General features: G+C 40.2%; 1 protein-coding gene across 1 annotated transcript; it reads right to left on the bottom strand.

Moving 5' to 3' along the window:
- Positions 1-47,200: 47,200 nt before the first annotated feature.
- Positions 47,201-139,460, bottom strand: LOC308499048 (uncharacterized protein; the record flags this gene model as incomplete). The annotated part of the gene is made up of 7 exons (XM_081051831.1): positions 47,201-54,171; positions 69,648-69,743; positions 70,030-70,156; positions 73,741-73,797; positions 76,667-76,856; positions 76,927-77,045; positions 139,365-139,460. 7 exons carry the CDS (start codon positions 139,458-139,460, stop codon positions 50,861-50,863), a joined length of 3,996 nt encoding a protein of 1,331 aa, XP_080907957.1. The 3' UTR covers positions 47,201-50,860.
- Positions 139,461-144,179: the final 4,719 nt, after the last annotated feature.

Here is a 144,179-nt window from a genome sequence, read left to right as displayed (position 1 = left end):
GTGGCCTTATGTAATAAGTGTGCTATGGGGTTCAGTGGTGCAGTCTTTCTGGTTATCTGAGCCATGCACTCCGGGTGTGTCCCTTGTGTGGGTTGTGTGTGCCCTCCTCTTGTAGTTGAGCCTTGGTTGATAACTGCACATCAGTGGGAGGGACTGATCCTTGAGCTCACTGGTTATGAGGACTGACCTTGACTACAGTGGAAGAGTTGTTGTGCAGGGGCTGAGCCCATGGAGCAGGATCTGCCTGAATAGGGCTCTGATGCCTGCCCAATCCATCCCTTGGGTGTGTTGTACTTGGAGGCAGCTGGGTGATGCTCCAGCTCATTTTGAAACTGGCCACTGGGGGCGCCAGCCCCAGGACCACTTTGGAGGTGATCTCTGTAGGTCAAGTTCAGCTATAGCCCAGTGCTCCACCCGGGGCCAGAGGGAGCCAGAAAGAAATCCACAGATGGTTGCCACCTGTGCTGTGCTTGGAAGAACCTTGAGAGGCCAAGCCTCAAAGCAAGCCCAGCTGCCGCTAATGCTGTCTTAGGGCTGCTCAGCCATAGTATAGGCCACGCTCAAGCCAGATGCTGCTTGTCTGGGTTCTGAAAATCTTTGAGAAATCCCTAGGAAAATCTGCAGGTTGAGCCAAGATAGGTAGGTGGTTGCACGAAAAAGCCACTGAAAGTTGGTTGGGTGTGCCTGAAAGTTGGAGGAGCCGGGTCCTGAATCACAAGGGTTGGGCAAACTAATGCTGGAGACTCAGATTCGGCAGCCACCTGTTTCTGCACACCAGGAAGGGGGAGGGCTCAACAAACAATGGCCTCTGCCAGCTCCCCTGTCCAGGAGAAAGCCGCCTCTCCAGCCCACGTCCCAAGCCAGACAACTCAAATCCCCACCATGTCCCTGCCACCTTTCCAGGTGCTGCCCCAACACTGGAGCTCAGAGTGACTGATTCCATTAGTGGGTAATTCCCCACATAGTCCCTTTAAGAGGAGCACCTGTGAGTGTAGCTGTACTGTCTCTCTCAGTCACAATCTCCGCTGGTTTTCACATCCAAAAATTATGGGGACTTCTCTCTGTCAAACTAGAACCCTGGGCTGGAGTGGAGCTGGAATCTCTCGTTCCTCTGGAGGAATGGGACGGACCGCTACAGCCGAAATAGCCCTCCTGATCTTTAATGGTCACACACAGGTGTGGGACAAGCCCGGTCCACGTCTCTGCCCCTCCTACCAGTCTGGAAGTGGCTTCTTCTGCATGTCCTTAGTTGAAAGCCTTCAGTTCAGCTTGATTTTTAGGTGATTCTCAATAATGGTTGTTTTGTAGATTAGTTGTAATTTTGATGTAGTTGTGAGAAAAGGTAAACACAGCGTTTTTCTACTGCATCATCTTGGTTGTCTGTCCATATTTGCATTTTGTATCCTTATGATTGTCAGTGTAGTTTATTGAAGACGTGAGCCAGCAGTGGTAAGTCTTTAACCATAAAGGACAATTGTCTGAAATGTTCAAGCACGAAAAGGGACAAGTAACATGCTGGCAAGGCAATTGTCACGCAGGAGACCCTGCTCGCTGCGCCATTTGTCGTGCGGGGTCTCAGCTCCCACTCCCCGCCCAAGAACGCAGGACACGGTAAGGCCAAAAAGGAACACCCACAGAGCCATAGATAGGGAAGTCAAACCAATATATTCTCGCTGGCAGCTGGGCTGGAGACACAGGAAGCAGGATCTACATAATCTGCCTAACAGCAGTCCGCGCTTGCCAGCCACCATCTTCTTGCTAGCCCCCATTCCTTTCCTGCTAGCGTAGCCACAGCTGTTATATTAGTGGCCAATGGCCTACGGGTTACAGCTGACGGCCAACTAGCCACAGCTGCTGGCATCTGATCACAGTTGATGGCCATTTACTACCCAAGCCAGCACCTTTCTATGTGAGGCCGAGAGCCTGGAAACTGCTTTTTGGGGTTTTGTCCCCACAGCAATATATCTAGACTTTGCTCAGAGGCTTAAATCTGCCACTCTCTGAGTGGTCCCGGGTACTTGTTACTGAGAAGACTGACTACTTGGGAGAAGGCTGGACTGAGGGGGGTGTGTTCAGTGTCTGCTTGGTTGGAACTAGCCAATAAACTGTAAGTTGCTAATTTACTCATTGAGCCCACATAGGGCTGTATGACCACGTCTAATTAAAATGTTTAAATGATTTAGCACTCATATTTTGAAAAACAAACCTATATACATTTGTAAGAGAAAAAAATTTAAAGGAGGCAAATGGGAGGAAGTATCACCCAAAGTTTTACAACTAGTCAATATTTGGGTGCATTTCCTTCCTATTCTTAATCCCCCAACATAGGCGTTTTTGGTCAGAATTGACTATAATGATTCTATTAATATAATTGTATTATATTATTTATTACTAGTAGGGATCTTAAAAGATAACCTTGCATTTGGAATAAAAGCATTTGAATGAATTTTCATTTTTCATGTTGTATTTGTTTTTTACAGATTTCAAAAGTAAATCACGTGTTAACTGAAATAGCTTAAGAAACATACCAGAGTTGTAGATATAATTAAAACCTTTCTAGCATGCAGGAGAATTTATTTCTCCAAATAATGATACTTTTCGAAAATGTAAGGTCTGGAACTTTTTGTTAATAAGGAATAAGTGGCTTTGCAGTAAAAAATCTGAAACAAGCAAAATGGTGTCTTATACAAGATATGAGTATTTCTGATTATTGGCTACTGATGGGAGAGTATGACAGCATGGCGAGAACTATTTTATATTAGTATGAGGAGAGAAGGCTCATCAGGATTAGTTTTGAAAAAACAAAATAAAACCAAGCATATGAGAATGGGTAGTATTCTGTGATATGAAAGAATGCTACTATTACACTTACAGTGGCTGGGATTTGATTATTGGACTTTCTTTAAGGAACAGAATCTTCCTAACACAGTTTCGGCTATTTTAGTATTTGATTATTGCTGTATTGTTGGGTTGTGCACAAACAAATGGATACTTGTGAAGCGTTTTAAATAGATTATTCTTTAGAGGGTCTCAAAACGTTCATTGTCACCTCTCTAGCACCACTGCAGAAAAATTTTAATTTGTATCTGTAGTGATATTTACCTTCCAATTCTAATTGATTTTAAATACTTTGTCACATACTGTTCAACTCCAGAGTTGTCCCAGATTCTGTGCTGAGCACCTGAAGGTAGGAGGGGAGTAAGAGTCCTCCTTCCCTGGAGAAGCTGCCTTTCTTAGGTGGGTGTGTCCTGGAAGCTACTGATACCCTATAACAATAGGTGACCTAGCTGTGTGAGTGCACAGAAAGGAAGAAGGTTTGTAGTTTGGCTGCTGGCAAAGGGAGATGGGGCGAAGCGTGCTGGGAGGAAGAAAGGCTTTGTAGGCAGAGAGAGCAACCCGAGTGAGGCGGGAAAGCATCCTGGTGAGTGTCAGATTAAGTTAGAGAACAGAATGAATAAAATTTAGAAATGAATGGAAAGTATTCTTTGAGCTTCTCACTGGAGTCATGAAATGACAGTCTTACTTCAATGTGAATTGAGAGTTCAGTTCTCAAAGTTGTTTTATCTGTGTTTTGAATGTGAGAGAATCTCCAAACAAGATTCTTCCATCCTCCAGATCAGGAAGCTGAGGTGCAGAGAGACCTTTGGTCCCCGAGCTTGTTGGTGATACAGCAGCCTCAAGACGCATACCTCGGATGGAAAAAGGTGTGTTTGCCACACCGTCTCCCGAACTGATATTTCTTACTGACTTCCAGGAAGTGAATTGGCTTTCATTTACTGCTATATAGTGCTCTTTCTTCAATATTATGTGAGGCATAACATTTATTGTAGTACATTAGTAGTAGAAATAGAGAATCTCTGCTGCTTTTCATTGCTCTAGACAAAAACACAGTAATCTTATTCTAAACTTTACATTATTACAAAGGTCATTTGTAATAGATGTTTGCCAGGTCTAGTTATAGGTACTATATCAAGGGCAGCATTCTGTAACCCATTCCACACATCTTGTCTGTGGGAGTTCGAGTCTCTAATGGGTTTCCCATTGAGCTACACATGATATCACACTGAAGCAGTTTACAGAGTGTAAGAAAAATCTTCATGCTTCATCGGTTGACATTTTAACCAAGGAAAAGCTACACTTTTATAGGTTTAACTTACTGTGACATTCTTTTCTATTTCCCTGCCCCTTCTGGTATCTCCAGCACAGCTGACTATAAAGTATAGCTCACGTTCAACCATATTTCTGGAGGACAGCACTATCAGCCTTCCTAATTTTGGAACCACAGTAAGATGGTGGGTACAACTATGTTGCCGAGGGCTGATTGACAGACCTCCTTATGGTATAAGCATCCTCGCCAAACATCACTTCCATTATTTCATTGTCCTTTTCAATGATGAGGCTAAGAAACTGGTGTCACTTATATATTGATTTGAGGGACCTAAATATGAATTTTCAATTTCTATTTTAATCTTGAGTGAGTGGAAGAAGGGAAGGCCAGTTAGCAAGTAAGAAATCCCAGAAAAAGTATGTATCTTTATTTCATGCATTTTTATTGTTAAGACATTGCTTAATATAATAACAAGAAGAAGTGATTTTATTGGGTGTTTCGAGATAAAAGTATGTCTTTATGAGACTTAGTCCTAAAACAATACGTACTACTTTGGAAGCTACTCTTTGAAAGAGGAACAGCTTGTCCCTACTGGTATCAAAGTGTATCTGCTTTTCAGTGTAATTGGATTTTGTCACATTTTCCCTACCGCCCAGTTTTTTCCTGCACTGTTTCTGTATGAAAATTGACTTCTACTTCCTATTCTCCAAAGAGGGGGAGAAATGCATCAAAGTAGTCGTAAGGAACAACTTTTCCAGTTAATTTCTTTATGGATACCATTTGTTCAACTGAGATTTTAATGTAATAGGTTTATTCAATTTAATTTTATATATCTTAATAACTATAGAAATATATCTCCAAGATATTCTCTCAGTCCATAGCTAAGAAAATCACAGGAGAGAAAAATGAGTGGTGAAGTTCGCGAAACACAACTGCCGGCAGGTTCATGCTTCAGCGAACATGAACAGTGTGGTGATAATGAAAACTGTTCCTTAACTTCTAGGAGCACCTCAAGGTCCACAGTTGGAAATACACTTTAAAAACACAGTCAGACAAACTTCTCAAGCTTATTTAGGAGAGGAAAAAAACAACTAAACAGGACATAGACATTCCTGACTCCCATTGGCATTGTCCAAGGAACATTGTTATTGTCTCCTTGGGATATGAGTGTTGATTTTTCAAACACAGTGTGGGAAATGCTACTTGAAAATACTAATATCCTCATCCCTAATTTTAGTATTCAATCTTAAAAACATGATTATCTTATAAACTTAAATTTGTTTCTGATATACCAGCTCTTTTGCTCATTAAATTATCAGTAAATTCTCTAAAAACAGCAAGTTCACAATCATTATAATTTAACTTCCTTCTCCAAATTACAGCAAGAGTAGAGGTCAGATTGTGTTTCAGCAAAACCCTGAGTCCTGTCTGTCTCTCTAAGTCCTGAGCTCTGGCACCTATCGAGTCCTCACTGAATGTTTTCATTCAGCCAAGACACGAACTCCAGGGGTCTAAACCACCGTATGATGGCTTCAGTCCACAGCTTCTTTTGAAATCAAGAGATTTTGGTATTTCAGTATATCATTCAAAAGTAGTTTTAAAGATTAACCTTGCTCAGACAAGTAGGTTTCATGCCTTTTCCCAAAAAATTAGTCTAATTTTTGGAGGTACAGTAAGTTTTAACTTGCTCTTGTTAAGTTTTAGAAAAGATCATTCAATACATTTACTGTTAGTGAAGTAAAGGTTTGCTGACAAAATGAACAGAGCAAATTTATTTTTAGAAATGAGTTTGAAAACTGTCTCATGGATTAGTAGTGCATTGTTTTCAGTGGGGTGGCTGAGCCTTATTAGAATCACTTAGGCAACTTCTTTCAAAATATATGTCTCTTAACCCATGCATTCCCTCTGCTGCCCAGCACACTCCCTCACTCTCACAAGCCTTTTGATGAGGTGAGGAAAGATGTGAGGCATGATGACATGGACAGAAGCATCCAGGGTGATTCTGACCTTCAACCTAACTCATTTGTCCTCAAACTTTGCTGCACGTTGCAGGCACCTGGGGGGCTTTCCGAACAAACCCAAGTCATCCCCAGTGCCATTGAAATCATAACATCTAGAGGCGGAAGCCAGGCAGTTTTTCCAGCTCCTGTATATTTTCCCCAATATACAGCCACCCTTTGAACCACTGCTGGTTAGAGTGTAGGAGAAGGGGAACTGTTTCCACTACTGTTGGGACCTTGGGCAAGTCATTTATTACCCCTGGTTCCCTTATCTGTACAATAAGGTGTTGAAATAAATGTCCTCTCTGTTTCAATGGTCCTTTTCAGATAATATGCTTTCAATTCTGTGATTTTCCAATCAATTTTGAGACGACAGTGTTTGAAGCACTAGAGAAGTATCCTTCTTTGATGCCAACAATGTTCTTAGCATTTTACAAGTGCTCTGATATTCTACAGACCTAGTTACAAAATTCAGATTTGCCTTCCCTCAGTTATCTTGAGCTTCATTTGAGACACTGAGGACAGAGAAGCATATGGCTTAATCAAGAGAACCCCTGTGGTGCCTTGTACCCATCACCTGTGAATGCCTTAGGAATGCAGAAACTGTCACAGTATGCGAGGACTTACATCTCCTCATTAATATTTCATTTAAACTGATTTGGAAATACCTATTATTAATATTATACTGTGCAGTGTTATGCTGCATTGTTAGCACTGCTTATTTCAGAAGAGTTAAACCTATTGATTTTGTGGGTATTTATATTTGCTGTTAAATTTTATAATGATGATGTAAAAATTATTTTAAATGATTTTCTTTGCTATAGAGCTCTTTATTTACCTTCAGGGAAAGCATGGAAAATGGGTGGGTAGGTAGAGAGTGAACTACATCAACTGAAATGCAGGGCCTAACAACTTTTTTTTAAGCAAAAACAATAACAACAACAATACAGTATGGCTTAAATTTAAGCATGTGCACAAACAGATATAACTTCTGCAGGATGAAAGGTTCTATGTGTAGGGGGGCAAATGATGGGAAATATGTAATAACTTACATATTATAATAATCAACTGAAACATGTCTTCAAACTTAGCGTTACGGTTCTCCTATTTTTGCTAAAAGCCAAAGAACTAAAACAAGGGGAAAGTGCCTGTGGGGACGGAGCCCTGGGTAGCAGTTTCCAGGCCTCATGTGGAAAGGTGCTGGCTCGGGTAGTAGACGGCCGTCAGCTGTGACTAGTTGACCGGCAGCTGTAACCATTGAGCCATCGGCCACTAATATAACTGCCGCGGCTACACTGGGGAGTCGAGTCGAGGAGAGAGTCGGTCTGTTGGCAGAAAGCGGACAGCAGGTCGCACGTCATGTGAATCCAGCCTCCAGTGAGGCTATAGTGATATGACTTCCCTACCTATGGCTCCGTGGGTGTTCCTTTTTGGCCTCACCATGTCCTGCATTCTCATGTGGGGAGAAGGGGCAGAGACCCCGCAGGCTGCCCCGCGTGACAGTGCCCATAGGATGCAGTTCTCAATAAGGATTTCAAGGCCTCTGGGCAGCTGGGAAGCTCTTCTCTCTTTCCTGGCCGCAACCCCTTTTAAAAATATCTTCAGACCTGACATGTTAAAATCAATTGTTACATTTGTTTTTCCTCCACGGTGTGAGCATAGCGATATATCACCTCATAAAGAACAGGTGAGATTTCAAACCTGTCTTGTCATTCTAGCTAATGAATTCACAAGATACCGAGTTTAGTGTTAGGTAATAGCTATAGCTATTAAAAATAGCTATAGGAGTAAGCTCTAGAGTGCTTTTATAGAAGTGAATCATTTGTGTTTGTCTTAGGAATCTTAACGTTTAAGTTATTGAAGATCCCAAAGAGTGTTTATGTGGGTAATCTTGGTATTTACTATATTGGAAATTAAAAATGATAAGTGAAAAATAAGTCCATTGTATATTAAAACAAGGTTTTTATAGCACCATTGAAATTCTGAGCTAGAGAATTCTTCATCATGGGGGACTGTCCTGTGCATTTCAGGACAAATACTGAGCAGCATTCCTGGCCTCTGCTTACTAGCGGCCAGGAGCACCCTCCCCCCACTCCACAGTGTGACAACCGAAAATGTGTCCAACCACGGCCAGTTGTCCACTGGGGGACAGAATCACCCCAGGTGTGAACCATAGTGTTAACATAACTTTTTTATGAATATCATTTTTTTCCACCACAAAGTTGAGTGAAAAGTGTATCATTTCCTCACATTTTTGCAAATCTCTTTAATGTCTGGCTTAATAGAAAAGAGCTGATTCTCATGTCTTCTCTGTCTTCAATCATTTGCAATTAGTTCAGTCATTTCAGTCATTGTTTGGAAGAAACAGTATGAAGAAGATCCAGCCTTATGTGCATATGCAGCTGGGAAAAAGTGTATTTTTAAAGCCTTCAGATAATTGTGAATATTCTTTGATACTGTACCCAAAGTCCACAGGAGCTATTTTCTTAAATCAGTTCCAGTGGAATTTAAAATCCCATCAATGGACTTGCAGTAAGTGCTCTGTGAAATTAATACCCGTGGATCTATGTTATACACTAAATGCATCATGTACTTGTACGAGATTTTATATTATACTCTTATGCATTTGATATTTGGAAAGTATTGGTTCTCATTTCTTTACACCGTGTCAGAAACTCTCTTTTGTTACTATCAGAAAAGTCTTTAAGTATTGAAAAGCTGTCAAGCTCACAAAAGAAGGTACCAGTTTTTCTAAATCCTGATTTTTAGCTTGATAGCTTGAATTTTATCATTGCCAGCAAATATTCTTCAGTTATTTTCCTCACAGTGACAGGCTCACTTGGTTCATTTTTCAGAGAAAGACAGACGTACTATCAAGAAAAGATGATATTCTATGAAAAAAGAGGCTGTTCAGCTCACAACTAAGTCACAAGTGCATTTTCTTAACAACTGTATTTCAGTATGCAGAAGTACTCAGTGCGTACTTTCCACTTACTTTTCAGAATACAGAAGGAAGGATCAAGGTTTAATAACACTATTCATTTTTAGTCCTTTTCGTGGATGTTCTTAAGTAAAGCAGAATTTGTTGTCCACTGCAAGTGGCAGTGAAGAATGGAAGACTGCTGTACCGTGCGGTACCACTGCCTGGAGTCAGGCTCAGACCCCACTGTACCCTGCTTTTGTACAGTCCTTGCAAATATCGGTGTGAAAGCTGATGCCTCAAGAGTCCTATAGAAACAGTGTTGACCTCATGGGCCTCCTGACCAGGGGCTAGGGGAACCCTAGAGGCTGCAGAACACACATGGAGAAAGAGCCACTGTGTAAAAGTGCATGGTGCATTAGTGGGATAAGCTTTGAAATCCAAAGACTGGCCACTTTTGAAAGAAAAAGACAAGGTTTTAGCTCAAACTATTTAAAAGAGATAAGAAGACATACACCATAAGAATATAATCTAGGAAACAAATAGGAGAGAAAAGCAGGGAAGAAACATGAGTCTCATGTTCACATGCATTAAAATTCTGAAGACATGATTGCCCACCACTACTGCTTGATAAATTGTTCTCATGTATTCCAGTGTGAGGATAGAGGAGTGGAAATACATTTGCTTTACTAGCATTGCCTGTTAGGGAGGGTCAGTGCTTATGAAGGCAACTCTGGCTGGTGGTCATAGAAAAGATTTCAGAGTTTGATGTACTGAGTAAAACGGGGACCGGAAACCCTCTTGCAGAATCCAAGAGAAGAACCTGTAAAACTGCTCTGTTGAAGGTTAGGCCGCTCCCTCCATCCCCTCTGTCCTGCCAGCAGATGTGTTCCTAAGATATTAACGATTCCTGAATGAGTTCTTATTTTACAGACATGGAAATAGATCCCTGGATATATTTGATGAGAGATTACATCCACTCACAGTAAGTGCCACTTTTATTTTATTTTATTTTTCTCTCATACAGTTGTGTTTATTTCATGCTGATTGGCTTTGAAATTAATTACTAGAAGAAAATTACTCCCTCCAGCTTGAAGTAAAAATCATCTTGCTTTCACGGTTCTTTTCCATCCCATGTTGTATAATTGTTTTACAAAAGGAGTGTTGTCTAACGGATGTATGTGACAGTAAGAACTGCATTTCAGCTTTGTATAATTAGTGACCTAACGTTGTAAGCATACCCAAATAACACAACATATGTCTTTTCAAAGATAATTTTCAGTAGCATGAAACAATATAAATATTTGTAAATAAACCTAACAAATTTGTTAAGATCTCTACAATTAGAAAACTATTTAAATTTTAAATCAGTTAAAATGACAAAAAAAAATGTAAACTTGACTTCCTCAGATGCTCTCTAGTGACATGTGGCTGGTGACCACTCTATATAGGACAGCACAACTTTGGAGCCTTTTGGTTGCAGGAAACTGAAAATGTCTTTTCCAAGGGGATTGCAGAGAAGTATGACATGGCGTTCAACAAGAGTTTTGAGCATAAAAATTGTTGATATTTAGATAGAATTCTGTGGGTTAAGGTATAAACTTTCTGAGGTTGTGCCTGTAGTTTTCTTGAGTGAATGGTGATGAGTATGAATCACTATGGTACTTTAAGATCCCATTGTTTACATTTAAAAGACTAAAAGACATGTCACACAATCATACTTATTTTAAGGAGCATGTGGGTAGAAGAAGACGACTGCTATTGTAAGAGTACTGAAGTATTTTTCGTCAGTGGATACTTAAATAGCATTTATTCTTCTATCAGTGAGAAAAGGTTCCGGAGGAATATTTTAAATGTTATGCTGAACACAAATTGATTTACAGATTTGTTCATACTCTTTTTAATGCTACACAGCTGAGAGTTGAATAATAAGTTTGGTAAGCTATTTCTTCTTTTATACAGCATCTTTTCTGTGTTGTACACAGGGTATGGTCCTGTTTTTCAAATAAAAGTAGGTTCCTGAAATGATAACCTGAACTTTTATTAAGAGAAACTTATCAAAGGAAGTAAAATACATACATTTGAAATGTGTAATAATCATTCCGATGTAAAATGTTGCTGTTGTTTTTCTCATCACAAAACAGTTGCTACGGAAGGCAACGGGAGATGTGTGGTGTCTCCCTCCGCACCTGAGGACACACATGCACATGCAGTGCACACTTGTGTACCCACACAGGGTGTGCTTGTGGGGTAGGATGGGGCAGTCACAAAGCCTCTGGTCCACAGGCAGAGACTGATTTGGTGTAGGTCTGAGCTGAGTCCCGGGCTGTATTCCCAGGCGGTTCTGATATGTGTCCTGATTGAGAACTGCGGCCCTAAATTCTCTGGTGCTTGGTGATGGGTGTTAATCCATCCCTGCTGTCCTCTTGTGCTCATCTGTGACATTTTCCAGGGTTATGGTGGCAGCGGTCCTTGAAAATATTTGCCAGTTGCCTGTTAAGCTGCTGCCCTTTAAGGACCTTTGCATCATTCATACAGAATTCGTATAGTAAGATTTTGTCATTTTGTATAAGTCTCATTCTAGTGAGAAGTGGTTGGGATTGTATAACTGCGTTCTACAGCAAACCTCTGTCAATTGCATGGCGTGGAGGGAAACAACACTTATGTCAGTGCCTCCGTCTTTAGTATTCAGCAAACATTTGGGAGAAGCGGCCTGTACTTTTTTTTTAACACTTTATTTTCACATTCAGTATTATTTTATATTAATTTCAGGTGTACAGCACAATGGTTAGACATTTGTATAATTTCAGAAGTATCCCCCTGACTAGTCTAGTACCCACCTGGCACCATGCATGGTTATTACCATATCATTGACTAATTTCTCCATGCTTTACTTTATGTCCCCATGACTATTTTGTAACTACCAATTTCTATTTCTTAATCTCTTCATCTTTTTCACTCTGCACCCAACCCCACTCCATCTCTCACCCTGAAAAATCTAGTACCCTTCTGACCGCATATAGTTATTACAATATTGACTATATTCCTTATCCTACACCCTACATCCCCATGGCTACTGTGTAACACCCAACCTGTACTTCTTAATCCCTTCCCCTTTCTCACGTACCACCTCACCCCCCATCTCACAACCATCAAAATGTTCTCTATCTATGAGATTGTTTCTGTTTTATTTGTTTGTTTACATTGTTCTTTAGATTCTGCACATAAACAAAATCACATTGCATGTGTCTTTGTCTGTCTGACATATACCCTCCAGGTCCATCCAATACCCTCCAGGCCGCCATTCATATCTATGGCTGAGCAATATACCATTGTACATATGTACCACATACTCATCATCCATTCTTCTATCGACAGATACCCCGGCTGCCTCCACATCTTGGCTATTGTAAACAATGCTGAAATGAACATATGGATACACACGTCCGCTCTAAGTAGCATTTTTGGTTTCTTCAGATAAGTACCCAGAAGTGGGATAACTGTGTCTTTCTTTGTCTCTTGTTATAGCCTTTATTTTAAAGTGTATTTTGTCTGGTATAAGGATTGCTACATCAGCTATTTTTTTAAATTCCATGTTCATGAAATATCTTTTTCCATCCCTTTACTTTCAGTCTGTGTGCCTTTTTATCTGAAGTGAGTCTCTTGTAGGCAGTGTATGTAAGGGTCTTCTTTTCTTACACATTCAGCGGCTCTGTCGTTTGATTGGAACATTTAATCTATTTACACTTCAAGTAATCGTTGGTAGATATGTAGTTATTGCCATTTTAATATTCATATTTTGCATCTTCTTTGTTTTCGTCTTCTTCTTCTTAAAGAAGTCCCTCTAACTGTACCTGTAATACTGGTTTGGTGGTTGTGAACTCCTTTAGCTTTTTCTTGCCTGGGAAGCTCTTTTATCTGTTCTTTGATTCTAAGTGATTGCCTTGCTTGGTAGAGTAATCTTGGTTGTAGGTTTTGCATCACTTTGAGTATATCCTGCCAGTCCCGTCTGCCCTGCAAAGTAGTGTCTGCTGAGAAATCAGCTGACAGTCTTATGGGAGCCCCAGTAAGACTAACTGCCTTTCTCTTGCTGCTTTTAAGAGTCTTTCTTTGTTTTTAACTTTTGGTGTTTTAATTATGATGTGCCTCAGTGTGGGCCTCTTTGGATTCATCTTGTTTGGGATTCTCTGCCCTTTCTGGACTTGTATATCTCTTTCCTTCACCAGTTTAGAAAAGTTTTCCATCATTTTTTCTTCAAATACTAGATTTCCAATGCCTTGCTCTCTCTTTCCTCCTTCTGGTACCCCTCTAATGTGAATGTTGGTCAGCTTGATGTTGTCCCTTAAGCCCTTAAACTATCCTCATTTGTTTTTTGGATTCTTCCTTCCTTTTGCTCTTCTGATTGGGTATTTTCTGCTACCTTAGATTCTAAATCACTGATTTAATCCTCTGCTTCATGTAATCTGTTGATTCCCTCTAATGTTCTCTTCATTTCTGTTATTGTATTGAACTCTGTTTCTGGTAGATTGCTTGTGTCCATTTTGTTATTTTTCTGGAGCTCTGTTCTGTTCTTTTATTTTGGACATGTTTCTTTTTCTCCCCACTTTGGCTGCCTCCCTGTATTTGTTTCTATGGATTAAGTAGAGCTGCTATGCCTCCCGGTCTTAGTAGAGTGACCTTGTGTAGTAGGTGTCCTATGGGACCCTGTGGTGCAGTTTCCTTGGTCAACAGAGCTGAGTGTTCCAGATGTGTCCCTTGTATATGTTGTGTGTGCCCTCCTGTTGTCGTTGAGCTTTGGTGGCTGTATGCACGTCAGTGGGAGGAATTGACTCTCAGGATAATTGGTTGTAGTCACTGGCTATGACCACAGTGGAAAAGCTGTAGTTCAAGGACAGATCCTACAGAGCAGAGCAGGGTTCACTTTAGTGGGGCTCTGGTGCCTGCACAGTCTGCCCTTTGGGTGTGTCATCCTTGGGTGCAGCCAGGTGATGCTGTGGCTTATTTAGAAGGTGGCTACTTGGTGTACGAGCCCTGGAGCCTCCTGGGAGCAACCCGCTGCATGCCAAGTTTAGCGGCAATCTGTGCTCTGCTCAGAGCCATCTGGCATGAGCCACAAAGCAATCCGCAGAAGGCCATCATCTGCACTGGGCTTAGAGGTACCTTGAGAGGCCAGTCTCAGAACCGAGAGCGGCTACCACTAATGCTTGGCTTAGGACTGCTCATCTCTAGGAACAGAACATGCCCAAGCCACATGCAGCTTCTTTTGGTTTTCTGAACACTTAAGAGATTTTATAAAAGTCCGCAGCATGAACTCAGACAGGTTGTTTGTATGGAAAATCCACTAGAAACAGCTTGGGTGTGCCCAAAAGTTGGGTGGGGTGGGGTTTCTAGGAATCACTAGGGCAGAGGAAAGGGAGTAGCCATTTTAATGGAGACTCATGTAGGGGTCTGCCTGTATCTGCTCTTAGGGAAGGGGAGAGCTCAACAAACAAACAATGGCTTCTGTCAGCTCCTCTGTTGGGGAGAAATCTGCCCCTCCAGCCCTTGTCCTGCAGACAGACAATACAATTCCCATTCCCCACGTATGTTCCTAGCATCTTTTGAGCCACTGTCTCAACTCTGGAGGTCAGAGTGAGTGAGTTTTTCAGCAAGTAAATCTGTGCTTGGTCCCAATAAGGGAGGAACCTGGGACTCCACCTGCCCTCCATCGCACTCAGCCACAATCTCCGCTGGTTTTCACCAGCAGGAGTTATGGAAAATTCTCTCCCCAGCACTGGAACCCTGGGCTAGGGAGGCTGCTATGGGGCTGGAACCCCTAGCTCCTCTGGAGGGAACCTCTGCAGCCAAGGTATCTTTCCCGATTTTTAACGGTCACACATGGGTGTGGGTCCAGCGCTTTCTGTGTCTCTGCTCCTCCTACCAGTCTCCAGGTGGCTTCTTTTCTATGTCCATATTTGTAAGGCTTTGGTTCTGCAAGACCTCAGGTGATTCTCAATGATGGTTATTGGTAGATTACTTGTAATCGATGTGGTTCTGAGAGGAGGTGAGCACTGTATTGACCTACTCAGCCATCCTGACCGGAAATCTCTGGCTTGTACTTTTTTTTTTTTTTTAGCACAGGTTTTTTTTTTAAATACATTTTTTATTTTTCAATTGCAGTTGACATTCAACATTATATTACTTTCAGGTGTACAGCATAGTGATTAGACATTTATATAACTTACAAAGTATATACCCCGATAAGCCTAGTACCCACCTGGCACCATGCATAGTTATTACAATTATTATTGACTATATTCCCTATGCTTCACTTTACATCTCTGTGACTAATTTGTACTTTTTTTTTTATTAGTTTCAGGTGCACAAAACAAGGTAATACTTAGATGTTCATCAGTTATATCCCTCACTCTGTGGACCCCCCTCCCCCATTCCCCCATCCACTATCCCTCCGACATCGCACTGAGCCATCACATTATATATATAAAATTATAGTTGGCATTCACCATTGCTCAGTTTCAGGTGTACAGTACATTGATCAAGCATCTACATCTTCCCTGAGGTGGTCTCCCAAATGGGACACGTGTCCATCAGATACCTTACAAAATCTTTACAACATTATTGATTACATTCCCCAAATTATTTTTCAAAAACCCTGAGGCCATTTTGTGGTTACCGACTGTTGTTTTCTAATCCCCTCACCTTTCCCCTTATCCCCACCCCCCCGCCCATCTAATAACACTCAGTTTTTCCTCTTTGTCCCCCAAACTGTTTCTGATTAGTTCATTCGGTTATTGTTTTCTTTAGGTTCCGCATATAAGTGAGATCATATGGTACTTGTCTTTCTCTTTCTGACTTATTTCGCTTAACATAATGTTCTCTAGATCCATCCATGTTGCTGCAAATGGTAAGATTTCTTTTTTCTTTATGGCTGCGTAATACTCCATCGTATAAATGGAGTATTACAGTTTCTTAATCCAGTCATCTACCGATGGGCATTTCAGTTGTTTCCATGTCTTGGCTATTGTGTATCGTGCTGCAATACATAGGAGTGCATACAGATTTTTGAATTGGAATTTTGGCTTTCTCCAGATAGATGCCTAGGAGTGGAATTACTGGATCAAAGGGTAGTTCCATTTTCAGATTTCTGAGATACCTCCATAGTGTTTTCCATAGAGGCTGCACTAATCTGCAATCCCACCAACAGTGCACAAGCGTTCCCTTTTCTCCACATCCACGCCAGCACTTGTTGTTTGTTGATTTATTGATGATAGCCATTTTGACTGGGGTGAGGTGGTATCTCATGGTGGTTTTTATTTGCATTTCTCTGATGGTTAGTGAGGTTGAGCATTTCTTCATATGTCTTCTTGCCTTCTGTATGTCCTTTTTAGAAAAATGTCTCTTCATGTCCTCTGCCCATTTTTTTAATTGGGTTGTTTGTTTTTTTGTATTTGAGTTGAGTGAATTTTTTATAGATTTGTGATATTAATCCTTTGTCAGATATATCATTGGCAAATATCCTTTCCCATTCAGTAGGATCCCTTTTTGTTTTATTGATGGTTTCCTTTGCTGTGAAAAAACTTTTTAGTTTGATGTAATCCCACGTGTTTATTTTTTCTCTTACTTCCCTCGCATGAGGGTATATATCGGTGAAAATCTTACTCCAGGTAATGTCCATGAAGTTTCTTCCTATATTTTCTTCTAGATATTTTATGGTTTCAGATCTTACATTTAAGTCTTCAAGCCATTACGAATTTATTTTTGTATATGGTGTAAGGAGGTGGTCCAGCTTCATTTTCTTGCATGTGTCTGTCCAGGTTTCCCAGCACCATTTGTTGAACAGACTGTCTTTACCCCATCGTACATTCTTGCTTCCATTGTCGTAGATTAAATGGGCATATAGGCATGGATTTATTTCTGGACTTTCTATTCTGTTCCATTGATCTATGTGTCTATTTTTATGCCAGTACCATGCTGTTTTGGTTACTGTAGCCTTGTAGTATAGTTTGAAATCAGGTATCGTTATACCTCCCACTTTGTTCTTATTTCTCAAGATTGCTGAGGCTATCCGGGGTCTTTTATGGTCCCATATAAATTTTAGGATTATATGTTCTATTTCTGTGAAAAACACCGTAGGAAGTTTGATAGGAATTGTGTTGAATATGTATATTGCCTTAGGCAGTATGGACAGTTTAACTATATTAATTCTTCCTATCCATGAACATGGAATGTGTTTCCATCTATTTATGCCTTCTGTCATTTCTTTCTTCAGTGTCGTATAATTTTCTGAATACAGATCTTGTACTTCTTTGGTTAAATTTATTCCCAGGTATTTTATAGTCTTTGGAGCAATTGTAAATGGAATTGTTTTCTTTATTTCTCCTTCTGATATTTTATCATTGGTATATACAAATGCAATTGATTTCTGAATATTAATTTTGTATCCTGCTACTTTACTAAATTCATCTATCAGCTCTAATAGTTTCTTGGTGGAGTCTTTAGGATTCTCTATATATAATATCATATCATCTACATATAATGATAATTTTACTTCCTCCTTACCAATTTGGATGCCTTTTATTTCTTTTTCTTGTCTGATTGCTGTAGCTAGAACTTCCAGCACTATGTCGAACAGAGTGTTCTGTTGGGTGAGGGTTGACCACTTGAATGAGGTTTGACCTCTATGGGCTCTTGTGTCTGCAGAAAATTCCCTCTGGGTGTGTGACTTGTAGGTCAAACCTGGTGGTACTCTGGTTGTATCTGGAGTTGGCTTCTGGTTATGTTGAATCTTGTGCCTCTTAAGCTGGGCCGTGGTAGGGCACTTTCAGAACAAAGCAAATTACCAAGCACAACAACTACAACAACAACAAAGCAAGAAAAAACCCAAGTACATTCACATGTAAAAACGACTGACAACCCCCACTCCACACAGGCAAATATATCAAAGAAATAAAGACAAAACAAAGCAAAAGAAAACAAACAAACAAACAAAAACCAAATAAAAAAGAAACAAAACAAAACAAAACTAAACAAGAGAAAAAGGAAAAGAAGAAAAGAAAAAGAAAACAAAACAAAACAAAAAACAAAGCAAAGCAAAACAAGGAGCAGCACCAGTCTTGGCTTAAGCCCACCAAGTAATCTCCAGGTTATCCTCTGCTGTGCCAAAGAGTCCCCTGCCTATTGCTCAGGCAGAGCCGGTCACCTGGTGCCCAGAATGAATTAGGGACTGTAGATTTAAATGCCAGGGGCTGAAGGGTCCGGATGACAGTTTTTAGAGAGTCAGTGCTGTTTCTGCCCTTGCCTGCACAAATGCACGCTGAGAGTAGCACCCCCAGCCCTGTGTCCAGTACTCCTGAGATTTAGGATACTTCGTCCATGTGTGGGGGGAGGGTGGGCAGGAGATTTTTGAGCTGCTGAAAGCCAGAAGCTGCCTCTGCCGCCTCTCCCTGCCGATCTCCAAGAGTGTCTCCGCAGTTGCCCTTGCCCCCCCCAGGCCAGCCAGAAAGGATGGGGGCTGGGGATGAAGGGGTCTTCTCTCTCCCAGGCCAGCTGAGTCACACTCCTCCCGCAGGCCCGAAAAGGTGGTGGCTAGGGGTGGAGGAGTCTCCTCTCTCCTCGTCCAGCAAAATTCCCACTCCTCCCAACCTCTTCTGTGGGTCAGAGCTGGCTGCCAATCTTCCCAGAGCCTGAGCACTGAGGCTCCTCTGTAATCTGACACTACTCCTCAGTTCAGGGGTCAGTTTAAGTCTCTGAAAGGGCAGGGGTAGGATTGGAAGAGCGGGGGAGGGGCCCAGGTGTTGAGTCCGTGTTCTTTGTCTGCCCTAGGGCCCACTAGCTGCCCGCCCCGGCGGCGAGATCATCTGTGGGACGCAGGGAAAGAGCCCACCTCCTGGCTTTTGTGTTCTCTGTTCCGCCCTGGGCTCCCGCGCAGCAGCGCTGCAGGGTCGCAGCTCTACCGTGGGGGGGAGGGTCGCGCAGCGCGTTTCCTCTCGCCCTCCTCTCTCCTCCCCCGCTCGCCCACTTAGCGCACCCCTAAGCAAGCCTTCCACGAGTCTTTTAGATGTTCTGGCTTCTGTGCTCTCCTTTCCGCCCTGGACTCCCGTGTATCGTTGGAGCTGCGGGAGGCGACTTTACTGGGGGAGTGCGCATCTCCACTTCACACCCCTCTCTCCTCCCCCGCTCGCCCTACTAGCGTACCCCTAAGCAAACCTTCCATGAGTCTCTTAGCTGTTCTCCTGGCTCTTGTGTTCTCTGTTCTGCCCTGGGACTGGCGCGTCTTGGGGCTTTGGCGCATCCCTGGGGCTTTGGTTTCCGCCAGCCCCGGCTCCGCCGTGGGGGTGGGGGCGCGTTTCCACTTCGCTGTCCTGCCTCTTCCCCTGCTGGCATTTAGCGCGCACCTTCAAGTAATTTTTCCATGAGTCTCTCAGCTGTTCTGCATGATGAGCAAAAAACTCCTCCATGGATTATATGTCCCGTTTCCAGCAAGATGCTAAGGAGAACTCAAAAAAGAGCTCCCAGCTGCCGCCATTTGTATGACGTCACTCTCTTTTCTGACTTTTTTTTATCAAAAGGAGTCCTGCTGCTTTACCAATATGTTTTCTTTTGACCTCAATCTAGCAGACTTTAGAATTATTTCCTAATTCGGTTTGTATACTTGTGTTCTGATTGTTCCCCACCCTAGGTGAGCACTGTGAAAGTGGGAGCCATGTTTCTGTTGGTCAAGGTCATATCCTTAACACAGAACTAGCAGAAGCACAACAGCGATTTGCGAAAAAGTAAATGAATGCATAACTCAGTTGATCAATTGGTGTAAAGAACTTGACATAAGAACATAAAAATAGAGAACAGCGGAAGAAACTTTCATTTCTATTATTACAGGGAATGTCTTGTGTGTTTTCAAATTATTGCAAATATAATTAATAATGTTTATGTAGCTGTATTCAAAATGATGTTTCTAGGAAAAGTAATGAAAGGAAAACCAAGAGAAAGATACGAATATTTAGCATTGCAGATGTTGGCTAAAGTGGCAAGTTGACTACTAAGAACATATTTCATTCCATTATGAAGAAACGTATGTAATACACGTAAACACATATTCATGTCATACATAACATAAATTTCTTTTCAAATCTACTGTATTAGGGTATCATTTACATAAGTGATTTGACAATTAAGTTCGTGAACTTGTTTTAACGATGTTGCTAATCTTTTTTCATATCAGAGGGATTATTCATTATGAATTTCTACGAACTGGACAGTTAACGAAGTTTACTATTTGGAAGTACTGAAAAGGCTGCATGAAAAAGTTAGACAACTTGAACTTTTTGCCAACAATTCATGGCTCTTGCATCATGACAATGCACCAGCTCACACAGCACTGTCTGTGAGGAAGTCTTTAGGCAGGGAACAAATAACTGTATTGGAACACCCTCCCTACCCACCTGATTTGACCCCCACTGACTTCTTTCTTGACCCAAAGATAAAGGAAATATTGAAAGGAAGACATTTTGGACATCAAGGATAGTACCACAACAGCTCTGATGGCTATTCCAGATAAAGACTCCAAAATTGCTTTGAAGGTTGGACTGGGCACTGGCATCAGAGCATAGCTTCCCAAGGATATTACTTCGAAGGTGACCATAGTGATATTCAGCAATGAGGTAGGTTGCACTTTTTCTAAAATGAGTTCACGAACTTAATTGTCTTATAGTTAAAGGCACTCGTGTTAAGTGTACAGAACAGTTAGGTGAATATTGACACATGTGTACGGTTATGTAATCACACCACAACCAAGATAAAAAGTTTGTATTACTCAGGAGGCTCCCTCAGGCCCCTTTGTGATCTATCTCAAGTACTATATTTAGTAATGTTTCTTTCCTATTGTTTGCATATCTTGAAAATGTGCCAGCATTATGATGTTACACAAAGGAGGCACTAAATAAAAGTGTGTTTTTTGAAGTGTTGTGACTATAAGCTGTAAGTGACACAAGGCACTTTTTCATAGTCTGTTTCTCCAGCATCCAGCCCAATGGCGTTGCGGTGATGGGATGATAATGACCACATGACAAGTCACTGCTGACATAGGGACCCAGTTTCTAAGCCTTTTGACTTAATCCCCAGAAGATGAGAATTTCCCTAAAGAAGTTAATGTTTTTACATTATATTGTAGTCTTGAGAAGATACCAAATTACATTAAATTAAAAATGCTTGTTTTTAAACTAAATTTTAAATTAAAATTAAATTTTAAATTAAAATTAAATTTTAAATTAAAAATGTTTTGAAAAAAACTTTCCATGAATAAAGATCAGATGAGCCTTATTACTAAGGAGAAAAACCACCATGTTGTGACCCAAAATTGCTGGATCTTGTTTTAAATAACCTTGATTAAAAATAGCATGTTGAGTTAGTATTCATTGTGGATATACTTAGTGTATATATTTTTCGAATTTCCCATCTTGCTTAATGAGTTTCTGATCTTTGTCAAATGGGTTTCTGAAAGGTTTTGGAATTTCTTCAGAATGCAAAGCAAAACAAAACAAAGTACTGAAACTCAAACAGGTGTAGAGAATATTATTATACATATATACATCTTGCATATCATAAACTCTCTGGCAATGTCCAGCCTAAATGAAAAAGAATAAAACACTTTTGCTTTGCTTACCGCAAAGTTTGCTGCAGAATTTTTTGAGAAAACTGTATTCTTTACCACCCATTTTACTCTACAAAATCATGCCACAGCCTCATTAAATTACTGTGACCTATTAACTGGAAGAAGGTCATAAAATGGAAGATTCACAGTACGGTAAAGAGAATAAATAAAAATATAAGAATGTTTACTTTTTGGACTGTACACAGTTTTCAGATTGTTAGTATTAAATAAGCAAGTCAACCTTGCTTTCAAAAAATGATTCTGCTTGGAATCCAGTTTTGGTGAGACAATTATTAACATGAGAACAATGCAGTGAAAATTTGTTACACTGGGGTTTAAGACATTAGTGTTTCATGTCTCCCTCAGAGTGTAGGAGGTTATTTTAAATCCCATGTTTCTACAAGATGAGTCAAATTTCTGAGCAGCAATCTCTGTGCCTCACCAAACCTCAGGGTCCTTGCTTCTTAATGTGATGCATTAGGTACCAGCTGCCACGAATTAGTTCTTAGGTCACTCGGACCTCTAGTCAAGTCTCTTCAACAGACTCAGTTCACTATAAAACTAACTTAGACCAGGAGGAAAGTCCAAGATGGCAGATTAGGTAAATGCTATGCCAGCTGCCTCCCAGGATCACATCAAAACTACAAGTAAATTTCAGCAAAATCAACATCCAGAATCATCTGAAAACTAGCTGAAGAGAATCCCTATAATTAAGGATATAAAGAAGAGACCACATTGAGACTGGTAGGAGGGGCAGAGATGCATAATGGGCTGACCCCAAACCCACAGGTTGTGGGTGAACACTGGGAGGGACTCCTCAGTGGTGGACATCCCCCCTGAAGTGGTAGAGGTTCAAGCCCCACACTGAGCTCCCCAAACTAGAGGTCCTGTCTCAGGAAGAGGAGTCTTCAGAACATGTGGCACTGAAAATCAGCAAGGACTCTGTCTGTCCATCCTGGTGAGACAGGGGTGGCTAGGAACTCTGATGTCCTCTTAAAGGGCTTGTACACATGCTTGCTTGCAAACACTCACCTGGGCTCTGCTGGAGGGGCACCAATTCAAGAGTTGCTGGAGATATACGGGGTGAGAGCTGCAGGGACAGCAGCCATTGTCCCTGTGTGTAGCACACCTCCTGTATAGGCTCCCTCTTTTCTATGTTGAACCCAAAGAGCCAAATCTGAGACCCCATTGATGTGGAAAAATCCATGCTTGCACACCACATTGGTGATGCCCTGGGCCGCTGCCCCACCAGCTAGTGCTGCAGCGCTGGGGGCTCTCTGAGTGCCTGGGCAGGCAGCTGCCCCACAATCTGAGGAACTCTTTTACAGCACCAGACGGCCCATGGAAGCCAGGAAATTTTCGGTGGTAGGCAGTCATGCACAACTTTCACTGCATATTTTTGGGTATCTCTGGGGATCTGTGGGCCTTAGGAGTGGAAGCTGGCCTTGGTGTTCTCTGGGTGTTTTCTGAAGTCATCACAGGCTCACAACTGGTGCAAGAAATAATCTGCATTAACTCTGTACAAACCACTAGCTATGCCTCAAACGCCCTAAGACTCTACCCCACCCAGCTAGTATGAAATCTCTGGGGACCTTCTCATCATTGGGTCAAATAGCCCTGCCTGTGCACCTAAGGATGCTGAGCCGTATGGGAAGCCAGCAGGTGGCAACAGGCTTAAGGGACCCCTGGACCTTTCCCTAAGCTTCCCCAGCTCAACAGTAGGGCAACTGGCCTCTATTCACAGCAAGGCCACCCCTACATGCCTCCAGGTCCAGCACAGGCAGCAACAGACCCCATATAGCTTTGTAGCTCCTACCAGGTAGCCCTGGGCCAGTCACAGTCAAGGATGAAATTGGTCTGCATGGAAGCCCTCCCAAGATATACCAGAAACAACACACCGAGCGGCCAGCTTCAGACCACACCAGAGCACTACCCCATTAGCCCCGCAAGTGGCACAACAAAAGGGTGCCCACAATAGGCACAAGAGCCCGCTGGGATGACTCCCCCTAAAAGGGATCAGCCCACACACAGCATCTCATACACTGAGGGCTAAGGCATTCCTCATAGCCAGTCACCATGGGAGTGAATCACACCCACTGATGTGTCAAGAGCAATCAAGAATCAGCTGCAACAGGAGGATACACACAATACACACAAGGGACACTCTTGGAACACATGCAGCGGTGATCAGGGAGACTGCACACAAGATACATACTACATAAGGACACCCAGAAAAGACTGAGAGACATAGTAGATCTACCTATTACATAGACATTAACATAGAGAGGCAACCAAAATGAGAAAACAAAGAAACATGTCCCCCAAAAAAGAACAGGGAAAAACAACATACCAAAGAGAGTTTAAAACAATGGCTTCAAGAATGCTTAAGGACCTTAGTGAGAACTTCAACAAAGAGATAGCGAACATAAAGAAGGATATGTAAACCATCAAAAGGACCAGTCATAAATAAATACAATAACTGAAATGAAGAATACACTAGAAGGAATCGACAGCAGATTAGATGAAGCAGAGGGCTGAACACATAATTTAGAACACAAGGTAGCAGAAAGCACTCGAGCAGAACAATAAAAATAGAAAAGAATAAAAAACAAGATAATTTAAAGGACCTTTGGGACAGCAAACATAACATTTATATTATAGTTGTAGCAGAAGGATAGAGAGGCAGCAAGACATTAAGAACCTATTTGAAGAAATAATGACTGAAAACCTCTGCAAACTGATGAAGGAAATAGACATACAAGCCCAGGAAGTAGAGAGAGTCCCAAGGAAAATGAATCCAAACAGGCTCACACATTATAATTAAAATGGCAAAGGTTAAAAACAAAGAAAGAATCCTAAAAGCAGCAAGAAAAAGACAACTAGTTACTTACAAGGGGGCTCCCATAAGACTATCAGCTGATTTTTCAACAGAAATTTTGCAGGCCAGAAAGTGGAGAGCTTCTGAAGTCTCAAAGCTCTTCCTGTAACCAGAGTCAGAGTTTGTGTGTCTCAGCAGCTCTGTTTACCCCTGCATGGATCCACCCAGATAAGTGGAGGTGGGGGCATGTTAGATTGTAAGAGGTGTCTCTGAGCAATTGCGACTACCAGTCCACAGTTATCTTGCCCCTACAGTTCCTTCCCTTTCACCGGAATTAGTTGCAGTGTGAGTCTGTGGATGTGGGGACTGCAGTTCTCAGAGCTGTAAATATTCTCTTCTTTTGATCTGACACTGCTAGTGTTTCTTCCGGAGTCTGTTTCTAGCACTGGGAGGGTGGGGAGGGGTTCGCCAGGCACTGTGCCTATGTCTTCCATCTTCTGTTTGGAAGTGAGGGATTAAGCCACCTATCTCACCCTTTTTCCCTCAGTCTTTGCTCTGAGGTCTAGGCTGTGATTGTTGAGTTCAGCCATGTTATATGCTGATCTCTCAGGCTGGACTGTAGGCCATAAGGGGAGCACTAGCAGTCTGAATTCTTCCTTCTACCATGACTGTGGTAGCTCTGGACTACAGCGAACTCTGAGTTCCGGTCTGCATCCTGCAACCCAAGACCCACGTCTTCATACTTCCACCTTCCCTCCTCCCCCACTCATCCAATTTCCCAACTTTTACATGATTTCAATTGCAGGTCTCAGGCATTCCTGTGTTCCGTGCAGAGAGTCCTTTGTTGAATCATAGCTGTTCAATTTGTTATAGGTTCCAGGGGAGATTTCAAGACGGTCTCCCCACACCACCATTTCTGTGATGTCACCACTTTGAATGTCCTCTGGCATGCCCAATATAAGAACTCACTCCTGTAGCTGTCTAGGAAGAGAAATAATAATTACCATGAATAACCAAGGTAACAAGACAGCTCACACACACACACACACAAACACACACACACACACACACAAAGAAAAGTCTCTAGAAAATGAACTGAAAGACATAAAAAATGTGACTTAAATGACAGAGAATTCAAGACTGCAGTTTTGAAAAAAACTCAACAAGATATAAGAAAACACAGACAGGAAGTTTAATGAACTCAGAAACACATTCAAAGAACAATGTGGACATTCTCCCAAAGAGATGGAAAGAGAACTGACTCTACGTGGTGGACACACTGTGTGAATTGTACACCTGAAACCTATGTAACTTTACTAACAATTGTCACCCCAATAACTTTAATTTAAAAAAAGAACCAAATAGAAATTTGGAGATTCAAGACTCAATAAAAACAATGAAGAATGAAATAGCCAGCTTAGGTAATAGAGCTGACCAGATGGAGAAAAGAATCAGTGACATCAAAGATAGAAATCTGGAAATGACACAGATGGAAGAAGAGAGATTTGAGAGTTAAAAGAAATGAAAGAACTCCATCAGAAAGAGCAACATAAGAATAATGGGCATACCAGAAGGATAAGTAAGGGAGAAGGGAACAGAGAGTATATTCAAACAAACAGTTGATGAAAGTTTGAGAATTTGTGGAAAGTACTGCATCGCCAAATCCAAGTAGCAAATAGAACACCTAATTACCTCAATCTCAACAGGCGGCTTCTCCAAGGCACACTGTATTGAAGCTGTCAAAAATGACGGCAAAGAAAGAATCCTCAAGGAAGCCAGGGAAAAGAAGATGGTAACCCACAAAGAAAAGCCCATTAGATTCTCATCCAATTTCTCAGCAGAAATTCTACTTGCCAGAAAGGAGTGGAATCAAATATTCAAACTATTGAAAGAGAGAAATTATGACCCAAGAATAATATATCCAGTAAAGATATCCTTTAGATATGAAGGAAGAATAAAGACCTTTCCTGACATACAGAAGCTGCGGAAATTTTCTAACACACACTGCAGTACAAGATATACTGAAGAAGCTGATTTGACCTGAAACAAAAAAGGAAAATAATACAAAATCATGAGTGGGATTATGAACAGACAGACAGAAGCAGGAAATGGCAACACCTACAGCAAATAGGACACTATACACTTAAACATAATATACAGGGTAAAGAAGTAAAAAAAAAAAAAAAAATGAAAAAAGGACCAAAAAGACTACTTGCTAATACAGAAATCAACTCCCAGATAAATAGGGATAATTTGTGACAACAAAAACATAAAAGGGGAGAGACTAAAGGCCTGAATTGGCAAGAGAATGGGAAAGGAGGCATAACGAAGAAAATGGAATACTCTAAATATGAAACTTACTTTTACATAAACTTAATGGTAACCACTCAAAAAAATTCAGAACTAAAATATGTAACATAAAAAAAGAAGAAACATGGGGAGAAATCATAGAATATCACCACACTGAAATAACAAAGAGCAACAAAAAAATCAAAGAAACAACGGAGACTCCATCCTAACAGAAAACAAAAGATAGAATGATAAGAAATCCTCATATATCAATAATCACCCTGAACGTAAATGGACTGAACTCACCAATAAAGGCACATAGTAGATGATTGGATCAAAACACTAAACCCAACCATATGCTGCCTCCATGTGACACATCTCAGTTACAAAGACAAATATAGACTCAAAGTGCAAGAGTGGAAATTGACACTCCAACCAAATGGTACTCAGAGAAAATCAGGTGTAGTCATACTGATATCAGATGAAACACTTCAGGTTAAAAAAGGTAACGAGAGAGAAAGATGGACATTTCATAATGATTAAGGGGACACTACAACAAGAAGACAACAATCATCTATATTTACGCCCCCAATAAGGGAACACCCAAATATACAAAGCAACTACTAGCAGAACTAAAGGGAGAAATTGAACAAAACACAATTAGAGTAGGGGACCTAAACAAATCATTGAGAGCTATGGATAGATCATTCAAACAGAAAATAAATGAAGAAATATCAGCCCTAAATGACACATTAAATAAAATGGACATACTTGACATTTATAGAGCACTTCATCCTCGAACATCAGACTACACATTCTTTGCTAGTGTACATGGAACAGTCTCAAGGATAGACCATATATTGGGACATAAAACTAAGCTCAGCCAATTTAAGACGACTGAAATCATACCAAGCATATTCTCTGATCACAAAGCTTTCAAATTGAATATCAACTGCAAAAAAGAAAGCATGAATAATCACAAATATGTGCAGATTAAACAACATGCTTTTAAGGAACAACTGGGTCAAAGAAAACATAAGAGGAGAGATCAAAAGATACATAGAAACAAATGAGAATGAAAATACATCCCACCAAAATTATTTGGAAGCAGCAAAAGCAGTAATAAGAGGGAAATTAATATCATTACAGTCTTATCTGAAGAAAGAAGATAAATCCCAGATAATCTCACATTACAACTCAAAGAACTAGAAAAAAGCAGAAACAAAGTCAGCAGAAGGAAATAATAAAAATCATAGTAGAACTAAATGAAATAGAGAACAAAGACACAATAGAAAAAATTCATGCAACAAAGAACTTGTTCTTTGAAAAGATTAATAAAATTGGCTAGCCTCCATAAGATTAAAGGAGAAAAGACACAAATAAAATCATAAATGAAAGAGGGGTGGTTATCACAGATACCACAGAAATACAAAGGATCACCCAAGAATACTATGAAGGACTATATACCACCAAATTCAATGACCTAGAAGAAATGGACAAGTTCTTAGATTCTGCTTTCCCAGGCTGAATCACAAAGAACTGGAAAATCTAAATGGACGAATCAACAGTAAGAAAATTCAATCAGTCATCCAAAACCTTCCCAAAAACAAAAGTCCAGGACCAGATAGCTTCACTAGTGAATTCTACCAAACATTCAAAGAGGATCTAATACCTGTTGTCCTCAAACTCTTCCAAAAAATTGAAGAAGAGACAATACTCTCTAACTCACTCTATGAAGCCAGCATCACCCTGATATCAAAGCCTGGTAAGGATAAACCCCCCAAAATAAAATTACAGACCAGTATCTCTGCTGAATACAGATGTAAAGATCCTAAACAAAATTCTAGCAAATTGAATACAACAATGCATTAAAAAGATCGCACATCACTTCCAAGTGGGGTTCATCTCAGGGGCACAAGAATGGTTCAACATATGCAAACTGGTCAATGTGATACATCACATAAAAAAAATAAAGGACAAAAATTATGTGATTATATCAATAGATGCTTGACAAGATACAACATCTATTTATGATTAAAATACTTAATAAAATGGGTACAGAAAGAAAATACTGTAACATAACAAATGCCATATATGACAAACCCTCAGCTAATATCATAACAGTGAAAAACTGAAGCCCTTCGTTCTATGTTCAGGAACAAGAGAGGGTTGTCTCCTATTACCACTGTTATTCAACATAGTATTGGAAGTCCTAGCCAGAGAAATCAGGTAAGAGAAAGAAATAAAAGGCATGCGAATTTGGAATGAAGAAGTTAAATTGTCACTTTTTGCAGATGACATGATACTATATATAGAACACCCTAAAGACTACACCAAAAAGCTATTAGAAACAATAAACAAATACAGTAAAGTTGCTGGCTCCAAAATCAACATACAAAAATCCATTGCGGGCTCACCTGGCTGGCCTACGTACGGTGTGTGTCATGTTCAGGGGCTCCAGTGTCAACATCATGTACATGGCCATGAACTTTGGTTCCAAGAGCTTCCAGCTGTGGTCCCCGAACAAGGGCAGCTTCCTGCTGGACCACTTCAGTGAGTGTAAAAGCTTTAAGGAGAAAATTCATGAAGAGTCTCCATGAAAATAATTCTGAAAATGCTTTGTGCAGAAACAAATCAAAATATTCAGAACGCAGAATGGAGAGGCAACTGATGGCACAAGAACCATTGGAAAAACTGGATTTGGAGATTTGATAGATGGAAAATCAGATACAAAAAACTAAATTTTGTTGGGAAGGACACTGCTGGGCTATGTCTGGGATCGTCTAGGATAAAGTGGTGGCCTAACCTTGTCACCTTGATGGTTTACTTATGAGGTGATGTGACTGAAAAAGGGGTGCCGAGAGTGCCCTCGAAGTGTCTCATTAAACCAGAACAGACACACGTGCTTGGTGGGCAGGGCTCACAGCTGGGGGCGTGACTCATGCTCTGAAAACCCCAGCTTAGTTCAAAAAATTATCCTTCTTTTTAGATTCTCATTTCCTCCAGTTAAGTTTTATTTTATTTTTTTATTTTTTTATTAGTTTCAGGTGTACAAGACAAGGTAATACTTAGACGTTCATCATTTATATCCCTCACACTGTAACCGCCCCTCCCCCCATCCATTATCCCTCCGACCTCACACCGAGCCATCACATTATATATATAAAATTATAGTTGGCATTCATTAATGTTTTGTTCTGGTGTACAATGCCATGATCAGGCATCCACATTATCTCTGAGGTGGTCTCCAAATAGGACGCATGTCCATCGGATACCCAACAAAATCTTTACAACATTATTGAATAAGTTCCCCAAATGAATTTTCAGATAACCCTGAGGCCATCTTGTGGTTACCAGTTGCTTCCTAATCCCTTCACCTTTCCCCTTATCCCCAACCCCCCCGCCCCCGCCCACCTAACAACTCTCCGGTTTTCCTTTGTGTCCTCAAAACTGTCTGATTAGTTCATTCACGTATTCTTTTCTTTAGATTCCGCATATAAGTGAGATCATATGGTACTTGTCTTTCTCTTTCTGACTTATTTCACTTAACATAATGTTCTCTAGATCCATCCATGTTGTTGCAAATGATAACATTTCTTTCTTCTTTATGGCTGCGTAATACTCCATTGTATAAATGTACCACAGTTTCTTAATCCAGTCATCTACCGATGGGCATTTCGGTTGTTTCCATATCTTGGCTATTGTGTATCGTGCTGCAATAAACATAGGAGTGCATACTGATTTGTGGATTAGAGTTTTGGATTTCTCCGGGTAGATGCCTAGGAGTGGAATTACTGGATCATAGGGTAGTTCCATTTTCTGTTTTCCATAGTGGCTGCACTAATCTGCAATCCCACCAACAGTGAACTAGCGTTCCCTTTTCTCCACATCCACGCCAGCATTTGTTGTTTGTTGATTTATTGATGATAGCCATTTTGACTGGAGTGAGGTGGTATCTCATTGTGGTTTTTATTTGCATTTCTCTGATGGTTAGTGAGGTTGAGCATTTCTTCATATGTCTTCTTGCCTTCTGTATGTCCTTTTTAGAAAAATGTCTCCTCAAGTCCTCTGCCCATTTTTTAATTGGGTTGTTTGTTTTTTTGGAGTTGAGTTGAGTAAGTTTTTTATAGATTTGTGATATTAATCCCTTATCAGATATATCATTAGCAAATATCTTTTCCCATTCAGTAGGATCCCTTTTTGTTTTATTGATGGTTTCCTTTGCTGTGAAAAAAACTTTTTAGTTTGATGTAATCCCACATGTTTATTTTTTCTCTTACTTCCCTCGTGCGAGGGGATATATCAGTGAAAATCTTACTCCGGGTAATGTCCATGAAGTTTCTTCCTATATTTTCTTCTAGATATTTTATGGTTTCAGATCTTACATTTAAGTCTTTAAGCCATTACGAATTTATTTTTGTATATGGTGTAAGGAGGTGGTCCAGCTTCATTTTCTTGCATGTGTCTGTCCAGGTTTCCCAACACCACTTATTGAACAGACTGTCTTTACCCCATCGTACATTCTTGCTTCCATTGTCGTAGATTAGATGGGCATATAGGCATGGATTTATTTCTGGACTCTCTATTCTGTTCCATTGATCTATGTGTCTATTTTTATGCCAGTACCATGCTGTTTTGATTACTGTAGCCTTGTAGTATAGTTTGAAATCAGGTATCTTTATACTTCCCACTTTGTTCTTATTTCTCAAGATTGCTGAGGCTATCCGGGGTCTTTTATGGTCCCATATAAATTTCAGGATTATATTTTCTATTTCTGTGAAAAACGTCGTTGGTAGTTTGATAGGAATTGCTTTGAAAATGTATATTGCTTTAGGCATTATGGACATTTTAACTATATTAATTCTTCCTATCCATGAACATGGAATGTGTTTCCATCTACTTATGTCTTCTTTCATTTCTTTCTTCAGTGTCGTATAATTTTCTGAGTACAGATCTTTTACATCTTTGGTTAGATTTATTCCCAGATATTTTATAGTCTTTGGAGCAATTTAAAAGGGATTGTTTTCTTAATTTATCCTTCTGATATTTTATCATTGGTATATACAAATGCAACTGATTTCCGAATATTAATTTTATATCCTGCTACTTTACTAAATTCATCTATCAGTTCTAATAGTTTCTTGGTGGAGTCTTTAGGGTTCTCAATATATAGTATCATATCATCTGCATATCGTGATAATTTTACTTCCTCCTTACCAATTTGGATGCCTTTTATTTCTTTTTCTTGTCTGATTGCTGTGGCTAGAACTTCCAGTACTATGTTGAATGGAAGTGGAGAAAGTGGGCAACCTTGTCTTGTTCCTGATCTTAGGGGGAATGGTTTTAGCTTTTCCCCATTGAGTTGATGTTAGCTGTGGGTTTGTCATATATGGCCTTTATTATGTTAAAATATGATCCCTCTATTCGCACTTTCTTAAGGGTTTTTAATCATAAAAGGTTGCTGTATTTTATCAAATGCTTTTCTGCATCTATTGATATGATCATGTGATTTTTATTTTTCATTTTGTTAATGTGGTGTATCACATTAATTGATTTGCGGATGTTGAACCACCCCTGCATACCAGGGATGAATCCAACTTGATCATGGTGTATGATCTTTTTAATGTATTGCTGAATTCTGTTCGCTAATGTTTTGTTGAGAATTTTTGCATCTATGTTCATTAGAGATATCGGCCTGTAGTTTTCTTTTTTTGTGGTGTCTTTGTCTGCTTTTGGGATCAGGGTGATAGTGGCTTCGTAAAAATTGTTTGGGAGTCTTCCTTCCTTCTGAATTTTTTGGAAGAGCTTGAGGAGAATAGGTGATAATTCTTTTTTGAACGTTTTGAAAAATTCACCTGTAAAGCCATTCACCTGTAAAGTCCAGGGCTTTTGTTTGTTGGGAGATTATTGATTACTGATTCAATTTCCCTGGTGCTAATCAGACTGTTCAGGCTTTCTGTTTCTTCTTGAGTTAGCCTTGGAAGGTTGTGCGCCTCTAGAAATTGTCCATTTCTTCCAGATTGTCAAATTTGTTGGCATATAGTTGCTCATAGTAATTTCTTAAAATTTTTTTGTATTTCCGTGGTGTCTGTTGTGACTTCTCCTCTTTCATTTCTGGTTTTATTAATTTGGGTCCTCTCTCTCCTTTTTTTTAATGAGTCTGGCTAAAGGTTTGTCAATTTTGTTTATCTTCTCTAAGAACCAACTCTTGGATTCATTGATCTTTTGTATTGTTTTTCTGGTTTCTATTTCATTTATTTCTGCTCTGATCCTTATTATCTCCTTCCTTGTGCTCCCTTTGGGCTTATTTTGCTGTTCTTTTTCCAGATCCCTTAAGTGTGAAGATAAACTGTCAATTAGTGATGTTTCTTGTTTCTTTAGGTAGGCCTGCAGTGCTATGAACTTCCCTCTTAGGACTGCTTTCGCAGCATCCCATAGATTTTGGGTTGTCGTGTTCTCATTCTCATTTGTCTCGAGATATCTTTTGATTTCTTCTTTGATCTGCTGCTTGACCCATTCATTATTTAGTAACATGTTATTCAGCTTCCATGAATTGGTGTGTCTTCCTGGTTTTTTTTCCCCTGTAGTTCATTTCTAATTTCATAGCACTGTGTTCAGAGAAGACAATTGGTATGATTTCAATTTTCTTAAATTTATCAAGGCTTGTTTTGAGTCCTAACATATGATCTATCTTGGAAAATGTTCCATGTGCACTTGAGAAGAACATGTATTCTGCAGCATTGGGGTGAAATGCTCTGAAAATATCGATTAAATCCAAGTGGTCCAAAGTATCATTTAAGGCTGTTGTTTCCATATTGATTTTCTGTCTGGAGGACCTGTCCCTTGTTGTCAGAGGTGTGTTGAAGTCCCCTACTATGATAGTGTTGCTGTTGATCTCTGTCTTTATGTCCATCAGTACCTGTTTTATATATTTAGGTGCGCCTATGTTAGGTGCATAGATGTTTACTAGGGTTATGTCCTCTTGTCGGATTGATCCCTTTATTATTATATAGTGCCCATTTTTGTCTTTTAATATGTTCTTCATTTTAAAGTCTATTTTGTCAGATATAAGTATTGCAACTGCAGCTTTTTTGTCGCTTCCATTTGCATGAAATATCTTACTCCAACCTTTCACTTTCAGCCTGTGTGTGTCTTTTGATCTGAGATGAGTCTCTTGTATACAGCATATACAAGGGTCTTGCTTCCTTATCCACTCAGCCACCCTATGTCTCTTGATTGGAGCATTTAATCCGTTTACATTTAAAGTGATTATTGATGGGTACATAGTTATTGCCATTTTTAAATTTGTAGTAAATTGTTTTCATCTTTCTTCTATTTACAGGAGTCCTTTTAGTATTTCTTGCAATGCTGGCTTGGTTGTAATAAATTCTTTCAGTTCTTTTCTGGGAAGCTCTTTATCTCTCCATCAACTTTAAATGATAGCCTTGCTGGATAAAGCAATCTAGGTTGTAGGCCTTTCTGTTCCATCACTTTGAGTATCTCCTGCCACTCCCTCTTGGCCTTCAATGTTTCTGTAGAAAAGTCATTTGATAGCCTTATGGGAGTTCCCTTGTACATAACCTTCTGCCTTTCTCTTGCTGCTTTTAAGATTCTCTCTTTGTCTTTAAGCTTTGCCATTTTAACTATAATGTGTCTTGGTGTGGGCCTGTTTGGGTTTATCCTGGTTGGAACTCAGTGCACTTCCTGGGCTTGTATGTTGGTTTCCTTCATCAAGTTAGGGAAGTTTTCGGACATTATTACCTCAAATATGTTCTCAATCCCTTGCTTCCTCTCTTCGCCTTCTGGTATTCCTATGATGCGCATGTTGTTGCTCTTGATGTTATCCCAGAGGTCTCTTAACCCATCTTCATTGTTTTTTATTCTTTTTTCTTTCTGTTGTTCAGTTTGAGTGATCTCTGCTAACTTGTCTTCTCAGTCGCTGATTCGATCCTCTGCTTCATCTAACCTGCTGGTCATTCCTTCAAGTGAGTTCTTAATTTTGGTAATTGTGTTCTTTAGTTCTAGCAGGTTGTTCGCTAAGATTTCTACATCCTTTTTCAGTTCTAACTGGTTGTTCGTTATGATTTCTATATCCTTCTTTATGTCTTCTCTAAGCTCCTTAAACATTCTTATCACCAGTGTTCTGAACTCTGTCTCTGACAGGTTGGTTACCTCTGCTTCATTTGGTTCCAGTTGTGGAGGTTTCTTCTGTTCTTTTATTTTGGACATGTTTCTTTGTCTCCCCATTCTGACTGACTCTTTGTGTTTGCTTTGATGTATTAGGATGATCCCCTAGAGCTCTTAGTTCTTGCTGGGTTATCTTATGTAGTATGTGTCCTTTATATTTGACTTGGACTACTTCGTTCTTCTCCTCTGCATGTGCTCCACAGGTGGTTCGTGTGTTTAGTATATTGTCCTGTTCAAGAAGAACTTTAATTGCTTTTTGCTTGTGAGTAGGTTGGTTTAACTCCTAGGCCATCTAGTTGTGAAACTTGGCTCTGCCCACCGCAGGGTGTTCTGCTGGGTGAGGGTTGGCCACTTAAATGAGGTTTGGCCTCTATGGGCTCTTGTGCCTTCAGAGAATTCCCTCTGGGTGTGTGAATTGTAGGTCAAACCCAGTAGTACTCTGGTTTGGTCCAGAGTTGGCTTCTGGATATGTTGAATCTTGTGTCTCTTAAGCTGGGCCCTGTATAGCAGTTTCAGCACAAATCAAGTTACCAAGTACAACAACAACAACAACAACAAAGAAAACAAATCAAGTACATTCACATGTAAAATACAACCTACAATCCCCACTCAACATAGGCAAAGATATCAAAGAAATAAAGGCAGAACAAAGCAAATCACAACAAGCAGAAAAAAAAAAAACACCAAGCAAAGCAAAACAGAAAGCAGCACCAGTCTTGGCTTAAGCCCACCAAGTAATCTCCAGGTTGTCCTCCGCTGTTCCAAAGAGTTCCCTGCCTATTGCGCAGGCAGCGCTGGTCATCTGGTGCCCAGAATGAATTTGGGAGTGTAGATTTAAATGCGAGGGGCTGAGGGGTCTGGATGACCGTTTTCAGAGAGACCGTGCAGTTTCTGTCCTTTCCTGCACAAATGCACGTTGAGAGTAGCTCCACCAGCCCTGTGCCCAGTACTCCGGAGTCTTAGGGCCCTCCTTCCATGGGTGTGTGGGAGGGGGTGGGCGGGAGATCTCTAAGCTGCTGAAAGCCGGGAGGTGCGTCTGCTGCTTACTGCTGAATTCAGGGAGTGCTTCTGCGGTTGCCCTTGCCCCGCCCCAGGCCAGCCAGAGAGGGTGTGGGCTGTGGATGGAGGTGTATTCTCTCTCCCAGGCCAGCCACGTCACACTCCTCCCGTAGGCCCGAAAAGGTGGTGGCTGGGGGTGTGGGAGTCTCCTCTCTCCTCGACCAGCGAAAATCCCCTCCTCCCAGCCTTTTCCAAAGGTCAGATCTGGCTGCCAATCTTCCCAGCACCTGAGCAGAGACGCCCCTCTGTAATCTGACACTACTCCTCAGTTCAGGGGTCAGTTTAAGTGTCCGGAAGGGTAGGGGGAGGATTCGAAAAGTGGGGTAAGGGGCCCCGGTGTGGCGTCTGAGTTCTTTGTCTGCACTAGGGCCCACGAGCTGCCCGCCCCGGCGGGAGCGATCAGCTGTGGGACGCAGGTAAAGAGCCCACCTCCTGGACCCTGTGCTCTCCACTGCACCCTGGGCTCCCGTGGGACTCCAGAGCCCCGGGTGCTGCCTGCCACTGCTGCTGTGGGCACGGTGCAGGGCCGCGGCTCTACCGTGGTGGGTGGGGGAGCGCAGCGCGTTTCCTCTTGTCCTCTTCGCTCCTCCCCCACTTGCCCAACTAGTGCACCCTAAAGCAAACCTTCCACGAGTCTCCGCTCAGTCCTGGGATTCGCCCAGAGGTCGCCGTGGCGGCCAGGACGGAGCGCAGACTCGTGGAAGAGCCCAGGGTGGACGGCGCTTCTACTTCGCTGTCCTGCCTCCTCCCCTGCTCGCAATCAGCGCTCACCTTCAGGTAATTTTTCCACGAGTCTCCCCGCTGTTCTGCGTAATGAGCAAAGGACTCCTCGGTGTTATATATCTCCCTGTGCTTTAGAGCTGCTGTTTACCGCCGCTGCCATAGCTGCCGCCGGCCTGATTCCACCACGAGACCGCGGGTTTCCACTCCGCTCCCTTCCTTCTTCCCCTGCTCGTCCAATTTGCGCACCTTCAAGTAATCCTTCCACGAGTCTCCAAGTTTTATTTTTAAATCCATTTATGTGATGTAGTCTCTGAGAGGCCCATTACAGATGGGGGAGAATGCTGAGGAAGGTCTCATTAGTGAGTGGACAACTCGACTCTCCTGTGAACTGGTGGCTTTATATTATCATTATCATACTCTGCACATATTTTCAGTACCAGCGTGCCAAATGTTCATACATTTCAGCCTGTTAAGTAGACAGATATTGTCAGAAAACCATTCCCTAGCAAAATGGTTTCCTTTTGCTTTTTTTGTTTGTTTAACAAAATAAAAGACAAAGTAGGAAGTGAGGAATGGTGTTGCTTTTGTCAGGTTTGACTTCTCGGTCTTCATCTAAGGATGCCTGAACACTATGTATCTTTCTAATCACAGGGTCATTTTCTGACTTGTATCAGACTGTATTTATAAAACTACATGTTTAATTTCAATAACTCATTTGCTGTAACTCTGAAGAACAGAACGCCAATACATTTGTAGTTGGACTTACACAGTGCCTTGCAGTTTTTCCCCCAAGAACACCCACAGTTAGATGCCCAACACTCTCTCCTGGGTCCTCTGAGCAAGTTAGAGTAGCAGTACCACAGCAGCCCAGCTGGTACCAGAATTGCCTGTGGGGCATTTAAAGGAAAGAGGTGTCTGAATCCTGACCCAGGATTTCTGGGGGAATTTGGTATGTGACCACGGTTCAGAATAAGAAGCAGAATGCTGAGTGCATGTGGGTCTGGGCCTGCCTGGCCTGGGACCTGTCCCCCCTCCCTGGCACTGCCTTCCTTCCCTGACTGCTGGTCAGCTGGCTTTTCTCCGAGTGTGGCCAGTGGAAGATGGTGATGGGATAATCTGGAGCTTGTCCCTCTTGGACAGCAGCCCTGGCGGTGGCTGCATCTTCTCCAGGCTCCTGCAGGTGGGGACAGCCGACCTTGACCCGCCTGGGCTCTAGGACATTACTGCCCTCCACTCCTCAGCCATGGATGTTAAGGTATGTCTCTCCCATGTCTAGTTCTGTGCATTAACACCCTGCTTTCAGTCCTGCAGTGATGGACGTCTCTTGGTGAGACCTTCCCTGAATCAATTCCCTCCCATGTTGGCTCCATTTCCACGGTGCCCACTCAGTACTATCTGCCTTGTTGATGGGGTGGGACCAGCTACTACTATCTGCAGCTGGTCACTGTCCATTCTTTAGTCTCTATTGAAAGCCTTTGATGGTACGCTTCAGATTTTATGCATATTGTTTAGTTTATGAAATCTTGGTTTTCATCACCAAACCAAACTGAGCCATCAACTATTTTGTATTTTCTAATAGCACAAAATTACATATGCAGATATTTATTGCAGCATTTTTTTGTAGTGATAAACCATGACATGCCCCAAATGCCCATCCATATGAGTGCTTGAGTGAACAGGCTCATACACACTGCATGTCGTGTGCAGCACACAAAGGAATGGGGACAGTGGGGGCGTCTGTCAGCTGACATGGAGTGACTGTGAACTACGAACACACTGTCAAGTGTACAAAGCAGAATCCAAAAGCATATCTGCAGTATGCTAAAATGAGAAATGTGGGGTGGCCGGTTGGCTCAGTTGGTTAGAGCGCAATGCTCATTAACACCAAGGTCACCGGTTTGATTCCCACATGGGCCATTGTGCTGTGCCCTCTACAACTAGTTTAAAAACAACGACTTGACTTGGAGCTGATGGGTCCTGGAAAAACACACTTCCCCAATATTCCCCAATTAAAAAAAAATGCAAAATGAGGATTTAAAAAAAATGCAGAAGAAACTTTAGAAATACCTGTGTAGTTTTACAAAACAATAAACTCAAAGAGAAACCAGAAACTGGTGAGAAGGATCACTGACATTCATGTCCAACATTTTCGAAAAATAAGCCAGGGAGTGGGAACCAAAATGGAACCCCCACACCATGTTACAAATGTCACCTTTGACCACATGAGGGTGGAGGGGAGACAACAGCTGAGTGACATTGGAAGTTGGATTTTCACTAAACCTAGAACAAAAAGACAAGACTTTGTGTCCTAGTTTCTTTCTCACATGGATGACAGCGCTGGTGCTGTATCCTCAGACTGAAAAACTAGACGTATGCTGCGGGTAAGAGCTGGGTGGGATGAACTGCTTTGCTGACGTAGGACAGCAGCTACACACAGAAATAGACAGGCATGCACATGCGATTTCATACAGATGTTTCCAGCTCAGCACTGGGGCCTGGGAGATTCAGTGGCAAGGTACACACCCAGGGCCCGGATCCTGGGTTCCAACATTATCTCCAGGAAAAAGGACACAGCTCCTTGAAATGGCTGACTCCAGGGCCAAGGCCAGGAAAATCCAAGGTGAGCCTGGACCATCTCGTGTCTGAACCAAGGAATTGCTAAAAAGCACAAGGTGCTTGTTGAAAACGAGTAGGCCACGTAGAGCTTCTCCCACTGGCCAAATCTGGGACACTGAGCAATGATAGTATGAAGATGGTAATGAGTTATTGTCCTCAGAATAAATTACTACCCAAGAATCTGCACTGATGCAAGGCGCTGAATGACTCAAGTTGATGGTGGTGGGGGGAGGAGGGGAAGGGAATAGCTCCTGAAAGGACGAGCCACTATTGGTAAATACCGTAGTAACAAGGGTTGCAGAAAGATACTTCAGTGGGGTTAGTGGGCAGTGTGTGATATGGTCAGGGTGTTGGCCTTGCCCTGAGGACCTGCACTCAAGTCATTCAGTGATTACTAAGGGGACAAGAGATGTACAGTGTAGTCACCATAACCAGCTGGTCACACTGGGAGAGGGGCCTCTCCACAGCTCGTGCCCCCACCTGCTGCCCCAACTAGGCACAGCATCACTTCTGTGGTTTTATTTCCAAGAATGAATAACCTCAATCTACTGAGGGACCTTCTACAGATGAGGACCAGTGCTCTTCAGAAGTGTCACGGCCCTGAGACACACAATGAGGGGCTGTCCCTGATGTGAGGCTGTGGGAAGGAGGTGTGGGCAGTGGGCAGGACCCCAGCTCTACAGATCGGGCCTGGGATGTTGGATGCTTGTTTTGTGATTACATGAGATGTTATTTGGAGAAGTGGGCACACGAACTTGGTCCGAGTTTTGCAACTTTTAAAAAGTCTGAAATGATTGAAAAGTGTACACATATTTTGTAGCAAACCCTTTGTAGTGGAACTTTCTATACGCGATTGAATAAGCTCTCATTTTCACATACATCCAGCCAATTTCAAGTAGGGTAATGAAGGCGTAAATGGTCTGGGAGGACAGAGGACAGGAGGAAGAGGAGCAGTCTGAACACGGTGGTGGGGGCAGCAGCTGACTTTCTCACAAAGGAGACGCAGTTTCCTGAGCTGCCTCTGATTCTTAGGAGCCAGAAGTCCTCCTACCTCCTGCTGTCAAAGTGGCCACCAGATGTTTTTGGTAGTCCAACACTTGGTCAATAAAAAACGCGTCTTCTTTCTCATGTACACCCATCAGGATATGCCAACACTTATTAAAAGGTGCCCAGAGACAATTTCCAGGATGTTTTCCAAGTGCTCTCCCGAGGCAGGAGACATCAGAGGTCAGGCAGCGGAGCTCAGGCCGGGGCCCTCCTTAGTTTGGCTTGCTCCACCCCGGGCCTTATCCACACAAGTCTTATAGAGGAGCTCGGGTGCAGGGCTGCATCCCCCCCACTGCCAGCGATGTCCCAGCCTTCAGGAGCAAGCCAGATCTTCCCCTCCTGAAGAGTTCTGTATGAGCTTCCTGTCCCTGCTCTAACCAGTCACCGTAAACTCGGTGGTTTAAATACAACTTCATCATGTTACAGTCTGGAGTGTGGAATCTGAAATGTGTCCAGAAGCTCTGGGGAGAACGTTTCCTGTCTTTTCCAGCTTCGACAGGCACCCGAGTGCCTTGCATGTGTTCCTGTCCCTCCTCCTCCCTGGCATCTGTATCGTCTTCATCTCTCTGACTCTGTTCTCCTGCAAGGACACTGTGATGCCCTTGCCCCCCTGGATTGTCCAGGACCACCTCTCATCTCCACATCCTTAATCACACCTGCAGGCAGACTCAAGCTGCGAGGACAAGGCTGTAACAGTGCCCAGTGCACCGCCCCAGACTGAAGGCTGCTGGTCATGACCGGGGAACTACCCTGAGCTGCTCAATGCATGTCCGTGCCCACATGACAGCTGAGCCCTGCCCCCGGGACTCATGCTCTGGGGCAGCTGTGGGATTTGTCTTGATTCTCACAGCAACCCAGTCATGGATGGCACCCCCACAGGGCTGAGTGTAAATATATGTTCTGAAATTTCTGGCACTTACTTGGGTGGCAAATGACAGAGGGGGTGGGTCTACACTTCTAATAAACAGGCTCAGAAAGTCAGAAAAAGCCAGTACATGTGTGAACGGCCCGATTCTTGTAAAGTGTCTGTCTATCAAGTTGGTGCCTAGTTTCTGTAGACAGGCAATATCTATGGAGTCTGTTCATGACACCTTTTCCCTGGAAGGCATAATTTACAACACATAACTTTCCTTACATATTTTGTAACAAGCATGTCTTATTTTTATATAAACAATAAAACCATTAGTTTAAAGAAAAAATCCATTGCATTCCTATATACTACAGTGAAATCTCAGAAAAAGAAATAAAACAAAACAATTCCTTTTGCAATTGCAGCAAAAAGAATAAAATAGCTAGGAATAAACTTAACCAAGGATGTGAAAGACCTATGAATTGAAAAGTGTAAGACATTTTTGAAAGAACTTGAAGACTCAAAGATAAGGAAAGACTTTACACGTTCAAGGATTGAAAGAATCAACATAGTTAAAATGACCATATTACCCACAGCAATACACAGATTTAATGCAATCCTCATCAAAATCCCAATGACATTTTTTAAACAAATAGAACAGAAAGTCATCAGATTTGTATGGAACCACAAAAGACTCCGAATAGCCGAAACAATCCTAAGAAAAAAGAGTAATGCTAGAAGTATAACACTCCCTGCCTTCAACTTGTACTACAGAGCAACTAATCCAAACAGCATGGTATTGGCAGAAAAAAAAGACACATAGACCAATGGAATAGAATTGAGAACCCAGAAATAAACCCACATAAACATGGACAGATAATTTTTGACAAAGAAGACAAAAATATACAATGGAGAAAAGACAGCCTCTTCAAAAATGGTGCTGGAAGAACTGGAAAGCCACATTCTAAAGAATGAAACCAGACTGCTATGTGTCTAGTATGTACCAAAAGTATGTACCGAAGTATGTACCAAAATTAACTCAAAGTGGATCAAAGACCTAAATATAAGGCCTGAAACAATAAAGTGCGTAGTAAAAAAACATAGGTACTAATCTTACGGACCTTGGATTCAAAGAGGATTTTATGAATTTGTCCTCAAAGGCAAGGGAAGTAAAAACTAAAATAAATGAATGGGACTATATTAAACTAGCTTCTGCACAGCAAAGGAAACCACTGACAAAACTAATAGGTAACCAACCAAATGGGAGAAGATATTTGCAAACAATGCCTCCAATAAGGGGCTATATCCAAAAATATGAGGAACTCATACAACTCAACAAAAAGACCAAATAAATAAATAAATAAATAAAAAGACAAAACAATCCAATTTAAAAAAATGGGCAGAGGGCCTGACTAGACATTTCCCCAGAGGACAAACAGATGGCCAAGAGACATGAAAAGATGCTCAATATCACTAATCAACAGAGAAATGCAAATAAAAACCACAATGAGGTATCACCTCACCAGTTAGAATGGCTGTCATTAACAAGACAAATAACAAGTGTTGGAGAGGCTGTGGAGAAAAAGGAAACCTCATACACTGTTGGTGGGAATGCAGATTGGTGCAGCCACTACGAAGGCAGTGTGGAAGTTCCTCAAAACATTAAGAAGAGAATTACAATATGACCCAACAATCCGTTTCCTGGGTATATACTCAAAAAATCTGACAACATTTATCCATAAAGATATATGTGCTCTGATGTTCACTGCACCTTTATTTACAGAAGCCAACACACGGAAACAACAAAAGTGTCCTTCAATAGATGACTGGAGAAAAAAGTGGTATATGTACACAATGTAATACTATTCTGCCATAAGATGACATAGTGCCATTTGCAACAACATGCATAGATCTTGAGATTATTATGCTAAGCGATACAAGTCAGACAGAAAAAGTCAAGAACCATATGATTTCACTGGTATTTGGGATATGAAACTGAAGGCAACCAAGGAACAAGACAAATAAATAAAAACTCACAGACTCAGACAATAGTTTAGCACTTTCCAGAGGGTGAAGGGGGAGGGGCTGGTAGATGAGGGTAAACAGAATCAAATACATGGTGATACAAAGAGATCTGACTTGGGGTAGTGTCCCGACCTGCAGGATCGACAACGGAAGACCTGGGGGAGAAATAGGGGCTCGGGGGGACAGGGGTACGCGAGAAATGGAGACAAGACAGGAATCTGATCAAGTCTCTCTTTATTGAAGGTAACAGCTTGTATATATAGATTTAGGCACATCAAAGAAACACCCGGTCTCCCAATATGGGGACCGACCAATCAGAGGGTGCTTCGTCATGGCGGGCTGTTTGAGAAATTGAAAGTTAAACTTAAACAATAGAATCGAAACTTAAGCTTGGCCCAGGGGCAACCAGGTGCAAACAAGTCCGGGCATGTCTGGGCGGGTCCGGGCAGGCCGGCCCCGGACAGGTCCTCCTTTTTTATTTTGTTTTGAGGAATAGAGAGATGGCCCCTCGGGGACTGCGTCTGTCTTAGGTTGACAGGATGTGGGGTGAGCAGTGATTCAACCATGACTCTTAGCATTTATGTGACCCTGTCACCAGACATCACCGTGAACCCGACTCCTGGTCATACCCGTCGTTGACTGTCCAGTCCATCTCACAGGGGAAGGGGGTCTTATCATATATCGTCTAATGACAAATATGAGCCACCCTTGTTTCTTATTTCCAAACGGTGGTAATGGACCTGTATGGGTTTGGCCTGGATGGCTTCAATCTGTTGTTTAATGAAGGCTATAAGTTTGTTAAATATGAAAGGCCCAAGCGAGACAATCAGCAATAGGGATAGTAACGGGCCCAAAAAGGGGAGGAGATATGGCAATAGTCCATTCAATCCCGTCCATAGTGGATTGGCAGCCAATTCTTTTCTTCTTCGCTCTAGGTCATCTTGCAGCTGTCTGATCTTGTCTCTGACAATCCCGGATTTATTCACGTAGAAACAGCATTTCTCCTGTAATGCTAAACAGATGCCTCCCTGTTCGGCAGTTAATAGATCTAAACCCCTTGTATTTTGTAAGGTTACTTCTGCTAAGGAATCTACCTGGCCTTGAAGGTCCTGAACGGTACTAGATAAGGTCTGGATCTCTGAGATAAGTTGTCTAGATATTTTGGTGTACTGGGTTAAGGAGACCCCCAGGCCAGCAGTCCCAGAGGCTACAGCTGTACTAACTCCCAGGCCTACAAGCAAGGGGATAATTTGCACAGCCCGTTTGGATCTCCCAAACATGTGATCTATGGCTGGAATCGGGACTGGCTCTTCCCCAGGGATGATGTCTATGTCAGGTAGAAGGGAGGCTAATACACATAATCCTGTCCAGTTGCGAGGTAGCTGCGAATAAGCTCTATTATTTCCACAGACAAAAACTGAACCATTAGGAGCACACAAGGACATAGATATATTGATTGTTTTTATGCAGTTAGTGAAAGCTACGAACCCTACATCAAGCGTAAAGGAATCATTAGAGGAGGGGGAACTAAAGCAAGTGGAGTCATGGAACTGGACCGGTTGGACTAAAAGAGGGGCAGTGAGTGGGCAACTGCCGTTTATGGAATAGTTTCCAGGGAGGCTGGGTATGGCAAGGGGAACAGGGTACCCCATCTGCATGCAAAGCCAGCACTCTTCTGCAAGGGCCGAATTAGAGGTGTTAAGCAGATTGTAAATTGTAGTCACACAGCAACCTAGCAGTCTGTCCCCTCCAATCTTTCCTTAGGGAAAGGTGACCCTGTGGGATTGTCCCTCATTGGGGTTGAGTTTATGCTACCCTAAGTCTCCATGTTTGGTCCTTGTAAGCAGGCTCTGCAGTCAATTTTTCAGAGGTTAAAGGACATTGATGAACCCAAACAGGTTCATCCGACTTCCATGTGATAGGATCAGCACATTTTTGGGGTGCAGGCATGTCAATGGCTGAAATTAAAAATTTCCAAGGCCCTTTTTATCTATCTGTCCTAGGGCCGGAATAGGCTGACGGATCCCATTTTCTTTTTTACCCAGCCCCTTACCAGGGCTAAACCCCTGTGCTAGCATTTGTGCAGTAACAACTTCATTGGGGCTACACATCATAACTTTCATTTGGGAAAGCAAGTCTCTACCCCAAAGATTGACGGGCAGTTGAGGAATGATGAAGGGCTTTATGAGGCCTGAATTGCCTTCTCTATCCTTCCAAACAAGATATTTGGAGCTTTGTCGAGGATTACTACTTTGTCCAATTCCTCTCAAATTAGTTAATGTCTCTGAGGTGGGCCAATGGGAAGGCCAATCCTCTGATCTAATAATAGTTACATCAGCCCCTGTGTCTATTAGACCAGTGAAGGGTTTATCATCTAGCCATAATATCAAAGAGGGCTTTTGACTTGTAATTGGTTGTATCCAATAGACATCAGATGAGCCAAAACTACCTGTTTCTCTTTTGGGCCGTTGGCTTTTGTGGGCAGTCTTGACCAAAGGCAACAAGACTAGCTGGGCAATTCTTTCCCCACGTGGGATAGAGAGAATATTACTGTCAGCTTTAGCCATGATCTTAATTTCCCCAGTATAATCATTATCAATAACTCCTCGGTAAATTTGGAGGCCTCTCATGGTAACACTGCTCCTTCCTAGAATTAATCCAAATGTTTCAGGCGGTAAGGGGCCATATACGCCTGTATTTAAGGCTTGTGTTCCCATTTCGGGGGTTAATACTGTGTGGGAGGTGGAACAGAGGTCCAGTCCTGCGCTCCCTGGGGTTGCTCTACTAAGTCCTGAAAAGGATTGTTGGGTGTTGCTGGAACAAAGCTGACTGCCCCATAAGCTTGTTTCGGGGCCTGAGGCTGGCCCCTCCTCCCGTTTCCCGACTGCTGTGGCAAAGGCTGACATTGGGCGTCGGTCTTGGATTTACAATCTCGAGCCCAATGTTTTCCCCACTTGCATCGGGGGCAGAGGCCAGGGAGCTTAGTGGGGGCTGTATCAGGGGAAGATTCATTGCTTGATGGGCATTCTTTAGAATAATGACCCAGTTTTCCACACTTGTAACAGCCTCTTTTAGTTTCTGTCTTATTTTTTATGTACTCTGTGACCGATTGGCCGCTAAATGCAGCTGCCATGGCAAGCCCTTGTTGGTAAGAAGGATCAATCTCAGAGCAAATACGAACAAACTCAGTTACATCAGTTGTTCTCTTTTTGAAAGGCCTGATAGCGGCTTGGCAAGCCGGGTTAGCATTTTCAAAAGCCAGCTCTCGGACCAAGTCCATGGCAGCAGCGGTGGTGCCGAGGGACCGCTCTGCCGCAGTCTGTAATCTATCAACAAAATCAGAGAAGGCCTCATTGGATCCCTGTCTAATCTTAACAAGAGAAACTCCAGCGTTCTCCTTGGAGGGGAGTTTTCTCCAGGCCCTCGTGGCTGCAGATGAGATTTGTGCAAAAAGCCCTGGGTCAGCCTGAAGCTGGGCATTCATGGTGGCATAAATTCCAGTACCAGTGAGCATTTCAAAAGTCCAGGGGGTGCCTTCCTGAGGAAACCAAGGGCATGTCTCCTTAACAAAGTCAAAAAACTTAAAAAGATCCTGATTCTTAACCTTTACTCCTCACGTCCTGAGTGCATCTTTTAACTGCTTAACATAGACCTCATGATGACTTAATTCCTGTCCCATTTCGGACTCTTACCTTCTGTCTCGGCGCGGCAGGCTCCCGCGGCGGCAGAATGGTTTACTTTCGATTCGCTGGCCTTGATGAGGCGTCCTCTCCCTCTAGGGATTTTCTCGTACCCAGGCCCCACGTTGGGCGCCACGTTGTCCCGACCTGCAGGATCGACAACGGAAGACCTGGGGGAGAAATAGGGGCTCGGGGGGACAGGGGTACGCGAGAAATGGAGACAAGACAGGAATCTGATCAAGTCTCTCTTTATTGAAGGTAACAGCTTGTATATATAGATTTAGGCACATCAAAGAAACACCCGGTCTCCCAATATGGGGACCGACCAATCAGAGAGTGCTTCGTCATGGCGGGCTGTTTGAGAAATTGAAAGTTAAACTTAAACAATAGAATCGAAACTTAAGCTTGGCCCAGGGGCAACCAGGTGCAAACAAGTCCGGGCATGTCTGGGCGGGTCCGGGCAGGCCGGCCCCGGACAGGGTAGTGAACACACAATGTGATATATAGATGATGTATTACAGAAATGTACACTTGAAACCTATGAAACTTTACTAACCCAATAAACTTGAATTAAAAAAACAAAACCGGGCCAGCGCAGTAGCTCAGGTGGTTGGAGCGCACTGCTCCTAACAGAGGTCACCGGTTTGATTCTCACGTGTCAGTGAGCTGTCCCTTCTACAGCTAAGATTGTGAACAATGACTCTCCCTGGATCTGGGCTTCCATGAGCAGCCGGAGGTCATCGGCGTGAGCTTCCGCAGGTTGCTGTGTGCTGCTCTGTACTGCTGTGGGCTACTGTGTGCTGCCAAGAGTAGTCGGTGGCCAGTGTGAGTGGCCGGGGGAAGCCTTATGTTGCCATGAGTGGCTGGCAGCCATCGTGAGCAGCTGGCAAGAGCTGCCGTTAAGCATTCGACCCACGACTGGAGACCGACTGCCTCAGCCGAGGGGAATGAAAGGCTCATAATACCATCATGGGCCAAGGAGCTGTGTCCTACACTAGACTGAGAAACAATGGCTTGAACTGGAGTGGGGGATGCGGGGAGATGGAAGAAGGGGAAAAAACAACAAACAAAAAAACATGAATGACAGAAGTAAACAAAAAAAAATGTGGACTGTGAACTGGATGCACTTAAAGTGACTTTTTTGTTTTGATGTTTCTGACAAATCTTTACACTCTTCCCAGTGAACATCAGGTAAAAGATCAGACCCTCTCAAGCTGGAGAAAAGATGTGTTGTCACTCTGCTTTTGTAGTGCTTGCCTTCATGTATTAAAACTGTATCTCAATTTAAAAAGTAGGATTAAAAAAAGGTTATTTTTAAATGCTGGGTGTTCTAGTTTTTAACCTATTTATATTGTTTCCAACATTAAAATCAGAATCAGATAAAAAGGGTTCTGAGCTTATTTTGTGTTCAACTGGATACAACAATGATTTATAAAAGAAATCTTTACCAAGTTCCAAGCATGGTGCTTGCTATACATGCTTTCAAGTTGAGGGTCACTAACTTGAAACCAGGTGACCATGTTTAGCATTGTCAGTGATCATTCATGTTGACAGCATGTATCACTGATAGGATGAGAAATGTTTTTTGTTTGTTTTTACCTATGTGGTCTTCCTACTATAGAAACTGTAATTCCAATGCAATCATTTAAAAATAAAACCAAACACCAAAATGACAGATATTCTACAAAATACTTGACAAGTACTCATGAACTGTCAAGGTATTGAAAAACATGGAAGACATGAGCAAATGTCACAGACCAGTGGAAGTTAAGGAGATATGACAATTAAGTGTAATATGGAATAGTGGATGAAATCTTGGAATACTAAAACACTAGAGAAAAACTACAACCCCCCCCCAAATGTGTTTAGTTAATAATATATCAATGTTAGTTAAGACAAATGTACTAATGTAATGAAAAACATTAACAAGGGGAACTGTGTGACGAATTAATTGCAATTACTGCTGTAACTTCTTTAAATCTGCATCTATTCCAAACAAAAACAAAACTTAAAAAAAAATGTATTCCAGTTTAGATCATTTCCTTTAGTTTCCTATAAATTAAGAATTTTCTAAAAACTCAAGCATATACAGATACCTTTTGACTTTCAATTCCCTTTTAGTTGTGCAATAAGCTTATGAGTACAAAGATGTCAAGAAACTGAGGAGAGGCAAAAATGTTCTCTTAGCTGCTGGAACTCTCCAGTTGGAAGGCGTGTTGGCCCAGTCCCTGCTGCACCAGCCCTGGAGATTTCATGATACAGCCTTCATGCAGCTCTGGGCTCTTATTCCTGGCTCTTTTCTTTGGCAGGGAAGTCACTAAGTTAATTGCTGATAAGTCAGTGTCGAAGAAATAATTGTACTCCACTTAGCACTAAAATTATACCAACATTTTCCTTCACACAATGTCAACACAAGATGGGGAATAGAAAACTTACTCAAGGAATCAACTGATTTGAGTATTTTCAACATGCTCTATCTATCAGATCATACTTGCAGAAAGCAAATACAAAGACCAAAAGAGCATGTAAGAATCACCATCCACTACAAAAATGAATGCATGCACACACGCTCACACACACACACAAAGAATCCTTGACAAATCTCATAAATCGACAAGGATCCAGAAATTCGGGGCCAGAACAATATTCAGAAATAGCAGGCTGTCCAAAGTCAAACAGCATCAAGCTGACAGAAGCCAACAGAAGCAGCATATGGACTGTCACTCAGAAAAGGAAAGAGAACAGGTCCAGAGCAGTTTCAGCTAATGCCTCATACTACAAGCAGTAATGAAAGCGCCGTTACATACTCATACAGATGTACCACATAGCTCAGTCACAAACATTTATTGGTGTTCTCCACAGAGTTGACGTTATTTTTCCATCTTTAAAACTTCACATTCCACAGTGTTTGTGTATAGGTGAATATTCTCTTCTATATTGTCTATAAATTTAATATTACATATAAATCACAAGTTTCGGTACATCAGTTCTCGGTGAAGAATTTATCAAGTTTGAAACTGACGCATTTACTCAGGAAAAAACCTGATGAAATTTCAGTACACGTTCACAAATTATCACAGTATAAGATCTCATTTCACATTTAATGAAATTCGATTGATGGTAAAGGCTTTAATGTTTTTCCCTCAGGTATCTGATTTTTAATGAAGTCGTCCGATTATTCAGGACATTTGACAGAAGTCCTCTTCTTCATGTGTAGTCTCTGATGTACAATGATAAGTTGAATTCTGAAAGGTCTTCCGAGATTTTATGATATTTATAGCACTTCATCCCACTCTAACAGAGTTGCCTAAACTATATGCATATGACCAACAGACACAAATCTGTAACAGCTCTACACAGTACAAACTTAATTCTTGCTTAAACAAACAAACAAAAAACTGGTGAAGATCTGTTAGTGCGCAATTCTCTTTCACCCAATTATTCAGGTTCTTGTTTCCTTAACCTTGGGCGCTATGCTCAATACACAGGACCCAAGTTTGCCATGGAAATTTCTCCACTCCAGGATAACACAGACAGCAGAAATATAAAGTGATATTTTAAGGACAGTCTTAAATCAATAGCATCATATTCCATGAACAGACCCACCTGGACTGGAAAATTTACACAAGCTATGTACCTAGCACAAAAAGAAATAGCTAAAGGAAAAAAAATTGCTAGTCCATGTGTCATGAGCTTCTTCACAGTGTCATGATTTCCTTTGGGACATTCGACATTCTCTGCTGTGCATTCTGTTGTGATGTACTCTAAGAGCTGTCTTAGCGACAAGTTTTCCCACATTCATTCAATCATATGGTTTCTCCCATGTGTGAATTCTCTGGTGTACGCTGAGGGTTGAATTATCAGCAAAAGTTTTCCTACATTCATGACATCCTTAAGATTTCTGTCGTCTGTGTATTCTCTGATGTTGTCTGAGGCCTGAATCTCGGATAAAAGTTTTCCCACATTCATTACATTCATAGGGTTTCTCCCCTGTGTGAATCCTCTGATGTACACATAGTTGTGTCCTTCGGGAGAAAGTTTTCCCACATTCTTTACATTCATAGGGTTTCTCACCTGTGTGAATTCTCTGATGTTCACACAGGTATGTCCTTTGGGAGAAACTTTTCCCACATTCATTGCATTCATAGGGTTTCTCCCCTGTGTGAATTCTCTGATGTGCACGCAGGTATGTTCTTCGGGAGAAACTTTTCCCACATTCACTACATTCATAGGGTTTCTCCCCTGTGTGCATTTTCTGATGTAGTTTAAGGACTGAATGGTAGGCAAAAGTTTTCCCACATTCACTACATTCATAGGGTTTCTCCCCTGTGTGAATTCTCTGATGTACACACAGGATTCTCCTTTGGGAGAAAGATTTCCCACATTCATTACATTTGTAGGGTTTCTCCGTGTGAATTCTCTGGTGTACCCTGAGGTTTGAATAGTCAGCACAACTTTTCCCACATTCCTGACATTTGTAAAGTTTGTCCCCTGTGTGAATTCTCTGATGTATAAACAGCTGTGTCCTTCGGAAGAAAGTATCCCCACATTCATTACATGAATAGGGTTTCTCCCCTGTGTGAATTCTCTGATGCAATCTTAGACTTGAACTATGGGCAAAAGTTTTCCCACATTCATTACATTCATAGGGTTTTTGCCCTGTGTGAATTCTCTGATGCACACACAGCTGTGTCCTTTGGCAGAAAGTTTTTCCACATTCTTTACATTCATAGGGTTTCTCACCTGTGTGAATTTTCTGATGTGCACACAGGTTTCTCCTTTGGGAGAAAGATTTCCCACATTCATTACATTGATAAGGTTTCTCACCCGTGTGAATTCTCCGATGTTCACTCAGGTATGTTCTTCGGGAGAAACTTTTCCCACATTCACTACATTCATAGCGTTTCTCCCCTGTGTGAATTCTCTGATGTTCACACAGGTTTCTCCTTTGGGAGAAAGATTTCCCACATTCATTACATTCATAGGGTTTCTCCTCTGTGTGAATTCTCTGGTGTATCCTGAGGGTTGAATAGTCAGCAAAACTTTTCCCACATTTATGACATCTGTAAGGTTTCTCCCTTGTGTGAATTCTCTGATGTACACACAGGTTTCTCCTTTGGGAGAAAGATTTCCCACATTCATTACATTTGTAGGGTTTTTCCCCTGTGTGAATTCTCTGATGTACACACAGGTTTGCCCTTTGGGTAAAAGTTTTCCCACATTCATTACATGAATAGGGTTTCTCCCCTGTGTGAATTCTCTGGTGTATCCTGAGGGTTGCAGGATCAGCAAAAGTTTTCCTACATTCATTACATTTATAGGGTTTCACCCCTGTGTGAATTATCTGATGTACATATAGCTGTGTCCTTCGGGAAAAGGTATTCCCACATTCATTACATTCATAGGGTTTCTCCCCTGTGTGTATTCTCTGATGTACATACAGGCCTGCCCTTTGGGAGAAAGATTTCCCACACTCATTACATTCATAGGGTTTCTCCCCTGTGTGTATTCTCTGATGTACATACAGGCTTTCCCTTCGGGAGAAAGTTTTCCCACATTCACTACATTCATAGGGTTTCTCCCCTGTGTGAATTCTCTGATGTAGACTAAGGCCTGAATGGTAGGCAAAAGTCTTATCACATTCTTTACATTCATAGGGTTTCTCCCCTGTATGAATTCTCTGATGTGCATACAGGCTTGTCCTTTGGGAGAAAGTTTTCCCACATTCATTACATTCATGGGTTTTATCCCCAGTGTGAATCCTCTGATGTTTTCTAAGGACTGAATTTTGGGCAAAAGTTTTCCCACATTCAGTACGTTCATTAGGTTCCTCTCCGGTGTGAATTCTCTGATGCTCTTTCAGCTGTTTAATCTTGGAGAATGACCTCCCACATTTTTTACTTTCATAGCGTTTCACCTCAGTGAGTGTTCTCTGGTGTACTAAAAGGACAGGTTTCTTGACAGATTTCCCAAATGCATTGTTATCATAAGGTTTTTTTCCAGTGTGAACTGTGAGATGTTCACTGAGGTTTGACGCCTGACAGGAAGTTTTCGTACATTCATTACATTCACAGTGATTGACTGCCATATGAGTAGTAGGACACTGAATAGTGTTTGAACAAAAGCATTTCCTCCTTTCCTGACATTCATGTATTTTCTCCCCTGAGTGGGTCCTTTGATGCTGAATGATGTGTGCTTTCTTATAAAATGATTTGTTGCATTCATTATTTTCAAATGACTTCTCTCCTGTGTCACTCTCCTGATGTACACTGAGAAGTGATTTTTCACATGAGCATTCCTCATATTTACAACAATGGTAGAATTTCTCTGCTGTTTGATTTCTCTGATGTATTGGAAAGTCAAATTTCTGGCAGAAGGTATTTGTACGTCCATTAAAAACACAGAACTTCTCTCCCGTTTGTATCTTCTGATGGACTGAGCTCTGGCTCATATTTTCTTCACATTTACTCCATTCAAAATCATCCTGTCTTATGACTGTTTTCTGAGGTTGAGTGCAGAGTAAATTCTCATTGAAGTTACTTCCAGTTTCATTACATTCATAGTTTATCATAGCCCTGCAATCTTTATTGAATTCCACAATGGTATTTTTGTCACAGGATCTCTCACATTCATTAATATCAAAGCATTTGTCTCTTGTGCCAGCTCTCATTTGGTTAAATAAAGTTGATTTATCACCGTTTTTCCTAAATTCATCATACTGACAGGACTCCTCTCCTGTTAGACAACTCTGCGCTGTAACACAGACAACAGTCTCATCATGTAAAACTTTTCCAAGTTCATTACATTCAAAAGGCTGCTCCAGACTTTGAAATTTCTGCTGATGTTCCTTATGACTGACTATGTTCACATTTTTATTATATTTGTCAGATTGCTCTCCAGTATGAGTTGTCTCATGTTTAATATCAAGCTGCAACTTTTCACATACATTCATGTAATCAGTCTTCTTTCTTGAACAGTTTCTACCATTAACAATTAATTCAGAAACCTGTGGCAAATTCATTCTTCGTGAGTCACATTTGCATGGCATTTTTCCTAAAAATTCTGGAATTATATCCAGATTAATTGGTTTTTCTATAACCTTCTGACCTTCTCTATTCAATGTTTTGTTGAGTATTACTTGCCACAGAGGTTTTTCTTGTTCTTCCTGGTTCCCCGCAATGTGGACATCAACTTTGTAATGTCCTAAAATGACAAAAATGGAAAACATCGTATAAATCTTACATTTCTTACCCAGAGGAGCTTATAGTCATATGTTTTATCATGTATTCTATGGTTTCTGGTCATGCTTCTAAAATTAATAATTCATGCACACAGAGAGAAAAACAGGTATAGTCAGCATCTCTCTCTCTCTCCCTCTCTCTCTCTCCCCCTTCATCCATGTTGCTTAAAACAAACAAACACACAAACGTAGGTGTTAGTTCCACTCCTGGCCAAGATGGAGCTGCCCATTCTACCCAGGTCCTTCTCCTTTCAATTGGAAATCCCTGGAAAAAATTAACAAACAAATAAAGATGCTACAAAATGGAAACATGGTGGACTCTTGGACTTAAGAAATGACATAGAAGAGAATTCCAAGATTTTCTTGCTACTTCTCATATATCTTATATGGGGTACTCAAGTGCTGGAGAAGCCTCTAATCCAAGCCAAGAAGAGGCAGACACAAAAGAACTCCACGAAAATACTGTATCTTCTAGCCAAAGATATCAGAAAAAGGTGATCTAACAGAACAGAAATACTTTTTCACAATGCTCATCACACTCAAACCCCTTCCCCCACAACCATCCAAAAAAAATACAAAGAAAAAAAAAAAAGAAAAGAAACTCTTCCCTGTGGTTCTACTACAAATATAAAGAATTTCTATACACTTGCAAAATTTTCCTTGGGCCAAACCAGGACCTCATAGGAAAGATTATAAAGAATCCTGAGAAATTTCCATTTATAAGATATTCTAGGAGTTGGTCACAGCAGCTACTGACAAAATTCCACCTGGAAACATATTCCTAAGTACTCTATGAAATCTGCATGGGACAACCAAATTTGTTCATTTACGGCACTCGTAGACAACTCATAGGAGAACAAAAGAAGGAAACAAGCCCAGAAAAAAAGAAAATAGGCAGGAAGACACGGTAGGCCCCATACTACAGTTAGAAGAGATGAAGCAGCACTTGTGAAAACCATACCCTCAAAAGCCAAAGACACAATATAGTAAAAATGAGCTGAATTTAAATTATATTAAAATGTACATACATTGTTCATCAGGAGAGACCACATTCTGGGCTGTTAAGCAAAATTTTTACAATTATAAACAAGAAAAATCATATAGTGTAACCTCAAGCCATAGAGAAAAATCAGCAACACCAAGTTATGTGGAAAAATGCAAGATAATTCTATATTTATACAATTCCACTTAAACCATGAGTCAAAGGGGAAATCTCACAGAAGAACCTTAAGATATTTTGAGGGGCATTACCTCAAAGAAATGGTTGCATGAGGAGTGCTTCTTGAAATCTCCCCTGGAAGATACAACAAATTGAACACCAATAATTCAACAAAAGATTCCCGGCGCAGCACACAGGCACAGCTGAGAGATCCACAAATCAAATCAGCTGAACGAGGGCAAATGTGTGAGCAGGGGAGAAGGGAAGGAGGATTATTGTAGCCCTGCAGTACAAGCTAAAGTCAGGCAGTGTGATACCTCCAGCACTGTTCTTTTTTCTTAAGATTGCTTTGGCTATTCGGGGTCTTTTGTGGTTCCAAACAAATCTGATGATTTTTTGTTCTATTTCTTTAAAAAATGCCATTGGGATTTTGATGGGGATTGCATTAAATCTGTATATTGCTTTGGGTAATATGGCCATTTTAACTATGTTGATTCTTCCAAGCCATGAGCACGGAATGTCCTTCCATTTCTTTGTGTCATCTTCAATTTCTTTCAAAAATGTCTTATAGTTTTCAGCATATAAATCCTTCATATCCTTGGTTAAATTTATTCCTAGGTATTTTATTCTTTTTGCTGCAATTGCAAAGGGAATTGGTTTTTGTATTTCTTTTTCTGAGATTTCATTGTTAGTATATAGGAATGCAATGGACTTTTGTACGTTGATTTTGTAGCCAGCAACTTTACTGTATTCATTGATTGTTTCTAACAGCTTTTTGGTGGAGTCTTTAGGGTTTTCTATATATAGCATCATATCATCTGCAAAGAGTGATATTTTAACTTCTTCATTCCCAATTTGAATGCCTTTTATTTCTTTCTCTTGCCTGATGGCTCTGGCAAGGACTTCCAACACTATGTTGAAAAGCAGAGGTGATAGGGGACAGCGCTGTGGTGTTCCTCAACGTAGAGCAAAGGGCTTCAGTTTTTCACCATTAATTGTGAGATTAGCTGAGGGCTTGTCATAGATGGCCTTTATTATGTTGAGGTATTTTCCTTCTATACCTATTTTATTAAGTGTTTTAATCATAAATGGATGTTGTATTTTGTGAAATGCTTTTTCTGCATCAATTGATATAATCATATGATTTTTGTCCTTTATTTTGTTTATGTGATGTATCACATTGATGGATTTGCGGATGTTGAACCATCCTTGTGCCCCGGGGATGAACCCCACTTGGTCATGATGAATAATCTTTTTAATGCATTGTTGTATTCGATTTGCTAGAATTTTGTTTAGGATTTTTGCATCAGTATTCATCAGAGATATAGGTCTGTAGTTTTCTTTTTTTGTGTTGTCCTTACCAGGATTTGGTATCAGGGTAATGTTGGCCTCATAAAATGAGTTAGGGAGTACTGACTCTTCTTCAATTTTTTGGAAGAGTTTGAGCAGGATTGGTATTAGATCCTGTTTGAAGGTTTGGTAGAATTCACTAGTGAAGCCATCTGGTCCTGGACTTTTGCTTTTGGGAAGGTTTTGGATGACTGATTCAATGTCTTTACTGGTGATCGGTCTGTTTAGGTTTTCCAGTTCTTCATGGTTCAGCCTTGGAAGGCTATATGTTTCTAAGAACTTGTCCATTTCTTCTAGGTTATTAAATTTGGTGTCATATAGTCCTTCATAGTATTCTTGGATGATCCTTTGTATTTCTGTGGTGTCCGTGATAACTTCCTCTTTCTCATTTCTGATTTTGTTAATTAGTGTCTTCTCTCTTTTTATCTTAGTGAGTCTAGCCAAGGGTTTGTCGATTTTATTAATTTTTTCAAAGAACCAGCTCTTTGTCACATTAATTTTTTCTATTGTTTTTTTGTTCTCTATTTCATTTAGCTCTGCTCTGATTTTTGTTATTTCCTTTCTTCTGCTGACTTTGGGTTTCACTTGTTCTTCTTTTTCTAGTTCTTTGAGGTGTAACATGAGGTTGTTTATTTGGGATTTTTCTTGTTTCTTGAGATAGGCCTGTAATGATATAAATTTCCCTCTTAAAACTGCTTTCGCCGCATCCCAAAAATTTTGGTAGGATGTATTTTCATTGTCATTTGTTTCTATATATATTTTGATCTCTCCTCTAATGTCTTCTTTGACCCAGTCGTTCTTTAAAAGTATGTTGTTTAATCTCCAGGTTTTTGTGTTTCTTTTTGCTTTCTTTTCGCAGTTGATATCCAATTTCAAAGCCTTGTGATCAGAGAATATGCTTGGTATGATTTCAATCTTCTTAAATTTGCTGAGGCTGCTTTTATGTCCCAATATATGGTCTATCCTTGAGAATGTTCCATGTACACTCGAAAAGAATGTATAGCCTGATGTTTTAGGATGAAGTGCTCTATATATGTCAATGATGTCCATTTCATTTAATGTGTCATTTAGGGCTGCAATTTCGCTATTTATTTTCTGTTTGGATGAGCTATCCATAGCTGTCAATGATGTATTTAAGTCCCCTAGTATAATTGTGTTTTGGTCAATTTCTCCCTTTAGTTCTGTTAGTAGTTGCTTGGTGTATTTTGGTGCTCCCTGATTGGGGGCATAAATATTGATGACTGTTATGTCTTCTTGTTGTATAGTCCCCTTTACCATTATGAAATGTCCATCTTTGTCTCTTGTTATCTTTTTCACCCTGAAGTCTGTTTCATCTGATATCATTATGGCTACACCTGATTTTCTCTGGGTACCATTTGCTTGGAGTGCCAATTTTCACCCTTTCACTTTGAGTCTATGCTTGTCCTTGTAGCTGAGATGTGTCTCTTGGAGACAGCATATGGTTGGGTTTAGTTTTTTGATCCAATCTGCTACTCTGTGCCTTTTTATTGGTGAGTTCAGTCCATTTACATTTAGGGTGATTATTGATTCGTGAGGATTTCCTGTCATTCTATCTTTAGGTTTCTGGTAAGGCTGTGTCTCCATTGTTTCTTTGCCTTTTTGTTGGTGTCTATTATTTCTGTGTGGTGGTATTCTATGATGTTTTCCTCTGTTTCTTCTTTTATTACAGTATATATTTCAGTTCTGGATTTTTTTTGAGTGGTTACCCTTAAGATTATGTAAAAGAAAGTTTGATATTTAGAGTATTCCATTTTCTTCAGCACGCTTACTTTCTCCATTCCCATATTCTGGTTCAGGCCTTTACGCTAGCCCTTTTTATGTTTAAGTTGCCACAAATTGTCCCTGTTGATGGTGGTCTAATAGCCTCCTTTAGTATTTCTTGTAGTTCAAGTCTTGTATTAGAAAAATCCCTCAGCTTCTGTATGTCTGGGAAGGTCTTTATTCCTCCTTCATATCTAAAGGATATCTTCGCTGGATATATTATTCTTGGCTCATGATTTCTCTCTTTCAATAGTTTGAATATTTGGTTCCACTCCTTCCTGGCTTGTAGAGTTTCTGCTGAAAAATCGGATGATAATCTAATGGGGTTTCCTTTGTAGGTTACCGTCTTCTTTTCCCTGGCTGCCTTGAGGATTCTTTCTTTGGTGTTAAGTTTAGACAGCTTCAATACAATGTGCCTTAGAGAAGGTCTGTTGGGATTGAGGTAATTAGGTGTTCTATTTGCTTCTTGGATTCGAGGATCCAGTTCTGTCCACAAATTTGGGAAGTTCTCATTGACAATTTCTTTGAGTATATTCTCTGTTCCCTTCTCTCTTTCTTCTCCTTCTGGTATGCCCATTATTCTCATATTGCTCTTTCTGATGGAGTCAGAAAGTTCTTGTAGAGTTCTTTCGTTTAAGTCTCAAGTCTCTTTCTTCTTCCATCTGTGTAATTTCCAGGTTTCTATCTTCGATGTCACTGATTCTTTCTTCCATCTGGTCAACTCTACGACCTAAGCTGGTTATTTCATTCTTAATTTCTTCTATTGAGTTCTTAATCTCCAGAAATTCCATTTGGTTCTTTTTTAAAATTTCAATCTCTTTCGTAAAATGCTCATGTTGTTCTTTGATTGCGTTTCTGAGTTCATTAAATTGCCTTTCTGTGTTTTCTTGCATCTCTTTGAGGTTTTTCAGAACTGCAATCTTGAATTCGCTATCATTTAAGTCACATATTTCCATATCTCTAAGTTCCTTTTCTGGAGACTTTTCACTTTCTTTTTGAGCTGTCTTGCTGCCTTGGTTATTCATGGCAATTACTGATTTATTATTTCTCTTCCTAGACATCTACAGTAGTGGCTTTTTCAACAGGTTGATAGGAAGAGGCCTCTCTGACACAGTAGTGGTATATTTTCTCTGCATTTTTCCAGCTTCTCACACAATGGGGGGATTCCCTGGGAGACAGGCCTCTCCTCTGTTAACAGTTCACCTGGGTCATAGGGCGTCAAGTCCCTGTGGGAGTGCGGAGAGCTTTTGAAGTTCCAAAGCTCTTTCTGCACCCGATTCAGAGCCCGTATGTTTCAGCAGTTCTGTTTGCTGCTGCAGGGATCCCCCGAGATAGGTGGGGCCAGGGGCGGGGTGAGTTGTGAGAGGTGGCCCAGAGCAATGGCGGCGACCACCACCACAGCCGGTCCTGCTTCCACAGCTCCCTCCCCTTTGCCGTAACTAGTTGGGCTGCGAATCTGTTTCTGCAGTCCACAGTTCTCAGAACAGCAAAGATCCTGTCCTTGTGATCTGACACTGCTAGTTTAAGGTTTCTAGCACCGGTCAGGTGGGGGTGGGGCGAGCTCTGGGAGGGTAGGGAGGGGCGGCTAGTCTCACTGCCTAAGGCTTCCGTTCTCCGCTCGGCAGTGAGGGCTTAACCACAGTTTTCAGCCTTCTTCCCTCAGTCTTTTCTCCGAGGTCTGCCGTGAACGTTGGGTTCAGCTGTGCTATATGCTGCCACCTCAGCCCTGTGGGCCGTAAGCGGAGCCCTAGCAGTCCGAGTCCTTCCCTCTCCCGCAGCTGCGGTAGTTCCGGGATGCAGCGAGCTCGGAGCACTGAGCTAGGTCTTTGTCCTGCGCCCGAGGGGCTCCATCCCGCACTTCTCCCTTCCCTCCTCCCCCGCTCGCGCGATTCACCCACCTGGAGGTGAATTCAGTAGTGGACCTCTTCGTCTTGCCTGTCTGCTGTGCAGGGAGTGTTTTGTGCAGTTATTGATGTCCAATTAGTTGTAAATTCCAAAAGAGCTTTACAGAGGCTCACCTCACGCCGCCATTTTGATCTGGAACCTAATATGACCATTTTAACTATGATTCTTCCAATCCATGAGGACGTAGTGTCTTTCCATTTCTTTGTGTCTTCTTCAATTTCTTTCAAAAATGTCTTACAATTTTCAGGATATAGGTCCTTCACATCCTTGGTTAAGTGTATTCCTAGGTATTTTATTCTTTTTGCTGCAATTGCAAAAGGAATTGTTTTTTGTATTTCTTTTTCTGAGATTTCATTGTTTGTGTACAGGAATGCATTGGACTTTTGTACGTTGATTTTGTAGCCAACAACTTTATTGTATTCGTTGATTGTTTCTAATAGCTTTTTGGTGGAGTCTTTAGGGTTTTCTATAGAAAGCATCATGCCATCTGCAAAGAGTGATAATTAAACTTCTTCATTCCAAATTTGGATGCCTTTTATTTCTTTCTCTTGCCTGATGGCTCTGGCAAGGATTTCCAAAACTATGTTGAAAAGCGGAGGTGATAGGACACAGCCCTGTTGTGTTCCTGAATGTAGACAAAAGGGCTTTAGTTTTTCACCGTTAATTATGAGATTAGCTGAGTGCTTGTCATATATGGCCTTTATTAGGTTAAGGTATTTTACTTCTATACCTATTTGATTAAGTATTTTAATCATAAATGGATGTTGTATCTTATCAAATGCTTTTTCTGCATCAATTGATATAATCATATGATTTTTGTCCTTTATTTTAATTATGTGACGTATCACATTGATGGATTTGCCGATGATGAACAATCCTTGTGCCTCGGGGATGAACCCCACTTGGTCGTCATGAATAATCTTTTTAATGGATTATTGTATTCGACTTGCTAGAATTTTGTTTAGGATTTTAGCATCTGTATTCATCAGAGATACTAGTCTGCAGTTTTGTTTTTTTGTGTTGTCCTTACCAGGTTTTGGTATCAGGGTAATGTTGGCCTCATAAAATGAGTTAGGGAGTACTGTCACTTCTTCAAATTTTTGGAAGAATTTGAGCATGACTGGTATTATATGCTCAGCATATGGTTGGATTTAGTGTTTTGATCCAATCTGCTACTCTGTGCCTTTATTGGTGAGTTCAGTCCATTTACATTTAGGGTGATTATTGATACGTGAGGATTTCCTGTCATTCTATCTTTAGTTTTATGGTAAGGCTGTGTCTCCATTGTTTCTTAGCCTTTTTCTTGTTGCCTATTACTTCTGTGTGGTGGTATTCTATATTTCCCTGTGTTTCTTCTTTTATTACAGTATGTATTTCAGTTCTGGATATTTTTGAGTGGTTACCCTTAAGTTTATGGAAAAGAAAGTTGATAATTAGAGTATTCCATTTTCTTCAGCACACTTACTTTCTCCATTACCATATTCCGATTCAGGCCTTTACTCTCCCCCTTTTTATGTTGCCACAAATTGTCCCTGTTGATGGTGTTCGAATAGCCTCCTCTAGTATTTCTTGTAGTGCAGGCCGTGTATTAGAAAATTCCCTCAGCTTCTGTATGTGTGGAAAGGTCTTTATTCCTCCTTCATATCTAAAGGATATCATTGCTGGATATATTATTCTTGCCTCATAATTTCTCTCTTTCAATAGTTGGAATATTTGGTTCCACTCCCTTCTGGCTTCCAGAGTTTCTGCTGAAAAATCTGATGATAATTTAATGGGCTTTCCTTTGTAGGTTACCGTCTTCTTTTCCCTGGTTGTCTTTAGGATTCTTTCTTTGTCGTTGATTTCAGACAGCTTCAATACAATGTGCTTTGGAGGAGGCCTGATGGGATTGAGGTAATTAGGTGTTCTATTTGCTTCTTGGATTTGAGGATCCAGTTCTGTCCACAAGTTTGGTAAGTTCTCATCCACAATTTGTTTGAATATATTCTCTGTTCCCTTCTCTCTTTCTTCTCCTTCTGTTATGCCCATTATTCTTATATTGCTCTTTCTGATAGAGTCAGAAAGTTCTTGTAGAGTTCTTTCATTTCTTTTACGTCTCAAGTCTCTTTCTTCTTCCATCTGTGTCATTTCCAGGTTTCTATCTTCGATGTCACTCATTCTTTCCTCCATCTGGTCAAGTCTACTACCTAAGCTGGTTATTTCATTCTTAATTTCTTCTATTGAGTTCTTAATCTCCAGAAATTCCATTTGGTTTTTTTTTTTGAAATTTCAATCTGTTTTGTAAAACGTTCATGTTGTTCTTTGATTGCGTTTCTGAGTTCATTAAATTGCCTTTCTGTGTTTGCTTGCATCGCGTTGAGTGTTTTCAGAACTGCAATCTTGAATTCTCTGTCATTTAATTCACATATTTCCATCTTTAAGTTCCTTTTCTGGAGACTTTACAATTCGTTTCTGAGCCGTCTTGTTGCCTTGGTTATTCATGGCAATTAATAATTTATTATTTCTCTGCCTAGACATCTACAGGAGTGGCTTCTGCAACACGTTGATAGGAAGAGGTCTTTCTTTTGTTTTCCAGTACTTGTTGGTAGAATGTTTTATTTTCTCTCCGACTGCAGCCTTTTTTTTCCTCTTTCACACAGTAGTGCTATGTTTTCTCTGCACTATTCCAGCTTCTCACACAATTAGGGGATTCCCTGGGAAATGGGCTTCTCCTCTGTTAACAGTTCGCCTGGGTCATAGGGCGCCACGTCCTTGTGGGGATGTGGAGAGCTTTTGAAATTCCAAAGCTCTTTCTGCACCAGATTCAGCGCCCGTATGTTTCAGCAGTTCTGTTTACTCCTGCAGGGATTCGCCCAGATAGGTGGGGCCAGGGTAGGGGTGAGTTGTGAGACGTGGCCCAGAGGAAGGGTGGCGACCACCACCACAGCCGGTCCTGCTTCCACAGCTCCCTCCCTTTGCCGGATAGTTGGGCTGTGAATCTGTGTCTGTGGTCCTCAGTTCTCAGAACAGCAAATATTCTATTCTTTTGATCTGACACTGCTACCGTTCCGCTTCTAGCACCTGGCAGGCAGGGACGGGGGGAGTTCTGGGCGGGTAGGTTGGGGTTGGCTAGTCTCAGTGCCTAAGGCTTCCATTCTCTGCTTGGCAGTGAGGGCTTAAACCACCGGTTTCAGCCTGCTTCCCTCAGTCTTTTCTCCGAGGTCTCTGCCGTGAGCGTTGGGTTCAGCTGTGTTATATGCTTCCCCCTCAGCCCTGTGGGCCATAAGCGGAGCCCTAGCAGTCTGAGGTCTTCCGTCTCTGGCAGCTGCGGTAGTTCCGGGATGCAGCGAGTTCGGAGCTTGGTCTGCGTTCTGCTCCTGTGCAGGTCCTTCTCCGCACTTCTCCTTTCCCTCCTCTCCCGGTCACGTGATTCACCCACCTTTAGGTGAATTCAGTAGTGGGCCTCTTCGTCTTGCCTGTCTGCTGTGCAGGGAGTTCTTTGTGGAATTATTGTTGCTCGATTAGTAGTAAATTCCAGGGGAGCTTTACAGAGGCTCACCTCACGCCACCATTTTGATCAGATTTTCTTTTTAATGATAAAAAGCAACGCAGAAATAAATGAGAAAACGTATGATCGATATCAGAAATAAAAGCAAGAAGGGATATAACTGCTGACACAACTGACATTAAAGAGATAATAAGAATATTAAGAGAAACTCTTTTGTCCATAAATTTGACAATTTACATGAAATGGACACATTTCCTAAAAACAAAAACCTCCCAAAATATCTCAGGCAGAAAGAAACAACCGAAAGAGATCTATTAAACAAATTGAATATGTGGTCAAAATTATGTAGTTCCAAAAGCAGCTCCAGGGCTACATGGTGTCAAGTAGTGAATTCTACCTAATATTTAAAGAAGAAATAATGCCACTTTTACCTTATTTCGTTGAGAACATTGAAGATGTGGGAATGTTTCCTAAATCATTGTATAAGCCCTATATTACCCTCATAGCAAAACCAAATAAACCCAATTCAAGAAAAAAAGGATAAAGAAAAAAAACAACCCTGTATACCAATACAATATCGTTCATGATATAAACATAAAAATACTGAAAAACAGTATACTAAAGAACACAATATATAAAAATAAATAAATCAGAATCAAGTGGGATTCAGCCCAAGAATGCAAATTGTTGTAATATTCAAAAGTTTATCCATGTAATCCATCATATGAATAACTGAAAGAATTAAAACCATACAATTATATACATTAAGACAACAAAATATAGCACTAAATTCAAAATCCATTCATTGACCTAATAAAAGGAATCTACAAAAAGCCTATTGCTAACATCATACTTAAGAGTGAGACTGAATGCCTCAACCCTAAGACTGGGAAAAAAAGACAACGATGTTTATTTTCCACACTTCTAGTTAAGACGGAAATGGAAGTTCTACCAATGCAACATGAGAAGAACAAAAATGAAAGTTACAGAGTAAGTCTACAAAGAAAAATCACAAAAAGATCTTTAAAAAAAGCTCCTTAAACTGATAAGTGTTTTCAGCAAAGGCAAAATAGAAAGCCAACACTATACAAATATGATCAACCACAATCTGAAATTGAATGAATATCATAATTTACCATAACATACAACATGTGCGCACGTGAATACACACACACACACACACACAAACACACACACATACACACACGGTATCTCGATACTGAAAACTACTGATGAAAAGAAATCAAGGAAATCCTAAATAAATGGAGAGGTATATGTTATTTATGGACTGGAAGGCCATATATTATTAAAATGTCAATTCTCTTTAATTTGATCTATAGATTCAATGCAATCCCAGCTGAAAGGCCAGCATGCTTTTTTGTAAATATCAAGAAGCTACAGAAGAAATATACAGAAGAAAGTTGGTGGACTCACATTACCTTTTCAAGAATTAATAAGCTATGTAATGTAGGTAATGTGCTCTTGGCATGAGGATATGTAGATGAATAAAAATTAATAGAGATTCCATAGAAATGTACAATCTAAGACACACAGAATTATGTAAAATATATACATAGGCAGAAATATATAAATATTCCCATCTGTTTTCTAAGATCTTGCAAATGCTGTTCAATGAAAAAATGATAATCTTTTCAACACTCACATTACCTTTTCAAGAATTTCAAGAGTACCCACCTTTTCAAGAGGGTACAATAACTGGATTCCCTCCTCAAAAATTTAAGCTTGACATATACCTCTCACTTTCTATAAAACTGAATACCAAACAGATCACAAAGGATAAAATGTGAAATTTAAAAATTTCTGGGCAAAATGTAGGAATAATCTGTGTTCCTTTGAGTTCCGATGTTTCTAGACAGGACAACAAAACCATGGTCCTTAGAGAAATTTGAAGAATTCGACTTTATGAAAGTTGATGTTCAGTTTTAGCCAGCTTCCTCATACCACCCCAACAGAAGTGGGGTGCAGCTTCACTACTGCCAAGTCGGGAGAGAAGTCCAGGTTCCCCACTAAACCTCTGTTGACACCCTGGGAGTTGGAGAAGATGCCACTTTAACACTGGGCAGAGGTGAGATCAGGCCCCCACGGCCCTCCTATTGGCACACAGTGTTTCATCAGGTGCCAATGTCCCTCGCTCATCTTCCCTCTTCTTTTCGTCTTTCAGAATCTTCTCATATATATTAGGTTGGTACAAAAATAACTGCAAAAACTACAATTATTTTTGCAACAACATAATATATACACATAAACGTGTATAGATGTACTATGAGTACAACGACATGATTAACTGAATTTAGTGGGTTAAGTAGGAAGGAATATTATTTACTCCATCTTTCCCCTGGTTAAGCCTTTTTTATATCCTATTAATTCCTTCTCTAAGCACAGTTATGAACACGTTTTCTTTATCATCATATAGAATATTTCTAGTTTTGCTTTGAAAATCCAGTCATTAAGCCACCTGAATCCAATATTTTGGTTGTCATCCATAAGGTTACCTCAGAATTATTTCCCCAGTGTTCTGTGGGGCTAGTGCCATGTGTCAAAGACATTCAATTGTCTATGAAACACATGTTTTTTCTTCAGTTTTCTTTTCTGTTTCACTAATTTATTAAACTATCCCACCACTAGCTGCACACTACTTAACTACTCAGAGCTTTACATAAATCCTTGATATCTGGCAGAGTAAGTTCACTCTATTTTATGATGGGATTTAGTTTGACATTGCGTTAAATCTTTACAAATACATACCCACTTGAATTTTTTATATAAAAAGTGGTTCTTTTGTCTTTGTTAGGGTTACCTAAGTTTCACCCATTTTATTGTTTTTTATTCTAAAAACATTCTACAATTTCTGTTTTCCGGTTTATCATTAATTTCACTTTTATATTCTTCTGCTTTTATTTAGTATACTTTTGTTATTGTTCTCACTTAATTTATTAATATAAATACGACACTACAAATTTATCTCTATTCACTTATTTAGCTATATCTTAAGGTTTCTAATACACATTTATTTTTATTTTATAAATGCCATGGAATTTTGGAATTGATTTCCTTTGCTATACATTGTTTAAAAGATAATTTTTTACATTTCCATATTGAAAGTTTTTTGTTTCTTCATTTTATCAAAATAAGTTGAGAGAATATTTGTGGTGATTCTAATTTGTTGGGGTTTGTTACTGTTTTCTTTTTAGACTAAAACTATATTCATATAATCTTATTATTCCATGGGAATTTGAACGGCTTGTTCTTTGATTTCAGCATACACATATACAAATACATTTCACTTTAATACAAATATCATTCATATCCTCTATAGACATACATGTTTAATATCCACAGTATTTCTTCCTTTATCAGATGAGGTATAGCAGGTCCTCAAATAATTTCCTTTCATTAAACATTTCATGACAATATTGATGACAACAAAAAAACTGATTCCCTGCCAGGGCCATTGTCCGTGCTGAGTGAGACCGTTCTCCCCATGTCTGTGTGGGGTTTCTCTGGGTACTCTGGCTTCCTCTCATATCCCAAGATAAGCATGTTATGTGAAGTGGCATGTCTACACTGCCTCTAGTCTGACTAAGTGTGGTGTGTGTGATGCTCCCTACGATGGAATGGTGTCCTGTCCACGGTGGGTTCCAACCTTCAGCCCCGAGCTGCCGGCATAGGATCCGGCCACCTGCCATGCTGAACTGGCATTAGCGGGTTGGAAAATAATCATTAATCTTTCTTAAATCTATGTATAGCTCTCACTTACGTGAATGTTTAATGTTAGAAGTGTTTTGGATCTTTACGTAGAAGTTTGCTGATGTGTTTGATCTAGGAACTTAACCATTGTTTATATCCATTAGCCTATCATACAGGTGGTTTCACTTTAATAGGTCATTTCATTTAATAGGTCATTTCGCTTTAATTCAGTTTTCAAGAATGTATTGACATCCTTAACGGAAGACTTACTATCTATTAGAATCTCCTAGTTAAGTGAATTCCAAGTTCTTAGAAATCCATTACATTGTGTTTTATGATCATTGATATCACATAGTTCGGTGCAGTCTTTCAAATGTTTACAGGCTCCCGTTACCCTGTGCTATTGCACTAGAGGGCCCTCTTTAAGTTAATGAATATATTGCCGAAATTCAAACCTGAGCTATAACAGAACACTAAACCCTAAGTTGTTTTATTTTTAGTGACTTAATAACTCTACCACTCTTTTATTACAATCTTTTTAAGATACTTGTTTGGGGATATGCTTTTTAGCCAATAAGCATGAACCCAATCATTTCTGTTTAGTGACTGTGAAATATGCTTGATCTAACTTATGTCAGTCTTTCTTACCCTGTTTAAATGGCTGCACAACAAAGTTTCAGTGAGAACACTTATTTAAGATGATTTTACTTTTTGTTTGAGGAATTACATTGAAAACATAACTTTTGAAATTCCTGGAATTGTTTTAGTAGCTTAGACAAAAGCCAATAAGCACGAGAAAAGATGTATAACATCATTAGTGATCGGGAAAATTATTATGGACTAAATTGTGTCTTCCCCAAACTCTGATTTTGAAGCCCTAATCCCCAATGAAACTGTATTTGGAGATGAGACGTTTAGCAAGGTAATGAAGGCTAAATGAGGTAATACAAATGGTTCCCCAATTCTATAGAACTGGAGTCCTTATAAAAATAGGAAGAGACATCAGAGCTCTTTCTCTTGCCATGTGTACGCAGAGAAAAAGTCAAATGAAAACATGGTGAGCCAGGAGGAGAGACCTCACCAGAGATCAACCATGCTGGTCCCTGATCTTGGATTTTCAGCCTCCAGAGCTGTGAGAAATAAATTTCTGTTATTTAAGCCACCCAGGCTACAGTATTGTGTTATGCCAGCCAAGCTGACTAATACAGAAATGCAAATCAACACATCAGTGATATAGCCTCTCACATCCACTACTATGGCTAAAATCAAAATGTAAGATAATAAGTGCTGAAGGTGCTGAAGATTGGCAGGAATCAGAACCCTCAAACACTGGCATAGAAATGTAAAATGGTACAGGTGAGGAAAACAATCTGGCATTCCATAGTTAACACAGAACGCAGCAATTCCAGTCCTAGCAGGGAACTCAAGGGAAACAAAAGCATATGGCCACACAAAAAATATGTAAATGAATCATCAAATCAGCTTTACTCAATAACAGCCAAAAGGTGGAATCCCAAGTGTCCAATGACTGATGCATAAACAAACAAATGTGGTATATACACATAATTAAATATTACTTTGCAATTAAAGAATGAAGCACTAATACACCCAACAATATGAATCTTGTAATGGAAACTGAAAGAATCCAATCACAAAAGAACACATAATGTGTAATTCCACTTGTACGAAATGTCCAGAATAGCCTCACCTATAGACATAAAAAGATCAATGCTTGCTAGGGCTGGAGGGGACAGGACATAAGGAGATGACAGCTAAAGGGTATGGGGTTTCTCTCTGAGGTGAAGAAAACTGACTGTAGGGATGTTTACATATATATATATATATATATATATATAGATATATATATAAATATATTAAAAGCCAGTGAACTGTACACCTCAAATGGGTGAATTGTGTGATACGTGAATTATCTTAATAATAGCTTAAATATCTTAATAAAGCTGTTTAAAAAGAAAAACAACTATCAGAAGTGTTTCTCTCTAAGGTCTAACTACACCTGGAGTTGCCTTCTGTCTGTGCTCACTCACCTGGGTACCTCTGCTTTAGGAATTCTTCCCCTAAGCACCAGGGCTGTTCCCCTTGCTCCAACTTGAAGATCACCTGGGGTTTGGTAATGCAGTACCCTGTGAATGCAACAATTGAGGGGATATGTAGACCCGATCCATAGACTTTCTAGTTCCTGACTGTGGAGAAAGATGCAACAGCAACAGCAAAATGAAAGCACCATTTGCTGCTTTCAATGGGAAAGTAATGACAGAAACGTTGCTTCTTTCTCTAAAGGTTTCAGTTACCTCAGCCATGTAGTCAAAAGCCTGAATAACATTAATCTCTATAGAAGGTACATGTAATTTAATAATTTGCAAAAAGGAATTGTATGCCACAGGGAGTCAGATGGTAAGGTCAGCTCACCCACGGAGACCAGGTGGCTGTAGTTCTCCAGCATCACATCTCTGTAGAGGGCCCTCTGCGCGGGGCCCAGGTACGGCCACTCCTCCTGGCTGAACTCCACAGTCACATCTTCGAATGTCACGGATCCCTGTGGTAACACATTTTGTTCAAAAATTCAGAATTAAGTGACAGAGCACATACCTTTCAAAACTAGTATTTTCCTGTTTACATTTAAGGTTCCAAAACAAATACGTATAAAGAATGTTGATTTTTTTTTATCTAATTTGTCTTGAACTTTGGAGTTACTCAATTAGTTAGACTTTTTAATGTAACATACTTAATTTATATATATTTATAAATTGTAGCTTTTTAAAACAAAAAAAAATTCATTATACAGAGACTTCCTACAGTTCTTCTTCTACATCCCAAGGGATGATCCTAGAGAATTCTAGGATGTTTTATCCCTACATAGACATCACTCCCATAAATGATGGGAGCCAAGGAAGGGGTACATGGAAGCTCTGGAGATAGCACACACGATTGAACTTCTGTCTAAATGAACGTATAAACATATATAAATGTAGAGCTCATGAAGAGCAAAGCACAACCCAGTAAGGCCTTAGAATCACAGAGACCTGTATAAGGGAACTGTGTACACTGAAGTAATAGCAGTGGATATAAGGGTAGGGAGGAATCACAGAGCAGAGGCAGCACCCAGTGTGGTAACTACTTTTTCATACAGCTACCCAGTCAAGCAACATGAGCAGCTTCTTCAATGCTGGGGTCAAATACTGATATCGAGGACACAAATGAAAAAACTGTGGTAGAATTTTCAGTGAGACAGATCTGGTCTTATTGCTCCCGAATATCTGTGGAACATGAAGCTGGAACTGTCCCTTAAACTAGCACACACACGGTTGTAGAACACAGAGGGGGGGTCCAGGATGAAGACAAGCATTATGGAGTTAGGAGCAATTTGGGTGGTAACTGAAGGTATCAGAGGCCATCAGACAGCACCTTGAGCACACTGGGACTGAGGAAAGCAAAATACCAAACCAAGCGTTGGAGGGACCGTGGATATTAAAGAGCCAGGAAGAAAATGTATACATCACAAAGTCAGAGAAGAACTTTTCTAAAAGGTCATAACAGAACAGTGAGAGGGCAGAGTCTTGGAAACTGAGAAAGGGAAAGTTTCCACAACAACGCACTTCAAAGGGGCTGGGAGAAGGAGAAGTGGGAAGTAGCCGTTCAACAGGTATAAAGTTTCACCTGAGAAAAATATTAATTTCTAGAGAAATGCTGTACAACCTTGAGCCGCTAGTTAACAATACTGAATTGGACATGTAAAAATTTGAAAGTGAACAGATCTCATATCAACTGTTCTTATCACAAGGAAATAAAATAAAGGTATATTAAGAGATAAGAGGAGAGAAACAAGTTTTTTTTCCAGTGGTATCTATCCAAGTATGTGTTCATTTACATCTTCAGCGTCTCTCTGTGCAGCTCGGTGCTAGTAACAGGGAACTAAAACAAACGAATAACAACAGGAACACATCTCATTCAATTTATTTTGATCTAAAAAAGTAAGAAGATTTAACTGTATTTTCCAAAAGTAAAAATTAGTGAGAAAAACACCATTATTCTTTTAAAAATTTTTGCCAATCTCTTTTGTATATTGCTTAATAAAAATCAGCTGCATTAAAAGCAGTTAACATGTGACGGAGGTAAAAATGTTGAAATAGGGATCTTGGAAAATTCTCTCCTCTTCAAAAACTGAAAAAATTATAGAAGCTAACACAGGCGATCTGTGAAAATGTTTGAAAAATGGCTGGATCACAGTAGGAGAAGTGATACTGTATCTTTTTAAGTTACATGTTCCCATCACTCTCCCTCTTCAACTCTGCGGTAGTTTGAGAACCAACGGTCTGCAGCCAACAGCCTGGCAACTACAGGAGGGGCAGCACTGTGAGTTCCATCACAGCGTCGTTCCCAGAAAAGCGGTATCATTTCGCCTGTTGGTGGTTCTCTGAAAGATCCTACTTACAAGATGTCTTTATTTGAGCTAAGTTAGTGTGTGTAACTTGAGCATCACATAATATGTGTGAAAAGACTTCTCTCAGAAGCATTTGTCAAAACATCGAGAGGCATGTGTTTAACTTAGTGGCTACCTGCGGTGCTGGATAATGGCAGGGCAAAGAATGGCGTGATCAAGAAGCTTAAAAGGAAATGCTGGGGAATGGGATGTTAATAAAGCTCTGATATATTTGTGAGAATCTACAAGGCTCCACACATGCATACAGCTGTGCATGTACCCAGGGCTCAGACCATGCTCAGGAAACACGTGAGATGACCCTAAGCTGTCACCTCTAGGTGACCAGAGCTTTGGCATAAGGAGGAAGTGAAGGCTTCTGCACACGTGTGAACTGCCTGACTGACCGCTGAAGGAATGCCCTGACACGCACAGAGCAAAGACTGCGAGACTTAGTGATTCCAGGCATTGAAGGACATTTCTGACGAGACTTCAACTGCGACAGAGCACAACAAATACAGACACATTAGTTGTTGCTTGGGGCTTGGAGGGGAAATGAGATGATGGATGGTCGTTAAGTTTAGAGTTGCTTTTTAAGGTTATGAAAACGCTCTACATTGACTGTGGTGACGTTTGCACATATCTGTGAGTACACTTTAAAAATCATTGAATTTTACACTTAAATGGGTGATTGGCATGGTACGTGGATTGAATCTCAATAAGCTGTTTTTAAAAAATGAGAGGATGAAATCCTTACAGGACAATAGAACAGACTGAAGGGCCAAGGATGGAAACTGGGGGTGAGCCGTGTGAAAGGACAAAGGAGAGAGGATGACTCCATGAAGACGGCAGCAGGAGGAGGGCAGTGCCAGTGGAGGGTGCCACAGACACTAACAGACAAACTTTCTAGAAGGAAAAGAGAAGTAGAGGCAAGTGATACAGAAAAGTCAGGTAAGGAAAGGATTAGACAAGTCCCAATGGATTTGATTATAATCAACTCTCTGATCACAAGATCACAGGCAAGTCGGGAGAGAAAACAAGGCATCATGCAGAGGTTTGAAATATGAATGAGAATATTGAAATATGTGAAAGAGAACCGAATTTTAAACCATCTGCTGAGCAACTTGAATATCATAGGCAATCGAAATATTTATGCAGGGCAATTTCAAGGATATCCATTTGATTCATCAGAAAAATGTGTTCATTCAACACGTGTTTCAGTTTCTGAAAAATAGTATTTACTGAGTACATATTCAGCATTAAGTCTTCTATTTTTATTGCATAACAAGTAGAGGTAAATTTCTATATTATTTCAGGGTTATTCCTAGAAAGTTGTCAACTAAATCACCTACCTGAAATCAATAAAGATTTTTTTTTTTAATCTTCCATTGTCTTTACATTCTACAAGGAGAGTTTGCTTTTCTCTTCTCAGCAATGTCAGCCTTTCAAGAAGTATTTTCTGACACTGGCACAGTCATCAACTATCTCAGAAATAAATATGAAGCTCCAATTTGGTAAATTCATAAGATCACAGAATCTGCATATATCCGCATACCACCTGCGCTCTGCTATTCATCTCTATTTGCACAAATTCTGAATGTATCTGATCCATCTCTGTCTGCTTTTGCATGTTAACATAAGAGACACTTACGCCTTTATAATTTCCACTGTAAAATAAACTGGGTATTAACAACCGAACTCACCTGAGTGATGTTCATTTTCTGCTGCTCCTGGAAGAACGTAAAACACTGAAGGTTCCACTGGGGAGGAGGAAAGTGAAATGGGGTCATGAGAAACCTGGTCTTCCTTACAACTCCTATATTCACCTGCCTACAAATCTCCTAACAACACCTGGAGGAAAAGCCTCCCTGTGGGAGCATGTCCCTCTGACATTCTGGAGAAGGCACAGGAAGAAGCGCACAGAGGCAGCACCACCTGGTCACGTGCATCTCTGACATAAGTGCGGGGGCTTCACCTTGCATTTTCACCGAAGGAGGTCAACTGCCTTTTGTCAAGGAATTCACAATTCTGACTAATCAATACAAAACAACAACCACCACAACAAATAGAAGCATGTAAGTAAAACAGAGGACTAATTAAACAAATTCAGGTCCACCAGAGGTCACCCTTCCTTCATTAAAACTAATGTCAAAACAGACTCTGCTTGGATTGTCCATCAAGTTTTGTCTTTACACCTTGAGTTAAGAGTTTCCACAGAAACTGAAATAAGATGGGATACTTTATGCAAGAATTGTACTGTTTTACTTTTTGTTCTAAACTGGTTGCAGTTCCTAAAAAACATCCGTTGATAAGATGTTTATAGAACTTACCTGTGAGAGTAAACAGCCCTGTGCTGCTTTCCTTAGTTCTATCTGGCGTGACTACAAAAATCATTCATTTCAGGCCCAATATTTTGGGGCTTCCCTAAGTGTCCAATAGAGAAAACCCTTCGTCTACTCTCATTGTGTTAAGTCCATGTTCGGGAAAGTGGGAGCACCAGCTTAACTCTAGACACCACATGAGGTGATAGACATGGTGTGAGAGCAGCTCCCAGAATGTGAGGGCAGAACAAAGGAAACAAGGTGCTGTTTAGGATTTCGTCAGCTCTGCCTGCTTACACCTTCCCTGGACATCAGTCCTCACCAGCCATCCAGTCAGGTGCCCTTTTCCTGCGCATCCTGGCAGGTACCCCCCTCTCAACCCCACGTACCACCTTCTGCAAGTTGGTCCACAGTATCCACCGTCACACAGTCTGTGATGGCTTCTGGGTGGTGACATCTCTGAGACTGACTCAGGCTTCCCCCGGGAATCAAGAAATGCTTCTGGGGGAGCAAATCAGGACCGGCGCCTTCTAGATAGTTCTGCCTCTACTCTAAAGTTCTGGTGAGGCGTCTGTCAGAAGAGCTATTCCCCCAAGTGGCCCCCAAGCTGTTCCTGAGGCTCCTCCCTCTTTCCTGACTTAAAAGAGTTACTTTGCTCCCAGGGGCTGGGACCTGAGCCTGAGAAACAAATTCACTTCATTTGACACCTTCACGTAACATTCTAAACTTGACCCTTTTGGAATGCATGAAAACTGGACTATGCAGCACTGTACCCATTACCTCCATGCAGCTGCTCCACCAGAAGCGAGGCTAGTGCCACGAGTCAAAACAGTAGTTTGAATGCACTGAATTAAATGCACCAGTAAAATTAACTTCACCTCCTTTTTTTTTTTACTGCTGCTACTGAACATTTTTAATTTACATTTTGATTATATTTGTATTACCTTCCTACTGGCCAGCACTGCATTCGTTTGTCAGACTGGACCTCTGAGCATGGAGACAGCCTGGACAGTGCAGGGAGGTGCAAGAGCCTTACAGTCCCACCCAGGGGCTCTGGAGAAAACCCACACATCCCAGGATATGTTTACCACGTGGTAAGATTCTGTCCGCATTTACTTCACAATCATGTCTCTGGGAATTTGAGGACAGGCTACTGTGCTAAGTGCTCCAAAGGTTGGCGCTCTGGGTTTGGGGCGGGGAGGACATTAGGAAGAGCAAGAGATGGGAAGGAAAATCTTTATCTGCGTCCTACCTCTCACACCTACCAGGTAGAGCCTGTGGGGATGTTTGCATGGCAGGCCCTACAAACTGAGAGATCGAAATTAACCACACAGGACGGTCTGAACATACAAATTCCTAACTGAAAGCGGTCCTGGTCCATAGTCCTGTCCTTGGCCTATAGCTTCCTTGAGAAAGGTCAATCTTTTACCTTAAAAGAGCCTGCCTACTGTCTTTTCAGTTTCTAAAACAAACAGGCCCTAGGAATGTCACAGTAATCCCTTTTACCGGACCCTCAGGGCACCACAGGCCTCACCAGAGCAGGAAAGTACAGAATCCCTCATTGTGGCTCTTGTCCCTTGATTACCACCTCTATGTGCTGGAAACTGCTCTAATTATCCAGTCCCCACCAATGTAAAAGAAGTATCTGTCTCTCCAATTTACTTTTTATCCAATCCCAGAGATTTCCCTGCTTTGCTTTCTCCCACCCCTGTAATCCAGGACCAATCCATTTCAGGTAACCCTCCTGCTTCCATTCTACTGTGTAAAATAAATTGCAAAACCGCCATTTTCCGGAGCATTACTCAATCTGTTGAGATTTTGTTTCCGGACAATTGTCATCAGTTTAGCTCAAATAAACTCTTGTTAGTTTTCTCTTAGGTTTGATGTTTTTTCATGGGTAATACCGACAAGTAGGCTTATTGTGATGGTCAAATAAAATAAATGAAGGGAACAAAGTGTCTTTTGATAGTAGCTGACACAGTGATTATAAGCATTTGGCAAAATGTTTTGCAGATCACACCATAGCCAATTCTCAGAGTAACTATGCAAACTATTATTAGTAGCCTCAAGTTTACCGTGAACGGCACAAAGGTACAGTCCCCTCCCGCCGCCTGCAGCCCCGCAGATCCCTCCCCACCGAGAACCTCCTCCTGATGGAGACTCGGCCCCACCTGCGCCGCAGGGTCCGCGGGGCTGACTTCGCACGCACGCACGCACGCACGCACGAACGCGGGACTGGGGGAGGGGAGGGCCCCCGCCTGGAGGTCCCCCGGGTATTGCCCGCCTCTTGGCCCAGACACCAGCCTACCTGTCTGCAGGGGCCCAGCGCAACCTCTGCTCCCGCAAAAACCACGAGCGACAAAGAGATCGTGTCCCTCCTAGTCTGCAGAGGACCCACGGGAGGAGGCGGGACTACTCTGCACATGCGCAGAGTGAGACCCATGCCCAGAGGGCTCCGCGGTAAGCCCACACTTTGAAGACTACGTTTCCCATGAAACCTTGAGACCAGGAAGTAATATTTGAAGCGTGTCCGTTTAATTAGCCATTTGGCAGACGTGACACCTGGACCTGACACTTGGGGACTTTAACTGGGTCCCCAGAGCTTTGGGGTTAGACTTTAAGTCGAGGATCTCACAACATATTGCAAAGCGACGTTCTCGATCGGATCCTGGTTGGAAAAACAACACCTGCAAGAGACAACAGTTAGGGAATCATGAATATGAGCTAGATATTAGAAATATTAAGGGAAATTAACGATTCCCTGGGAAAGTCCGATAATATTTGGAAGATGTAGGAAATTGTTATTTTTTAACGATGTATTCTGATATGTTTACAATTATGAAATCGTGTTTATAATTTTCTTTTTACGAATTAAGCAAACCAATTAGGGAAAGCAAGTAAGGCAACAGCTTAAAACTCTTGAAATCTATGCAATATGTGTATATGATGCTTATTTTACTATGTCTACTATCTGGAGTGTTTGAATTTCTTTTTAACACACAGGGAAAGACTTGGGATACGGAGGGATGGAGGGATGGAAGGAGGTCAGGGAGTGCAATGCCCGTTCAGAGGTGTCCCTTTAAAATCAAGCAGCCAAGAGAAGTAAAGGCACACACACACAACTATCTCTCTCTCACAGCTGTGAAAGAGAACAGATACTACAAAATGGAGCCAGCATTAACATAAAAGAGTAACATCTGTGACCATCAGATGGTGGTGGGGAGGCAATAGTCTAGCTGTTCAAATGGCGAGTAATACATGAAAACGCGTACAACCCTAAATAAGAAAATTGTTATTGTGTCAATTCTGCATGTCCATAGGTAAACCTGCCTTGAAACTTAATGTGTGCACACATCAAATCAGAGATATATGGAAACAATAACATAATTTTTCTTCCTAGTAGACTTTTTTAGAGCAATTTCAAGTTTACGGAATAACTGAGCAGAAAGTACAAAGTGTTCCCATATAACCCGTCTCATCACATCACACACAGTTTCTGTTTTTATCATCTTACTTTAGCGTGGTGTATTTTGTACAATTAAGGAATGACATATTATTACTAGCTGAAGTCCAAACTAGTTTACATTAGCAGTCACTCTTTGTGTTGTACAGTTGTATGGGTTTTACCAAATGTATAATGTCATCTAGCATAATGTCCAGCATTCCATTATCATATAGAGTAGTTTCACTGCCCTAAAAATTTCCTATGTTCTGTCTGCTCAACCTCTGCCCTCCTGCTTTCCCATTCTGAACTCCTGGTAGCAACACAACTTTTAACTGTCTCAATAATTTTACCATTTCCAGAATGTCATATAGTTAGAATGATATAGTAAGTAGCCTTTTCAGTCGGGTTTCTTTCACTTAAATTATGCATTTAAGATATCTTCATGACTTTTAGTGGCTTGACGGCTCACTTTTTAATAGATGGACAATATTCTATTGCATGGATGTACACAGTCTGTTTATTCACTCATCTATTCTCATCTACTGAAGGACACTTGGTTGCTTCCAAGTGTTTGCAACTGTAAATAAAACTATAAACGTTTCATGCAGGCTTTTATGCGAATGTAAGTTTTCAAATCAATTGAGAAAATACCAAGGAGTACAATTGCTCGATTGTATAGTAGAGACTAGTTTTAACTTTATTAGAAACTGCCACACTGTCTTCCAAAAGTGAATGTATAATTTTGCATTCTCACCAGCAATGAAAGACAGTTCCTCTGCTCCACATCCTCTCCAGCATTAAGCGATACCAGTGTTTTGGATTTTGGTCATTGTGAAATGTGTGTACTAGTACGTCATAATTTGCAATTCTATAATGACATCCGATGCCGGCCTTCTTTTCGTATGCCTACATGCCATAAGTATATCTTCTTTGGTGAGGTGTCTGTTCTACTTGTCCTGGAGTCTTCAATTTTCTGAAAAAGCAGAATGAGAAAACCAGATTTTCAAAGAATTCTGGGAAAGCCTTGTCAGAATGTCTCCAAGACCTGGCTCTGGTTGCTGCCCATGGCTTTACTTTATTGTTGCATTGCTCCCAAGAGCCCTATGAAGTGCTCTATGGGATGCCTCTTCTTGCATCTCATCTGCTATTCCTATAATCAAGCAGATTTCAGAAGAAATAGGCCCATATTGGGCAGTCAAGACAGAGTAAGAGGCTGTTGTATCAATCAGGAAATGAACAGGCTTACCTACCACATCTAGGTGACCCGTCCTTCCTCCCCAGTGAGGATGATGGTCTTCCTAGGAAGTGCTGGAAATCTCACGCCCCATCAGTTTATTACTGTCATTTGCAGGGAAGAAGTTGTTCCCTACTTTCTTCGGAATGGGACAACCACTCTTCCAGCGCCCTTTTCATTTGCACAGGGGGCACAGTTGTTTCGGAGGATTAGGCCGCTCCTTACACCAGTGGTCTGGGCTCGCACATGCAAAGCAGGCTCCCTGACCTGGTGTTGCTCTTCTGGGGCTGCTGGGGTGTCCCTGCGGTGGTTTGGTCCTTGATCTGTATGTAACTGAGGCCACAATTCTGGCCTGTCTCTGGTCTCATCTCCGGTCTTGCTGTTCCTTTTTTTCTGTTTTCTCTGTCTCACTTCTTAAAGATGTTGAAATGTCTCTATTCCCTGGCCTGCCATTGGATCGGAGCCTTCTCATCAGATATGTAACAATGGGTCAGAATTACTGAAACACCTTACCAGGTGAGGGAAAACATCATGTCAAGCTTGATGAATTTAACCATAAACTTATCTAGGTTTTTGGTAAAAATGGTCAAATCGTTCTTTACACTGAGTTATATCTGACATTGAGAAGCACACGTGAATCCTCACAGTTCAATTTAATCTTGTTTGGTTTAAATATATGTAAAATTTCCCCTCAAGACTTTCCTTCACAAACCTACAATCTTCCTAGTCTCTCTTAGTTTGTCTCTTCTTACTCATTCAGAAATAACCAACCTTAGGACAAACTGTATTCTTTCAATTCTTTTTGAAATGTGCTTCCATACCTATACCTTCCTTTTCTGAAAACATCCATCATTTTATTTTGTATAAATTGGACTTCATAACCCTAAGTACTTTAATTTTTCCTGGCAACCAATAAGTAAGCAAATAGCAATTCCATCTGGAGTCAGAGGCTCTATGTCACATATAAAACACAAACGAACACAGAGGTCATACACATAAACAGAACTACCAATAATTGCAGGGAGGATTTAAGATATTCCATTTAAGATATTCCATACTTTTCAAGAAAAGTATCAAGGGCAAATGGAATATCTTTTAATTATTGGTAGCAGGAACAAAAGGGTGAGATCTGGTTGCGATATTAGGCACTTTTGTTTTTAAAAATTCCTCCCACCCTCTTCTTCGTCCACCCCCCCATTTTTTTCGGTGACTTCAGCCTCGAGCAGTAGTGGCTGTGTTTACATTTCTGGTTTTCTGTAAGACTTTGAAAGTTACTGAGAGTTAAAAAATCTTATAAGATATTAATTTTGCCTAATTTTTGAACATAGTTGGTGTCCAATCATAACCAGCAGACAGGTGGGCTTCCCTATTTTTAGCACTAAAAAGTTATTGAATCATCCCTGGTCCCAAAAGGCCTCTTCCCAAATGGTCAGATGAAATCTGTGTAGAGCAACGTCTGAGCAAAGTTGACCCGTGGAGTGCTAATGATAAAGGACAAAAGCTTCTCTAAACATCAGGTCCCTTTGGTGTCTTCCCAGTCAATGATGGAGAAGGCATTAAATGGGCCGATATTCTGACAGGGACTCAGGGAACCAGAAAGTCCCGAGTTCCTGGGAAAATGATAAGACGCAGCTCCTCTCAGCGCCTGAACAAAGACAACAATGACCCTTGACCCTCTTTACAAGTCTGCAGGGGGCTCGGTGTACAGCATGTATTGTAGGAAATGGAGAGGGAACACAACAGAAAGTCTAGACTGTAAAACTGGTGACTCACAGTGGGCATGCTGACCAGTGACTCTCTAAGGACGAGGTGACAGACACCTGGACCCTAAATCCCGGGCACTCCTCAGATGGGTCCCTTGACAGACTCAGTTGTCCTGTCAGGGTCCAAAATTTCCTGTGCAGTCTGGGCATCCGAAAAGTGGCCCGAGTGAAGGTGAGACAGAGGACATTAGCGGGTGGTGGACCGAGGTCTACATGGCAGTGAGCCAGCTCACAGGACCACAGGCTTTGGTCTTGTCTCTTAAGCATATAAATGCCTGGAGGACACATGGGACTTCTGACCACCTTTTCTGTCCTCTACAGAAGGGATCTCACTGTAAGACGGTGTTATGATTTAGGCTTCCATTTATAGGCCAGGCTTTCCCATCTTTTAGTTTACACTAGTGTCAGGCAGTATTACAAAAGAAAATAAGCTTTTCCTATCTAGTACTTTCCAGTTTTAAGGTGGTCCAGTTCTGAAGCAGACAACCGAGAGGGGAGTCTCTAGGAACTGAGATCATTACCCATTTTGAGTCCTCAGGAGCAATCCAGCGAAAGGGGAAAAGAAGGGATTAGGGGATCTCCCTGAGGGAGTATGACTCTCCCTGAGCGACTGGCCAACATGGGGGTGTGTGTGGGGGATGCCCTGAGCCTGTTGGCCTTTGTCATCACTGCTATGGACGGTTGCCGGTTGCCATGTGACCCTGAATGGCTCCAGTACCCTGGAGTTTAGTCCAGACCTGTTGGTTATAGCCCCAGAACCTGGGTTTTCTGCCTCAGCATTGAGGTGAGGGTTCAGTGAACTCCCGAGGAACTCGACAGATTTTATGACTGGGCGCTGTTAGAATTCCAGGACCTCTGTAGATCCCATTCCCCCCTGGCTAAAATGGAGCCTATGAGTTTCAAACAGGCCATGTGGTTATGGGAGAAAGGAGAGCTCCCTTCCCCTCTCACGGAGGAAATCCTTTACCTCATTTTGCTTACAGGCAGTCCCGGTGTGTACCTTATGGCAGTTAATTAGATGGTGGATTAAACAAGCCCATAGTCTGGATTCCCTTGGTTTGGGGTTCATGGCCCAGCAGGAGATGAACTGGCAGGAAGTCAGCATCTCTCTCCTTCACCTATGCTACATACCGAGAGCAGCCTACAGTCCCTGCCAGCTGACTTTCCCTCTCTGGGAACAATGCAACCCCGACCTTGGGTCTGGAGCACCTCCCTCACCCCATGCACATCTCCTACACATTAGTGTTCACGTGGCAGCAGGTGACACCATGGCATCCTACCAGGCCATGAAAGGGGCACGCATCCCTCCCTGTGCATGATTTGGCCTTGATGCAAGCTGACCTGCACAGTGGCTGGTGAAGGGAAAAGGCGACCCCCAGTGCCGGGTGTAGCGCAAGGGAACTCCCTCTCACTCTTCTGTGTCCCACTGCTGGAGTCTTCCCTGTCAGTAAATCTCATACAGCCAGGTCTCACACTCCGCCAATGGTGTGCCCCCCAGGCTTCTCAGGCACAAATCCTGGAACAACTCTTGAGTCAGTCTGAACAGTATCCCATCTTATGTGCCGGACAGAGGCATCATGAAGAGCAGGCCCTTGCAGAGAGCAGAAAAGTGAGACAGATTCACAGCCCCACCAGTAAGGGAAAAGAGTAGCAAAGTAAGTGTCATTTTCTGTGGCAGAGACAAGGCAAGAAGCTGAAAGGGTTCTGCTCACAGACAGGAAGGCAGAGATAAAGTTCAGAGAGGACTGGCTCCCGAGGGGCTGTACTAATCCTAATATTGGAAATTGCCTTGTGTGTGTGTGTGTGTGTGTGTGTGTGTGTATTTATTGTATAGAGTGGAACTGTGTACCTCAATTCACAGATATTGTCTTCCAGTAGGCGGGGATGCCTAGTGCCCATCTACCATGAACTGTGACCAATTCACCCTGTCATGGGAGACTTCAATTGGTGGGAGCTTTGCGACTTTTAAGTGCCTGACCTATGCCTGCAATGCAGCTAAGGACTTCCTGGAGTGGCTGTGAAAGACCAAAGAAGGTGGCGGGAGCAGGTGAAGGGAACAATCTCAGAAAGAATGTGGAAAGGAAAATCAGCTTGCGGCTTTGTTCTTATGTTGAAAGGTTCAGTCTTGATATCAGCAAAGAATAATCCCTGCATGGTTGCCACGGATGATGCCAGTAAATAAAAGAAAGGGTTTTTGTATCATCGCAGGAAGGAATTCCAGGAAGTACCAAATGGGTCATGTTAACAAAGCCAAGCAAGCAGTGGATTTATTGAAGTAAATGAAGAGTACACTCCCAAAATAATGGGAGGGGGCAGGCCAGGAGGAGGGCCACTGCCACCACCCTGTCTTTTGACTGGAACATTTAATTCATTTACATTGAAAGTAATTTTAGGGTGACATCATAGGAATGGCAGCAGCAAGGTGGTCTTGTTGAGTTCTCCTCTAGAACTTATCACAAATTGAACATCTATAACCCATCAGAGGACTCTGTTCATCATACAGAACAGCTAAGAGACCCGCACGAGGATTACATGAAGGTGGGCAAACTGGGTGAGCAGGGGAAGAGGGAAGGGAGCGGAGTGGAGACTGTGGCCCACATCCACAGCTGTGGAGACGCAGGGAATCCCAGGATAGAACAGAGACCCCAAGAGCCAGGAAGTGGGCTCTTTCCCTGTATCCCATAGCTGATCTCTCCTGCTGAGACAGCAGCATATCCAGCATTTGAGGCAGTAACATCAGCTGAGACCTCCAGCTGGGCCCTAGGTCGTACAAAGGACATAAACATCATACTCCCCCCACACTCGCCCAATCCCACCCCCTCCCTTCCAGAGACTCAAGCTGGCCCCTGAACTGAGGAGTAGTATAAGATTACAGAGGAGCCCTACCTCTCAGATCCTGGAGGACCCGGTTTGCAGCTCTGACTCAGGGAAGAGGCTGGGAAGACTGTGACACTGCTGGGCTGGGAGAGAGAAGACTCCTCCATCCCCAGTACCCACCCTTTCTGGCCTGACTAGGGCAGGGCAATTACAACTGCAGAGACACTCCCAGGGATCAGCAGTTGGTGGCAGAGGCAGCTCAGGGCTTTCAGCAGCTCAGAAATCCCCCCCCACACACACACACAAACACATGGAAGAAGTGCCCTAAGACTCAGGAGACCTGGACACAGGGCTGGCTGCATTACTCGCAGTGCTCCTATTTGCAGGCAAGAGCAGCAATTGCACTGACTTTGTGAAAACTACCAACCAGACTCCATAACCCCACTCATCTAGACCTGCACTCCCAGGGTCACTCTGGGCACCAGGTGACCGGCTCTGCCTGCACAAGACGCAGAGGACTCTTTGGTACAACAGAGGACAACCTGGAGATTACTTGGTGGGCTTAAGCCAAGATTGGCACTGCTTTTTTTGTTTTGTTTTGTTTTGTTTTGTATTTTTCATGTTTTTGCCTGTGTTGAGTGTGGGTGATCGGTTGTTTTTACATGTGAATGTATTTGGTTTTTTCTTTGTTGTTGTTGTTGTTGTGCTTGGTGATTTGCTTTGTTCTGAAATTGCCCTACCAGGGCCCCACCCAAGAGGAACAAGTTTCAACACACACAGAGGCCAACTCCAGATCAAACCAGAGTATTACTGGGTTTGACCTACCAGTGACACACCCAGAGGGAAATCTCTATAGGCACAAGAGCTCATAGGGGACAAGCCTCATTTGAGTGGTCAACTTTCACGCAGCAGATTATCCACTGTGGGCAGAGCCAAGTCTCACAACTAGTCAGCCTAGGAATCAATGCCACCTACTGACAAGCCAAAAGCAATTAAAGTTCAACTTTAACAGGACAATATACACAACACAAGGGTCACCTTTGGAGCACATGCACAGGAGACTAGGGAAGTAGTGCAACTGAAATATAAAGGAAACATACTACATAAGATAACCCAGCAAAAAATCAAGAACCCTAGAGGATCTGCCTAATACATCGAAGCAAACACAGAGAGTCAGCCAGAACGGGGAAATAAATAAAAGAATACAAGAAACCTCCAGAACTGGAACAAAACGAAAGAGAGGTAACCAACCTATCAGAGACAGAGTTCAGAACACTGATGATGAGAATATTTAAGGAGCTTAGTGACCACATAAAGAAGGATAGAGAAATCATAATGAACAACAAGTAACCAGTCAGAACTAAAGAATACAATAACTGAAATAAACAACACACTTGAATGAATTACCAGCAGGTTAGATGAAGCAGAGGATCAAATCAGCGACTTAGAAGACAGGTTAGCAGAGATCACCGAAACGGAACAACAAAAAGAAAAAAGAATAAAAAAACAATGAAAATGGTTTAAGAGACCTCTGGGATAACATCAAGAGCAACAACATGCTCATCATAGGAATACCAGAAGGTGAAGAGAGAGAGCAAGAGATCGAGAACATATTTGAAGTAAGGATGACTGAACACTTCCCTAACCTAGTGAAGGAAACTGACATACATGCCCAGGAAGTGCAGAGTTCCAACCAGAATAAACCCAAACAGGTCCACACCAAGACACATTATAGTTAAAATGGCAAAAGTTAAAGACAAAGAGAGAATCCTAAAAGCAGCAAGAGAAAGACAGCAGATTACATACAAGGGAACTCCTGTAAGACTATCAAATGACTTTTCTACAGAAACTCTGAAGGCCAGGAGGTAATGGCCTGGAGGTACTCAAAGTGATGAAAAACAAAGCCCTACAACTCAGATTGCTTTACCCAGCAAGGCTATCATTTAAAATTGAAGGAGAGATAAAGAGCTTCCCGGAAAAGAATAAGCTAAAGAAATTTATTACCGCCAACCAAGCATTGTGGGAAATATTAAAAGGGCTCCTGTAAATAGAAGAAAGATGAAAACAATCTAACTACAAATAAAAAAAATATTGGCTGGGCCAGCCCGGTGGCTCAGGCAGTTAGAGCTCAATGCTCCTAACTCTGAAGGATGCCGGTTCGATTCCCACATGGGCCAGTAGGCTCTCATCCACATGGTTGCCTGTTTAATTTCTCGAGTCCCGCAAGGGATGGTGGGCTCTGCCCCCTGCAACTAAAATTGAACACGGCACCATGAGCTGAGCTGCCTCCCCGAAGGCTCAGTTGGTTGGAGCGCGGGCTCTCAACCACAAGGTTGCCAGTTCAATTCCTGGAGTCCCGCAACCAGCCCGTCTTGCCTGCCGCCTGCTGCACCACGGAGGTGGAGCACACGTGTTAGGACCCGAAAGATGGTGAACTATGCCTGGGCAGGGCAAAGCCAGAGGAAACTCTGGTGGAGGTCCGTAGTGGTCCTGATGTGCAAATTGGTCGTCCGACCTGGGTATAGGGGCGAAAGACTAATTGAACCATCTAGTAGCTGGTTCCCTCCGAAGTTTCCCTCAGGTTGGCTAGCACTCTGACACGCGAACCCACGAGGCAACTTAGATTGAATACGGCACCTTGAACTGAGCTGCTGCTGAGCTCCCAGATGGCTGTTGGTTGGAGCGCATCCTCTCAACCACAAGATTGCCGATTCGACTCCCACAAGGGATGGTGGGCTTCACCCCCGGCAATCAGCAACGGGAACTGGACCTGGAGCTGAGCTGCGCCCTCCACAACTAAGACTGAAAGGACAACATCTTGAAGCAGAACGGCACCCTCCACAACTAAGATTGAAAGGACAACAACTTGACTTGGAAAAAAGTCCTAAAAGTATGCACTGTTCCCTAATAAAGTCCTGTACCCCTTCCCCAATAAAAAAAAATCTTAAAAAAAAGTTTCAAAAGGGGCAGTTTTAACAATAGAAACCTCCCTGTCCAGCCTGGCTCTTTTAAAAAAAATAAAAGGCAATAACTATGTACCTATCCATAATCACTTTATATGTAAATGGGTAAATGCTACAATCAAAAGAAATAGGGTGGCTGAGTGGATAAGAAAGCAAGATCCTTGCATATACTATATACAAGAGACTCACCTCGGATCAAAAGACACACACAGGCGAAGGATTGGAGTAAGATATTTCATGCAAATGGAAATGAGAAAAAAGCTGGAATTGTAATATTTATATCTGACAAAATAGACTTTAAAATGAAGAATATATTAAAAGACAAAGATGGGCACTATATAATAATAAAGGTATTATTCTGAGAAGAGGACATAACCCTAGTAAAAATCTGTACACCCAACATAGGAGCACCTAAATATATAAAACAGATATTGACTGACGTAAAGACAGAGATCATCAGTTACACTATCGTAGTAGGGGACTGCAACACACCTCTGACAACAAAGGACAGGTCCTCCAGACAGAAAATCAATATGGAAACAACAGCCTTAAATGATACATTGGACCACTTGGATTTAATCAATATTTTCAGAGCATTTCATGCCAAAGCTGAAAGATACATGTTCTTCTGAAGCGCACATGGAACATTTTTCAAGATACACCACATGTTAGGCCACAAAACAAGTCTTGATAAATTTAAGACTATCATACCAATTGTCTTCTCTGACCACAGTGCAATGAAATTAGAAATCAACCTCAGGAAAAAAGGTGGAAGACACACAAATACACAGAGGCTGAATAACATGTTACTAAATAATGAATGGGTCAACAATGAGATCAAGGAAAAAAGCAAAAGATATCTCAAGACACATGAAAATGAAAACACGACAACCCAAAGTCTATGGGATTCAGAGAAAGCAGTCCTAAGAGGGAAATTCATAGCAATGCAGGCCAACCTAAACAAATGAGAAAAATCACTAATCAACAGTTTATCTTCACACTTAAGGGATCTGAAAAAAGAACATCAAAATAAGCCTAGAGGGAGTGCAAGAAAGGAGATAATAAAGATCAGATCGGAAATAAATTAAATACAGACCCCCCCCCAAAAAAAACAATTCAAAAGATCAATGAATCCAAGAGCTGGTATTTAAAGATAAACGAAAACAAAACCAACAAACCTTTAGCTGAATTCATCAAAAAAGAGAGAGAGAGAGAAAGAGAGAGAGAGAGGACTCAACTTAATAAAAGCAGAAATGAAAGAGGAGAATTGATGACAGACACCATAGAAATACAAAAAAATTTAAGAAGTTACTATAAGCAACTAGATGCCAACAAATTAGAGAATCTGAAAGAAATGGACAATTTTCTCAAAGCATACAACCTTCCAAGGCTAACTCAAGAAGAAATGGAAAACCTGAATAGACTTATTACCACCAGGGAAATTGAATCAGTAATCAACAAGCTCCCAACAAACAAAAGCCCTGGACCGGATGGCTGTACAGGTGAATTTTACAAAACATTCAAAAAAAGAATTATCACTTATTCTCCTGAAACGATTTCAAAAAATCCAGAAGGAGGGAAGACCCCAGACACTTTTTACGAGACCACTATCACCCTGATCCAAAAATCAGAAAAAGACATTACATAAAAAACTATGCCCCAATATCCCTAATGAACATAGATGCAAAACTCCTCAACAAAGTATTGGCGAACAGAATTCAGCAATACATTAAAAAGATCATACACCGTGATCAAGTGGGATTCATTCCTGGTATGCAGGGGTGGTTCAACATCCACAAATCAATTAATGTGATACACCACATTAACAAAATGAAAAATAAAAATCATATGCGCATATCAATAGATACAGAAAAAGCATTTGACAAAATCCGGCAGCCAATTATGATAAGAACGCTTAAGAAAGTGGGAATAGAGGGACCACATCTCAAAATAATAAAGGCCGTATATGATAAACCCACAGATCACATCATACTCAATGGGGTGAAGCTAAAGCCATTCCCCTTAAGATCAGGAACAAGGTAAGGTTGCCCACTTGCTCCACTTCTTTTTTTTTAATTAAAGCTTATTGGGGTGACAATTCTTAGTAAAGCTACATAGATTTCATGTGTACAATTCTGTATTACATCATCTATAAATCCCATTGTGTGTTCACCACCCAGAGTCAGTTCTCCTTCCATCACCATATATTTGATCCCCTTTACCCTCATCTACCACCGCCCTCCCCCCTTACCCTCTGGTAACCACTAAATTATTTTGTCTGTGTCTATGAGTTTTTGTTTCTCATTTGTCTTGTTCTTTTGTTGTTTTTGGCTTATATACCACATATCAGTGAAATCATATGGTTCTCTGTTTTTTCTGTCTGACGTATTTCGCTTAGCATTATATTCTCAACATCCCTCCATGTTGTCACAAATGGTCCTATTTCATCTTTTCTTACCGTCAAATAGTATTCCATTGTGTACATATACCACAACTTTTTATCCATTCATCTATCGAAGGACATTTTACTTGTTTCCATGTCTTGGCCACCGTAAACAAAGCTGCAATGAACATTGGAGCACACGTGTCTTTATGGATAAATGTTTTCAGATTTTTTGGGTGGATACCCTGGAGAGGGATTGCTGGGTCATATGGTAATTCTATCTTTAATTTTTTGAGGAACCTCCACACTGCCTTCCATAATGGCTGCTCCAGTCTGCATTCCCACCAACAGTGTATGAGGGTTCCTTTTTCTCCACAGCCTCTCCAACACTTGTTGCTATTTGTCTTGTTGATGATAGCCATTCTGAATGGGGTGAGGTGATATCTCATTGTGGTTTTTATTTGCATTTCTCTGATGATTAGTGATGTTGAGCATTTTTTCATATGTCTATTTGCCATTTGTATGTCCTCTTTGGAGAAATGTCTCTTCAGGTCCTCTGCCAATTTTTCAATTGGGTTGTTTGTTTTTTGTTGTTGAGTTGCACAAGTTCCTTGTGTATTCTGGATATTAGCCCCTTATCAGAGGCACAGTATGCAAAAATCTTCTCCCATTCAGTTGGCCGCATCTTTATTCTGTTGATGGTTTCTTTTGCTGTGCAGAAGCTTTTAAGTTTTATATAGTCTCATTCACTTATTTTAGCTTTTATTTCCCTTGCCTTTGGAGTCAAATTCATAATGTTCTTTGAACCCAAGATCCATAAGTTTAGTACCTATGTTTTCTTCTATTCAGTTTGTTGTGTCAGGTCTTAGGCTTAATTCGTTGATTTATTTTGAATTAATTTTGGTACATGGTGACAGACAACAGTCTGGTTTCAATCTTTTGCACGTGGCCTTCCAATTCTGCCAGCACCATTTATTGAAGAGGCTGTCTTTTCTCCACTGTATGTTTTTTGCTTCTTTGTCAAAAATTATCTGTCCATATATATGTGCTTTTATTTCTGGGTTCTCAATTCTTTTCCATTGGTGTACGTGTCTGTTTTTCTGCCAATAACATACTGTTGTGATTATTGTTCCCCTGTAGTACAAGATAAAATCAGGGACTGTGATACCTCCAGCATTGTACATTTTTCTTAGGATTGCTTTGGCTGTTCGGGGTCTTTTGTGGTTCCAAACAAATCTGATGATGTTTTGTTCTATTTCTTTAAAAAAATGCCATTGGGATTTTGATGTGGATTACATTAAATCTGTAAATTGCTTTGGGTGATACGGCCATTTTGATTATGTTGATTTTTCCAATCCATGAGTACGGAATGTTTTTCCATTTCTTTTTGTCTTCTTCAATTTCTTTTAAAAATTTCCTGTAGTTTTCAGCATGTAGGTCTTTCACATCCTTGATTAAGTTTATTCCTAGGTATTTTATTATTTATGCTGCAATTGCAAAACAAATTCTTTTTATATTCCTTTTTCTGAGATTTCATTGTTAGTATATAGGAGTGCAATGGACTTTTGTACATTGATTTTGTAGCCAGAAACTTTACTGTATTCATTGATTGATTCTAATTGCTTTTTGGTGGAGTCTTTACGTTTTTCTCTATACAGCATCATGCCATCTGCAAAGGGTGACAATTTAACTTCTTCATTCCCAATTTGGATGCCTTTTATTTCTTTTCTTGCCTGATTGCTCTGGTGAGGACTTCCAACACTATGTTGAAAAGCAGAGGTGATAGGGGACAGCCCTATCGTGTTCCTGAACGTAGAGCAAAGGACTTCAGTTTTTCACCGTTAATTATGAGATTAGCTGAGGGTTTGTCATATATGGCCTTTATTATGTTAAGGTATTTTCCTTCTATACTTATTTGATTAATTTTTCGATCATTAATGGATCTTGTATCTTGTCAAATGCTTTCTTCTGCATCAATTGTTATAATCATATGCGTTTTGTCCTTTATTTTGTTTATGTGATGTATCACATTGATGGATTTGTGGACGTTCAACCATTCTTGTGCTCCTGGGATGAACCCCACTTGGTAGTGATGAATAATCTTTTAAATGCTTTGTTGCATTCAATTTGCTAGAATTTTGTATAGGATTTTTTCATCTGTATTCATCAGAGTTATTGGTCTGCAATTCTCTTTTTTTGTGTTGTCCTTGCCAGGTTTTGGTATCAGGGTAATGTTGGCCTCATAATGTGAGTTAGGGAGTACTGTCTCTTCTTCAATATGTTGGAAGAGTTTGAGCAGGACTGGTATTAGATCCTCTTTGAAGGTTTGGTAGAATTCACACGTGAAGCCATCTGGTCCCGGACTTTTGCTTTTGGGAAGGTTTTGGATGACTGATTCAATTTCATTACTGGTGATGGGTCTGTTTAGATTTTCCAGTTCTTCATGGTTCAGCCTTGGAAGGCTATATGTTTCTAAGAACTTGTCCATTTTTTCTAGGTTATTGAATTTGGTGACGTATAGTCCTACATAGTATTCTTGGATGATCCTTTGTATTTCTGTGGTAAATTCCGTGATAAATTCCCCTTTTTTATTTTCGATTTTGTTTATTAGTGTCTTCTCTCTTTTTATCTTAGTGACCCTAGCCAAGGGTTTGTCAATTTTTTCAATCTTTTCAAAGAACCAGCTCTTTGGTATATTAATTTTTTCTATTGCCTTTTCGTTCTCTATTTCATTTAGTTCTGCTTTGATTTTTATTGTTTCCTTTCTTCTGCTGACCTTAGGTTTTATTTGTTCTTCTTTTTCTGGTTCTTTAAGGTGTAATGTGAGGTTATTTATTTGGAATTTTTCTTGTTTCTTGAGATAGGCCTGTAATGATATAAATTTCCCTCTTAAAACTGCTTTTGCTGCTTCCCAAAAAACTGCTTCCCAAAATTTTGGTATGATGTACTTTGATTCTCGTTTGTTTCTATGTCTCTTTTGATGTGTCCTCTAATTTCTTATTTGACCCGGCCATTCTTTAAAAGTATGTTGTTTAATCTCCTTGTATTTGTGGTTTTTCCTGCTTTCTTTTTGCAGTTGATATCCAATTTCAAAGCCTTGTGATCAGAGAATATGCTTGGTATGATTTCAATCTTCTTAAATTTTATGAGGCTAGTTTTATGTCCCAATATATCGTCTATCCATGAGAATGTTCCATGTACACTAGAAAAAAAATGTATAGGATGTTGTTGTCTTGTTTTAGGATGAAGTGCTCAATAATGTCAATTATGTCCATTTCATCTAATGTGTCATTTAGGGCTGCTATTTCATTATTTATTTTCTGTTGGATGATCTATCCATACCTGTCAATGATGTATTTAGGTACCCTAGTATAATTGTGTTTTAGTCAATTTTTCCCCTTAGTTCTGTTAGCAGTTGCTTGGTATATTTCGGTGCTCCCTGATTGGGGGCATAAATATTGATGACTGTTATGTCTTCTTGTTGTATAGTCCCCTTTAACATTATGAAATGTTCATCTTTGTCTCTTGTTATCTTTTTCACCCTGAAGTTTATGTTTCATCTGATCAGGTGTATAGCTACACGTGATTTTCTCTGGATACCATTTGCTTGGAGTGTCAATTTCTACCCTTTCACTTTGAGTCTGTGCTTGTCCTTTAGCTGAGATGTATCTCTTGGAGACAGCATATGGTGGAGTTTAGATTTTTGATCCAATGTGCTACTCTGTGTCTTTTTATTGGTGAGTTTACTCTGTTTACATTTAGGGTGATTATTGATATGTGAGGATTTCCTGTCATTCTGTCTTTAGTTTTCTGGTAAGACTGTCTCCATTGTTTCTTTGCCATTTTGTTGTTGTCTATTATTTCTGTGTGGTGGTATTCTATGATTTTTCCATCTGTTTGTTCTTTTATTACAGTATGTATTTCAGTTCTGGAATTTTTTTCAGTGTTTTCCATTAAGTTTATGTAAAATAAATTTTGTTATTTAGAGTGTTCCTTTTTCTTCAGCACGCTTACTTTCTCCATTCCCATATTCCAGTTCAGGCCTTTACTCTCCCTCTTTTTATGTTTTGTTTGCCACACATTGTCCCTGTTGATGGTGGTCGAATAACCTTTAGTATTTCTTGTAGTGCAGGTTGTGTATTAGAAAATTCCCTCAGCTTCTGAATGTCTGAAAAGTTCTTTATTCCTCCTTCATATCTAAAGGATATCTTTGCTGGGTACATTATTCTTGGCTTATAATTTCTTTCTTTCAATCGTTTAAGTATTTGGTTCAACTTCCTCTTGGCTTGTAGAGTTTCTGCTGAAAAATCGGATGATAATCTAATGGGCTTTCCTTTGTAGGTTATCGTCTTCTTTTCCCTGGCTGCCTTGAGGTTTCTTTCTTTGTTGTTGATTTTTGACAACTTCAATATTGTGTCTTGGAGACGACCTGTTGGGGTTGAGGTTATTAGGTCTGCTGTTTGCTTCTTGGATTTTAGGATCCAGTTCTTTCCACAAGTTTGAAAAATTCTCGTTGACTATTTGTTTGAATATACTCTCTGTTACCTTCTCTTTTTCTTCTCCTTCTGGTATGTCCATTATTCTTATATTGCTCTTTCTGATGGAGTCAGAAATTTCTCGTAGAGTTCTTTTATTTCTTTTAAGTCTGAAGTCTGTTTCTTTTTCCATCTGTATCATTTCCAGGTTTCTATCTTCGATGTCCCTGATTCTTTCCTCTATCTGGTCAACTCTACTACCTAAGCCGGCTATTTCATTCTTTATTTCTTCAGTTGAGCTCTTATTCTCCAAAAATTCTATTTGGTTCTTTTTTAATATTTCAATCTCTTTGGTAAAATGTTTATGTTGTTCTTTGATTGTGTTTCTGAGTTCATTAAACTGCCTTTCTGTGTTTTCTTGCATTCTTGAGTTTTTTCAGAACTGCAATGTTGAATTCTCTGTCATTTAAGTCATTTATTTCCATATCTTTCAGTTCATTTTCTGGAGACTTTTCACTCTTTTTCTGAGTTGTCTTGTTGCCTTGGTTATTCATGGCAATTAATGATTTATTATTTCTCTTCCTAGACATCTACAGGAGTGGGTTCTGCAACAGAATGATAGGAAGTGTATGTTGGTAGAATGTTTTATTTTCTCTCTGACTGCAGCCTTTTTTTCTCTCTCACCCTGTAGTGTCATGTTTTCTCTGCACTATTCCAGCTTCTCACACAATGGGGGGATTCCCTGGAAGGTGGGCTTCTCCTCTGTTGACAGTTCATCTGGGTCATAGGTTGCCATGTCTGTGTGGGTCTGCGGAGAGCTTTTGAAATTCCAAAGCTCTTCCTTTACCAGATTTAAAGCCTGTGTGTTCAGCAGTTCTGTTTACTCCTGAAGAAATCCTTCGAGATAGGTGGGGATAGGGGCAGTGTGGGTTGTGAGAGGTGGCCCAGAGCAATGGCAGCAACCACCACCACAGCCGGTCCTGCTTCCACAGCTCCCTCCCCTTTGCTGTAACTAGTTGGCCTGTGAGTCTGTGTCTGCGTACCTCAGTTCTCAGAACTGCAAATATTCTGTTCTTTTGATATGACACTGCTACTGTTCCGCTTCTAGCACTGGGCAGGTGGGGTGAGGCGAGCTCTGGGAGCGTAGGGAAGGGGTGGCTAGTCTCAGTGCCTAAGGCTTCCATTCTCTGCTCGGCAGTAAGTGCTTAAACCACCGTTTTCAGCTTTCTTCCCTCAGTCTTTGCTCTGAGGTCTCTACCTTGAACGTTGGGTTCAGCTGTTTTCTATGCTGTCCCCTCAGCCCTGTGAGCCATAAACAGAGCCCTAGCAGTCTGAGTTCTTCCCTCTCCCGCAGCTGTGGTAGTTCCGAGATGCTGCGAGCTCGAATCACTGAGCTAGGTCTGCGTCCTCCAACCGCGTGTTTCTGTCTCCACTCTTCTCCCTTGCCTCCTCCCCTGCTTGCGCAATTTGCCCATTTTAGGTGAATTCAGCAGTGAAACTCTTCGTCTTTCCTGTCTGCTGTGCAGGGAGTCCTTTGTGGAGTTATAATTGTTCGATTTGTTGTAAATTCCAGGGTAGATTTCCAGAGGCTTACCTCACGCCACTATTTTAATGACACCCCCAGGTATTCTTTTTGATGTTGATTATGTGTTTTCTCATCTTTTTTTGTTTTGGTTTTGTCATTTCTTTAAAAAGCTTTTCAACGGAGTAAGCTTTGGTTTGCTTAATTTTTATATCTGTTCACTTTCATTCTCTTATTTGCATTATTTTCTTCCTTTTACTTTATTTAATTTACCTTCTGTTTGTATATTTTCTTTTTTTTTTATTAGTTTCAGGTGTACAAGACAAGGTAATACTTAGACGTTCATCATTTATATCCCTCACACTGTGAACCCCCCTCCCCCCATCCACTATTCCTCCGACCTCACACTGAACCATCACATTATATATATAAAATTATAGTTGGCATTCATTAATGTTTAGCTTCTGGTGTACAATGCCATGATCAAGTGTCCACAGTATCCCTGAGGTGGTCTCCCAAATAGGACGCATGTCCATCGGATACCCAACAAAATCTTTACAACATTATTGAATACCTTCCCCAAATTAATTTTCAAAAAAACCCTGAGGCCAGCTTGTGGTTACCAGCTCCTTCCAAATCCCTTCACCTTTCCCCTTATCCCCAACCTCCGCCCCCCCACACCGATCTAACAACTCTCGGTTTTTTCTTTGTGTCTCCAAAACTGTTTCTGATTAGTTCATTCACATAGTCTTTTCTTTAGATTCCATATATAAGTGAGATCATATGGTACTTGTCTTTCTCTTTCTGACTTATTTCACTTAACATAATGTTCTCTAGATCCATCCATGTTGCTGCAAATGATAAGATTTCTTTCTTCTTTATGGCTGCGTAATACTCCATTGTATAAATGTACCACAGCTTCTTAATCCAGTCATCTACCGATGGGCATTTCGGTTGTTTCCATATCTTGGCTATTGTGTAAAGTGCTGCAATAAACATAGGAGTGCATACAGATTTTTGAATTGGAGTTTTGGATTTCTCTGGATAGATGCCTAGGAGTGGAATTACTGGATCATAGGGTAGTTCCATTTTCAGATTTCTGAGATACCTCCATACCGTTTTCCATAGAGGCTGCACCAATCTGCAATCCCACCAACAGTGCACTAGCGTTCCCTTTTCTCCACATCCACGCCAGCATTTGTTGTTTGTTGATTTATTGATGATAGCCATTTTGACTGGAGTGAGGTGGTATCTCATTGTGGTTTTTATTTGCATTTCTCTGATGGTTAGTGAGGTTGAGCATTTCTTCATATGTCTTCTTGCCTTCTGTATGTCCTTTTTAGAAAAATGTCTCCTCAAGTCCTCTGCCCATTTTTTAATTGGGTTGTTTGTTTTTTTGGAGTTGAGTTGAGTAAGTTTTTTATAGATTTGTGATATTAATCCCTTATCAGATATATCATTGGCAAATATCTTTTCCCATACAGTAGGATCCCTTTTTGTTTTATTGATGGTTTCCTTTGCTGTGAAAAAACTTTTTAGTTTGATGTAATCCCACATGTTTATTTTTTCTCTTACTTCCCTCGCGCGAGGGGATATATCAGTGAAAATCTTACTCCGGGTAATGTCCATGAAGTTTCTTCCTATATTTTCTTCTAGATATTTTATGGTTTCAGATCTTACATTTAAGTCTTTAAGCCATTACGAATTTGTTTTTGTATATGGTGTAATGAGGTGGTCCAGCTTCATTTTCTTGCATGTGTCTGTCCAGGTTTCCCAACACCACTTATTGAACAGACTGTCTTTACCCCATCGTACATTTTTGCTTCCATTGTCGTAGATTAGATGGGCATATAGGCATGGATTTACGTCTGGACTCTCTATTCTGTTCCATTGATCTATGTGTCTATTTTTATGCCAGTACCATGCTGTTTTGATTACTGTAGCCTTGTAGTATAGTTTGAAATCAGGTATCGTTATACCTCCCACTTTGTTCTTATTTCTCAAGATTGCTGAGGCTATCCGGGGTCTTTTATGGTATATTTTCTTAAAGTGGGAGCTTAGGTAACTAGTTGGATGTCTTTTATTTCTAATGGGAAAAATCTAAGCTATAAATTTGTCTTTTAGTACAATTTTAGCTGCATGCCACAAATTTCTATGTTTTGAACAGCTTTTATTTTCATTTACTTCAAAATGTCTTTTTTTAATTAACATTTATTGGGGTGAGAATGGTTAGTAAAATTACATAGGTCTTAAGTGTACAGTTCTGTAATACATCATATATAGGTATAAAATCACATTCTGTGTTCACCACCCAGAGTCAGTTCTCCTTCCATCACTGTATATTTGAAACCCTTTACCCTCTTCTACTATCCCCACATCCTCTTACCACTAAACTATTGCCAGTGTCTATGAGTTTTTGTTTCTTTATTTGTCACATTCCCTTGTTGCCTTCAGTTTTATATCCCACATATATGTGAAGTCATGTGAGTCTTGACTTTTTCTATCTGACTTATTTTGCTTAGCATCATAATCTCAAAATCCATCCATACTGTCACACATGGCATTATTTCATCTTCTCTTATTGCATTTTCTCTTATTCCATTGTGTGTGTGTGTATTCACAAACACACATATATATATACATATATATGTATATGTATACATATATATGTATATATGTGTATTACATCTCCTTTTTCCAATCATCTATCAAAGGACACTTTGGTTGTTTCCATGTCTTTCCCACCGTAAATAATGCTGCAGTGAACATCAGAGCACATATATCTTTACAGATAAATGTTCTCAGATTTTTTAAGTATATACTCAGGAGAGGGATTGATGGGCCATACAGTAATTCTCTGCTTACTTTTTTAAGGAACCTCCACACTGCCTTCTGCAGAGGCTGCACCAATCTGCATTCCCACCAACAGTGTATAAGGGTTCCTTTTTCTCCACATCCTCTCCAACACTTGTTAGTATTTGTCTTGATGATGATAGCCATTCTAACTGGTGTGAGGTGATATGTCATTTTGGTTTTTATTTGCATTTCTCTGATGATTAGTGATATTGAGCATCTTTTCATATTTCTATTGGCCATATGTTTGTCCACTCTGAGAAATATTTATTCAGACCCTGTGCCCATTTTTTTAATTGGATTGTTTGTCTTTTTTCTTTTTTTGTTGAGTTCAATGAGTTCATTATATTTTTGTATATTAGTCCTTTATCAGAGGCATTGTTTGTGACTATCTTCTCCCATTTGGTTGTTTTTTTCTTTGTTTGTAGATGGTTTCTTTTGCTGTGCAGAAGCTTTTTAGTTTGATACAGCCCCGTTAATTTACTTTAGCTTTTAATTCCCTTGCATTTTAGGTCAAATTCATAAAATCTTCTTTGAGCCCAACGTCCGTAAGTTTAGTATCTAAGTTTTCTTCTGTGCAGTTTATTGTTTCCGGTCTTATGTTTAGGTCATTGATCCATTTTGAGTTAATTTTGGTTCACGGTGACAGATTGCAGTCTAGTTTCATTGTTTTGCACGTGCCTTTCCAATTTTCCCAATACCATTTATTGACAAGGCTCTCTTTTCTCCTTTGTACGTTTTTGGCTCCTTTGTCGAAAATTGTCCATATTTATGTGGGTTTATTTCTGGGTTTTCAATTCTATTCCATTGGTCTGTGTGTCCGTTTTTCTGCTAATGTCATGCTGTTTGGATTATTGCTGCTCTGTAGTACAAGCTAAAGTACCTCCTCCAGTATTCTTTTATCTTAGTATTGTTTTGGCTACTTGGGGTCTTTTGTGGTTCCATACAAATCTGATGACTTTTTGTTCCATTTGTTTAAATATGCCATTAGTATTTGACGGGGATTGCATTAAATCTGTATATTGCTTTGGGTAATAAGGCCATTTTAACTATGTTGATTCTTGCAATCCATGAACACATAATGTATTTCCATTTCTTTCAGTTTCTTTAAAAATGTCTTATAGTTTTCAGTGTACAGGTCCTTCACATCATTTAAGTTTATTCTGTGTTAATTTGTTCTCTTTGTTGTAATTGCAAAGGGAATTTTTTTAAATTTATTTTTCTGAGATTTCACTCTTAACATATAGGAGTGCAGTGGACTTTTGTATGTTGATTTTGTATCCAACAACTTTACTGTATTGGTTTATTGTTCTAATAGCTTTTTGGTGGAGTCTTTAGGGTTTTCTATATAAAGTATGATTTCATCGGCCAAAAGTGACAATTAAATTTCTTTATTCCCAATTTGGAGGACTTCTATTTCTTTCCCTTGCCTGATTGCTTTGGCTGAGATTTCCAATACTATTTTGAATAAGAGTAGTGATAGGTAACCACCCTGTCTTGTTCCTGAATGTAGAGTGAAGGGCCTCAGGTTTATACCATAAATTATGATATTAGCTGATGGTTTGTCATATATGGCTTTTATTATGTTAAAGTATTTTTCATCTATACCTATTACATTGTTTCAATTATAAATTGATGTTTCTTATCAAATGCTTTTTCTGCGTCCATTGATTTAATCATACAAAATCAAAAAAATCGCACAAAATCAAAATACATACAAAATCAAACAAAAGATTTTTATCTTTTGTTTTTGTGATAGATCACACTGATCAATTTCTGTATGTTGAACCATCCTTGTGCCTCTTGGATTAACTCCCACCCCCACTTGATCATGATGTATATTCTTTTTAATGCATTGTATTTGATTTGCTAGATTTTTGTTTAGCATTTTTGCATCTGTATTCGTCAAAGATATTGATCTGTAATTTATTTTATTAGTGTTATCCTTACCAGGTTTTGGTAGCAGGATAATGTTGGCCTCATAAAATGAGTTAGGAAGTACTGTCTCTTCTTCATATTTTTGGAAGAGTTTGAGGAGGAGAGGTGCAGATCCTCTTTGAATGTTTGGTAGAAGTCACTAGTGAAGCCATCTGGTCCTGGGCTTTTGTTTTGGGGAAGGTTTTGGATGACTGATTCAATTTCCTTGCTATTGATTGGTTTATTTAGAGTTTACAATTCTTCATTATTCAGTCTAGGGAGGCTATATGTTTCTAAGAAGTTGTCCATTTCTTCTATTATTATTGAATTTGATGGCATATAGTCCTTCATACTATTCTTGGATGATCCCTTGTATTTCTGTGGCATCCATGGTCACTTCTCCTCTTTCATTTCTGATTTTATTTGTGTCTTTTCTCTTTTTATCATAGTGAGTGTAGGCAAGAGTTTCTCAATTTTATTAATCTTTTCAAAGAACCAGCTCTTTGTTCCATTAATTTTTTTCTATTTCCTTTTGTTCTCTATTTCATTTAATTCTGCTCTGGTTTTTAATATTTCCTTCCTTTTGTTGATTTTGGGTTTCCTTTGTTCTTTTTTCTAGTTCTTTTATGTGTAATGTGAGGTTGTGTATCTGGGATTTTTCTTCTTTCTAGAGATAGACCTTTATTGATATAAGTTTCCTTCTTATACTACTTCGCTGTATCCCTAACATTTTGGGGGGAGGAGGGGAAATAAACTTGATTTCTTTAATAACCCCAATTTAAAACACAACTCACACATACAGTTTTTAAAGGGGGCTGTTTGAATTGGATGGCCTGGTAGGTGAGGATGTTTAATAAGATACTTGAAAGCTAATTACAGCAGGACTTAGGAAGCCTTGTGTTTATTCAGATGACATTTTGAAAGAAAATGCTTCAGATTAAGGGAGCCAGCAGCTCTGTGATAAATTTACAGCAATTAGAGCTCATTTCTTTAAGTTGTAAATCGCCATTTACTGCTCAGTAAGTCAACATTTAGCTAGTAAAGGATTATTTTTATCAATAAGCATATTGATATTAGGAAATATTAAGCTGAATTTAATTTATGCCTTTTAACAAACTCACCCATCCTCATTCAAAATGTTTTGAAGTAACAATGTGCATTACTCAAGTATTTCCAAGCCTTTGGTGGAGTTTTGTTTTTAAATGAAAACAGCCTCTCTGGGCATTTATTGCCTTCTATTACAGAAATTCTAGCGGGAAGATGGGGGTGCAAACCTGAGCGGCCCACACCTGTGCCTTTCAGACTCTTGGCCCTCCTTCTGGCAGCACCTGGTGCAAAGCTGGAGTACCCCTGGCTCTCTGCCAGGACCCTCGGGTGCGCTCCCTCCGCAAGATCCAGCATTGCAGTACAGAGGCCTCTTCCTGACAGACAGGAAGGGAATTTAAGCAGTAAAGCCCTGCGTTTTCTGGGTGTTCCCCGCCCTGCTTCGGAGCAAAGTCAGTGCAGTCCCTGGAGCAGGTCCCCCTTAGGCATTCAAACAGGCTCCAGATGATTTTCAAACTTAAAAACGTGAGACACCCACAGGTCCTGCCTCCAGAGTGAGGTGAGAGCTTGTCAATTTCCCCCATCTACTCGATGAACGTTGTGACTCCAGTACCCTGGGATTTGTTTCTTTGGGAACTTTAAGTAAAATAGCCCTTCTGGCAGCCCTGGGGTCCCCTGGGGCTTTCTGGAAGTCGCCTGTCTTTCTGTTTCACTGTGGGCCCACCGCAGTGTGCATCTCCCTTTAGCTGGAGGCATGCCTTAGGGCGGGCGATTGTCCCTGGGCAGCAGGGTGCAAAGAATTGTGCCTTTGTTTGGTCCCACCTGACAGCTTTCTGAATGTCCTGACTGCTCTCCCCGGACCTCCATGCTCACCAAGGCAGACAGAACAAATGCGCGACCCAAAGGTACCCAAGGTCACCTTAGGCTGGAAGCTTTATCTCCCAAATTACAGTCCCACACCTTAAGTAAGCTTGTGCAGAGGAGAGGCAATGATTAATGCCTAATGCTACTACGTTGGGGGCGGGGGGCTGGCGAGGGGCGTGAAGGGATGGCCAGGTCTGAAGATGAGGTTATTATAGGTAATTTCTGAATCTTTAGGAGTCCAAACAGGTAGCGTTTCAAAGAAACTGCAATTCAGCTGGTCTGGCAAGGCGTTGGCTCCGTCACCTTCTCAAAGAGAATTGCCAGCTCCAGCACACCCTTTTCTTCTAGTTTACACACAAACATCTGATCGCTTTTCCGATGCATGACACTGCTATGGCTGCTCATCTAACACCAATTCTAGAGGGTCAGAGGCTGTCCTTATCTCCTGATTTCCCCCTCCCCTAATAAAATCTGACACTGAAAGAATGAGAATGCTACAAGTAAGTCTCAGTCCAAAGAGGCCGCTGTGGCCAGAACTGTTCTCTGACGGACTCTTCTTAATACTCTTTCCCCAACTTCACTAAGGTGTGTCCCTCCAGGAAAAGCTGCATCCCAATAATTTTGATAGGATGTATTTTCATTCTTATTTGTTTCTATGTATCTTTTGATCTCTCCTCTTATTTCTTCTTTGACCCAATCATTCTTTAAAAACATATTCTTTAATCTCCACGTTTGTGCTTTTTCCTGTTTTCTAAAAAGCAGTGATGTCTAATTTCAAAACCTTGTGATAAAAGAATATGCTCAGTATGATTTCAATCTTCTTCAATTTGCTGAGGCTAGTTTTATGTCCCAATATGTGGTCTATCCTTGAGAATGTTCCATGTACACTGGAAAAGAATGTACAGTCTGATATTCTAGGATGAAGTGCTCTATAAATGTCAGTTATGTCCATTTCATCTAATGTGTTATTTGGGGCTGATACTTCTTTCTTTATTTTCTGTTTCGATGATCTGTCCCTAGCTGTCAATGATGTATTTAGATCCCCTACTATAATTGTGTTTTAGCCAATTTCTCCCTTTAGTTCTGTTAGTAGTTGCTTTGTATATTTCAGTGCCCCCTGATTGAGGGCATAAATATTGATGACTTGTCTTCTTGTTGTACAGTCCCATTTATCATTATTAAATGTCCATCTTTGTCTCTTGCTATCTTTTTTATCCTGAAGTCTATTTTATCTGATTTAAGTATGGTACACCTGCTTTTGTCTGGTTACCATTTGCTTGGACTGTCAATTTCCACCCTTTCATTTTGGGTCAGTATTTGTCCTTGCAGCTGAGATGTGTCACTGGGAGGCAACATATGGATGGGATTTCTTTTTTGATCCAATGTGCCTATTTATTGGTGAGTTCAGTCCACTGACATTTAGGGTGATTATTGATATATGAGGATATACTATCATTCTATCTTTTGTTTTCTGGTTGGTCAGTTTCTTTATTGTTTCATTGCCTTTTCGTTACTCTGTGGTATTTCAGTGTGGCGATATTCTATGATTTTTCCCTCTGTTTTCTTCTTTTTTAATGTTCTATATTTCAGTTCTGGATTTTTTTTGAATGGTTACAATTAAATTTATGTAAAAATAAGTTTCATATTTACAGTAGTCCTTTTTCTGCAGCGTGCTTTTTATCTCCATTCTCCTTTGTAGGTTCAGATGCTTACTCTCTCCCCTTTCATCTTTTTATTGTCACAAATTATCCCTACTTACGTTGTGAATTGATTTCTGAGTTGCAGTAGAGAATTGTCTTTTATTCTTACTCCTTTTTTTAGTATTTCTTTGTTTTTTACCATTTATGTTATGTTTACGTGTATAGTGACCCATTTTGTGTAGGGGTTGCCATTTGCTGCTTCTGTCTGTCTGTTAGTAACACTACTCATGGTTTTGTATTCTTTTTGTTTTTTGTTTCAGCAAGAATAGCCTCCTTCAGTATTTCCTGTAATGCAGGTCATGTGTTGGAAATTTCGACAGCTTCTCTATGTCGGGAAATGTCTTTATTCCTCCTTCATATCTAAAGGATATCTTTGCTGGATATATTATTCTTGGCTCATAATTTCTCTCTTTCAATAGTTTGAATATTTGGTTTTAGTTTCTGCTGAAAAATCTGATGAGAATCGAATGGGTTTTCCTTTGTAGGTTACCGTCTTCTTTTTGTAGGCTGCCTTAAGAATTTTTTCTGTCATTAAGTTTGACAGTTTTAATACAACGTGCTGTGGAGATTGGGTAATTAGTGTTCAATTTGCTTCTAGGATTCAAGAATCCATTTCTTTCCACAAGTTTGGGAAGTTTTCGTCAACTGTTTGTTTGAATATACTCGCTGTTCCGTTCTCCCTTTCTTCTCCTTCTGGTATGCCCATTATTCTTATATTGCTCTTTCTGATGGAGTCAGAATGTTTTTGTTGAGGACTTTCATTATTTTTTTTTATTTTTTTTTCTAATTTTTTTTTAAATTAATTTTATTGGGGTGACAATTGTTAGTAAATTTACATAGATTTCAGGTGTACAATTCTGTATTACATCGTCTATAAATCCCATTGTGTGTTCACCACCCAGAGTCAGTTCTCCTTCCATCACCATATATTTGATCCCCTTTACCCTCATCACCCACCCCCCACCCCCTTACCCTCTGGTAACCACTAAATTATTGTCTGTGTCTATGAGTTTTTGTTTCTCATTTGTTTGTCTTGTTCTTTTTGGTTTATATACCACATATCAGTGAAATCATAGGGTTCTCTGCTTTTTCTGTCTGACTTGTTTCACTTAGCATTATTCTCTCGAGATCCATCCATGTTGTCACAAATGCTCCTATATCATCTTTCCTTAACGCCGAATAGTATTCCATTGTGTATATGTACCACAACTTCTTTATCCATTCATCTGTCGAAGGACATTTTGGTTGTTTCCATGTCTTGGCCACCGTAAACAAAGCTGCAATGAACATTGGCGTACACGTGTCTCTATAGAGAAATGCTTTTATATTTTTGGGGTAGATACCCAGGAGAGCGATTGCTGGGTCATATGGTAATTCTATTCGTAACTTCTTGAGGAACCTCCACACTGCCTTCCATAGCGGCTGCACCAGTCTGCATTCCCACCAACAGTGTATGAGAGTTCCTTTTTCTCCACAGCCTCTCCAACACTTGTTACTATTTGTTTTGTTGATGAAAGCCATTCTGACTGGGGTGAGGTGATATCTCATTGTGGTTTTCATTTGCATTTCTCTGATGATTAGCGATGTTGAGCATTTTTTCATATGTCTATTTGCCATTTGTATATCCTCTTTGGAGAAATGTCTCTTCAGGTCCTCTGTCCATTTTTCAATTGGGTTGTTTGTTTTTTTGTTGTTGAGTTTCATGAGTTCCTTGTATATTTTGGATATTAGCCCCTTATCAGAGAAACTGTTTGCGAAAATCTTCTCCCATTCAGTTGGTTGCCTCATTATTTTGTCAATAGTTTCTTTTGCTGTGCAGAAGCTTTTCAGTTTCATATAATCCCATTTGTTTATTTTAGTTTTTACTTCCATTGCCTTTGGAGTCAAATTCATAAAATGCTCTTTGAACCCAAGGTCCTTAGTTTAGTACCTATGTTTTCTTCAATGCAGTTTATTGTGTCAGGTCTTATGCTTAAGTCTTTGATCCATTTTGAATTAATTTTGGTACATGGTGACAGATAGCAGTCCAGTTTCATTCTTTTGCACGTAGCTATCCAATTCTGCCAGCACCATTTATTGAAGAGGCTGTCTTTCGTCCATTGTATGTTTTTAGCTTCTTTGTCAAAAATTATCTGTCCATATTTATGTGGTTTTATTTCTGGGTTCTCAATTCTATTCCATTGGTCTATGTGTCTGTTTTTCCGCCAATACCAAGCTGTTTTGATTATTGTAGCCCTGTAGTACAAGGAAAAATCAGGGAGTGTGATACCTCCAGTATTGTTCTTTTTTTTTTAATATTGCTTTGGCTATTCGGGGTCTTTTGTGGTTCCAAACAAATCTGATGATTTTTTGTTCTATTTCTTTAAAAAATGCCATTGGGATTTTAATGGGGATTGCATTAAATCTGTATATGGCTTTGGGTAATATGGCCATTTTAACTATGTTGATTCTTCCAATCCATGAGCACGGAATGTCTTTCCATTTCTTTGTGTCTTCTTCAATTTCTTTCAAAAATGTCTTATAGTTTTCAGCATATAAATCCTTCACATCCTTGGTTAAGTTTATTCCTAGGTATTTTATTCTTTTTGCTGCAATTGCAAAAGGAATTGTTTTTTCTATCTCTTTTTCTGAGATTTCATTGTTGGTATATAGGAAAGCAATGGACTTTTGTACGTTGATTTTGTAGCCAGCAACTTTACTATATTCATTGATTGTTTCTAATAGCTTTTTGGTGGAGTCTTTAGGGTTTTCTATGTATAGCATCATGTCATCTGCAAAGAGTGACAATTTAACTTCTTCATTCCCAATTTGGATGCCTTTTATTTCTTTCTCTTGCCTGATAGCTCTGGCGAGGACTTCCAACACTATGTTGAAAAGCAGAGGTGATAGGGGACAACCTTGTCGTGTTCCTGAACGTAGAGCAAAGGGCTTCAGCTTTTCACCATTAATTATGAGATTAGCTGAGGGCTTGTCGTATATGGCCTTTATTATGTTGAGGTATTTTTCTTCTATACCAATTTTAGTAAGTGTTTTAATCATAAATGGATGTTGTATCTTATCAAATGCTTTTTCTGCATCAATTGATAGAATCATATGATTTTTGTCCTTTATTTTGTTTATGTGATGTATCACATTGATGGATTTGTGAATGTTGAACCATCCTTGTGCCCCGGGGATGAACCCCACTTGGTCGTGATGAATAATCTTTTTAATGCATTGTTGTATTCGATTTGCTAGAATTTTGTTTAGGATTTTAGCATCTGTATTCATCAGAGATATAGGTCTGTAGTTTTCTTTTTTTGTGTTGTCCTTACCAGGTTTTGGTATCAGGGTAATGTTGGCCTCATAAAATGAGTTAGGGAGTACTGACTCTTCTTCAATTTTTTGGAAGAGTTTGAGCAGGATTGGTATTAGATCCTCTTTGAAGGTTTGGTAGAATTCACTGGTGAAGCCATCTGGTCCAGGACTATTGATTTTGGGAAGGTTTTTGATGACTGATTCAATTTCCTTACTGGTGATCGGCCTGTTAAGATTTTCCAGTTCTTCATGATTCAGCCTTGGAAGGCTATATGTTTCTAAGAACTTGTCCATTTCTTCTAAGTTATTAAATTTGGTGGCATATAGTCCTACATAGTATTCTTGGATAATCCTTTGTATTTCTGTGGTGTCCATGATAACTTCCCCTTTTTCATTTCTGATTTTGTTAATTAGTGTCTTCTCTCTTTTTATCTTAGTGAGTCTAGCCAAGGGTTTATCGATTTTGTTAATCTTTTCAAAGAACCAGCTTTTTGTCACATTAATTTTTTCTATTGTTTTTTTGTTCTCTATTTCATTTAGTTCTGCTGTGATTTTTGTTATTTCCTTTCTTCTGCTGACCTTGGGTTTCGCTTTTTCTTCTTTTTCTAGTTTTTTAAGGTGTAACATGAGGTTATTTATTTGGAATTTTTCTTGTTTCTTGAGATAGGCCTGTAATGATATAAATTTCCCTCTTAAAACTGCTTCGCGGCATCCCAAAAATTTTGGTAGGATGTATTTTCATTGTCATTTGTTTCTATGTATCTTTTGAGCTCTCCTCTAATTTCTTCTTTGACCCAGTCGTTCTTTAAAAGTATGTTGTTTAATCTCCACGTATTTGTGTTTTTTCCTGCTTTCTTTTTGCAGTTGATATCCAATTTCAAAGCTTTGTGATCAGAGAATATGCTTGGTATGATTTCAATCTTCTTAAATTTGCTGAGGCTGATTTTGTGTCCCAATATATGGTCTATCCTTGAGAATGTTCCATGTACACTAGAAAAGAATGTATAGTCTGATGTTTTAGGATGAAGTGCTCTATATATGTCAATTATGTCCAATTCATCTAATGTGTCATTTAGGGCTGCGATTTCGTTATTTATCTTCTGTTTGGATGATCTATCCATAGCTGTCAATGATGTATTTAAGTCCCCTAGTATAATTGTGTTTTGGTCAATTTCTCCCTTGAGTTCTGTTAGTAGTTGCTTGGTATATTTCGGTGCTCCCTGATTGGGGGCATAAATATTGATGACTGTTATGTCTTCTTGTTGTATAGTCCCCTTTACCATTATGAAATGTCCATCTTTGTCTCCTGTTATCTTTTTCACCCTGAAGTCTGTTTCATCGGAAATCATTATGGCTACACCTGATTTTTTCTGGGTACCATTTGCTTGAAGTGTCAATTTCCACCGTTTCACTTTGAGTCTATGCTTGTCCTTGTAGCTGAGATGTGTCTCTTGTAGGCAGCATATGGTTGGGTTTAGTTTTTTGATCCAATCTGCTACTCTGTGTCTCTTTATTGGTGAGTTCAGTCCATTTACATTTAGGGTGATTATTGATATGTGAGGATTTCCTGTCATTCTGTCTTTAGTTTTCTGGTAAGGCTGTGTCTCCATTGTTTCTTTGCCTTTTTGTTGTTGTCTGTTATTTCTGTGTGGTAGTATTCTATGATGTTTCCCTCTGTTTCTTCTTTTATTACAGTATATATTTCAGATTTGGATGTTTTTTGAGTGGTTACCCTTGAGTTTATGTAAAAGAAAGTTTGATATTTAGAGTATTCCAGTTTCTTCAGTACGCTTACTTTCTCTATTCCCATATTCCAGTTCAGGCCTTTACGCTCCCCCTTTTTATGTTTCGGTTGCCACAAGTTGTCCCTGTTGATGGTGGTCGAATAGCCTCCTTTAGTATTTCTTGTAGTGCAGGTCGTGTATTAGAAAATTCCCTCAGCTTCTGGATGTCTGGAAAGGTCTTTATTCCTCCTTCATATCTAAAGGAGATCTTTGCTGGATATATTATTCTTGGCTCATGATTTCTCTCTTTCAATAGTTTGAATATTTGGTTCCATTCCCTCCTAGCTTGTAGAGTTTCTGCTGAAAAATCTGATGATAATCTAATGGGCTTTCCTTTGTAAGTTACCGTCTTCTTTTCCCTGGCTGCCTGAGGATTCTTTCTTTATCATTGATTTTAGACAGCTTCAATACAATGTGCCTTGGTGAAGGCCTGTTGGGATTGAGGTAATTAGGTGTTCTATTTGCTTCTTGGATTCGAGGATCCAGTTCTGTCCACAAGTTTGGGAAGTTCTCATCGACGATTTGTTTGAATATATTCTCTGTTCCCTTCCCTCTTTCTTCTCCTTCTGGTATACCCATTATTCTTATATTGCTCTTTCTAATGGAGTCAGAAAGTTCTTGTAGAGTTCTTTCATTTCTTTTAAGTCTCAAGTCTCTTTCTTCTTCCCTCTGTGTAAATTCCAGGTTCCTATCTTCGATGTCACTGATTCTTTCCTCCATCTGGTCAACTCTACTACCTAAGCTGGATATTTTATTGTTAATTTCTTCTATTGAGTTCTTAATCTCCAGAAATTCTATTTGGTTCTTTTTCAAGATTTCAATCTCTTTTGTAAAATGCTCATGGTGTTCTTTGATTGTGTTTCTGAGTTCATTAAACTGCCTTTCTGTGTTTTCTTGCATCTCGTTCAGTTTTTTCAGAATTGCGATCTTGAATTCTCTGTCATTTAAATCACAAAGGTCCATATCTCTAAGTTCCTTTTCTGGAGACTTTTCACTTTCTTTCTGAGCTATCTTGTTGCCTTGGTTATTCATGGCAATCACTGATTTACTATTTCTCTTCCTAGACATCTACAGGAGTGTCTTCTGCAACAGGTTGATAAGTATGCGAAGAGCTTTAGGAGTTCCAAAGCTCTTTCTGCACCAGATTCAGAGCCCGTTTGTTTCAGCAGTTCTGTTTACTCCTGCAGGGATCCGCCCAGATAGGTGGGGCCAGGGGCGGGGTGAGTTGTGAGAGGTGGCCCAGAGCAATGGCGGCGACCACCACCACAGCCAGTCCTGCTTCCACAGCTCCCTCCCCTTTGCCGGAACTAGTTGAGCTGCGAATCTGTGTCTGCGGTCCACAGTTCTCAGAGCAGCAAATATTCTGTCCTTTGATCCGACACTGCTACTTTATCGCTTCTAGCACCGGGCAGGTGGGGGCGGGGCGAGCTCTGGGAGGGTAGGGAGGGGGCGGCTAGTCTCCGTGCCTAAGGCTTCCGTTCTCCGCTCGGCAGTGAGGGCTTAAACCACCGATTTCAGCCCTCTTCCCTCAGTCTTTGCTCCGAGGTCTGCCGTGAGCGAGCGTTGGGTTCAGCGGTTTTGTATGCTGCCCCCTCAGCCCTGTGGGCCGTAAGCGGAGCCCTAGCAGTCCGAGTCCTTCCCTCTCCCGCAGCTGCGGAAGATCCGGGCGCAGCGGGCTCCGAGCACTGAGCTAGGTCTGTGTCCTGCACCCGCGCGGCTCCGTCTCCGCACTTCTCCTCTCCCTCCTCCCCCGCTCGCGCGATTCACCCACCTGGAGGTGAACTCAGTAGTCGGCCTCTTCGTCTTGCCTGTCTGCTGTGCAAGGAGTCCTTTGTGGAGTTATTGTTGTCCGATTCGTTGTAAATTCCAGGGGAGCGTTACAGAGGCTCACCTCACGCCGCCATTTTTTTTTTCATTATTTTTAAATTCAAGTCTCTATCTTCTTCCATCTGTGTCATTTCCAGATTTCTATTTTTGGTACCACTAATTCTTTCCTCCATCTGGTAAGTTCTGTTACCTAAGTTGGCTATTTCATCCTTTATTTCTTTTATTGAGTTCTTCATCTTCAGAATTCTATTTGTTTCTTTTTTAAATATGTCATTTTTTTGAGATAATTTTCATTTTGTTCTTTGATTGTGTTTGTGATTTCATTAAATTGCCTGTCTGTGTTTTCTTGCATCTCGTTGTTTTTTTCAAAATGCAATCTTGAATTCTATATAATTTAAGTCACATATCCGTGTCTTTGAGTTCATTTTCTGGAGACTTCATTTTCTTTCTGAGCTGCCTCGATACCTTGGTTGTTCATGGCAATTAATGAATTATTATTTCTCTTCCTGGGCATCTACAGCAGTGGGTTCTGTCATATGTTGATATAAAGAGGTCGTTCTGTTGCTTTCCAGTAAGTGTTGGTAGAATATTTTATTTCTCTCTGACTTCAGCCTTTTATTTTCACTCACGTTGTAGCTTCATTTATTCTCTTGCATCTCACATGATGGGGGGTTGCTTGGAAGGTGGGCTTGTCTGTGAGTAGGTCACCTGGATCTGAGGGCACAGCCTCTGGAGGTGAATTTGGACGGTGATAGAGTTCTGAGCTTCTTAAGTCTCAGTGCTCCCATTGCAGCCCGATTCAGAGACTGTGTGTCTCAGTGGCTCTGGTCACCCCTCCCGAGATCCACACAGAAAGGTGGAGGTGGGGTGGGCAATGAGAGGTGGCTGATTCTTTTGTGGCTCTGAACAATAGCGACTATCAGCCCACAGTTGTCTTGTCCCTACACTTCTTCCCTTTCACCAGAATTAGTTGTACTGGGAGTCTGTGCCTATAAGGCTGCAGTTCTCAGGACTGCAGATATTCTGTTCTTTAATCTGACACTTCGACTGTTTCTTATGGAGCCTGCTTCTAATACTGGGAGGGTGGGGATGTGGCAAGCTCTGGGAGGATGGGTGGGAGGTGGCCAGGCTCCGGGTCTTTGCTTTCTGTTTTCTGCCTGGCAGTGATGGCTTACACCACACACCCTTTCTTACCCTTCTGTATGAGTATTCAGTCTTTGCTCTGAGGTGTCTGCTGCAAGTGCTGGGTACAGCTGTATTATATGCTGATCCCTCAGTCAGGACTGTATTCCATAGGGGGTGCACTTGCAGGCCAAATTCTTTTCTCTCTCGATGTCTGCAGCAAGCTCCACTCTGCATCAGGCGACCTGCAGCCCACGTCCTAGCAATTCCCCCTACCCTCCTTCCCTGCTCGCACAATTTGCCCTCCTTCGTGTGATTCTATTTGTAGATCTTTCACATGTGCCTGTGTGCTGCGCAGGGAATCTTTTGTTGAATTATAGCCAAGCAATTTGTTGTATCTTCCAGAGGAGATTTCAAGAAGCACTCCTCACTCCGTCATTTCCGTGATGCAATGCCCGTCTAATAGCTTAAGGTGATGTGATATGTCTCTTTGACTCGGTTTAATTGGAATTTTATGAATATAGGATTATTTTGTATTTTTCCAGATAACTTTGTTACTGATTTTTTTTTAGTGTAATTTCTCTATGGCTTGCAATCACACTATATGATTTCTTTATAATTGTAAAAATTTGTCTTACAGCCCAGAATGTGTTGTCTTGATGAACAATGCATGCACATTTCCATATAATGTGAATTCAGCTAACTTTCAATGTATTGTGTCTTTGGGTTCTTAGGGAATGGTTTTTACAAGTGCTGCTTCATCTGTTCTACCTGAAATATGGGGTGTATCATGTCGTCCTACCTTTCTGTTTTGGGGGGACTTTTTCCTTTCCTTCTTTTATTCTATGAGTTGGCCATGAGTGCCCTAAATGAACAGATCTTCCCATGTAAATGGACAGATCTTCCCATGTAAATGAACAGATCTTCCCATGTAAATTTCATAGAGTAGGTAGGAATTTTCCCAGGTGGAATTTTGGCAGTGGCTGCTGTGACCAACTTTCAGAATGTCTATGAATGGAAATTTCTCAGGGTTCTTCATGATCTTTTCTACCCTGTTTTCCCAAAAATAAGACCGAGCCAGACCATCAGCTCTAATACGTCTTTTGGAGCAAAAATTAACATAAGACCTGGACTTATATTATGCCCTACCCAGTCTTATATTAAAATAAGACAAAATATTATATTAATTTTTGCTCCAAAAGATGCACTGGAACTGATGGTCTGGCTAGGTCTTAATTTTGGGGAAACACGGTATGAGTTCTTGGTTTGGCTCAAGGAAAATTTTGCAAGTGTGTACAAATCTTTTATATCTGTGGTAGAACCACAGAGAAGAGTGTTACTTTTTTTCTCTTTTTTGGGGGTGGTAGTGTTGGGGAGGAGGGCTTGAGTGTGATGAGTATTGTCAAAAAGTTTTTCTATTTTGTTAGACCACCATTTTCTGAGATCTTTGGCTAGAAGAAATAGTATTTTCATGCATCTCTTTTGTCTTAGCCTCTTGCTGGCTTTGATTACAGGTTTCTCCAGCACTTGAGCACACCATGTAAGATATATGGAGACTAAGATGTCATCAAAATGGCGGCGTGAGGTGAGCATCTGTAAAGCTCCCCTAAAATTTACTACTAATCGAACAACAATAACTCCACAAAGGACTCCCTGCACAGCAGACAGGCAACACGAAGAGGCCCACTACAGAACTCACCTAAAGGTGGGAGAATCACGCAAGCAGGGGAGGAAGGAAGGGAGAAATGAGGAGACGGAGGACGAAGATCTAGCTCAGTGCTCTGAGCTCGCTGCATTCTGGAACTACTGCAGCTGTGGGAGAGGGCAGAACCTCGGACTGTTAGGGTTCTGCTTATGGCCCACAAGGCTGAGGGAGCAGCATATAACACAGCTGAACCCAACACTCACGGCAGAGACCTCGGAGAAAAGAGTGAGGGAAGAAGGCTGAAATCGGTGGTTTAAGCCCTCACTGCCAAGCAGAGAATGGAAGCCTTAGGCACTGAGACTAGCCGCCCCCTCCCTACCCTCCCAGAGCTCGCCCCACCCCCACCTGCCCAGTGCTAGAAGCTTAATGGTAGCAGTGTCAGATGAAAAGAACAGAATATTTGCTGTTCTGAGAACTGTGGACCACTGACACAGATTCACAGCCCAACTTGTTCTGGAAAAGAGAGGGAGCTGTGGAAGTGGGAATGTCTGTGGTGGTGGTCACCACCATTGTTCTGGGTCACCTCTCACAACTCACCCCGCCCCTGGCCCCACCTATCTGGGCGGATCCCTGTAGGAGTAAACAGAACTGCTGAAATATACAGGCTCTGAATGTGGTGCAGAAAGGGCTTTGGAACTTCAAAAGCTCTCCGCATCCCCACAGGGACGTGACGCCCTATGACCCAGGCAAACTGTTAACAGAGGAGAAGCCCATTACCCAGGGAATCCCCCTTTATGTGAGAAGCTGGAATAGTGCAGAGAAAACATAGCACTACTGTGTGAGAGAGGAAAAAAGGCTGCAGTCAGAGAGAAAATAAAACATTCTACCAACAAACACTTCCTATCATCCTGTTGCAGAACCCACTCCTGTAGATGTCTAGGAAGAGAAATAATAAATCATTAATTGCCATGAATAACCAAGGCAACAAGACAACTCAGAAAAAGAGTGAAAAGTCTCCAGAAAAGGAACTGAAAGATGTGGAAATATGTGACTTAAATGATAGAGAATTCAAGATTGCAGTTCTGAAAAACCTCAAAGAGATGCAAGAAAACACAGAAAGGCAATTTAATGAACTCAGAAACACAATCAAAGAACAACATGAGCATTTTACGAAAGAGATTGAAATTTAAAAAAGAACCAAATGGAATTTCTGGAGATTAAGAACTCAATAGAAGAAATTAAGAAGAAATAACCAACTTAGGTAGTAGAGTTGACCAGATGGAGGAAAGAATCAGTGACATCGAATATAGAAACCTGGAAATTACACAGATGGAAGAAGAAAGAGCATTGAGACTTAAAGAAATGAAAGAACTCTACAAGAACTTTCTGACTCCATCAGAAAGAGCAATATAAGAATAGTGGGCATACCAGAAAGAGAAGAAAGAGAGTAGGGAACAGAGAATATATTCAAAGAAATTGTTAATGAGAACTTCCCAAATTTGTGGACAGAACTGGATCCTCGAATCCAAGAAGCAAATAAAACACCTAATTACCTCAATCCCAACAGGACTTCTCCAAGGCACATTGTATTGAAGCTGTCAAAAATTAACACCAAAGAAAGAATCCTCAAGGCAGCCAGGGAAAAGAAGACGGTAACCTACAAAGGAAAGCCCATTAGATTATCATCACATTTTTCAGCAGAAACTCTACAAGCCAGGAGGGTGTGGAACCAAATATTCAAACCATTGAAAGAGAGAAATCATGAGCCAAGAATAATATATCCAGCAAAGATATCCTTTAGATATGAAGGAGGAATAAAGACCTTTCCAGACACACAGAAGCTGAGGGAATTTTCTAATACACGACCTGCACTACAAGAAATACTAAAGGAGGCTATTGGACCACCATCAACAGGGACAATTTGTGGCAACCGAAACATAAAACGAAGGAGCATAAAGACCTGAACAGGAATATGGGAATGGAGAAAGTAACCGTGCTGAAGAAAATGGAATACTCTGAATATCAAACTTTCTTTTACCTAATCTTAAGGGTAACCACTCAAAAAGAAATCCAGAACTGAAATATATACTGTAATAAAAGAAGAAACAGAGGGAAACATCATAGAATACCACCACACAGAAATAGTAGACAAAAAGAAAAAGGCAAAGTAACAATGCAGACACAGACTTACCATAAAACTAAAGATAGAATGACAGGAAATCCTCAAGTGTCAATAATCACCCTAAATGTAAATGGACTGACCTCACCAATGAAAAGGCACAGAGTAGCAGATTGGATCAAAAAACTAAATCCAACCATATGCTGTCTCCAAGAGACATATCTCAGCTACAAGGTCAAGCATAATCTCAAAGTGAAAGAATGGAAATTGACCCTCCAAGCAAATGGTACTCAGAGAAAATTGGTTATAGTCATAATGATATCAGATGAAACAGACTTCAGGGTGAAAAAGGTAACAAGAGACAAAGATGGACATTACATAATGGTAAATACAACAAGAAGACATAACAGTCATCAATATTTATGCCCCCAATTAGGGAGCACCAAAATATACCAAGCAACTATTAACAGAACTAAAGGGAGAAATTGACCAAAACACAATTATACTAGGAGACTTAAATACATCATTGACAGCTATGGATAGATCATCCAAACAGAAAATAAATAACGAAATAAAAACCCTAAATGACACATTAGATGAAATGGACATAATTGACATATATAGAGCACTTCATCCTAAAACATCAGGCTATACATTCTTTATGAGTGTACATGTAACATTTTCAAGGATAGACCATATAGTAGGAGATAAATTCACCCTCAGCAAATTTAAGAAGATTGAAATCATACCAAGCATATTCTCTGATCACAAGGTTTTGAAAATTGGATATCAACTGCAAAAAAAAAGCAGGAAAAACACAAATACATAAAGATTAAACAGCATACTTTTAAAGAACGCCTGGGTCAAAGAAGAAATTAGAGGAGAGATCAAAAGATATATTGAAACAAATGACAATGAAAACATATTCTACCCAAATTTTGGGGATGCAGCAAAAGCAGTTTTAAGAGGGAAATTTATCTCACTACAGGCCTATCTCAAGAAACAAGAAAAATCCCAAATAAATAACCTCATGTTACACCTTAAAGAACTAGAAAAAGAAGAACAGGTGAAACCCAAGGTCGGCAGAAGAAAGAAAATAACAAAAATCAGAGCAGAACTATATGAAATAGAGAACAAAAAGACAATAGAAAAAAATGATGTGACAAAGAGCTGGTTGTTTGAAAAGATTAACAAAATAGACAAACCCTTGGCTAGACTCACTAAGACAAGAAGAAAGAAGACACTAATTAACAAAATCAGAAATGAAAAAGGGGAAGTTATCACAGACACAACAGAAATACAAAGAATCATGCAAGAATAATATGAAGGACTATATGCCACCAAATGCAATACTTAGAAATGGACAAGTTCTTAAAAACATATAGCCTTTCAAGGCTGAACCATGAAGAACTGGAAAATCTAAACAGACCCATCACCAGTAACAAAATTGAAACAATCATCCAAATCCTTCCCAAAAGCAAAAGTCCGGGACCAGATGGCTTCACTAGTGAATTCTACCAACCTTCAAAGAGGATCTAATATCAATCCTGCTCAAAATCTTCCAAAAAATTGAAAAAGAGAAAGAACTCCCTAACTCATTTTATGAGGCCAAAATTACCCTGATACCAAAACCTGGTAAGGACAACACAAAAAAGAAAACTACAATTCAATATCTCTGATGAACACAGATCCAAAAATCCTAAACAAAATTCTAGCAAATCGAATACAACAATGCATTAAAAAGATTATTCACCATGACCAAGAGGGGTTTATCCTCGGTGCACAAGGATGGTTCAACATCCGCAAATCCATCAATGTGATACATCACATAAACAAAATAAAGGACAAAAATCATATGATTATAACAATTGATACAGAAAAAGCATTTGACAAGTTACAACATCGATTTATTATTAAAACACTTAATAAATTAGTTATAGAAGGAAAATACCTTAACATGATAAAGGCCATATATGAAAAGCCCTCAGCTAATCTCATAATTAATGCTGAAAATCTGAAGTCCTTTGCTGTACATTTAGGAACACGACAGAGCTGTCTCCTGTCTTCTCTGCTTTTCAACATACTGTTGGAAGTCCTTGCCAGAGCCATCAGTCAAGGGAAATAAATAAAAGTCATCCAAATTGGGAATGAAGAAGTTAAATTGTCACTCTTTGCAGATGACATGATGCTATATATAGAAAACTCTAAAGTCTCCACCAAAAAGCTATTAGAAACAATCAACGAATACAGTAAAGTTGCGGGCTACAAAATCAACGTACAAAAGTCCATTGCATTCCTATATACTAACAATGAAATCTCAGAAAAAGAAATACGAAAAGCAATTCCTTTTGCAATTGCAGCAAAAAGAATAAAATACCTAGGAATAAACTTAACTAAGGATGTGAAGGATCTATATGCTGAAAGCTATAAGACATTTTTGAAATAAATTGAAGAAGACACAAAGAAATGGAAAGACATTCCATGCTCATGGATTGGAAGAATCAACATAGTTAACATGGCCATATTACCCAAAGCAATATACAGATTTAATGCAATCCCCATCAAAATCCCAATGGCATTTTTAAAAAAAATAGAACAAAAAATCATCAGATTTGTTTGGAACCACATAAGACCCAATAGTCAAAGCAATCTTAAGAAAAAACAACAATACTGGAGGTATCGCACTCCCTGACTTTAGCTTGTACTACTGGGCTACAATAATCATTACAGAATGGTATTGGCAGAAAAGCAGACACATAGACCAATGGAATAGAATTGAGAACCCAGAAATAAAACCACATAAATATGGACAGGTAATTTTTGACAAAGAAGCTAAAAACATACAATGGAGGAAAGACAGCCTCTTCAATAAATGGTGCTGGGAGAATTGGATAGCCACATGCAAAAGAATGAAACTGGACTGGTATCTGTCAACATGTACCAAAATTAATTCAAAATGGATCAAAGACTTAAGCATGAGACCTGACACAATAAACTGCATAGAAGAAAACATAGGTACTAAACCTATGGAGCTTGGGTTCAAAGATAATTTTACTAATTTGACTCCAAAGGCAATGGAAGTAAAAGCTAAAATAAACAAATGGGACTATATGAAACCTAAAATTTCTGCACAGCAAAAGAAACCAGTGACAAAATAAAGAGGCAACCGACTGCATGGGAGATGATTTTTGCAAACAGTGCCTCCGATAAGGGGCTAATATCCAAAATATACAAGGAACTCATGAAACTCAACAACAAAAAAACAAACAATGCAATTGAAAAATTGCCAGAGGACCTGAAGAGACATTTCTCCAAAGAGGACATACAAATGGCAAATAAACATATGAAACAATGCTCAACATCACTAATCATCAGAGAACTGCAAATAAAAACTACAGTGAGATATCACCGCACCCCAGTCAGAATGGCTATCATCAACAAGACAAATAGTAACAAGTGTTGGAGAGGTGTGGAGAAAAAGGAACCCTCATACCCTGTTGGTGGGAATGCAAACTGGTGCAGCCGTTATGGAAGGCAGTGTGGAGGTTCCTCAAAAAATTATGAATACAATTACCATATGACCCAGAAATCCCTCTCCTGGGTATCTATCCCAAAATTCTGGAAATATTTATCCATAAAGACACGTGTGCTCCAATGTTCATTGCAACTTTGTTTATGTGGCCAAGACATAGAAACAACCTAAATGTCCTTCGAGAGATGAATGGATAAAGAAGTTGTGGTATATACACAATGAAATACTATCTGGCAGTAAGAAAAGATGATATAGGAATATTTGTGAGAACATGGATGGATCTTGAGAGTAGAATGCTAAGTGAAATAAGTCAGACAGAAAAAGCAGAGAACCATATGATTTCATTGATATGTGGTATATATCCAAAAACAACCAAAGAACAAGACAAACAAATGAGAAACAAAAACTCATAGACGCAGACAATAGTTTAGTGGTTACCAGAAGGTAAGGGTGGGGGTGAGGGGTGGAAGACGAGGGTAAGGGGGATGAAATATGTGGTGAAGGAAGGAAAAGTGATTCTGGGTGGTGAACACACAATGGGATTTATAGATGATGTAATACAGAATTGTACACCTGAAATCTGTGTAATTTTACTGACAAATGTCACCCCAATAAATAAATTAAAAAAAAGATATATCATAAGTAGAAAGAAAATCTTGGTATTTTCTTCTATGTCATTTGTTAAGACCAAGAGTCCACCTTCTTTCCATTTTGTAGCATCTTCATTTGTTTGTTTGTTTTTCCCCCCAGGGATTTCCAGTTGAAACAGGGAGGTCCTGGGTATAATGGGGCCACTCCATCTTAGCCAGGACTGGAAATAACACCTACGTTTGCTTGTTTTGAACAACATGGATGAAAGGGAAGAGAGATGGAGAGAGAGAGGGAGAGGGAGAGAGAAAGTTGGAGAGAGAGAGAGGGAGAGAGATACTGACTGTACCTGTCTTTCTGTGTGCATGAATTATTAACTTTGGAAACATATCCAGAAACCATACAGTACATGAGAAAGCATATGGGTATAAATTCGCCTCAGTAAGAAATGTAAGATTCATAGGATGTTTTCCATTTTTGTCATTTTAGGACATTACAAAGTTGATGTCCATGTTGCGGGGAACCAGGAAAAACAAGAGAAACTCCTGTGGCAAGGAATAATCAGTAACAACAAAATGTTGAGTAAAGAAGGGCAGAAAGTTTTAGGAAAACCAACTAATCTGGATATAACTCCCGAATTTTCACAAAAAATGGCTGTAAATGTGACTCATGTAGAATGAATTTGCCACATGTTTCTGAATTAATTGTCAGTGGTAGAAACTGTTCAAGAAAGAAGGCTGATTACATGAATGTATATGGAAAGTGCAGATTGTCATTAAGCATGAGACAACTCATACTGGACAGCCATCTTACAAATATAATAAAAATATTAACACGGTCAGTCATAAGGAATATTGTCAGAAATTTCAAACTGTGGAGCACCCTTTGGAACGTAATGAACTTGAAAAGTTTTACATGTTGAGACTATTGTCTGTGTTACAACTCAGAGTTGTCTAACAGGAGAGGAGTCGTGTCAGGATGATGAATTTAGAAAAAACTGTGATAAAGCAACTGCATTTAACCAAATGAGAGCTGGCACAAGACAAAAATGCTTTGATATTAATGAATGTGGGAGATCCTGTAACAAAACCATCATTGTGGAATTTAGTAAAGATTGCAGGGCTATGACAAACTATGAATGTAATGAAAGTGGAAATAACTTAAACAAGAATTTACCCAGCACTCCACCTTAGCGAACTGTCACAAGACAGGGTGATTTGGAAAGTAGTAAATGTGAAGAAAACTTCAGCCAGAGCTCAGCCTATCTAGTACATCAGAAGATACAAAGTGAGTTTACTGGTTACCAGAGAGAAAGAGGGGAAGGGAGTGGTAGATGAGGGTAAAGGGTATCAAATATATGGTGATGGAAGGAGAACTGACTCTGGGTGGTGAACACACAATGGGATTTATAGATGATGTAATACAGAATTGTATACCTGAAATCTATGTAATTTTACTAACAATTGTCACCCCAATAAACTTTTTTAAAAAATGCAAGTCATTCAGGAAAAAAAGAAAGAAGATACAAAGTGGAGATAAGTTCTGGGTTTTTAATGGATGTTCAAATGTCTTCTGCCAGGAACTCGACCTTACAATACATCAGATAACTCAAACAAAAGAGAAATTCTACCATTGTGGTAAATTTGAGGGATACTTGTATCAAAGCTCACTTCTCAGTGTACATCAGGAAAGTGATATAGGAGAGAAGTTATCTGAAAGTAATGAATACAGCAAATCCTTTTATGAGAAAACTCACCTCATTTAGCATCAGAAGATCTGCTCAAGTGAGAAAATGCATGAATGTGAAGAAAGCAGGAAATCCTTTTGTTCAAATTTACACGCTATTCATTATCCTGTTACTCATATGGGGGTCAATATCTGTGAATGTAATGAATGTAGGAAAACTTTCTGTCAGACATCAAACCTCAGTGAACATCTGACAGTTCACACAAAGAAGAAACCTTATTATAAGAACGGATGTGGGAAATCTTGGAAGAGACCTGCCCTCTTAGTATACCAGAGAACACAAGCAGAGATGAAATGCTATCAAAGTAATAAATATGGGGAATCATTCATTAAGACGGCACAGCTGAAAGAACATCAGAGAATTCACACAGGAGAGGAACCTAATGAAAGTACTGAATGTGGGAAAACTTTTTGCTTGTAATTCACCCGTTAGGGTACACCAGAGGATTCACTCAGGGGAGAAACCCTATGAATGTAGTGAATGGGGGAAAACTTCTTCCCAAAGCACAGACCTGTGTACACATCAGGGAATTCACACAGGGGAGAAACCTAATGCATGTACTGAATGTGGGAAAACTCTTGTTGATAATTCAACCCTAAGATTATACCAGCGAATTTCACAGGGGAGATACTTTACAGATGTCATGAATGTGGAAAAACTTTTGCTGCTAATTCAACTTTCAAGATACAACAGAGAATTCAGACTGGAGAAACCTTATGGATGTCATGCATGTGGGAGAACTTTTGCTGATAATTCAAGTCTCAGGGTGCACCAGAGAATTCACACAGGGGAGAAACCCGATGAATGTAATGACTGTGGGAAAACTTTTGCCCAAAATTCAGGCCTTAGAACACATCAGAGAATTCACACAGGGGAGAAACCGTATGAATGTAATGAATGTGGGAAATCTTTCTCCCGAAGGACACCTGTCCACACAGAAATAACACAGAGGGGAGAAACCTATGGATGTCCTGAATGTGGGAAAACTTTTCCCCACAATTCAGGCTTTAGAATACATCAGAGAATTCACACAGGAGAGAAACCTTATGTATGTAATTACTGTGGGAGATCTTTTGTCCATAATTCAGCCCTCAGAACACATCAGAGAACACACTGGGGAGAAACCCTATGAATGTAATGAATGTGGGAAAACTTTCCAGAAGATGCAACTCAGTACACATCAAAGAACTTATACTAGTGAAAAACCTTATGAATGTACTGAATGTGAGAAAACCACCTCTTAGAAATCATTCTGCAGTGGACATGAGAGAATTCCAAAAGGGCAAAAATCTTATCAATGTAATGTGGGAAAATGTGTATTTGTAATGTGTATGTGTAATGTGTATTTGTCTATAAAGCAGCCCATAGTACGTCAAAGAATTAACACAGGAGAGAAACCATATGAATGCAATGAATGTGGGAAAAGATTCTTCCAAAGGACACACATGTGTGTACTTCAGAGAATTCACACAGGAGAAACCTTATGGTTGTCATGAATGTGGGAAAACTTGCTGATAATTCAACATTCAGAGTACACCTGAGAATTTACACAGGGGAGGAACCGTTTGAATGAATGAATGAGAAAATTTTTGACCAAAAGGCATTTCTTAGAGCACATCACAACATAATGCACAGTGGAGGGAAAATCCTTGCATGGAACCAATGTGGGATGTCCCAAAGGAACTCATACAACATAGTGGAGAAGCTCATGGCACATAGACTGGCAAATTGTGTCTTTTAACTACTTATTTTTGTGCTACATACATAGCTTATCAAAATTTCTAAGTCCAGGTGGGTGTGTTCATGGAATGTGATGCTTTACATTTAAGTCTGGCCTTAAAAAGTCACCTTATATTGTTGCTGTCTGTGTCATCCTGGAATGCAGAAAGTTCCATGGCAGACTTGGGTGCTGTTTGTTGAACATGTAACACAAGGTTAAAGAAGCTACAGTCTGAATAATTTTGAAAGAGGATTTCCCACTAATATGTGGGAAACCGTGCCGAAGTGCTCACTGGTATTATTTTGTGAAATGTTGAACCTTTGACTTCCTTGAGCGGCTTGTGCTCCCAGCAAGGTGAAACTTGCTATCTTGAGAACACAGAACCAGACAAGGTCAGGGAATGCTGAGCTGGCCAAGACACATGTCCTTGTGTATCCAAACATTGTAACTACCAGATTGCAGACAGTTCTATTACTTCCTGATATCCAGTGTATAAAAAACTGCAAAAATAAACTTGGGCTGCTGAAGTCTACTTAGAACTGTCGGCCCTCCCGATCCCATCTTTGTCTCTCTTCTTTTCTCTCAAATCCTCACTCCCCACTTCAGGGACTGTTTGTCTCATCGGCAGGCACTGACACTAACATATTTTCACCAGTTTTTTTGTTTGTTTAAGCAAGAATTAAGTTTGTACTGTGTTGAGCTCTTACAGATTTGTGTCTGTTGGTTAAATGTATATGGTTTAGGCATCTGTCCATTACAGTGCTATAAAATGCTATATAATAAAATGTCAGAACACCTATCAGAATTCAACCTATCATTGTACATCAGAGACTACACATCAAGAAGAGGACTTCTGTCAAATTTCCTGAATAATCAGACAACTTCATTAAAAATCAGAAATCTCAGGAAAAAACACAAAAGCCTTTACCACCAAGTTAACTTTATTGAACATGAAATAAGATTAGACTAAAATCTAGTATTTTGATAATTGTAACTTTTGAATATGTACTGAGTTTGCGTCAAATTTTTCTTTCCCCTGAGGAAATGTCAGTTTCAAAATTGACAATAAATTCTTCAAGAACTGATGTTTTGAAACTTGTGATTTATATATAAGTCTAAGTTTTATAGAAAATATGGAGGAAAATATTTACATATGCACAAATCTGTGGAAAATGAAGTTTTAAAGATGGAAGAATAACGTGAGGTCTGTGGAGAATACCAATAAATGTTTGTGACTAGTGTGTGAGCTATGTGGTACATCTGTATGAAAATGTAACAGATTTTATTACTGCTTCTAGTATGTGGCAGTAGCCAAAACTGCTCTGGACCTAGTTACTTTCCTTTTTTGAGTGACAATCTATGTGCTGCTTCTGTTGTCTTCCGTCAGCTTGATGGTGTTAGTCTTTGGCCTGCCTGCTATGTCTGAATAGCAGACTAACACTCTGGCCCCGTGTTTCTGGTACCTTGTTGATCCATGAAATTTCTCAAGGATTCTTCTGTGTGTGTGTGTGTGTGTGTGTGTGTGTGTGTGTGTATGTGTGTAGTAGACAGTGATTCTTTTGGCCTTCATTTTATGCCATTTATTATTTGTTTTGAACTGAGTCATTAAAACACAAGTCTTCTTAGCCCTCTTGTTTGCATGTGGCTTGAGTGAGCCTCCTGTCTAGGATCTTTCCCAACCCCATGGTGCTTGCTCACATTGCAGCATTGCAAACTAGTTAATTTCTACCCTTCTTGGATACCAGGTTTTAAAATTGGAATAAAATCAGGGCTAGTTTCATATCAGGAGCACCCCATTGGTATTGAAAAACCCATTTTGGGGAAACAATATTTCCTTAAGCAAGGATATACTCGGCCAATCTGTCATCATTTTAGGCTAGATGTTTTGATCAGCACAGAGAAAAAAGTAACTGAAATTCCCATTTTTAAAACCTAGACTACTAAAGACTTCTCGGCATGTTGCTTTCTGCAAGTATGATCTGATAGAGCATGTGGAAAACACTCAAGTCAGTTGATTCCTTGAGCAAGTTTTCTGTTCCCCATCTTGTGTTGATACGGTGTGAGGGAAAAGGGTGGTATAACTAGTACTAATTGGAGAACAGGTATTTGTTTCACACTGACTTATCAGCCACTAACTTAGCGGCTTCCTTGCCAAAGATAAGATCCAAGAGTAACAGCCCACCGCTGGATGAAGGCTGTATCATGGGATCTCCAGGTCTGGTGCACCATAGACTGGGCCAACACTCCTTCTGGCTGGAGAGTTCCAGCACCTAAGAGAATATTTTTGCCTGTGGTCAGTTTCTTGACTCCTTTGTACATGTGAGCTTATTGCACAACCGAAAGGGAAATGAAAGTTGAAAGGCTTGATTTCTCAGAAACTTGTCGATTTACGGAAAACTAAAGGAAATGATTTAACCTGGAGCACTTAATTTTTTAAAAAATTTTCTTTGGAATAGTTCTAGATTTAAAGAATAGTTACAACAGTAATTCCTATAAATTCCTCACACAGTTCCTCTTGTTATCATTTTTTTATTGCAGTAGTATGTTTGTCTTAACTAACATTGATACATTATTAACTAAACACATTTTCGGGTTTTTCTAGTTTTTCTCCAGTGTTTTTGTATTCCAAGATTTCACCCACTATACCACATTACACGTATTGTCTTGTCTCCTTAGCTTCCACTGTTCTGTGACATTTGCTTGTGCCTGCCATGTTTTTCATTACCTTGACAGTTCATGAGTACTTGTGAAGTATGTTTTAGAATATCTCTCAGTATGGTTTTTTGACATATATATATATATATATATATATATATATATATATATATATATATAGAGAGAGAGAGAGAGAGAGAGAGAGAGAGATAAATTAAATTTTGAGATATATATATTAATATTGAGATAAATTAAAATTTGATTTTATATATATATATATATATATATATATATATATATATATATATATATATATATATATATATATATATATATGATTGCACTGGAATTACAGGTTTTTTGGTAGGAAGACCACATGGGTAAAAACAAACAAAACTCTCACTCTACATCTGTCAACATGAATGATCACTGACAATGCTAAGCATGGTCACCTGGCTGAGGAACTGTCCCTCAACTTGAAAGCATGTATAGTGTGCACCATGCTTGGCACTTGGCAAAGATTTCTTTTGTAAATCATTAATTGTATACAGTTGTACACAAAATAAAATCAGAATCCTTTTTATATGATTCTGATTTTAATGTGGGAAACAATATAAATAGGTTAAAAACTAGAGCACCCAGTATTTAAATATCACTTAAAAATCTTTTTATCCTACTTTTTAACTTGAGATGCAATTTTAATACATAAAGGCAAGCACTACAAAAGAGGAGTGACAACATATGTTTCCTCAGCCTTGAGACGGTCTGATCTTTTACCTGAGGTTCACTAGCAAAACTGTGCAGGGAAGAGTGTAAAGATTTGTCAGAAACTTTTTTTTTTTTAAAGTCACTATAAGTGGATCCAGTTCACAGTCCAAATTTTTGTGTTTTTTTTTCAGTTCAAGTTTATTGGGTGGACAATGGTTAGTAAAGTTACATAGGTTTCAAGTGTACAATTCTGTAATACATCATCTATATATCACATTGTGTGTTCACTACCTCGATTCAGATCTCTTTCTATCACCATATATTTGATTCTGTTTACCCTCATCTACTATCCCCTCCTTCCTTACCCTCTGGTAACCACTAAACTATTGTCTTGTGTCGAAGAGTTTTTCTTTGTCTTGTTCCTTGGTTGCTTTCAGTTTTATATGCCAATTATGAGTGAAATCATTTGGTTCTCGACTTTTTCTGTCTGACTTATTTTACTTAACATAGCAATCTCAAGATCCATATTGTTGCAAATGGCACTATATCTCTTATGGCAGGATGGTATTACATTGTGTATATATCCCACATCTTCTTCAGTCATCTACTATCGAAAGACACTTTGGTTGTCTCCATGTCGTGGCCAGTGTAAATAAAGGTGCATTGAACATCAAAGCACATATATTTTTATCGATAAATATTTTCAGATTTTTTTGAGTATTTACCGAGAAGAGGAATGCTGGGTCATATGGTCATTGCCTTAATTTTTTGAGGAACCTCCACACTGCCTTCTGTTGAGGTTGCACCAGTCTGCATTCCCACCAACAGTGTATGATAGTTCCTTTCTTTCCCCAGTCTTCCAACACTTGTTACTATTTGTCTTGATGATAGCCATTGTAACTAGAGTGAGGTGAATATCTCAGTGTGGTTTTTATTTGCATTTTTCTGATGATCAGTGATATTGAGCATCTTTTCATATGTCTGTTGGCCATCTGTTTATCCTCTTTGAAGAAAAGTCTATTCAGGCACTCTGCCCATTTTCAAAATGACTGTTTTTATTATTTTTGAGTTGTATGAGTTATTTATATATTTCGGATATTAGCCTTTTATCGGAGGCGTTTTTGGAAACATCTCCCATTTGGTTAGTTGTGTCTTTGTTTTGTCAATCATTTATTTTGCTGTGCAGAAGCTTTTTAGTTTGATATAGTCTCGTTCATTTATTTTAGTTTTTTCTTCCCTTGTCTTTGAAGTCAAATTCATAAAATCCTCTTTGAACCCAAGGTCCATAAGTTTAGTACCTATGTTTTCTTCTATGCAGTTTATTGTTTTAGGGCTTATGCTTAAGTATTTAAGCATAGGTCCATAAGTTTAGCACCTATGCTTTCTTCTATGTAGTTTATTGTTTCAGGTTTTATGTTTAGGTCTTTGATGCATTTTGAGTTAACTTGGGTACTCTGTGACAGCAGTCTAACTTCTTTCTTTTGTACAGGGCTTTTCAGTTCTCCCAGGAACATTTTTTGAAGAGGCTCTCTTTTCTCCATTGTGTTTTTCTCTCTTTTGTCAGAAATTATCTCTTCATATTTATGTGGGTTTATTTCTGGGTTTTCAATTCCATTGGTCTGTGTGTCCGTTTTTCTGCCAATACCATGCTGTTTTGATTATTGTTGTTCTGTAGTACAATCTGAAGTCAGGGAGTGTGATAATTCCAGCGCTATTATTTTTTCTTAGGATTGCTTTGGCTATTTGGGGTCTTTTGTGGTTGCATACAAATCTGATGACTTTATGTTCTACTTATTTAAAGAATGCCATTGGGATTTTGATTGGTATTGCATTAAATCTGTATATAGCTTTGGGCAATATACCAATTTTAACTATGTTAATTCTACCAACCCATGAACTTATGATGTTTTTCCATTTCTTTGAATCTTCTTCAGTTTCTTTAAAAACTTTCTTATGTTTTTTGATTTTTGGTCTTTCTCATCGTTGGTTAAGTTTATTCCTTGCTATTTCATTATTTTTGTTGCAATTGCAAAAGGAGTTTTTTTCTTCTTTTTCTGAGAGTTCATTGTTAGTATATAGGAATGCATTGGATTTTTTTTTAAATTAAAGTAATTGGGGTGACAATTGTTAATAAAGTTACATAGATTTCAGGTGTACAATTCTGTATTACATCATCTATAAATCACATTGTGTGTTCACAACCCAGGGTCAGTTCTCTTTCCATCACCATATATTTGATCCCCTTTACCCTCATCTACCACCTCGCTCCCCCTTTACCCTCTAGTAACCACTAAACTGTTGTCTGTGTCCATGAGTTTTGTTTTTCATTTTTGTCTTCTTTTGTTGTTTTTGGTTCATATACCACATATCAGTGAAATCATAGAGTTCTCTGCTTTTTCTGTCTGACTTATTTCGCTTAGCATTATATTCTCAAGATCCATCCATGTTGTCACAAATGGTCCTATTCATCTTTCCTTACCACTGAATAATATTCCATTGTGTGTATATAGCACAACTTCTTTATCCATTCGTCTATCGAAGGACATTTTGGTTGTTTCCATGTCTTGGCCACAGTAAATAAAGCTGCAATGAACATTGGAGCACATGTGTCTTTATGGATAAATGTTTTCAGATATTTTTGGTGTATATCCAGGAGAGGGATTGCTGGGTCATACGGTAAATCTATTTTTAATTTTTTGAGGAAACTCCACACTCTCTTCCATAGTGGCTGCACCAGTCTGCACCAACAGTGTATGAGGGTTCCTTTTTCTCCACAGCCTCTACAACACTTGTTACTATTTGTCTTGTTGGTGATAGCCATTCTAACTGGTGTGAGGTGGTATCTCACTGTAGTTTTTATTTGCATTTCTCTGATGATTAGTGATGTTGAGCATTTTTTCATATGTCTATTTGCCATTTGTATGTTCTCTTTGGAGAAATGTCTCTTCAGGTCCTCTGCCCATTTTTCAATTGGGTTGTTTGTTTTTTGTTGTTGAGTTGCACAAGTTCCTTGTGTATTCTGGATATTAGCCGCTTGTCAGAGGCACAGTTTGCAAAAATCTTCTCCCATTCAGTTGGCGGCATCTTTATTTTGTCGATGGTTTCTTTTGCTGTGCAGAAGCTTTTAAGTTTTATATAGTCCCATTCACTTATTTTAGCTTTTACTTCCCTTGCCTTTGGAGTCAAATTCATAATGTTCTTTGAACCGAAGATCCATAAGTTTAGTACCTATGTTTTCTTCTATGCAGTTTATTGTGTCAGGTCTTATGCTTAAGTCTTTGATCCATTTTTAATTAATTTTGGTACATGGTGACAGATAACAGTCCGGTTTCATTCTTTTGCCCGTGGCTATCCAATTCTGTCAGCACCATTTATTGAAGAGGCTGTCTTTTCTCCACTGTATGTTTTTTGCTTCTTTGTCAAAAATTATCTGTCCATATTTACTGGGGTTTATTTCTGGATTCTCAATTCTATTCCATTGGTCTACATGTCTGTTTTTCTTCCAATACCATCTGTTTTGATTATTGTTGTCCTGTAGTACAGGCTACCGTCAGGGAGTGTGATACCTCCAACATTGTTCTTTTTCTTAGGATTGCTTTGGCTATTCAGGGTCTTTGTGGTTCTTAACAAATCTGATGATTTTTTGTTCTATTTCTTTTAAAAAATGCCATTGGGATTTTGATTGTGATTGCATTAAATCTGTAAATTGCTTTGGGTAATATTGCCATTTTGACTATGTTGATTTTCAAAGCCATGAACACGGAATGTTTTTCCATTTCTTTGTGTCTTCTTCAATTTCTTTTACAAATGGCTTGAAGTTTTCAGCATATAGGTTTTTCACATCCTTGGTTAAGTTTATTCCTAGGTATTTTATTCTTTTTGCTGCAATTGAAAAAGGAATTGTTTTTTAAATTTATTTTCCTGATATTTCATTGTTAGTATATAGGAATGCAATGGACTCTTGTACATTGATTTTGTAACAGGCCACTTTACTGCATTTGTTGATTGTTTCTAGTAGCTTTTTGGTTGAATCTTTACGGTTTTCTATATACAGCATCATGTCATCTGCAAAGAGAGACAATTTAACGCCTTCATTCCCAATTTGGATGCCTTTTATTTCTTTCTCTTGCCTGATTGCTCTGTCAAAGACTTACAATACTATGTTGAAAGGCAGAGGTGATAGGGGACAGCCCTTTCGTGTTCCTGAACGTAGAGCAAAGTGCTTCCATTTTTGACCATTTATTTAAAGATTAGTTCCGGGTTTGTCATATATGGCCATTATTATGTTAAGGTATTTTTATTCTATACCTGTTTTATTAAGTGTTTTAATAATAAATGGATGTTGTATCTTGTCAAATGCTTTTTCTGTATCAATTGATTATAATCATATGTTTTTCGTCCTTTATTTTGTTTATGTGATGTATCACATTCATGGATTTGCATACTTTGAACCATCCATCCTTGAGCCCCTGGGATGAACCTCACTTGGTTGTGGTGAATAATCTTTTTAATGCATTGTTGCATTCGATTTGCTAGAATTTTGCATCTGTATTCATCAGAGATATTGGTCTGTAGTTCTCTTTTTTTGTGTTGTCCCTGCCAGGTTTTGGTATCAGGGTAATGTTGGCTTTATAAGATGAGTTAGGGAGTACTGTCTCTACCTCAATTTTTTGTATGAGTTTGAGCAGGGTTTTATTAGATCCTCTTTGAAGGTTTGGTAGAATTCACTAGTGAAGCCATCTGGTCCCAGACTTTTGCTTTTGGGAAGGTTTGGATGACTGATTCAATGTCTTTACTGGTTATCGGTCAGTTTAGATTTTCCAGTTCTTCACGGTTCAGCCTATGAAGGCTATGTTTCTAAGAAGTTGTCCATTTCTTCTAGGTTATTGAATTTGGTGGCATATAGTCCTTCATAGTATTCTTGAATGATCCTTTGTATTTCTGTGGCATCCGTGATAACTTCCCCTTTTACATTTATAATTTTGTTTATTTGTGTCTTCTCTTTTTTTATCTTAGTGAGCCTAGCCAAGGGTTTGTCTATTTTGTTAATCTTTTCCAAGAACCAGGTCTTTGTCACATTAATATTTTCTATTGCCTTTTCGTTCTCTATTTCATTTAGTTCTGTTCTGATTTTTATTATTTCCTTTCTTCTGCTTACCTTGGGTTTCATTTGTTCTTTTTCTAATTCTATATGGTGTAACGTGAGGTTATTTATTTGTGATTTTCTTGTTTCTAGAGATAGGCTTGTAATGATATAAATTTCCCTCTTAAAACTGCTTTCGCTGCATCCCAAAAATTTTGGTGGGATGTATTTTCATTGTCATTTGTTTCTATGTATCTTTTGATCTCTCCTCTAATTTCTTTTTTGACCCCGTCGTTCATAAAAGTATGCTGTTTAATCTCCATGTATTTGTGGTTTTCCTACTTTCTTTTTGCAGTTGATATCCAATTTAAAAGCCTTGTGAGCAGAGAATATGCTTGGTATGATTTCAGTCTTCTTAAATTTGCTGAGGTTAGATTTATGTCCCGATATATGGTCTCTCCTTGAGAATGTTCCATGTACACTAGAAAAAAAATATTTCATCTAATGTGTCATTTAGGGCTGCTATTTCGTTCTTTATTTTCTGTTTGGATGATCTATCCATAGCTGTCAATGATGTATTTAAGTCCCCTAGTATAACTGTGTTTTGGTCAATTTCTCCCTTTGCTCTGTTAGTAGTTGCTTGGTATATTTCGGTGCTCCTTGATTGGGGGCATAAATATTGATGACTGTTATGTCTTCTTGTTGTATAGTCCCCTTTACCATTATGAAATGTCCATCTTTGTCTCTTGTTACCCTTTTCACCCTGAAGTCTGTTTCATCTGATATCATTATGGCTACACCTGATTTTCTCTGGGTACCATTTGCTTGGAGTGTCAATTTCCACCCTTTCTCTTTGAGCCTATGCTTGTCCTTGTAGCTGAGATGTATCTCTTGGAGACAGCATATGGTTGAGTTTAGTTTTTTATCCTGTCTGCTACTCTGTGCCTTTTTATTAGTGAGTTCAGTCATTTACATTTAGGGTGATTATTGATACATGAGGATTTCTTGTCATTCTCTCTTTAGTTTTTTGGTAAGGCTGTGTCTCCATTGTTTTTTTGCCTTTTTCTTTTTGTCTACTATTTCTGTGTAGTGGTATTCTATGATGTTTCCCTCTGTTTCTTCTTTTATTACAGTATATATTTGAATTCTTGATTTTTTTTGAGTTGTTACCCTTAAGTTTTTGTAAAAGAAAATTTGATATTTAGAGCATTCCATTTTCTTCAGCATGCCTACTTCCTCCATTCCCATATTCTGATTCAGGCCTTTACTCTCCCCCTTTTTATGTTTTGGTTGCCACAAATTGTCCCTGTTAATGGTGGTCGAATAGCCTCCTTTAGTATTTCTTGTAGTGCAGGTCGTGTATTAGAAAATTCCTTCAGCTCTTTGTGTCTGGAAAGGTCTTTATTTTTCCTTCATATCTACAGGATATCTTTGCTGTGTACATTATTATTGTCTCATAATTTATCTCTTTGAATAGTTTGATTGTTTGGTTCCACTCCCTTCTGGCTTGTAGAGTTTCTCCTGAAAAACCCGATGATAATCTAATGGGCTTTCCTTTGTAGGTTACCATCTTCTTTTCCCTGGCTGCCTTGAGGATTCTTTCTTTGTCGTTAATTTTTGACAGCTTCAACACAATGTGCCTTGGAGAAGGCCTGTTGGGGTTGAGGTAATTAGGTGTTTTATTTGCTTCTTGGATTCGAGGACACAGTTCTTTCCACAAGTTTGGAATGTTCTCGTCAACTGTTCATTTGAATATACTCTCTGTTCCCTTCTCTCTTTCTTCTCCTTCTGGTATGCCCATTATTCTTATATTGCTCTTTCTGATGGAGTCAGAAAGTTCTTGTAGAGTTCTTTCATTTCTTTTAAGTCTTAAGTCTCTTTCTTCTTTCATCTGTGTCATTTCCAGGTTTCTATCTTCGATGTCACTGATTCTTTCCTCTATCTGGTCAACTCTGCTTCCTAAGCTGGTGTCGCGTCCAGCACAACACGAGGAGTGTGGGTGGGAGAAGGGGCATCTTTGGGTTATGTTTTTAAGAAACAGAGACTTAATGCAGTTTAAATATCAGAAGGCCAGGGGTCTCCAGTCATGAAAGACTAGAGCCTAGAATGAAGCCAACTTGTGGTTTTTATTGGTAAGTACACAAGGGAATGTTATTGTTTTTGACACGGTCTGTGAGACTCTTTTATCACATTTTAGAAATAACCCAACAAATTATGATGATCTTCAAATAGCCGAAGCAGAAAGTCCTGGAGGTGTGATATGTGACTCCCTTGAGGGAAAATATCACATGTGAAATTGTTTTACAGAGCTGAGCAGAGAGAGCTTACTTTTATTGCTCTAAAGACTCTTCTCACAATTAAGTGAGAGGGGAAATCCAAACTACCAGTGGGTTTTCTCAGGCAGAGGGAAGGGGAGACAAGGCCCCTTCCCAAATCCTTCTAAGGCAGCTCATCGGGGGTCTCCATGGGGTTCCACCTGGCTTGAGTTGTGCCCCCCATGGGGAATCTTACTCGTTATTGGCTGCAAACCCCCTTTTGGTGACCAGACAGAGAGACCCAAGGTGTAAAACATTGAGATAAGCAAATCCCAAAGAGGCACAGTCTCACAGATTTTTTTTCTCCTGAAATACACGGGGGGCAGCAATCGGCTAGGCTGTTGTGTGACAACAAGCTGGCTATTTCATTCTTAATTTCTTCTATTTCATTCTTAATCTCCAGAAATTATATTTGGTTCTTTTTAAAAATTTCAATCTCCTTGGTAAAATGCTCATGTTGTTCTTTGATTGTGTTTCTGAGTTCATTATACTGCCTTTCTGTATTTTCTTGCATCTCGTTGAGTTTTTTCAGAACTGCAATCTTGAGTTCTCTGTCATTTAAGTCACATATTCCCATATCTTTAATTTCCTTTCCTGGAGACTTTTCACTTTCTTTCTGAGTTGTCTTGTTGCCTTGGTTATTCATGGCAATTGCTGATTTATTATTTCTCTTCCTAGACATCTACAGGAGTGGCTTCTGCAACAGGTTGATAGGAAGAGGTCTTTATTTTGTTTTCCAATACTTGTTGGTAGAATGTTTTATTTTCTCTCCTACTGCAGCCCTTTTTTTCTCTCACACTGTAGTGTTATGTTTTCTCTAAACTGTTCCAGCTTCTCACACAATGGGGGGATTCCCTGGAAGGCGGACTTCTCCTCTGTTAACAGTTCGCCTGGGTCATAGGGCGCCGAGTCCTTGTGGGGATGTGGACAGCTTTTGAAGTTCCAAAGCTCTTCCTGCACCAGATTCAGAGCCCATGTGTTTCAGCAGTTCTGTTTACTCCTGCAGGGATCTGACCAGATAGGTGGGGCCAGGGGCAGGGTGAGTTGTGAGAGGTGGCCCAGAGCAATGGCGGCGACCACCACCACAGCTGGTGCTGCTTACCCGGCTCCCTCCCTTTTGCTGGAACGAGTTGGGCTGCAAGCCTGTGTCTGCACACCAGAGTTCTCAGAACTGCAAATATTCTGTTCTTTTTATCTGACACTGCTACTGTTCCACTTCTAGCACTGGGCAGGTGGGGGCGGGGTGAGCTCTGGGAGGGTCGGGAGGGGACAGCTAGTCTCAGTGCCTAAGGCTTCCGTTCTCTCCTTGTCAGTGAGGGCTTAAACCACCTTTTCAGCCTTCTTCCCTCAGTCTTTGCTCCGAGGTCTCTGCCTTGAGCGTTGCGGCCAGCCGTGTTATATGCTGTCCCCTCAGCCCTGTGGGCCATAAGTGGAGCCCTAGCAGTCCAAATTCTTCCCTCTCCTGCAGCTGTGGTAGTTCCGGGATGCAGCGAGCTCGGAGCACTGTGCTATATCTGTGTCCTGTGCCCGCTCAGCTCCGTCTCTGCACTTCTCCCTTCCGTCGTCCCCTGCTCACATAATTTGCCATAATTTACATGAATTCAGCAGTGAGACTCTTCGTCTTGCCTGTGTGCTGTGCAGGGAGTTCTTTGTGGAGTTATAGTTGGTCGATTTGTTTTAAATTCCAGGGAAGATTTCCAGAGGCTCACTCATGCCGCCATTTTGATGACCGATTTTTGGATTATTTTTAAGCTAATTATTTTGTTATTTGTGTATAAACAAGACATGCTTGTAATAAAATATGTGGGGAAAGTTATGTGTTAAGCTGTCAGGGTGATAGGTGTCATGAGCAGACTCCATATATGTCTCCTGTCAACAGAAACTTGGAACTGTCTAGGTAGACAGACACTTCACAAGAATGGGGCCGTTCATATATATAGTTCCTGATTCTGACTTTCTGAGCCTTTTTATTGGCAGCATAGACACCCCCTTTCTTTTGTTTGCCAGCCAAATAAGTGCCAAAGTTTCAGGAGAACGTGGATTTACATTCAGCCCTGAGGGGGTGCTGTCCATGACTGGGTTGCTGTGAGAATCAGGACAAACCCCACAGCTGCCCCAGAGCACAAGTCCTAGGGGCAGGGCTCAGATGTGAGTAGGCACAGACACGCACTGAGCAGCTCAGAGATGCTCCCCAATCATGGCCAGTGGCCTTTGGTCTGGGGCGGTGCGCTGGGCACAGTAACGGCTTTGTCCCCACAGCCTTAGTCGGTCTGCAGGTGTGATTAGGGATATGGAGGCCAGAGGTGGTCCTGGACAATCTGGGTGGGCAAGGGCATCATGATGTCCTTACAGGAGACCAGAGTCAAAGAGAAGATGAGGATCGGCCAGAGGCCAGGGAGGAGGAGGGACAGGGACACGTGCAAGGCACATGGGTGCCTCTGGAAGCTGGAAGAGGCAGGAAGCGTTTTCCCCAGAGCCTCAGGTCACATTTCACATTCCACTCTGCAGAATAATGTGATGCATTCCTGTTGTTTAAGCCACCGAGTTCATGGTGACTTGTTAGAGCAAGGGTAAGAAACTTTTACAGAACTCTTCAGGACAGGGAGATCTGGCTAGCTTCTTAATGTTGGGACATCACTGGCAATGGGGGGACACAGCTCTGCACCCAACCTCCCCGATCAGCCTTGTGTGGATGAGGTCGGTGGCTGCAGCGAGCCAGACTAAGGAGGGCCCCAGCCTGAGCATAGCTGCCTGATTTCTCCTCTCTTGCCTTGGGAGAGCCCTTGGAAAACATCCTGGAAATTGTCTTTGGGTGCCTTTTAATAATACTGTTGGCATATCCTGATGACTGTACATGAGAAAGAAAACACATTCTTTACAGAACAAGTGATGGACTACCACAAACATCTGGTGGCCGCTTTGGCAGCGGCAGGCAGGACTTCTGACTCCTAAGCATCAGAGGCAGCTCAGGAAGCTGCTACTCCTTTGTGAGAAAGTCAGCTGATCCCCCCCATCACCACTATGTTCAGAGTGCTCCTATTCCTCCTGTCCTTTGTCCTCCCAGACCATTTACGCTTTCATTGCCCTACTTGAAATTGAGTGGATGTATGTGAAAATAAGAGCTTATTCAATCGTGTATAGAAAGTTCCACTACAAAGGGTTTGCTACAAAATATGTGTACACTTTTCAATCATTTCAGACTTTCAAAAAGTTGCAAAAGTTGGACCAAATTCGTGTGCCCGCTTCTCCAAATAACATCTCAACTAACCACAGAACAAACATCCAAGAGCCCAGGACCGATCTGTAGAGCTGGGGTCTTACTCATTGCCCACAGCTCTTTCCCGCAGTCTCATGTCTGGGACAGCCCCTCAGTGTGTCTCTCAGGGCCGTGACACTTCTGAAGAGCACTGGTCCTCATCTGTAGAAGGTCCCTCAGTAGATTGGGGTTATCCATTCTTGGCAAGAAAACCTCAGAAGTGATGCTGTGCCTAGTTGGGGCACCAGGTGGGGGCACCAGGTGTGGAGAGGCCCCTCTGTGTGTGACCAGCTGGTTATGGTGACCACATTGTACGTCTCTTGTCCCCTTAGTAATCACTAAATGGCTGAGTGCAGGTCCTCAGGGCAAGGCCAACACCCTGACCGTATCACAGGACACCCACTAACCCCACTGACATTCCTGTCTGCAACCTTTGTTAGTGCAGTGTTTTCCAATGGTGGCTTGTCCCCTCAGGAGCTGTTCCTCCTGCTGCTGACTCTGTCATTCAGCAGTTGGCATCAATGTGAACTCCTGGGTAGTAATTTATTTTGAGAGCTATAACCCATTACTATCTTCCTGTTGTTGCAGTATGTCCCAGATTTGGCCATTGGGAGTGCCTCTACATGGCCTCCTGGTTTTCAACAGGTCTCCTGATTTTCAACAAGCCCCATCAGTTTTCCAGCAATTCCTTGGTTCAGACACGAGATGGTCCAGCCTCACCTTGGACTTTCCTTGTCTTGGCCCTGGAGTCAGCCATTTCAAGAAGCCCTGTCCTTTTGCTGAGACATTGTTGGAACCCAGGATCTGGGCTCTGGGTGTGCACCCAACCACTGGGTTTCTCTGCTTCCAAGTAGGGTTTCCAGGTAGGAATCCCCACCTGTTTTCAGGAATATTTTTCACTTTCCAGTTCCTGAATCCCGAGAAAAGTTGGTCGGCAAATTGGGAAAATCAGCTCCTTGAACCCAGTAATACTCACAATGCGAAATTACCATACTATTCTCAAAGTATCTCTTAGACACTTTTCATATTTCTTGCTAGGGTTTCTGGGTGGGAATTACTGCCTGTTCTTGGGAATATTTTTTGCTTTTCCATTCCCAAATCCAGAGAAACATTGGTTGGGAAATCGGGAAAATCAGCTTATTGAACCCAGATGTTTGGTAGTATTGGTCATCACTTTGTGGAAAAGATTCATCGTGGAGAACAGAAAACAGTTTATATCTCGGGATTTGGGAATGGGAAAGCAAAAAAAAATCCTGAGAATGGGTGAGAATTCCCGCCTGAAAACCCTACTTCCAGGCCCCAGTGCTCAGCTGGAAACATCTGTATGAAGTCGCACCACGTGCACACATGTCAATTTCTGTGTGTAGCTGCTGTCCTATGTCAGCAAACTAGTTTGTCAAACGCAGCTCTTACCCACAGCATACGTCTAGCTTCTTCAGTCTGAGGATACAGTTCCAGAATTGTCATTCATCTAAAAAACAAACTAACTAGAACACACAATCTTGTCTTTCTGTCTCTTGGTTTGGTCAAAATCTTGTTTCCTAAGTCACTCAGCTGTTGTGTCTCCTCCACTCTCATCATGGTAAAAGTTCACATTTGTAACATGGTGTTGGTGTTCCATTTTGGGTCCCCACTCCCTGGCTTATTTTTCAAGCATATTGGACATGAATGTCAGTGACCTTCTCAGCAGTTTCTGGTTTGTCCTTCAGTTTATTTTTTGTACAAATACATGGGTATTTCTAGAGTTTCTTACATCTATTTCTTTCCCCTTTTTAAAAAATTTTGTTTTATTGGGGAATATTGGGGAACAGTATGTTTTTCCATGACCCATCAGTTCCAAGTCAAGTTGTTGTTTTCATTCTAATTGTGGAGGGTGCAGCTCACTGGCCCATGTCTGAATCGAACTGGCAACCTTGATGTTAGGAGCACTTCACTTCAACCAACTGAGCCAATTGGCAGCCCCACATATCTTACTTTTTAACTTTTTAACATGCTATAGACACACTTTTGGATTCCGCTTTTTTCACTTAACAGTATGTTCGTGATTCGAAATCACTCCATGTCAGCTGAGAGATGCCCCATAGTCCCCATTTTATGGGGGGCTGCATGCACTGCATGCACTGTGCTGTGTGGATGAGCCAGTTTACTCAAACACTTGTATGGATGGGTTCTTGGGGAACTTCATGGTTTGTAACTACAAACAATGCTGCAATAAATAACTGTGTATGCAATTTTGTGCTGTTGGAAAATACAAAATAGTTGATGGCTCTGTTTGGTTTGGTGATAAAAACCAAGACTTCATAAACTAGACAATATGCAAAAAACTGCAGTGTACCATCAAAAGATTCCGTTAGAGACCAAACAATGAACAGTGTTGATCTGAAGACAGCAGCAGTTGGTGCCACACCATCAACATGGCGAATGGTGCCAAGTGGGCACCGGGGGAATAGAGCCAGTTTGGGAGGGACTTCATTCATTCAAGAATAGACGTCCATCACTGCAGGACTGAAAACGGGGTGTTAATGCAAATATCTGAAAAGGGGAGAGAGATGCCTTATCACTGATAGCCGAGGATTGGAGGGCAGTAATTTCCTGGAGCCCAGGCGGGTCAAGGTCGGCTGTCCCCACCTGCAGGAGCCTGGAAAAGATGCAGCCACCGCCAGGGCTGCTGTCCGAGAGAGACATGCCCCAGATTATCCCATCACCATCTTCCACTGGCGACATGGGGACGAAGGCCAGCTGACCATGAGTCATGGAAGGAAGGCTGTGCCAGGGAGGGGGGACAGGTCCAAAGGCAAGCAGGTCCAGACCCACATGCACTCAGTGTTCTGTTTGTGGTTCTGAACCCTGGTCACATACCAAAATCCCCAAAACTCCTAGCTCAGGATTTAGATACCTCTTTGGTTTAAATGTCCCACAGGGAGTTCTGGTACCAGCTGGGCTGCTGTGTTACTGTTACTTTAACACGTTCTCAAAGTTCCCAGGAGCAAGTGCTGGTGGGCGCCTAAGTGTGGGTGTTCTTGGGGGAAAAACTGGGAGGCACTGTGTAAGTCTAACTACAAATGTAATGGCATTCTGTTCTTCAGAGTTACAGCAAATGATTAATTGAAATTAAACATCTAGTTTTATAAATACAGTCTGATACAAATCAGAAAATGACTCTGTGATTAGAAATATATGTAGTGTTCATGTATTCTCAGATAAAGATTGAGAAGTCAAACCTGACAAAAGCCACACCATTTCTCACTTCCTAGTTTGTCTTCTATTTTGCGAAAAAAGAAAAACCATTTTGCTAGGGATAGTTTTCTGATAACATCTGTCTACATAACAGGCTGAAATTTGTGAACATTTAGCATGCTGGTACTGAAAATATGTTCAGAGTATGATAATATAAAGTTCACAGGAGACCCAAGCTATCCACTCACTAATGAGACCTTCCTCAGCATTTCCCCCCATCTGTCATGGGATCCCAGGAACTACATCACACACATGGATTTAAAAATAAAACTTAACATTCAAGGGAAAATGTGAATCTAAAAGGAAGGATAATTTTTCAAACTAATCTGGGGGTTTCAGAGCATGAACCACACCCCCAGCCATGAGCCCTGCCCACCAAAGAGATGTATCTATTCTGATCTCATGAGACACTTTGAGGCACTCTGGGTGTTTTGTCAATCACACCTTTGTCAGTCACACCGTCTCATAAGTAAACTGTCAAGGTGACAAGGTTAGTGCCACTGCTCTGTCCCCGATGATCCCCAACAAAGCCCAGCAGTCTTCTTCCCATCAAAATTTAGCTTTTGTCTCTGATTTCCCATCTATCAAATTCCCAAATCCCAGCTTTTCCAGTGGTTCTTGTGCCATCAGTTGCGTCTCCATTCTGCATTCTAAATATTTTGATTTGTTTCTGCACAAACATTTTCAAAATTATTTTCACAGAGAAAATTCATGAATTTCTCCTTAAAGGTTTTACACTCACTGAAATGGTCCAGTGGGAAGCTGCCCTTGTCTGGGAACCACTGCTGGAAGTTCTTGGAACTGAAATTCATGGCCATCCCTATGATGGTGGCACCAGAGCCCCCAAGCATGACACACGCCATACATAAGCCAGTCAGGTGAGACTGCAATGGATTTTTGTACGTTGAATTTGTTGCCAGCAACTTTACTGCATTTGGTTATTGTTTCAAACAGCTTTTTGGTGGAGTCTTTAGGGTTTTTTTTTTTTTTAATTTATTTATTGGGGTGACAATTGTTAATGAAATTACATAATTTCAGGTGTACAATTCCGTATTACATCATCAATAAATCCCATTGTGTGTTCACCACCCAGAGTCAGTTCTCCTTCCATCACCATGTATTTGATCCCCCTTACCCTCATCTCCCTCCCCCCACCCCCCTTACCCTCTGGTAACCACTAAAATATGTCTGTGTCTATGAGTTCTTGTTTTTCATTTGTTTGTCTTGTTTTTGGTTTATATACCACATATCAGTGAAATCATAGGGTTCTCTGCTTTTTCTGTCTGACTTATTTCGCTTAGCATTATATTCTCAAGATCCATCCATGTTGTCAGAAATGTTCCTATATCATCTTTCCTTAACGCCAAATAGTATTCCATTGTGTATATAGATTTTCTAATTCTTCGTGATTCAGCCTATGAAGGCTGGATCTAAGAATTTGTCCATTTCTTTTAGATTATTGAATTTGGTGGCATATACTCCTTCATAGTATTATTGGATGATCCTTTGTATTTCTGTGACATCCGTGATAACTTCTCTTTCATTTATTATTTTGTTTACTTGTGTCTTTTCTTCTTAAACCAACTCTTTGTTGCTTGAATTTTTTCTATTGTCTTGTTGTTTTTTATTTCATGTAGTTCTGCTCTGACTTTTATTATTTCCTCCTTCACTGACTTTGCGTTTCATTAGTTCTTTTTTCTAGTTCTTTGAGGTTTAATGTGAGGTTGTTTACCTGGGATATTTCTTCTTTCTTGACATAGGCCTGTAATGATATAAATTTCCCTCCTATTACTGCTTTTGCTGCATCCTAATAATTTTGGTGGGATGTATTTTATTCTCATTTGTTGCTATGTATCTTTTGATCTCTTCTCTTATTTCTTCTTTGACCCAGTCATTCCTTAAAAGAATGTTATTTAATGTTCACATATTTGTGGTTCCTGCTTTCTTTTTGCAGTTGATACCCAATTTGAAAGCCTTGTGATCAGAGAATATGCTTGGTATGATTTCAGTCTTCTTAAATTTGCTGAGTCTAGTATTATGTCCCAATATATGGTCTATCCTTGAGAAAGTTCCATGCACACTAGAAAAAAATGTGCAGTCTGATGTTTTAGAGTGAAGTGCTCTGTAAATGTCAATTATGTCCATTTCATCTAATGTGTCATTTAGGGCTGATATTTCTTCATTTATTTTCTGTTTGAATGATCTATACATAGCTGTCAATTATGTGTTTAGGTCCCCTACTATAATTGTGTTTTGGTCAATTTCTCACTTTAGTTCTGTTAGTAGTTACTTTGTATATTTTGGTGCTCCCTGATTGGGGGCATAAATATCGATGATTGTTACGTCTTTTTGTACAGTCCCCCTTATCATTATGAAATGTCCATCTTTGTCTTTTGTTATCCTTTGTTTATCCTGAATTCTCTTTTATATGATATCAGTATGCTTTTCTCTGAATACCATTTGCTTGGAGTGTCAATTTCTACTCTTTCACTTTGAGTCTATATTTGTCCTTGTAGCTGAGATGTGTCTCTTGTAGGCAGCATATGGTTGGTTTTGGTTTTTGATCCAATCAGCTACTCTGTGCACTTTTATTGGTGATTTCATTCCATTTATATTTAGGGTGATTATTGATATATGAAGATTTCGGATCATTCTAGCTTAGGTTTTCTGGTAGGATGGACTGTCCATTGTTTCTTTCCTTTTCTGATGCTCTCTTGTTATTTCAGTGTGGTGGTATTCTATGATTTCTTTTTTTTATGTTATATATTTCAGTTCTGAATTTTTTGGAGTGGTTACAATTAAGGTTATGTAAAAGAAGGTTTCATATTTAGAGTATTCCATTTTTTCTTTATTCCTCCTTTCTCCATTCCCCTTTACCAGTTCAGACGTTTACTTTCTCCTTTTTTTTTTGTTTTTCTCATCACTAATTATCCCTATTTCTGCTGTGAGTTGATTTCTGTATTGCAGTAGCAAGTAGTCTTTTTGCTCTTTTTGTTGTTGTTTTTTCCTTCTTTACCCTGTATGTTATGTATAAGGGTACAGAGTCCTATTTGGTGTAGGGTTTCCCATTTCCTGCTTCTGTCTTTCTGTTCATAATACTATTCATGGTTTTGTATTCTTTTGTGTTTTGTTTCAGGTCAAATCACTTTCTTCATTTCTTCTTGTACTGCAGGTTGTGTGTTAGAAATTTTCCTCAGCTTCTGTATGTCTGGGAAGGTCTCTATTCCTTCTTCATATCTAAAAAATATCTTTGCTGGATATATTGTTCTTGGCTCATAATTTCTCTCTTCAATAGTTTGAATATTTGATTCCACTCACTTCTGGCTTGTAGAGTTTGTGCTGAAAAATCGGATGATAATCTAATCTTTGTAAGTTACCATCTTCTTTTCCCTGGCCTCCTTGAGGATTCTTTCTTTGCTGTTATTTTTTGATAACTTCAATACAATGTGCCTTGGAGAAGGCCTGTTGAGATTGAGGTAATTAGGTGTTGTATTTACTTGGATCCAAGGATTCAGTTCTTTCCACAAGTTTCCTAAACTTCCATAAACTATTTGTTTGAATATACTCTCTGTTCCCTTCTCTCTTTCTTCTTCTTCTGGTATGCCCACTATTCTTATGCTGGTCATGGATGGAGTCAGAATATTGTTGTAGAGTTCTTTTATTTCTTTTAACTCTCAAGTCTGTCTCTTCTTCCATCCGTGTCATTTCCAAATTTCTATCTGCAGTGGCACTGATTCTTTTCTGCATGCATCTGGCAGCTCTATTACCTAAGATGGTTCTTTCATTCTTCATTTTTATTAAATTGAGTTCTTAATCTCCAGAATTTCTATTTGGTTCTTTCTTTGTATAAGTTTATTGGGGTGACAATTGTTAGTAAAGTTACATAGGTTTCAGGTGTACAATTTACACTGTGTGTTCAACAACCTGTCAGTTCTCTTTCCACCTCTTTGGGAAATGTTCATTTTGTTCTTTGAATGTATTTCTGAGTTCATTAAACTCCCTGTCTGTGTTTTCTTGCATGTCTTTGAGTTTTTTCAGAACTGCAATCTTAAATTCTCTGTCATTTAAGTCACATATTTCCATGTCTTTGACTTCATATTCTGAAGATTTTTCATTTTCTTTTTTTTTCTTTTTCTTTTTATTAGTTTCAGGTGCACAAGACAAGGTAATACATCGACGTTCATCATTTATATCCCTCACACTGTG

The sequence above is a fragment of the Rhinolophus hipposideros genome (assembly GCF_964194185.1).
Source record: "Rhinolophus hipposideros genome assembly, chromosome: 6".
Lineage (NCBI taxonomy): Eukaryota > Metazoa > Chordata > Mammalia > Chiroptera > Rhinolophidae > Rhinolophus > Rhinolophus hipposideros.
The sequence above is the reverse complement of the archived record's forward strand: the minus strand, read 5'-3'. Positions and strand labels throughout refer to the sequence as shown.